Source organism: Emydura macquarii, unplaced genomic scaffold, assembly GCF_026122565.2.
Source record: "Emydura macquarii macquarii isolate MOO-44397 ecotype Brisbane River unplaced genomic scaffold, CSIRO-AGI_Emac_v2 contig_2636, whole genome shotgun sequence".
Taxonomy (NCBI): domain Eukaryota; kingdom Metazoa; phylum Chordata; order Testudines; family Chelidae; genus Emydura; species Emydura macquarii.
In genome coordinates this window covers 10,825,667-10,952,163 of record NW_027132773.1, presented here as the reverse complement: position 1 = coordinate 10,952,163, position 126,497 = coordinate 10,825,667, and the positions used below count along the sequence as shown (strand labels likewise).

Genomic DNA, 126,497 nt, shown 5'->3' with positions numbered 1-126,497 from the left:
GAGTCTACACGCTACAAGCACCTACATGGAGACAAATTTAGACTAGAAATAAGGTACAAAATTATAACAGTGGGGGTAATTAATCATTGGAACAACTTCCCAAGGGTTTTGATAGAGTCTCCATTATGGGAAATTTTAAATCAAGATTGAATGTGTCTCTGAAATATATGCTCTAATTCAAATAGGAATTAATTCAGAAAATCCAATGGCCTGTATTACGCAAGTGGTCAGATTAAATGATCACAAATAGTCCCTTTTAGCCTTATCACCTAGCCCTATAATCCATCATCTGTAACTTCACGTTTATATTTTAAGTTGACCATTGAGTGGAACAGAATCTTTTGCATTTACAGAATTTAATATCATTGACCTGGAAGAAAGCACTTCCATTATTTGGCTTGCACCAGGGGAATGACAGCTAGTCAGGAGGTTTCGTACTATGGCAGTTCTTATCTGTCATTACTTTAGGGATGGCATAAGAAAATAGAAAGTGTGGATGAGCTTCTGCTGTTTCCATGGCTCTTAGATTGGCAGCTGTTGGAGATGAAAGACATTGGGAAAGGTGGTTTGTGGGGTTGTTTGTAACAGACTACAAGTGATAACAGTTGTAGGTTTGGAACTTGAGCATCCAGTATGCTACACTGTGTGGGCTACTTGCTGGCTCTTAGAAATTAAACATAAGTTACACAGGGGTTCCAGTAGACCTGAGCTGTTTACAGTGATGGATGGACATGTATGAGTAAAAAAGAAGGGTGCATCCCTAGAAAATGACAAGGTCTTCTTATTCAATTTGAGAGTCTGAAACAGCAGGATGCACCATGCCACATGGTGGTGTTCACCACTTTGTGTCAGTGTTTCTCCTAAGGCAACAGGGGGTCCGAATAGGATTTGGCCTAAATTGTCATATGGCAAGCCCTCAAGGAACAGAAAAATAGAACTAAGATGGTTCAGGATAAAGACATGTCTACGTAGAGAGCTGGTGATCTGCCAGCTTGCTGTGCACCTAGCTGGCCCTGGGGAGCTTGCTGCCGTGCACTAAAAGAGCCACAGTGCACTTTGACCCACTGCTGTAAGAGAACAAGTTGCTCTACAGAACTTTTCACATCTGGTAGCAGGGCCACATAGCCAGTTAGTGCACAGAAAGCTAATCTGCTATAGATTTACACGTCAGTTTGCCACCCACTAAATGCCCATATACACGAGCCCTAAGAAACCCAATGTTCTGCCCAGATTAATCAAGCAGGGAATATTAAATCGTCCTGTACTGCCACTTATCATTAAAAATAGAAGAGATGGTGGAGAAGAAAAATGAGTATAAGATGTGAAAAAAGTAAGAGCTTTCTGCAGCCAGGATTCTAAAAGGAACATTTCTTCATAAAAAGACTATAAAAAGTGACATTTGCATATTTAATCATTGCTTTTTCAAAATCTTTCCAGTTCTTTGAAATTTCAGAGCATAAGGAATTTGTCAGTAAAAAGACTTGCAAGAAGTTATTTTGTATTGAATTTGAATACATTAGAGCTTTGATTCTAACCTTTATACAACCAGAGATAATTTTTGGGGTGTATTCTCATTTAAAATTAACAGATATACATTCTATGCTGCCTAATATTTAATTTACTACAAAGACTGCCACTGTTTTTTTTTCTCTAAAATGTCTTTAAAATTGTGCAGATACAGCATGATCATTTTAATTGTTCCTCTTCACAGGTACACAATTTTGTTCCAAGTATGTTTTAAAAGTAAATTTGATTTCACATTATATTTTTTGGGGAGAACTGGAAGTCATAGAAAGACTATTCAAATCACTGAAATGTGCCAATATCTTTATTCAAATATGTTTGGAAGTTAGTAAACTAGACCTAGGGTGACTAGATAGCAAGTGTGAAAAATTGGGACAGGGTAGGGGGGTCATAGGTGCCTATATAAGACAAAGCCCCAAATATCAGGACTGTCCCTATAAAATCAGAGCATCTGGTCACCCTAAATAGACCTGAAATTTTGTTGTGACTTGTGCACTACATTACAAGTATATTGTTTAGGGATGTAATGCACAAAGGGCAAAGAGCATTTGTTTAAGATACCATAAGATACTTTCACATAAAGTAACTCTGCCACCTTGTAATCTGATAGGTTTGTTTTAAGTGTACATGGTGTAATTTATACTTTCTCCTTTGCTATCTATTCCCTATAGTCATAGTAGGAACAGCTTGCACCAAAACTGTCAGTTTTTTAACAAAAGGTCTGTCAACATGCAACATATATTCTGTGCAAAAACGTCAAGTTTCATTTTCTGATATGCATGTCATGCATCTTTTTCATCAAACATTTATTTTTAGGAAAGAAGAAAAGAAGCAAGTTTCTTTCTTTGCAGAAGGGAAAAAAGAAAACAAAATGAAATTAGTTAACATTCTACATGACTTACTTTCTTGAATAACACTGATGATTGCTTAATATTGTAGGGTACATTTTATGCATTGTATACTAGTTTCTAAAAACATAGTAATAATATCACACTATCTGCGTACAGTCAAAATCTTCATATCATACATTTCTTGTCTATCAACCGAGTCTATATTGTTATCCATTGTTTGTGTCATTTTCGTATCTGTTTAGGGCATTTCTGAATGATGGAAATGTTGCATGACTAAAAAAATAAACATTTTTATGCTTTGTAAAAAGGTATGGATTCTACTATATAACTTGTACACTGTGACTTTCATATTGGAATATAACGTACATTACACATCAACGGCCATGGCTGTGTGAAATCTCACTGATAGGAGTAAGGCTACTAATTTTCTTCTGCTTTTACCTAGTTGCATAAGAATTAACTATTTAAATAGAAAGGTTTCTTAAAACTACCTGCCACCATTGACAATGCAGAGAACATTTTTCTATTATAAGTAAACAAACAAACTTCTTTATACTCCCTAGAGGTTGTAGGGGATGGTCACGCTGTGATCAGTTCAAACAACTTGAGATTTGAACATCCCAGAGTATGAGATCTCATTGTTTTGCTATTCATCCAGGAATTCTTGGGAGCAAGAGTAAAGGAAACAAGATCCATGGAAACTGGAGACAGATTAGGGATTAGCCATGTTTTGAGAGCCCTTTACATCCTGGACAGCTAAATAGAAGACTGATATGACCCCTAGTTATTTGTAGTGCAGAATGAGATGAAAAACTGATCTTACACTAACCACCTGTCTTTCCTATTCCAGATCCATGCTATGGATCATTCTTCATTTGTCAGTGATATTTTATTCTCTGTAGTCAATCCTTTTTAAAAGGGCTTAATTGCAATCTTTACCACAAATACTATTGAAACAGGTTCCAAGATCCAGAATTTCTTTAAACTGCAGTCAACAGGCAAGAAGCAGTTTCAACAAGCTTCAATTCAGAGAATCTTCCCTTTTCTAATTGTAATTCCAGTGCCAGGCCAGGTTTCCAAAAGTTCTCCCTGGAGACCACATCTCTTAGAAGAGAGGAAGGTCCCTCCCACTTATGTTCTATTCAGTCTTGCCCCAAGTCATGAATATGTACAATCACTTTCGCAGTGCCGTAGTCTTTCTGAAACAAATCAATCTGGCTTGCTGGAGGGACTAAGTACGACCATCTCAAAAATCTTCAATGTTTCCAAGTTGAGTTGAAGAGAAAACAAATAAAAAACCTTTGAAGTCCCAAAGAAGCTAATGTTGAGCCAGTTTGCTCTTCCAGGTCACCTTAGCGCTCTCCTTTTCCAACATAACCCTTCTGGCAGTTCTTTTTTGAGAACGCTGTGTGCAGTTTTCAAAAGTATCTAAGGATATCTCTACACAGCAAAAAAGACCCACAGCAGCGAGGCTCAGAGTCTGAGTCAACTGACTCAAGCTTGTAGGTCTCAGGCTGCAGGGCTAAAAATAGCCCTGTAGACATTTGGGCTCAGGCTGGATCCCAGGCTCTGAAACCTTGGGGGGCAGTGTCTAGGAGCCTGGGCTCTAGCCTGAACCTGAATATCTACATTGCTCTTTTTAGTCCCACAGTGTGAGCCCAAGTCAATTGACCTGGACTCTGAGACTTGCTTTTTTTATTTGTTTGTTTTTTTGCTGTGTAGCTCTCCTCTTGGGAGTGACTTGGGAGCTTAAATCTTATTGACTTTCTAAGTCACCTAGGCACTTTTGAAAATTTTACGCACCGATGTATCCATTTTCTTTAACTGTGGAGCCTGGTCCTTCCCTGAGTGATTAAAGTAAAAAACAAAGTGGAGGAACTGGATGCAAACCAGCCGAGTTTTTTCTAGAAGCTGAGGTAACCATTGGCCATGTTGTACCACTGAGGCTCGTGAGTCGCAAGTGGCTCTTTAATGTGTCTCCTGTGGCTCTTTGCAGCACAAGATATTAAAACACCATGTGACTTAATTATTAACCAGTCTAAGTTATTAACCAATCGGGATGCTTTTACTATGTTATTAACCAACGGTAGTTGATAAAATAATAATGTCAGTCATTTTTCTGTGAGAATAATTATATATATATAAACTAAATATTTCCCCTGTCATATTGTTTAAATATGACCATATAGCACTATAGTAAATGAAACAATAAATTCACACTACTGTGGTGCTTTTGAGTAATGTTGATCACTAATTTGGCTCCTGAACCGCTGAGATCTGAATATCACTGGTGTAGTACCATGTGCCTATACAAAAAAGAGCACATGAAAATCATTTTGATGAACAAAAAAGTGAGAGAACTAAATCAGTAGAGCTAATTGAAAATTTCCTAATTTTGACATTTTTCAATACAAAAGAACATATGGGGCTGTGAGGGAAGGGGGGGAATCTATGGAACTATGCTCATTTACACCAGCTGAGAATCTAGTCCATTGTTCACAAGGACTGGTATCTAGCATGTTTATCTATTTTAAAAGAACTGAAAAATAAAAAGCGTGGCCCTTCAATAGTTCAAATACTAAGGGACCCTCAGCTACAAGAGTCAAAGAACCTTGCAAGATCCATGAATGATAACCACCTTGTCAACTGAATTAATGAAGTATTTTCTGATTATGCCCATTGAAGTCTGTATCCTTCTAGTATGTTTAGATTAAACTACTCGTTTGCTTGCACTTACTTTTTGTTACTGCACCTGTGATCATTTTTGTCATTTAAGAGTTTTCCTGTGGACTGGGGGAGGAAGAGGGTTTAAAAGCCAGTCAAATAGGAAAAAGTGAAAAGAAAAAGGTGGTCACAGGTGTTTTTTGTCCCCCATTTTCTAGACTTTAATTTGTTGTTCACATTGGGACGGATTTAGTTCCCACTGAACTCAATGGGAGATTTTTTTAATCAACTTCAGTCAGAGCAGGGCAGGAACCAATATGTGCTTTTCCCTTTACTTCAACCTGGCCAATACCCTCCCTGCACATATCATCTGCCTTTTCACAAGACTGTGTGTAAGGGATGTTGATTCCTCAAGTATCAGGTGGCCAGCCTGATCTCTACATACTCTGCCTGCATCTTTCAGTCCTTTATTATCAAAGAAGCCCACAGCTGGTGGTACAGCAAAATAATCACTGTGGTTCTGGGAGGAAAGATGCAATTCCTCAGAAGCTAATTGGATAAGATGAATTAATGGTCTTCCTGGAGCTAATCCAAAACAATGCAAAGAACATTAAAGCAAGAATTATGCATTTTCTGCAAAATCCTCCCCAGTGAAATTGACAAAGCCACTAATGCTGACTCTAATGTTATGATTGGACATCTGAGTCTATGGCTGACCTTAAAGAAACAGTAGGTCAATAAAATGTAATTTTAAAAACATTTACTCACTGCCTGTGTGTTTATATTATAATATAAGAAGTTCCAAGAGAAGTGACTGAGTTCTCATGCTGGCAACAAGCTAGTGCCTGGAAAAGGAGGCAGTAATAGCCTGATGGGGTATAAGTTTTCAGCATCCAGTCATAACGTTGCTTAATTTAGGTTTGGGGTTATAGAAACCACATTTTTTTAAAGCAGAGACCGGTGGGAGGCAAACAGAGCAAGCACTTTCTACAAAAGACTCATCATAATTTGTCAGACCCTGGTGAGATGGAGCCAAACTGACAGGGGACAGTGCTAGGTACTTGCCATGCCAGTCAGTGGCCATACCCCCAGGTAGTCTAGGAATCAAGAAACTACACTAGTTAAACAGGGATCGGTATGATGGGAGCAGAACAGAGGCTTCCTTGAAACAGGATGCAAGAGATAGCTCATCAGACCTTTTGATTTGAAAATGTTTAATTTTAGCAGATCCTGCCTCACATCCTCTTTTGCTACAGATGGTAAACTTTCTATTCCACCTACAACATCATATGGGATGTTCATATCCTCCTGCTTCATTCTAAATACAGAACAGAAATATCTATTCAATATTTCTGCCTATTTTACATCATTATTTACAAAGTTACCTTCTGCATCTAACAATGGACCTACACCTGAAATAAAAGGGTTGGGTTTGGGGTTGTTTTTGGTTTTTTTTGTTTGTTTGGTTTTTTTGGGGGGGGGGGGGAGATGGGTTTTTTTGTTCCTAATATGTTTTCAGAATGCCTTCTTATTATCTTTAGCCCTACTGGCTATTGATATTCCATTGATTCCTTAGCATCCCTTATCAGTCGCCTATGTTAGCTTGTAACATATGCATTGCTATCTACTGTTTGCCAACATCAGGTATTTCTAAAAGGTTTTGCACTTATGCTAAAGTTGTATAAACATGAACTACATTCCTAGCACCCTTTGCACTGATGCTAAAAGACATTACATTAGTAGGTGAATTGTATATGAACTCTGTTCCTGGGTACGTGTAGGAACTGTGAAGGATAAGACATATATGTTGTTCTGGCCTGCCAAATTGCACCTTATGCTGGTACAGTGTGATAAGGATGGTTGGTACAATGTCTTTATGACTTGAAAAATATATTCAAAACAAGGAGATAAGAACCTGCTAAGAACAGGTACATAAGTCTTGAATAATGCATGAAAACTTCTGTATGTTGGAAATAACTTGGAAATATAGATCTATCTATCATCTATCTATATATATAGCCAGAAGTCCATATTTTTGAAAGCAGGTTGAATGCGGTGAGTCTATGCTTCCCAAATCGGATGGGTAAAATATTAACCCTTCCCTTTCTGCGTTGTGATGTTTTGTCTATGACTAATGAAGCTAATGGACTGAGCTAATTGAGCCTTGGTTTTCTGATGACTCATCAATAATTTAAATTGCACCATAACACTACTTCCCCTTTTTTCCAATCTTCATATATTGATTTTTTATTTTTTATTACTGCTTCTTGCCCAGAATAAGCTTTTTGGCATCTGTGGAATTGTGGCTTTTGGGAAATCCAGTAGGATGCCCAGGAACAATTCCCATTTTTTGTTAACACTTCCCATTTTATATGTACGTTCCTAGTCCGTTATGCTGACAATTGCTTTAAAATTTGGCAAACTGCCTCTTTAAAGTTCCAAATATATATGTATTTTTGGTTGGTGCCATAATCTGTGTGCACAAAATAAATGTAACCAGCTCATGATCACTAGTATCTAGATAACAGTTCATTCTTAGGTCAGCAATTAACTTTTCCTTTTCCATCAGAATGAGATCAATTGTTGAGTTATCCCACGCTGGGTGCAACTTTCTGTTAAGAAATTATCATCTATTATTTTTTGAAACTCTAAGGAACTTTTGTTATTTGCCACGAGATTTCCCATAAATGTCCCCCACGTTGAATACTCCCATGACAACATGATTTTTCTTCTTATACATCACAGGAGGTGCTTAAGGAGCAGTTCTTTAATGGTGTTCTGTAACAGATGCCCAGCAAGACCCCATCTTTAGTTTTACTAGTTAGAAAATTTAGTACATACACACGAGATACAGTGATGCTGAATTGTCTAAGTCTACAACTTCGTAACAGTTAACTAGGTCTTTGACGTAGAGTGCCACCCATTCCCATTTTTTCCCATTCTATCCTTAGGAAACAAATTGTCACCAGCAATTTTAACAGTCTAGTTATATGACCTGTCCCACCAAGTTTCAGCAATACCAACTTTTGTAAGTTGGACTGACCACTCAATGCAACAAATATAGTCTAGTTATAGGACTGCAGGCTGGGAACTTGCTGCTTCATTTAACTGCATCACAACATTGGTTATGGTTATTTTGCACTTCTTTTGCATCTGTTTTGTGGGGGCACTGGCAAAGAGGCCCAGATTTTGACCTTGTCTGGACTAAGGCCTTCATTCAGCAAAGCACATAATCCAACTCTATTCAGCAGAGCACTTAAGTGTGTGATTATAGTTAAACACATGTTTAAGTGTTTTGCTGAATCAGGGCCTAAATTACTGAATTACTAATATGATATTTGAGAATATATTCCACTCCCAAATGCCTCACATTTACCATGAAAATTGCAAGGGGTAAATCTGTTCAACAAAATTGAATTTCCATTTAAAAGATTAAGTAGCAAATTTGTATTTTTTACTTCTACCGTGATTTCCAACAACAATAGTTAAAACATCTATCCAAGTTTTTTCCACTAGGGTTTTAAACTTCTCACTGTAATATCTGCTAGAAACAGTCTCTTCATGGTGTTGTTTCCTATATATGTTTTGAAAGTTATATAAAAAAAGGATGCTTTTAAAAAAAGTTGTCATCTTGCCCTTACAGTTATCTAAAGGATTATAGTGCCATCTTGTGGGAGAAAATCCTTTGTAAAATTGCAAATAAGATGCTATACATGCTTCATGAGATGATGAAATAAAACAAGATTTAAAAAACCAAATAAATTGGCTGATGCAAATCTCCAAGATGTTCCTGCTCCAAAATAAATTTTTAATATGAAAAATTTCACAAAATGCAAAAATATTCATAAGCTATTAGTGCAGCTTCAGAAGCTGGGCAAATAATTAAAAGTTGTTGAATAGTTTATTTTAAAGAATCACAAAATTCACTTGTGTGTTCAATGAGTATTATCTGACTAGATCTAATCTTCACCCTTCGCCCACCTTTCACTGCATTAGCCTTCCAAATGTTAGGAATCTCCCAGTACAGTATCTTCCAAAACAGAGTTATGATGTATAAGAGCAGAGACAAAGCATGTACAGCAACTATTTCAAACTGATATTTGTGATAATCTGAAAATTTAATAGCTTCACTTAATACTTCACTTGTGTGATGCAATCTAACTGAAAAATACCAGTAACAGCAGTCTCAAAATCAGTGAATATTTTAATTTTTTGGAATGGTCATACTTCTTTCGTAATTACTGGGTATTTCAAATGAGGAAAGGTTTGCTACCAATGTTGCTGGTGCATTAACCATAAATGGAGAGAAAATAATTGCAACATTACACTTGTCCACGTAAAGTTCAAGGGAAAGGTGTTTGCCCACAGGAGATAGGATGTTTTTGTATTTTGAGTACATTTTGCATTTTTGAGTACAAGTTCACTCAAGAGCGTATTGTGGATGAAACCAAACAATCACTATGTTTTCAAATGAAGTCACATAGAAAATTGATGGAAGACAAAAACACCCTATTATCCATGGATGAACTCTTCACAAAGCGTTCACTCCATATCTGACCTATTAGTCCTCATCCTCAAAGAAAACCCACACAACACCTTCAAAAGATGAATTTTGGAACTTACATTCATAACTCTGCTGGACACTGAAAATCATGGACTCAGCAGAGAATGGTTTTATGGTTCATTACAACAATTTGTAACCTTCTAACCATCCTTTGTCCTGAAGAGCTGTTAATTGTCCACTTCATTTTAAGTGGTCTCATGCAACATGTGTTAACCCTTTATGCTTAACAATCTGTCCCACCTTGTATTTAGCTGTGACACTCTGGTTACTTTTTCCAGACATAAAGAAGAGCTCTGTGAAGGTTAAAAGCTTGTTTCTTCCACCAAAAGAAGTTGGTCCAATAAAAGATATTACCTCGCCCACCTTGTCTCTCTCACATCCTTGTACCAATACAGCTACTACAATATTGCAAACAATGAATACAATAATGCTGATATTGTACTAGCTGTTTTGCAAATATTAGTGTTGTCTGTGACCATAAATCAGATCGTTAAATATGGAAATACTGTTACTTTTGCCATTTGGTTCTGGTAAAATATGAGCACCAGGTTATTTAATTTGGAAGTAATTCTTGATCTCCCTACCATTCTCTGAACTGCCAAAGGGAGGTGGGGAGGAATATATAGGCATGACAGAATTCTTTGCTAGAGCCAAACATAAACAAGGTTACTTACCAGTAACTGTTGTTCTTCGAAACGTGTTGCTCATATCCATTCCAATATAGGTGTGTGCAGGCCACGTGCAAAGATTCCCGGAACTTTTTTCCCTTAGCAAGCCCCGTAGGGTTGGCTCAGGTGCCCCCTGGAGTGTCGCGCTCATGCCGTGGTACATAGGACGCTGCCGACCCCGCGGGCCCTCAGTCCCTTCTTTCTGCCGACTCCGACAGTGGGGACGGAGGGTGGGTGTGGAATGGATATGAGCAATACATCTCGAAGAACAACAGTTACTGGTAAGTAACCTTGTTTTCTCTCTTCGAGTGATTGCTCATATCCATTCCAATATAGGTGATTAAATAGCCATACCTTGGAGGTGAGTAGGAGTCAACGGTGAGCTGCTCTCATCAGCATGGCCCTGCTGAAGCCCGTGTCCTCTCTCGCCTGCTGCACGATGGCGTAGTGGGACGTGAAGGTGTGGACTGACGACCAGGTCGCTGCTCTGCAGATGTCCTGCAGGGGCACTCATTCCAGGAAGGCCACGGGTGAGACCTGAGCTCTGGTTGAGTGCGCTGTCACAGGTCCTGGAAGCGGCACCTTCGCCCACTCATAGCATGTTTTAATACAGGCGGTGATCCAAGTGGAGATGCGCTGGGTGGAGACAGGTGAGCCTTTCATCCGGTCCGCCACTGCCACAAACAGCTGCATTGACTTCAGGAACGGCTTGGTTTGCTCGATGTAGAAGACCAAGGCTCATCTGACGTCCAGCGAATGCCATCTCCGCTCTTCCTCCAAACTGTGTGGTTTAGGAAAGAACACGGGGAGGAAGATATCCTGGTTATAGTGAAACTGAGACACCACCTTAGGCAGGAACGCCGGGTGGGGCCTCAGTCGGACCTTATCTTTATAGAAGACCGTGTAGGGGGGCTCCGAGGTCAATGCTCTTATCTCAGAGACCCTCCTAGCTGATGTAATGGCTACCAGGAAGGCTACCTTCCAAGAGAGGACAAGCAGCGGGTATGTAGCCAGGGGCTCGAAGGGGGGTCCTGTCAACATGGCAAGGACCAGGTTCAAATCCCAGGGAGGCACCGAGTCACGGACCTGCGGATACAGCCTCTCCACCCCTTTGAGGAACCTGACTGACATGAGGTGGGAGAACAGGGATCGCCCTTCCATTGGCTGGTGGAAGGCCGAAATAGCTGCCAGGTGCACCTTCAGGGAGGCCAGTACTAGACCCTGGAGCTTCAGATGGAGCAGGTACTCCAAAATTGCCTGTATGGGCGAACAACTCGGTGGGATACCCCGGGACCCCGCCCAACAGGTAAAATGCTTCCACTTGGCCCGGTACACCACCTGAGTGGAAGGTTTTCTGCTGCTCAGCAGAACCTGCTGGACCTATATGGAGCAGGCTCTCTCTCCCTCCGTCAGCCACGGAGTCTCCATGCCGTCAGGTGGAGGGAGTCCAGGTCCAGGTGCAGCAGGCGACCCTGGTCCTGGGAGAGCATGTCGTAGCGCCTCGGGAGCGAGATCGGCGGATCGATGGACAGGTTGAGCAGCATGCTGTACCAGTGCTGCTGCGGCCAAGCTGACGCAATCAGTATTATGTCCACTCTGTCCCTCTTGATCTTCAAGAGGACTTTGGGTAGGAGACTGGATGGCGGGAAACGCATACGTGAGGGTCCCTGTCCAGTCTAGAAGGAACACAACGGAGAGGGAGCCCGGCTCGTGACCTTGGAGCGAGCAGAACCTCGGGCACTTCCTGTTCCAGGACGACGCGAACAGGTCCAGTTGGGGAACCCCCCACTTCCGGAAAATTGAAGTCACCACCTCTGGGTACAGTGACCAGTCATAGCGGGGTAAGAACGACCTGCTGAGGCGGTCCGCCTCGTCATTCCTGACCCCCGGGAGGTGAGAGGCAGAGATGTGGAAGTCGTGCCTCACAGCAAAGCCCCAAAGTCGAGTAGCCTCCTGGCACAGAGCCGAGGAGCATGCTCTCCCCCCTGCCTGTTCATATAGAACATGGCCGCCATATTGTCCGTGAGGACCTGAACCATCCTGCCCTTCAGGAACCTGAGGAAGGCCTTGCACGCCAAGTGGACTGCTCTGAGCTCCCTGACATTGATATGGAGAGCTCTTTCATCTGGTGACCAGAGCCCCTGGATGCTCAGGTCTTTGCTGATGTGGGCCCCCCATCCCATGTCTGGGGCGTCCGTTATCAGAGTCACAGAAGGAGCCAAGTCTCTGAAGGGAACACCCCTCAGAACCTCCCCCGGGTTCCTCCACCAGTCCAGGGAGGACAATACCTGGGTGGGAACCATGACCACCCTGTTTAATGAATGTCTGGCTGGTACATACGTGCATGCTGCCATATGTCCCAACAGCTGAAGGCAATGCCTGGCTGTCATCGTGGGGGACCTGTGCAGATCGGCAATTATGGCGGCCATGGTCTCGACTCGAGGACGTGGGAGGAAGGCTCTGGCCTGGGTGGCATCCAAGGTGGCCCCTATGAACTCTATGCGCTGCACCGGGGTGAGCGTGGACTTCTGCTCGTTGATGAGCAGCCCCAATCTGGTGCATGTCATGCAGGTGAGTGCTAGGCTGTTCCTCACATGGGTCCTGGACCTGCCCCGGATCAGCCAGTCATCTAGGTATGGGAAGATCTGGACCCCCTTGCGGCGGAGATGGGCCGCCACCACCGCCATACACTTTGTAAAGACCCTGGGGGCTGACGAGAGGCCAAAGGGCAGGGCCGAGAACTGGTAGTGGCAGCCAGCTACCATGAACCTGAGGAACCTTCTGTGACCGGGAAGGATAGTAACATGGAAATACATATCTTTGAGGTTGAGGGCAGCATACCAGTCCCCTGGATCTAGAGTGGGAATGATGGAGGCTAAGGAAACCATGTGGAACCTGATGCGTCTGATGAACCTGTTCAGACGGCGGAGGTCTAATTTGGGCCTCAGGCCACCCTTGGCCTTGGGGATGAGGAAGTATTATGAGTAAAATCCCCTTCCCCTTTCCTGTGGAGGAACCTCTTCCACAGCTCCGAGCAGGAGGAGGGAGTTGACCTCCTGTATGAGGAGTTGTTCGTGAGAGGGGTCCCTGAAGAGAGATGGGGTAGGGGGGGAATCTGGGGGGAAGGCCGTGAGCTGGAGGGCATAGCTCCTGAGGACTATGCCGAGGACCCAGCGGTCCGTGGTGATGGTTTCCCACTCGGCATAGTACGGCCAGAGCCTGTGGGCAAAGGGCCAGGAGAGATCCAGGGACAAGGAAGGAGTGCCACCCTCGTGCACACCATCAAAACTTTTTATTTCTGTTGTTGCCCTTGCTTGGGTCTCGTCAGGGCCCCGCCGAGGACCCCGGGCGGTCACGGCGATTGGGCACCTGGTAGCAATCCCGACCCCTCCTGGGTTAAGCGGGTCTGGGGGCTGGCCTGGGTAGAGGCGGTGGCTGCCTCTGGGCCTGAGGCTGAGATTGGTGTCTCGTGGCCTGTGGGGTGTAGAGCCCTAGGGACCTTAGGGTGGCTCGCAAGTCCTTAAGGGCATGTAGCTTCTCATCTGTTTTATCTGAGAAGAGTCCAGTCCCATCGAAGGGGAGGTCTTGTATGGCTTGCTGGACCTCCTGGGACAATCCTGAGGACTGCAGCCAGGAGCAGCGGCACATGACGATGGCCAAAGCTATCACCCTGTTGGCGGCATCCGCCGCATCACTGTCTGACTGTAATGCCGCGTTTCCCACTGCCGCTCCTTCCTGGGTCACAGTGGCAAAGTCCGCGGCCTGGTCTGGTGGCAACACTGACTGGAACCTCTGCAGTGAGGACCAAGGAGCGCCTGGTGGTTAGCGACGTGCAGCTGCAGTGCCACAGTGGAGTACACCTTACGGTCAAAGAGGTCCAACTTTTTACTGTCTTTGTCTTTAGGGGTGTTGCCCTGGCCGCCCTGCCGGTCGCGCTGGTTGACAGCATCCACAACCAGTGTCCTTGGGGCAGGGTGGGTGTATAGGAAGTCAAACCCTTCCTTAGGGACATAGTACTTCCTCTCCGCGGCCTTGGAGGTGGGGGCCACAGAGGAGGGGGTCTGCCAGAGGGCCTTTGCAAGCTTCATGACCCTCTCGTGCACCAGCAGGGTGACACGTGATGGCCCTGCCAACCCAGATATCCCAAAGAGGGGGTCCTCCTCCTCTGACATTTTTTTAAGGTCCATGTTCAGATTGCCCACCACCCACTTTAGCAGGTCTTGGTAGGCCCGGAAGTCAAAGAGGGGGGACTTACGGTCCCTGGCCGCCACCTCATCTGGGAAGGAGGAGGAGGACTGTGGGAGGGGCCCCGTGGAGGGACTCTCCTTGGGGTCCGAACCCTCATCAGAGGGGTGACCCTGGTCCGGTTGACCCGGAGGCGGGGGTGCTGGCTGGGCCACCAAAGAGTGGATGGACGTGGTGCCCTGGCCCATCTGGGTACCCCACAGCCCTCAGTGCGGCCACTGCCAGGGGCCTTGGGGCCACGCCGGTGCCTGCATCGGTGCCTGCTGCGTGTCTGGCTGGCGTGTCTGGGATCCGGAGCTGCTAGACTGACGTTTGCGGCCCCAGGGTGGTGAGCGGCCACGAGACGATGATGATGAGGAGCACCGGTGCCGATGGCTCTAGTGCCGTCGAGTGGAAGAGCTGGATTGTAGATCTCCTCCTGCTCCTCGACCTCTTGCGGCGACGCTTCCCACCTCGGGATTGGGAGCGATGACACCTATGTCTCCGCGAAGCCGAGCGAGAGCGTGATCGACTCCACGGTGCCAGGACGATCGGTGCCGAGGCAGGCGGTGCTGGAGCAGGTGGTGCCGAAACAGTTGGTCCCGAAGCAGTCAGTGCCGAAGCACTTGATGCACTGATGGGCACCGTGACTCGCGTCAGAGACGGGGACCACTCCGGGCTGCGCACCGGGGTTAGGGATCAGTGCCGAGCGAGGCTCTGTACCGAGGTACCGGAGCCAGAGCCACAACCCCGGCGTGAGGCGGAACTGGAACGGCATCACCTCGCACATTTGCCTCTTGACCACCCTCGATGTCGTGGTGTCGAGGAGCTCAACGACTCAGAGTCGGAGCTAGGAGGGGAGCCCACACTCTCGATCCTCCTTGACCGTCTGGGGGGAGACCTCGACTCCTGTCTCCTCCACCCACTGGGACAACCCAGCACGGGTTTAGCCTGAGACGCCGGTCCCAGAACTCTCGGCCGAGGGGGAGGCGGAGGCGTGGGCAGGCCCATGAGGGTGCGTGCCGCCATGAAAGCCTCCAGCATCGAAGGCCTTTGCAGGGGCGCTCCCCAACCCCCAGGAGTCGGGGGAGGCTCCCTGAGAGGAGATGCTGGTGCTAGAGTAACCTCCACGGCACATGGCTGGGGCATCTCCTGTGTCACTCCCTGCTGTCCCGGTCGCAGGGAGGAATCCATGTATGCAGCCTCGGGCCTTCTTTTTCTTCGGCACCACAGACTTCGGTGCCGGTGCCATCGGAGCGCTCCGCACCGAGGAGACGCTCGGTGCCACCGGCGATCGCAATGGCTCAGAGTCTGGGCGGAGCGCGGACTCCATCAGGATAGCCTTCAGCCAGGCATCCCGCCTTTTTGGGTCCGCGGCTTGAAGGCCTTGCAGATTTTACACTTCTCTCATCTGTGCTCCTTTTCGAGGCATCGGAGGCAGCGATCGTGAGGATCTCTCACAGGGAAGACCTTTGCACACACGATGCAGGCTTTGAAGCCGGTGGAGCCAGGCAGGGCTCTATTGTAGCCCCTAAGGGCACTATCTACTCTCTAACTTATCTACTATCACTGTAAACTATCAACAATCAACTAACAAAAATGCACTAAAATGCTAAGGGAGGCAGACGTTCCAGCAACCGTCACAGGCGGAAAGAAGGAACTGAGGACCCGCGGGGTCAACAGCGCCCTATGTACCGCAGCATGAGCGTGGCACTCCAGGGGGCACCTGAGCCAACCCTACAGGGCTTGCCAAGGGAAAAAAGTTCTGGGAATCTGTGCACGGGGCACGCACACACCTATATTGGAATGGATATGAGCAATCACTCGAAGAGAGAACTAAAACTTTAAAAGTTTTAGCTCTCTTCTAGATCTACAACCCATTGTTTGAATAGGTTTTTATAATTGGCCAGGTGAATTCTTCCATCCTTAAAAATCATACTGAACCGCTCTCCCCCTGGTAGGATGAACCTGTAAGCTTCATTTACATTTGAGTTAGTAATTTGTGGCCACAGAAAGAAGGGAAACTGTTTTGGTTACAACTGTCAAAGTTCCATGCTGAGTTCAGTTATTCTTCCACCTGCCTTAATATCTGATCCAGCTCCCATTAAAGTCAATAGAAAATCTCCCACTGATTTCAAGGATCCGAACAAACAAACTGTGATAACATCTGGGAGCTTCTCCACTCTCACACACAGCTTTGCTTTTCAGTGGGACTGGATGCTTCCTCTTAATTTTTGCTATCTTCTGGAGGCCCTCCTTTATGCAACCTCTTCCACAAATATCTTTGCAGGGCCCAGGAGGGGCCCATCTGCTCACTCTGAGGCCCTGTGAGGTCCTCTGCTTCCCAATCCACAAAGATCACCCTGGGAAGAGATGGTTGCTTGCCCATCACTCAACTCCAATGCATCGGGATACTGACTAAAGTAGGACAAATGGCACCATGGAGCAGAAGTTCATCCTTTTCCTCATGGCTTATAATATTTTGTAGACCCCCCATCCCTGTTTCTTATTCTCTAATATAATTTCCTGTGTCTCCTCATTATCACTCTCCCAGATACTCTCCTTAATCAACTTCAATGTCATCGTGTTCATTAAGTGATTCAGTACTATTGCCAGATTCATCAGTAACATACTAGCATCTTCTTCAATCAGTCCCACAGCATCTGGTCTCTGCCTTTCTGATGACTCAATCCCCCTTAAGCACTTGAAATTCAACATTAAATATAACATTGCACTTCTCTTATGTTTGAAGGAATAATTGACTGACAGGTGTGTGTACAATAAGGGGATGATATTCAGCTCTGGTCACTACCACTCCCTATGTCTGACCACAGCCCCTTGAAAATGCTGCCTCAATCTGGAATATTTTGAGTGAAGAGTCACATCAGATACTACTAATGACCTCCCTTCATTTCTTTTCTTTTCTTTTTTTGCAGGTGTTCTGAAACATTTACCTGTACCACTGACCTGCAAGATAAAAAGTATTTTACTTTCCAGTTAGAGATGGAGAATCAGATTCTTGGCTGGTATGTAAATCAGTGTAGCTCCACTGAGCAAATTTACATCAGCTGAGGATATGACCTGGAGTTTCTAGTTAGATAACTAACTGAACCATAACTGAAGGAAGAAAATATTTTGCCTTCTGCTGGTACTGCAGTTTTCTGAGGCTGCAGAAGAAATTCTAGCCTGCACAATCAAACCACAGAACACTTTCTACTTAGAGATGGAAATGCTGCTAGTGGAAATTTCTTCAGAGAACTATTTGTCACCTGAACAAGGATAGTCTTTTTTTGATCCCATTTAAAGAAGTTTGATTCCACATGTTCTCCGTATTTATACTAACAGAGACTATTTTATGGAGTATCAATGTTTTATACAGAATACTAAAATATCTCAAAAAAGTAGGCTAAAAGTTGATAGATTAATTAAAAAAATGTAAACCTTAAAATAAGTTTGTAACATTGTCAGCAAAGACATACAGAATCTGTAACATACCCAAAGTGCATTTACTTCTGGAAAGAATATTTTAGTTATAACAAGATCAACTATATCTAATGTATTAGACACAGGTATATTGGTCCTTGACTTTGACATTGGTTTGGTGGCCTTAAACTCATATGAGCATAGAGCTGAAATGCCTTCATATCCAAGTGGAGGGCAGTGCTTCAGGTCAGAATTAAGATCAATTTACAGAACAGAATAGTCAACTCTGCGTTTTGACCTCTCTCTCACTCTCTCTGTAAAATGGAGTAAAGGTCATCCTTATTTAACCTTGCATTACGAAATGGCTTAGTCTCTGCCTCCTAGCTGTTAAAAATCTATCACATGATAGGGACACTAGTCAAAAATTAGTTCCACACATGTCCAGTTCATGCTTGAAGCACACTTAATTATTTGAGCCACATGAGTCACACAGTTGCTAGTGGGAAAAAAATATATTAAAAACTAGACTGAGATTTCCAGATAATATTTATTGCACAAACCAAACTAAGGATGATATTTTCAAAGATACAAATGGCAGTTAGGTTTCCAACTCCCACTGAAAGTCGGGTACTGTATGTGCCTGTTAGTTGATTATACTACCACAAAATAAAGAAAGCTCTCACTGAGGAGTATATAATGCATATTCTAAAGAAAGTAGCAAATGAACACATTAGCTGGGATGAGGGACTCTACTAATATAACTTTTAGTCACTATTCTGTCACATCCCTACTATTATAAATTATTATTTACACAGTCAAGTGATGCCAATTTTCATAAGAGCTCAGCATCCAGAGTTCTTTGGAGTCACAACTGTAGCATGGGAGGTCTGACCTAGTGGTCAGAGCAGGAGTCAAGAGCCAGGCCAAGTCAGACACCAGGAGATTAGAGTCTGAGATATGCCAGAGAGCAAACTGATGCCTGGTCTACACTGCCAGCAGCAGTCGACGGGAAACATGCAAGCTACGCGATGTAGCATGCGTATCTCCCGTTGACTTACTTACATTGCCGTACCGCGGCATCTTCATTGCACTGCATCAAAGGGAGACACCCTCCAGTCAATGAAGCCTTACTCCTTTCGGGGAGGAGGATTAATGGCATCGACTGGTGAACATTTCTGGAATCAATTGAGCAGGTCTCCACGACCCGCTCAATCGATCCTGCTGCATCGAGCAGTGTAGACATACTCCAAGTGTCAGGTACGTCAGAGGCCAAGAGAGACCAGAGATCAAACAGAGTTAGGTGTCAGGAGGCAGACCTGGTCAGGTTACCAGGAGATTAGAGTCAGGCAGTAGGAGCAGGTAGTGCAAAGGAAGCAGTCCTGAACAGGGGAAACCCAGGTGCATGGACAACTTCCTGTTCCTGTGTGTGGTTTCAATAAAAGCAGGGAACTAAAAACAGAGTTCCACCAATTAGAGCCCAGCACTGGAGTCCTCGGTCAGAGTTGAACTTCTAGTTCTGTCAGCTGTTAGCAGATCACTGAGTGACAGGCTGGAACGTACTAGCTCCTCAGAGCCCTGGAAACCTGCAGTCCCTGACATTTAGTCTGGCTCTTGGGATGAACATGAACCCAAAGTCCAGAGATGAACTTTGAAAAGCTTTCATATACCTTTAACTGAATTTTGTTGCAAGGGCTCAGTAATGATGACCCTTTCTAGAGTACTGATGATGGTTCTCTCTAGAAACCACAGTTCCTGCCTCTCCAGAATAATGAGACCACACAAAATTTGGCAAATTTGCCACCGTCAGATCGATCTTTCTGGATTGATTGAGCAGTCAATAAAGACCCGCTCAATTGATCTGGAAGTCGATGCACTAAAACCACCCCTTCAAATGGCACAGCGCAGTGAAGACACCGCACACAACGGAAGTTAAGAAGTTGACGGGAGTTACGCAAATGACACAGAGTAGCTTGCGTAACTCCCGCCAACTGCTGCTGAATTCTCAGGTAAATGTAGACCTGGCCCAAGATCTCAGGCCCTGATTCAGGAAGCTGCTTAAGCAAGTGTAAATTTAAGCATACAACATCAAAGTACTCAGGGAGACTATGCATATGTTTACAGTAAGGTATGCTTAAGTACTGCCAGATCCTGAATCTTTATATTCACTGCTTTATTTGGTAATTGCTTTTTTCCTTTGGTGAATAAATTTTCATTAAGGCTTAAGCTTCCCTTGGCAATGGAACCTGGCAATTGATTCATTTAGTTATATTATTTCAGCCATATCGGTACTACTGTTTAAAGAGCCATACCAGGACACAATAAGCATTTGGCTAATGTCTTACTCTGTCACTGAAATACGAATTTACATTGTAAACCTATCAGTGACAGGCTCAGAGACAAATATTAAATCCATCTCAGAACAAGAGGAATTCACTTTAACTTCAGATGAAGCATGAAATACTTACCACTTACCAATTTATATAAATACAAACACAAATTTTAAAATAACAGGACTGTTGTTTTTAAAGATCCTTTATTTTAAACTCAGAAGTTGTAGTATGATGATTAAAGAAACAATGGTTTTATTTAAATAAGAAAGATGGTCTGATAATATATTTGTCTCTAAAAGTCCCCCAGTGTTTGGTTCAGTAATTCTAAACTAAATACATTCTTGGCAATTAAGTTTCACTGTCAACATGTTCAGTCTGTAGTTTAAAGAAATGAACATTTGCTAATGAGTCTGTCTTTAATGGTTCCTTGAGGGTTCACATGTTCCACTACCAACTCTATGCCAATTTTGCTAATAGGCATTGTCTTTCTTAAAGATCATTGATAGCTGGTGACACACTATTATCGCTTATTTCTTAATGTCGTATATCATTTTCCACATGATCCCATGATGAATAATTCAAATACGCACACATGACTAAAAATACTTGCATTTCCAAGAATAATCAAGAAGTTTAACCATGCAAGCCCTGATGACGCACTGATCACACAACTTTAAGAAATGCAGAGCCTAATAAATTACTCTATTTTTCCAGAAAATTCCTGTCAGTTGATTATACAACACATTTAAAAAAAACCCAATTAATATTGTAAATTGTGGTGTATTGAAAACTGTGTTAAAATTACAAGTTATCACTTTTAATGTAAAGAGTTTACCGGTCCTGCTTGCAGGGTTCTTTACGGAAGCCTGCTATCTGAGTCTTGTGCAGTCAGTCTGCAAAGAGCCAGTCTAAAGCAGTCTAAAGTTGGGTTGAATTGTGCCTTTCTATCTTATGGAGTAGCCTGCTTAATCTCTCTCTGGTTTTGGTTCTTGTGTGTTAGGATTCTGGATTCCCAGAAATTAAGTTGTGTTATATTGCAGCTTTTCAGCAACAGTACTGATTATTTTTTCGTCTCATTTTTCTGTGTGCATACCATGAACATAATATAAATAGTCTACTTGCTGCCTGTGGAAAAAATGGGTGTGCCAGGGCTAGCAAAATAATACAGTGCCATCTACTATTAAAATGAGACTCATTTTAAAATAAAGGGGACAGCTTTCAGTTGCCGCCAGCCTCCTATGCTGTCAGAGAAGCAGAGCCCAGTGGCTTCCGCTACGGTCCACGCATACAGTATTTCCCATCATTTGAGCATGTGTGTGAAGGATGATTCTTCATAGAAGCTGGGCGATGGTGACACCATTAGTTCATCATCTGCTAAAGAGTTAGATACATATCTGGTGAATTTTAGGTTACTTTCCCTGTTTCTTCCTCCAGTTAATTAATAGGTAGCAACATTAATGTGGATTAAAAATAAACCTTCCATCCTTCTCTTTCCAGAGAACCACAAGAGGATGAATGAGAAATGAGCTTAAGTTACAAAATTCAGATCCATGAGTAGATTTCAAACACCCACATTTCTGGGCTTTGGTTTAGGATCATTATCAAAGGCAAGGGATATTTGTGAAATTCAGATCCAGATTTCTACACTCCCACCACAAAGGTCAAGTGTGTTTGGATTCAAAGTTTTGAGTTAGGCCAATTTCTAGTCAATAAATAAAATTAATTGACCTAAAAACCTAATTGTGTGAGAGCCATGGTGTACAACAGCTGGGTGGCCACAGCAAGAGGCTAAAAGGAAGATGCACTGCAGAGCAGCATTGTGGGGAACAAAGACCCTCTGACCTCCCTAAGTTAGGCACAGACTGATGGTAATTCCAGAGGGATCAGGCAAACACACACCACACCCCTCATCTGATTCCTAAGCCTCTCCTTTCTCTCAAGGAAGCCTAGAGGAGTTCAACAAACGGTTTGAAATACAGAACAATGGGTAACTCAAATCAAAGGAGGCAGCGATCTACACACAGCAGATTTTCATGCTTTCCCCTCACCTCAGAGAAACCTGACCCCATCTTTCCACTTGCTGAAATGCAGAACAGTGTGTAGACTGAGCTTCCCCTTAGGGAAGTCCCACTGCCCTGTCACAGCCTTCTAGGAGGGCTGTAATTCTCAGGCCCTTAGAGCCCTGTTCCTTTTGGGCTTTAAGAAAGGAAAAGATCATCCCTTCACCAGGAGAGTCAGTCCACCAACACCTCTCCCCTCCCTGTTACTCTGATTAGTCCTTCCAGGCTTGATATTTCTGACTAGCGTTGTGGGATGAAGCCAATTGCAGCCTTAGCTGCAGGTGAGACCATTTACCTCTTCCTTTTCAGCTTAATGTAGGATTTGTACATTCCCTTATACCAGGCTTTCCTTATTTCTCTCTCCCCTGTCTATTTTGGTTTAAATCATGTTCTTCTTCCCACCCCCTTCCCTTTTATTCTACCCACCCCTTACTTCTGTTTCCTGCTTTCTCCCTTCTCCACTCTCTCCTCCTCTTATCTCTTTGGAAAACAGCATCTCCTTTTCTTCTCTCATCTTCCTCTCCTTCACTTCACCCAGTATCGTGTTGTCCATTCCCCTTGTTCCTTCCCATATCACATGGTGTCTTCTCTTTGCTCCCTTTATTCTCTTATCTCTGTTCCCTTTGGTCCTTACATTCGCCTTTCTGTCCCCAACCCCCTTTGCTCTCCTCTCTATCCCATTTTCTCTCTCCTGTTCTCCTCTTCCCCATGGAATCTTTCCTCTCTAAGGAACTAGAACCTCTCTTCCTACACCCCACACCCACCTTTTCTTCTACTTGTCTCCTCTCTACTCTTTCCCTGACAAGGTTTCCTTTGTCCCCATGTTCTCTCTTAATCTCCCTCTCCCCTTCAAATTATATGTAGTTGGAGAGGTCAGTCTGAATAAAAAGAGAGGTTAGCAGCGGGGAACATGTGTGGGGCTGGCTCTTCTTTTCCACTGTGCTGATGTTGCTTTTGGGCACTTTTGGTGAGGGCTTATGTGAGACCAGGATCCTCCTCCTGTCACTCCTTGTTCTGGCTGCCTGCAGCTGAGACAGTTCCTCCACTGTCATAAAGAGTAGATTTAAAGGTGGGTGCATGGGTGCACAAACAAAGGCTGCTTTTGAAAATCAGGCCCAGCAGCACTCATTTCCAGGAATGTTTCCCAGGGAGGATACTCCCTACGCAGGTTCCATCACCCTCTGTGTAAACATTTTGTGAACCATTCAAACAACATTGCTTATGATTACAAAGCCACCCAAGGGCCCTAGTCAGGATCAGACACATAGATCCACATGGTCTCTGCACAAACAGCTTACAAATGGAATTTAAGACTCTGTCCTCAATTTGCATCACTTAACCAAGTTTGGAAACAGTTGCTGACATGAATGGCTCTAAGCCTGGTTTGCACCTACATGCAATAAGGTGCAAACTCGGTTAGCAACGATAGCAGCTACAATGTTGCACCCTGCTGCCATCTTGGCTGGTATATGGTTGTCCTCCTGTAGCTAGGCTGGCATACTGGTTCTCACAGTGCAGTCAGAACACCCTAAGCAACTTTGTGAAATCAGTTTGGTCTCTCTTCCCTCCTTCTATCTCAAATTACAACCATTCCCATCCACATCTCTCTTCTCCACCTGCCCCCCAACTCACCCAGGAATTCACCCCCTGTGCCGAGACTTGTATATGAAATTTACCCCAGTGAAGAAGCCCTCTGGCACCACTTAAACCTGCATTAGAGCGTACATGTATGTTCTCTATGTCAGGCCTGTATAGGCTGGTTCATAAATCAGTGACTGGGATGAGCCAGCCAGAAGAGAAACATTGGATCCACATTTACACAGATCCCATGGCCACAATACTCAATGCAAATGGTACAGAGCAGCTATGACTACTACTCCTGCCCTAGTAATGAGGAGGAGGTGGAAGGGTATTGAACAGGCCTTGTATTCAAGCACTGTGACTCATAGTTGGGGATGGGTGAATTTTTCACCTCTACAGCTCCTCTGCACTTCTCCCAAATACAGACCAATTACTCAAGCCTGATCTATGCTTAAAAATTAGGTTGACGTAGCTATGGCACACAGGGGTGTGAAAAATCTATACCGCTGAGCGCTGTATGCCAACCTAACCCCAAGGTAGACCCAGGTAGGCCGACATAAGAATGCCTCTGTCAACCAAACTGCCATCACTTGGGGAGCATGATGTTCCTATAGTGATAGAAAAACCCCTTCCATCACTATATGATGGGTCTGCATGATGGGGTTAGGCTGCCATAACTATGGCTCTCTAGCTATGCTGCTGTTAGAAATAAGACCCTGAAGCTGCGCCTGCTGAGTCTCTTGACTGTCCAATGAGCACAGCTGAGCTGCATCAACTAGACCACCTGGAATGGGCAGAACACCCCACTTGCCAGGTTGAGGAAGATGAGCAGCTAGTAAAAGCCAGAGAAAGCATGCTAAAGCATTTCTCCATGGCTGCAATAGCTCCTGCACCTGCCTTGACCCTGCCTTGTTTCAGCTTTTGATCCAGTCCTACTCCTACCTTGGCCCATCCTTGCCTCACTCCAGGTAATCCAGCTGTGACCATTGGCTCCTATTCCCAGTTACCAATTCCTGCTCCAACCAGTAGGCTTGACTGCTCATGCCTCAAATGCCAACCCCCGTTCCCCATGAGCCAAAGATTCCCCTGCATGACAAGTTTAACAGCAGTCATGATAAATTTCAAGGGTTTCTTAATCAGTGCCAGCTCCTATTTCTGCTGCACCCACAGTAATTCTCCATGGACCAATCCAGAGTGGGACTGAGTATCAGTCTGCTGACTGGGGAGGCTCGGACGTGAGCATCCCCACTCCTAAAGAAAGCAAGCTCGCTCCTGGGCCAGCTTAAGAACTTTATTCAAGCCCCGGTTGCGATCTTTGATGACAAGTCATGAGTGGACAGCTGAGGCTGCCCTTCAGGTGTTGAGGTAAGGGTGCTCACCTATTGCTAAATATACTGCAGGGTTCTGCTGCTTGATGACAAGCACCAAGTGGAATGAGACCATGTAGCAATATCATTTTCACCTCACCATTTTCATCTCTGATGTCATCACTTAGAAAAGTGATGACATCAGAGATGAGCTGGCAATGATGGTCTTCCTGCCTGGTCTGGCCTGACCTTAGCATATAGATCAACCACCACTTGACAAAATGCCATCAAGAAAAAGGACCAGTCTCCTGGCTCCCACCAGCCCCATTGGCTCTGTCCCCCACATTCAATCACCACTACCTTCTCTGCGGCCTGAACCCACATCAATCCATCAGGCTAATCCCCGCTTCTCTGACATGGAGAAATTTTGATGCTAGGCTTCAGATCTATGTCCATACTGCAGGGAACCAGGACACTTTGGGCAGCAGGGCAGCTTGACACAATCTGCGCCTTGGTTGGGAAATGCCCCAACATAGGGTCTGGGCTAAGGTTGTGTGCTCCCTCTCTCTTCAGCACCCAATATCTGTATCTGTCTGCCGGTACCTTGACAACAACTAAGCAGGACCCCACGTACCTACTCCCCTTTCAAATGTCCGAAGTCAACCCAGAGGCACCGGTAGACTGGGTGCCACCAGCAACTTCATGGACTTGGATTTTGAGCCGGTACGTAAGATCTCAAGCCAACATAGGAAATCTCCAGACTTGGTGGAGTCTATTGACAGCTTACTCCTTTCATCGAGCCTGGTTACCCACCAATCTGCCTTCTTGGAGGTTGTTGCCCTTCAGGATCACCGAGAAACCCTCCAGTTTGGCCTTATTCAAGCATCACACTCTCCAGTTGCCCTCAGCATGCCCTGACTCACCACCCACAACCCACATATTCATTGGCAGGCAAGCACAGTATAGTTCAGCTCCCAGTATTGCCAACAATTTTGTCTCTTGAAACTCAACCATGGGAGCTCTCTACAGTTTACTTTGCATTCCCTGAAATCTCAAGTCTGAGTGAGTTAATCCACAGGGAGTCTCAACACCCTGCTCCCTCTGTTCTGCCTCTTAAATACAAGGACTTTACTGACATGTTTGACAAAAAAAACCATGTACATTTTGCCACCCCATCGCATCTATCACTCTTCCATTGACCTCCAGCCTGGAACAAAAATTCCTTTTGATTGCATATACTCCATTTCAGAGCCCAAATTGCAGGCTCTTCACAACTACCTTTAGGAAAACCTATGAAGTGGGTTGATCCATCCTTCCACATCTCCAGCAAGGGATATGATTTTCATTGTTAAAAAAAAAAAGGAGGGATCTCTAAGGTCTCGTGTTGACTATCAGGCATTAAATCAGGATTATTTGAAATCAATACCCTCTCCCTTTCATTAACAAGTTCTTTGAAAGACTCTGCTTCACCAAGGTTTTTACTAACTTGGACCTTTGCCTACTTACTCTTCTGACTGCACTTCTATGAAAGAGAATCTAGTTCACCTAGTCCTTGTAAGCATCAGTCATCTTCAGTCAACTAAATGAGAAGTTCCTCACAGCTCCCATCCTGATCCACCCAAATCCCAAGCATTTACAGTGTAGGCTGAACAGCCCAATTTTGCCCTAGTTGCAGTAGCGTCCCATCCAGCAGATCCCATAGTCAACTTCAGCCCTCTGCCTTTTATTCTTGCAAGCTATCCCTGACAGAAAGGAATTATGATATATGGGACAAGGCACTGATAGCCATCAAGGTGACATTTGAGCAATAGTGTGATTTGCTGTAGGGGGATAGGTTGCCATCCAGGTTCTCACAGATCATGAAAACCTGGAGTATTTCCAAAAGGCCAGACACTTTAACCAAGGCCATATCCACTGGTCCCTCTTCTTTGCCCAGTTTGACTTCATAATCACCTATAGCTAGGAGCAAGAAACAGGAAAGCCAACACCCTGTCCCTTAAGGACAAGTACCTGGAACTCCCTGGAACTAATCCTTCTATGATTCTCAAGGCACCCAATTTCATTAATGACACATTAGACAACAGCCTAATGGTATTAATTTGTTCCTTGCTGCCCAATGACCCCTTTGCTATTCAGATCCACCAGACCTTACGTAAAGCTGGCAATTCGGTAGCTGCTAAGTTCAGGTTCCAAGATGGGGTTTTCTACTACAAGGGACTGTATCTACACCCTGTAGGGACAACTGAGGCTTCAGGTTCTGAAGTTATTTCATTACATGCCCCTTACAGGGCACTTCAGTCACATCAAGACCTGGAACCTTCTCGCAAGGAGCTTCTGGTGACCAGGCTTGCACACCTCAGTCAAGAATTACACAAGATCCTGCAACCTTTGCACCAGGCCCACACTTGAAACCACTCGGCCTTCTCCCCATGCGTGTTCCATCTGAGCTGTGGGCTACCATATCCATCAACTTTATTGTGGTGTTGCAGCTTTCCCAGGGGCATACATAAATCCTAGTTATGGTCAGTTTCCTAACCAAGATGGCACATGCCCTGTCATACTCTCATTACTGCCCAGGAAATGACTTGTTTCTTCCTGGAAAACATAGAATCATAGAATATTAGAGTTGGAAGGGACCTCAGGAGGTCTTCTAATCCAACCCCCCCTGGTCAAAGCAGGATTAACCTCAGCTAAATCATCCCAGCCAGGACTTTGTCAAGCCGCAGCTTAAAAACCTCTAAAGATGGAGATTCCACCACCTCCCTAAGTAACCCATTCCAGTGCTTCACCACCCTCCTAGTGAAATACTTTTTCCTAATAGCCAACCTAGACCTCCCCCACTGCAACTTGAAACCATTACTCCTTGTTCGGTCATCTACTACAATTGAGAACAGCCTAGTTTCATCCTCCCTGGAACCCCCTTTCAGGTAGTTAAGGCTGCTATCAAATCCCCCCTCATTCTTTTCTTTTGCAGACTAAACAAACCTAGTTCCCTCAGCTTCTCCTCGTAAGTCTTGTGCTCCAGCCCCCTAATAATTTTTGTTGCCCTCTGCTACACTCTCTCCAACTTGTCCACATCCTTTTTGTAATGCAGGGCCCAAAACTGGACACAATACTCAAAATGCGGCCTCACCAGTGCCAAATAGAGGGGAATAATCACTTCCCTCGATCTGCTAGCAATGCTCCTACTAATGCAGCCCAATATGCTATTAGACTTCTTGGCAACCAGGGCACACTGCTGACTCACATCCAGCTTCTTATCCACTGTAACCCCCAGGTCCTTTTCTGCAGAACTGTTGCCTAGCTCGTCGGTCCCCAGTCATTTCTATGGATTACCAAAAGGCATTGTGTCAGACGGTGGTTCTCAGTTCATTTCTTGGTACTGGTGGACATTTCTAAGGCTTCTGGAGATTTAGGCCCTCTCCTCAACTGCCTACCCTCCACACACCAATGGACAGATGGAGCAGATCAACCAAATTCTCAAGCAATACCTTTGCTACTTCCTGAATGATCATCATGACAACTGGTTGTCTCTGCTTCCTTATGTTGAGCTTGCTTATAATAATGCCACCCAAACCTCCGCCCAGCAAAGCCCCTCTTTTTGCAAACTATGGGTTCCATCCTCACTTTTGTCTGGACATTCCCACGAAGTGTAAGGTGAGAACTGTACAGCCTTAAAATCCCCCACACAAAAGGAAATGGTGGAGAAGGGTTCCTGCCCAGAGACAGGTGACTGCTGGAGACCTGACCCTGACTGGGGACTCCTGGAGTGAACCATAGAGGGCAAGGGCTGGGGCAGCTGCAGATGCAGTTGCCCTGAAACTCTGATTATTACAATGAAGCCTTAATTTATGTTTTAGTAGACTCATTCTATATTTTTTCTTTACATTAAATTAAATATAAATAGACATGCATGTCGGTAATACATTTACACTAATTATATACACACACACACACACACACACACACACACACACACACACTTATATGCTCCAATTTCCTCTCTTATTTTTCATCCTTGTTAAATAAAGCATACAGACATGGAAGTGAATGCTTTGCTTTTGTGTGGTTGTGTTTTTCCAGTGAGTTTTCACACTGACACGTGGCGCTCTTATGGAGACTTACCATCTATGTGACAGTAAACAAGTTAAGAGAAAGCTGCCTCTCTGAATGATCTATTTGCATCATATTATATAAGAAAGTTAGCCACTAATTCTAATCTATGAAATGGTTTACAGCAGTTTAGTAAGAAAACCTTCAGGCTCTCTCACTGTCGTTTGTCGTCATATGGCTGCAGTCAGGGAATAATGGAAGTGTAAAGCCCACCAGCATATGAATATAAATGGAAGCCGACGTCAGTGATTTGAAAAACTAAAACAAATAAAATAAGGAAGCAGAATTCAGAGATAAAGACAATCTGACATTTTATGGCTTCTAAATAGGAACAACAACATTGCTGTTTTAAGCAACATTTTGAAAGTTATGGAACATAATTCAGATGCTGACTACAAATCACAGAACATACATACTAGAAAGAGTACTGTATGCAACAGTCCTGCATTGGCAAGGAGATCAACTGTATCTTCCAGGTATTCCCAGTAAAGCATCCCCGAGATTCTCCTGGGGGGTGGGCACCATAAATTAGAGCAGCTCCTGGCTACCCTAATTTATGTTGAGGACCACACCAGCCCCCTGAGGAGCTCAGAAAGAGGAAGTTACTTATCTGTAACTGGAGATTCTTTTAGATGTGTGGCCCTTATACATATTCTATTGAGGGCTTACACGTGCACCATGCATCAGGACCCAGAGAATTTGAAAGTTGTAGTGCCCGTTGGTCCGCACACGCACCCTGATTTTCCTCATAGTTTTGTCTGACTTGATAAAGGGCGAGGCAGACCGATTGCCTCTCCAGTTCCTTCTCCATCACAAACCAAGCAGATCTGCAGCAGAGGGAAAGGAGGGCAGAAAGTGTAATACAGATAGGGACCACACATCTTGAAGAACCTCCAGTTACAGTTAAGTAACCTCCTCCTCTTCTTCAACTGATGGTCCTTATTGCATTCCACTGAGGGTGACTAGCAATCAGTAACCAAGTTGGAGGAGGGTGCGAGGATGCAGACAGGAGGGATGAGTGGAGGTCTCTGGATGGAGTTCTCCATTTGTTGAAGATGTCCAGTTGTACAGTGTTGTGGACTTCCCCACTCGTTGTCAATCATGACATCTCTGCTCAGCAGGTCTGCAATCACATTCTGTGTCCTGGGAAATAGGATGATCTGGTGCGCAATGCACCAGTTGCAAAGAATGACTGCTTCTGAGCACAGAGCCGACAACCTCATGCCCCCTGTTTGTCAATGTAGCACACAGCAGTGGTATTGTCTGACATGAAGAGAATATGATGGGAACGGATGAGTGGAGAAAGGCCTGGAAGAACGAGCTCCAGAATATTGATGTGTATTCTGAACTCCCAAGGAGTCCATGTTCCTTGTGCCTCGTGTTCAGCCATGTGCGCTCCCCAGCCTAGGAGGGAGATGTCGTTGATAACCGTCTTGTCCGAGGAGGAGGGATAGGAAGGGAACCCTTAAGCAGACCTGATGTAGTTCCCTCCATCAGTGGAGGCATGAGATGACTTTGAGGAGAACTGTCAGCCTGATGTCCATGGTGTGATGATTGCTTCTCCTTCGCTGCCTCCAGATACCCAGAGTGAAGGCAGTGACGTATGTGCACAAGACCACGTGGCCCAGGAGGGATAGGCAGGTACTGGCCATGACCAACAGACTGTTGACTACATGATTTATGAGTTCTTGCAGAGTCTGGAACCCGTTCCGTGGTAAGTAGGCTCATACTGTGACAGAGTTGATGATGACCCTTATAAAGTCTAGGCATTGTGTGGTTTAAGGTTGATTTTTTTTCAGCATTCAGCATTTTGCAGCATTCCCTGAATGAAGAAAGGAGGCCAAGCAACATGGAGGTCGAAACTTGGGCCCTGCATCTGGACAGTGCCTCTAGGAGTCAGTCGTTGAGATATGGGAATACGAAGACCTCATAACTCCTGATGTGGGCCGCTACAATGGAGAAAACCTTGGTGAAAACTCTGGGAGCAATGGCAAGTCGAAGGGAAGGACTCTGTACCGGAAATATTGTAAGCTAACCATAAACCTCAGGAAGCATCTGTGGGCTGGATGACGGTCTATGTTAAAGTAGGCGTCCTGCATAACAAGAGCATATCTTTTTCTAATGAAAGGATGATCACTGCTAGCATGACCATAAAAAACTTAGGCTTGCAGATAAGCCAACTGAAGACGAAGGCCGAGAATCAGCCAACAGTCTCCTTTTTTCTTGGGTATCAGGAAGTAGGTTGAATAGAACTCCGTTCCTTGATGTACTGGGAGGGACACACTCTATCGCTCTTTTTTATAGTAAAGAGTTCATCTCTTGGGTGAGGATGCTGTCATGAAAGTGGTCACTGAGGAGAGATTATGGGGGAAGGATGAGGATGAGGTAGCATGGTGAACTCAATTGCATAGCCATGGTGTATGACATTTAGCTCCCATCTGTCCATTGTTATTGCACTACAAACAAGAGTGCTAGACGACCCCTGAAAGGATTGAAGGGTTTGCATGGTAGTAGGTAGTGAATGACAACTCTCTAGGATTCTTCAGAAATATCTTTTCTGTAAGGGTTGCATCTGGGAGGAAGAGGGCTGTGAAGGCAGACCCAGAGGATGTGATCTGTGAATTTTTTGATGCTTCAACAGTGGTTTGTAGGGCCTCTGATTAAAGAACTGGGTGGTCCTGTAATGTTGTGTAGATGGCAGAAGACAGTGTAATTGACTCTTCAGAGCAGGCGTGTAAATACCCAAAGGATGCAGAATAGCTCTGGAGTCCTTGAGAGTGTGGAGAGAATCATTTGGGTTTTTTTTATTTAAAAGATGGGATTCATTGAAAGGGAGGTCTTCCATGGTATTTTGTACCTCCCTAGGGAAATCAGGGGAGTGGAGCCACAATTCCCTCTGCGTGACTATACTTATAGCTATGGACCATGAGGAAGTATCTGCTGCATCCACAGCTGATTGAAGCATCGTCCTCACCACCAGTTCCTTAGTTTATCATTGCCTGGTCTTGCTGGGGTAGCTTTTCAGCAAATTCATCCAATTTACATTATTTCAGGAAATCATACTTGGCAAGCAATGCCTTGTAGATCAAGACCCTGAACAGAAGGCCTACTGATGAGAAGACCTTGCAACTCAGAAGATTCAATCTCTTTCCCTCCTCATCAGATGGAGTGGAGCATGGATGTTGCTGCCTAGAGTTCTCCGTCACTGCCTGGACCACAAGATAGTTGGGGGAGGGGGGGAGGAGAAAACTGAAACTCAGACCCCTAGCAGGTACATAATAACTCTTCTCCATTTTGGAGGTAGGCGTACATGTGGTTGGTGTATGCCAGACTGTCCTGGCTGGTTTGAGGATAGCATCATTGATGGGAAACACAACTCTACCCAGTGCTGATAAGTGAAAGATGGCTAGGACCAGATGCTGAGTATCCTGGACCTCTTCCAGGAGGATGTGAAGCTCCACTGCCACTCTGCGCAAGAGATCCTAGAACTGAGGGAAGCCATCTGGGAGTGAAGGGGATGCTGAAACCACTGCTGCATTTGGAAGGGAAGACGGGAATCTCTCCCACTCCATTGATACAGTTGGAACAGACAGAGCAGCTCTGTCTCCATTGCTGGTTGTGAGAGTTTGCTGGAAGGCGCATGAGACAGGGAAAATCGATGGTGTCCCTCAGGGACAGGGCAGGTTTGGAGCATATTCCCTCTCCAAGACTGGAGCTTGTGGAAGACAATGCCATGTTTCCTTACCTCCCCAGTAGGCCCCAGTACAGGATCCATAGTACAGTACCGCCAGTGCCAGACATGAACTCTGTGGCTGAAGGGGCACTCCTGCTTATCTCAGGCCTATGTACCAGGGGAAGATGACTTGCTTAGCTTGGATCCAAATGAGGCCTTGTGGCGACTTCCAGTAGGTGCTTCCAGAGGCAAAAAGCCCTGCCCTCTTGGGTACTGCTCGAGAAGGATTGGCAGATACTGCACCTGGATGCAATGTGGCTCCTCTCAAGCAGTAGAGGCAGCATTGATGTTCATCATGGCCCTAGAAGGAACGCAGGCAGGAGGTGCAAATTTTAAAGCCTAGAATCTTTGGTACAGTCCAATATCTGCATGTGGGTATAGGGTGGAGGGGTGGGAGTTTACTAGAAAACAAACCCCCAAACTACTTATTCTACTCTTAGAACTACCCAAACTATCTAAAAACAGTAAAGCATGAGTTAGCAATGTGATGCTGTTGCAAAAAAAGGGAAATGCAATTTTAGGTTGCATTAACAGCAGCATAGCATGCAAGTCATGTGTGGTGATAGTACCGCTCTACTCGGCACTGGTTAAGCCTCAGCTGGACTTTGTCCAATTTTGGTCAATGTATAGATAAGATGTAGAAAAACTGGAAAGAATCCAGAAGTGACTGACAAAGATGATCAGAGGGATGGAATACAAGCCATATATGGGCAAAGGCTGAAGGAATTAATATGTTTTGTTTGAAAAAGAGGAGATTAAGCAGGAGGACATAATAGCGGCCTTCAGATACTTGAAAGGCTGCCATAAAAAAGATGGAGAAAAGTTGTTCTCTTTTACCGCAGAAGGCAGGACAAGAGGCAATGGGTTCAAATTGCGGCATAGCAGATTTAGATTAAATTTCAGGAAAGAAGAGTAGGACAGTAGAACAGGCTGCCTAGGGAGGTTGTGGAAGCTTCTTCATGGGAGGTTTTCAAAAGGAGGCTGGATAGCCGTCTGTCTTGAGTGATTTAGATACAACAAATCCTGCCTCGTGGCAGGGGGTTACTAAACTAGATGATCCTTGTGGTCCCTTCTAACCCTATGTCTATGATTGAAAACCTGGCTCTCTCAGTCCAAAATGGATGTTTAAACAATTCCATTTGCAACTGCCTTTGAGTTTTTGAATATTTGGATTTGTTCCAATGCATAACAAAAACAAATTCTGAAAACTCAAACGCAGTTATAAAATGGAATTGTCATCCTCCAGCTAGCTCTAATATTGACACCTCTATATTTTACTCCATACACATAGATATACACATGCATTCTCATCGGACTTTCATTCAAAGATGATTCCTCAGTCTTCATAGTTTGACCATAGTATGTAGTGGGTGTGTGTAACCTGGACTCTTCAGAGCTTGAGGGGAATGGCAGCAACTCCATTTTTTCCACATACTTCAGAACCCTGTCTGCAAACAAACAATCTGAGGATCTTCACAGCTAGCAGCATTCCAGCCCTTGGGTTAATAGCTGACCGGTCCTCAGTTGCTAATGAAACAGAAATCAGTAGCTTGTACCCACAGTGGCGTAGGTATTGGGACCCAGCCGTCACACAAGACATACTTTGATCCTGCCTTAATCAGCTGCTGAGTACACACAGCAGCGTAACTCCTGTATTTATAATATTCCCCTGCCTCGTGCTCTGATTGACTCAAAGGGTCAGTGGGCAGAAAGTCTTTCATTACATGATCACATGTTGTTCTATCACAATGCATACACACACAGGTCCTAAATTAAGGTTGCACAGGCAACTCTAATTCTGGAATTTTATTATTTTTTGGTCCTTCATTTTGCAACCTTAATAATGTTCTTTTAATGTACTTGTATGTAATAAGGGCTATTACCTCTCAGGAACTGAGGATCCTGACCTCCCATTCACTTCTTAGGGCCTACACTTAATACTTCAGCTTTCAGCAAGGGATATTTTAAATGAGGAATTATTTTTGTAACATGAGGGAACAGTGAAGTTGTAGCAGAAAAATCACAATATGTTTGACTGACAAAATAGAGGACAAATGTATCTGTATCATTTTCCCCAGGAGCCTTGCTACAAACGTAAAAACTGAGATTTTGCCAAGTACTTTATGCTGTAAAATATTATGCCACTGAGGAACACCTAACCTGACAACATCTGGCACTATCAGTTAAATGAACTGTAATTAGTGTAGTCCATGCTTCAGCCATAAAAAAGCTACAGCTTAGAGATATGGCACCTGACAGTATGATGCCCTTCCACGGTGATGATTTCACTACGGTGGCAAATGGGAAGCCACAAGTTGAGACATTATTTCAATTCAATGGATTGTCCCAAAGGAGAAAAGATGGAAACTTTGTGAAAAAACGAGGGCCAATTCAGAACACTTTTTCCTATTTTATTAAAGTTCTCTACGCCAACCAAATTCAGAATACTACATCATTTTAATCTGCTTTAATTTCTTAAAATGGAAGATATAAAAAGGTATTTCTTCCAGCTTAACATTATAGAATACATACTATAGATAGTTTCCATACTTAAATGAGTGTTAATTAACACAGAATTGTGACTTTATTCCGATCTCCCTGACATTGGAATAAATCCAGACTAAAATCACTGAAGTCAAATCAGCTATACCAATGTAAGGATCTAAACCAATGTCCACTGAAGTTTGGAAAGACTCCCATATACTTTAATGGGCATTAATTCAGCTATGCATTGCTGCAGTTTAGAGTTCTGATTTATCTTCTTAAATACTTCAAATTTTGAGAGTTCTAGGTTGACCCCTTTGTCTGAATTTATATCCGCAGAATTTGTGTTAGCAAGCCAAAAAGCAGCTGTCCTTGATTAATAAATATGCATTTTTCCAACCTATACCAGTCCCTATAATGTATTTTCATATCGAAGGCATGTTGTTTCAAATATAAGCATGTCCTCATTGAAGTTTAAACAGATTCTTTGCACGACTAATTATGGACACTATTCTGCAGATTTCCTGGATCACTGCAGTCAAAAATAGTTTCTATGATAACCTTTTGTACTTCATAAGCAAATATGAGTGGACAAGATTGGCATGTATCTATATAGTCAAAGGTGCAAGTTCCAGTGGGTAAGGCTGATTCCTGTTAAAGTTGTTTTTGAGTGGCAGGCAGTTCTACTATAGTATATTGTACAAAATCCATAGTCGGTAGAATATGACAAATGAGCATTGCATCTTTGGAGTTAAAAATCAATTGCAGATATTTATGGAATAGGACCCAGTCATGTCTTGCTCTCATTCTTTTAATTCTTTCTAAACTCATTTGATTTGATATTCTTAGGCTACATGTGTGACTGTCTCATCTAATTATAGAAATCCATGGAGTTGCACTCACACAAACCGTAGTTCAGTTTCTCCTACTGATCTTCAGAAAGCCTTTTATTTTACCCTGATCATGAAACAGGTCATCATGTTCTGCTTGTTAACAGGGTGCATAGTCAACCCTGCTCCTTCCACTCATCGTGTTCTGACATCCTCTGTCCCTCTTTACAATCTTGTGAGGCACTCTATACATACCCATGTCTAGTATGAAGTCAAAATATGTTTTTCCAAAAAAATAGGAATTTGAGATTTCTATTTAAGATGGCAGGTTTTTTGTTTTGTTTAAGTGGATTGATGCTCTTATTAGGGAACAAGTTAGTCTTGTTTTATTCCTGGCCAAATCCCACAGTTGGAGGTTATTATGAAATCTAGTGACCAAAATTCATCCTTGAGTAAGTGGATGCAATTCTGGAAGGGGGGAGGGGGGGGGGGAAGACGACACACGGACAAAAGCATAAATGGAGTTTTACACTAGAAATCAGTTTATCCAAACAATCTGTGGAAAGTATTTGTTCCAGATCACATTTCATAACTTTATTATAGACTCTCCTATATTCAAATGCAGGCTTTTGTTTCTCTGAGCAAAAATTTAAAAAAAATTATAGACTTTAATGGTTATAATCAAAGTCCTATGACAAATACAGGTGAAGGATATGATGCAGAATTTAGTTATATGTCCTAAAAGGGTTCTATTGTAGAATACCACAATGTGTGCAGTGTGATAGCATACTATCCTTCACCTCTGATGACCAGAGTTCAAATTTTAATCTGGTTCTCAAGTGACAAGTGTGGCATTCTTATCCTAGTTTCTGGACACACACATGAAATAAGCTCATCACATTGTGCAGTGACTGCTCTAATAAGTTGAATGCCAGTGATGTTGCAATACAAGATTGACAGAATTTCTCCAGCACCTGCTTGTCCCTGTGCCCAGCTCACTCTCTCCAATTCATTAGCACTAAATCCACTGCCAAAATAGTCTGAATTCTTCTTATACCTCATGCACCACTGAAGTCAATAGAACTGATGGTAAAAATTGCTCCCCCTTCAAAGGAGAGAGAAAAGAAAAATATAAAAGAAGTGTTCCCCTTCAGCTGGAAAATATTAAGACATTAATCATCTCACTTTATTTCTGTAATGAAGGGCCTTTGATCCTTTTTCTGATGGAAAATTATTGATCTAGGGCTAGGAACTCTTTTCAGAAAGGCAACTCTCCCACACACATTCCTCCTTCCACCCCCATCTTGCTCTACACAATTGATTCTATTCCCTTAGCAGGAAATACATTGAAGGAGTTCCTGCACACACAATACTTGAATTTCACATCTGGCTTTTTAAGTAAAATGTTACTTACCCCTCATGTGAATGCTGTTCAGCCATAAGATGTCATGCTACCTCTTTCTGCAAAATAAGCAAGTCAGCATTTCAGCTAATGAACTGAAGTTTGTTTGTCCCATTGTTCAGAGTTGTCTAGAGAATCGGGGGGGGGGGGGGAGCGTTGATTCCAGTACGCAGTCTTTGTCCGCAACTCTCATGTCTTGCACCGAAATAGTCACCAAAAGACAAAAAAAATTAATTTTCATAGGCTGCTGAAGCAATTTGTTTGAGGATAATCTTTCTAGCCCAAAGTGAGATAGTTGTGGCATGTTTGTAACCACAGACTAAGTGATTGGATGAGCCCCACATTCAAACACAAATCTCCTTCTTTGGTCACCACTGATAAGCATGGTGCTTTGCACAGGTAGGAAGACAAGATCCCTGACTCAAGGTGCTTACCATATAAAGGTTTGAGCCCATGTCCTTACTTAAAACACAATCCCTATTGATTTCAGTGCCAATTTGCCAGATATGGAAAGCAGGATCAGGCCCTATATTGAACAGAGCCCAATTCTGTTCCCACTGAAGTAATGGCAAAACTGTTACTGATTTCCCATGGAGCAGAATCCAACCCAATGGGGGTAACAGGATAGGATTGGGGAATGAAGACAACTGCACTATTTATGAACGGTATTCCCCAACTCTACATAAGAAAATGTACTCCACATGCTTCGGCCATGTTTAATCCATCCTCACACAGGCTTTTTAGAGAATGCCATAAGTCTGATGTTATTCATTTTCAACTCAGAGTATGCACAATGCACATCAGCCTAATCCCAAAAGTCTCAACTTGCTGAGATGATCAGACACAAAATAAGATAGCTCGAGTTTCTGATGGCAGGCTCTGCTAGCTGTGGAAAAGAGTCTAAAGCAGTTCTTTCATCTCTGCCCCTTCAATTTATGCTCTGTTTGGCAGTGTAGAAAAATCTGTTGTGCTGTCAAAGGGCAATGAGAATCAGCATCATGTTGACATTCTCCTCCATCCTCGCTTGCCCCCCCAGTAGGGTTCTCGTTAATGAGCACTATGCAAAAAACATTATTGTACAGCTCAAGCACCATAGCTTTTTTAGTCTTTTCAGTGGGAGAGGGTGCCACCGGGGTCATCTGCATACCAACTTCTTCCCAGGCTCTGGTGTCACTGTCCAGCAACATCTAGTATTCTGTTTTCTGACTATCCAGTACCACTACACCCCGTCCAGTGACTATCATAAAAAGTCAATGGTAGTTCCTGGGCCACAGCCATTCCTCTGCTGCAAGTTTTGTTGATTAACTAGCAGTCCCATCTGCCTATAGAAATTTAATAAAACAGACAGGATATTGGCCATTTTCAGACAGTCACATATTGCAGTCTTGCAAGTTGGGAGCTAGCTAGCGCTCTGTGTGTGTGTGTGTGTGTGTGTGTGTGTGTGTGTGTGTGTGTGTGTGTGTGTGTGTGTGTGTGTGTGTGTGTGTGTGTGTGTGTGTGTGTGTGTGTGTGTGTGTGTGTGAGAGATATATAGACTAACCAACGAACATCATCTACTTCCATGACGAGTTCTGCACATTTCTCAGCGACAACAAGCAGAAGATATGTATAGTTCATACTCCAAATACCCTAATTCATTGGTGGTGCAAACCAAAAGCCAACTCCAAGTCTGAAAGCCACAGTGTGCTCTCACAAAGATCACAGGACATTGATTATTCAGATTTGGTATTCACTGAATAGAGAATGCTTTTATACATGGAACTTGAAGAAACTCCCACCCATGCAGCATGGATTTGTCGCATCCCTATTAGACCTAAGTTTAGGAAGCATTTTGGGTTTTGTATTTCATAATTCTACACTTAACCATTATGGCCAGTTCTGCTTTCAGTGCCACACGGGGTGGCTTTTTTTGTAAACGATTTCCTCCTTTGCAACCATATTATTAATTTGTATTTGTAGGACCATGCCACCTAGGAGCCCCAGTCATGGAGCAGGATCCCATTGCACTAAGTGCAGTACAAACTGAACAAAAAAGACAGACCCTGCCCCAAACGGCTTACAATCTAAATATAATACAAGAGACAACAGATGGATACAGAGAAATGGGGGATCACAAGGAAACAGACAACATTGGTCAGCATGATAGGCACACCAGCGTTTTATAGGCACTACAGCAGAGGAGAGTTTTAAGGAGGGTTTGGAAAAAGGATAGTGAGATAGCTTTGCAGATGTTTATAGTGCATTCCTCCCAAGAGTGAGAGCAGCACGGTAGAAAGCATGAAGATGCTGGTTTGAAAATGTAACAAGTGGGCAATGGTGACTGATATCATTGGTTGATTGGAGATGGGAGTCAACATCCTGATAGCCACAGAGAGAGAATAGGTAGGGTTAGGATAGGTCATGAAGGGCCTGGAAAATGGAGATTAGCAGCCTCTTTTTGATGCAATAGAGAGCCAGTGGTGAGATTCAAAGAGAGCAGTGACATGGTCAAAGTGACAGGATTGGAGCATGATCTTTGCAGCAACATTCTGAATGGATATGAGGGGCAAGATTCCATTGGTCAAGGCCAGAGGAAAGGATGTAGCAGTAATTAAGAAATGAGATGGTGAGAGCCTGGAAGAGAATTCTAGCGGTGTGGGTGGATAGGAAATATATCTTATCTTAGAGATTGTTATGCAGCAAAAGACTCAAGGATGTGAGAATCAAGAAAAAGGTCCAATTCAAAGACAATGCCTGGTTATGGGCCTGAGTGACAGGCAGGATGATGTTGTCCAAAATGATCAAGAAAGGAGGTGGGGAGGAGAAAAAAGGAGGGAAGATGAGGAGTTCTATTTTAACTATGTCTAACTTGAGCTGACAGCCAGAACTCCATGAGGAGATGTCTGAGAAATAGGGAAAGGGTTTAGTTTGGGCAGGAGGAAACAGGTCTGGGGTAGAGAGGTAGATCTACTATCTCTATGAGGTCTCAGTTGTGTCTGTATGTGAGATTACCTGCAGATAAAGTGTAGAGGAAGAAGAGAAGGAAACCAAAGACAAAGCCCTATTGAACCATCACAGGAAACTGGAGAGGAGATAAGGAGAATCTTTTGAAGGAGCAATTGGAGAGGTAGGAGGAGAACGAGGAGAAGAGCCACAGAAGCCAAGGATGGACAAGATTTCAAGAACAGCATGGAAGACTGTCAAAGGAAGCTTACAGGTCAAAGAGGATGGGAATGGTGTAGTGGTTCCGAGCTTTAACTAAGAAGTCTCTATTAGAAACATAGTCAGGAGCCATTTCAGTGGAGTGCAAAGGTTGAAAGCCAGATTGGAGATGGTCAAGAATGGAATTAGTGGAGAGAAATTCTAGGCAGCAATTTTAAACAGCACAATCAATGAGTTTAGAGATGAAAGGGAGAAGGGTGATGGGGCGGTAGTTGGAGAGGCAAAGGCAGTCACGTTTTTTTTTTTTTTTTTTTTTTTTTTACATGAGACTAAAGCATGTATGTACATGAGGGGAAGAGCCAGAAGAGAAGAGTAAGGAAAAGAGTAAGGGGGGTGGGGAGGGGATGAAAGTGGGCATGAGTTCAATCAGGAGATGGGATGGGGGCTAGTGGAGAGATTACAGGATGAGAGCAGATGAGAAACTTCTATGTCTGCGATGAGAAGGAGGAGAGAGCTGTCGGGGGGGGGGGGGGGAGGAGAAGGGAAGGTGAGCTGAGGGAAAGGGGATGGCCACATCATATTTTGTCAATTGTTTCTTAGAAAAAATTGGTCAGATCCTCTTCAGAGAGGAGAATTGGAGGCAGGAGAAGGAGAGGGTTTGAGGAGTGAGTCAAAAGTGGTGAAAATGTGGCTGGGATTGTGGGTGTCAGATTCAATTAAGTTCGAGACATATAGTTGACATAGGAAGATGACAAATATTAAAGAGAAGAGAACAATTATGTAGTGGTTGAAGTCATCCTGATCAGGTAATTTCCACCAGAGATGCTCCACAGCATGAAGGCAGGAGTGGGGGAGGTGGATGTTGGAGGTGAGCCAAGGCTGGGTATTGGCCAGGTGAACTTGGTGATGGGAGAGAAGTGTAAGAATCAAAGGCCGAGGAGAGTGACGCATGGAGAGAACCAACAACCATATCAATGGAGGAAAGGGAAGAGAGGGCAGGGAGGAGAAGACTGAGAGCAGATAAGTCGTCATCAATGCTGATGGACTGGAAGTCAAGGAAAGGCCAAGTGATGGGGCATGAGGATAGGGGCTGATTGGTCTCTTTCAGCATTATCAGGTGCTGGTCAGAGAGGGAGATCTCTGCAACCATGAGAGAGCATTGCCTGGTGAAGACTAAGTCAAGTGAATAGCTCTTTTGGCAAGTGGGAGACTTGAACCAGGACTGAAGATCAAAAGAAGAGGAGAGGAACTATGCACCTAAGGGGCAGAGTGGGTCATCAACATGGAAGTTGAATTCACAAACTCCCACACTCATCCTCAGTGATGAGAGGAAGAGAGAAGCATCAATCAAAATCAGAGAGGAAGGCTGATGGGAAGGAGTTGAGTGGATGGTAGATGACAGCAACATGGATGGAAGAGGAGAGGAGAGTCAGATGCGGTGCTGCTCCGAGATGGAGAAGGAGTGGGATGGGAGAGGAGGAAGAAGTGGGATGAGGCAGGAATAGGAGATGTGAAGACAACACCCCCTCCAATGTCCAATCCAGGAAGGGGGGGGGTGGGGGAAAGAAGTATTGTCCTCCAAAAGACATTCAGATACATTTGTGCACATTTTTGCTAATTAATGTCCAAAAAGCAAGTAGGATTTTTAAAATATTGGAACTTATTCTATGCTTTTGTTTTTTCCTCCCCAGGAGACTGAGAAAAGGTAGGATTGAAGTGAACAGAGTTACTCCTAAATGGATTTAACCCAGTATTTTCTCATGTATGTTTGTACAGCATCTAGCACACACTTTTATTAACTACACAAGCAAACAGCTCAGGCTTCTGGAAACATCAGGCTAACACTGGGCATGCTCAGAACTTGAATGTATAATCACTCTCATGCTAATTTTACATCATCTCATTTGCATAGTTATGCCTCTACTTATAACATGATATTTATCTTTACAGAACTAGAGACTCCCAGATTGTCACTCCAACCATTAGAAAATGTGGTCTCCTTTGAGTGGACAATCAATTTCTCTTTTATTTAATTGCTAAGACCCATGTTCATTATTCTATGTTTCTTATTCAAGAATTGACATCACCTAAACTTAGAGCAGAGTGCATCAAATATATCTTCCTGTATTGTTAAAAGGTACAGATTAATGGTTTCAGGAAAAATAAACTCTGAAACCAGGTATAGAATGGAGCAAACCCACCTCAGATCACTTTTAAAACTACCAGCCTTTACTCCTACAAGGTGTATGTTGTGAATGGGATTTGATCATATGCTTTAAAAAAAAAAAAAAATCTAGTTGTGTATTAATCTTGGGTTGTGAAAGTCATCAACAGAATCCCAAGAGTACAAAAGCTGTTAAACAGACTTGCAAGATATCCAGATTTCACACTGAAGAACCAGGAAAGAATTACATAAAAAGGTCTCTTTGAAAGTAGACCGTGCATAAGCAAACGTCATCCATTTTATAAGAACCTTTAAAACATTAAGTCAATACACTGTGTTACTTGCACACTCTAGAGCACCCCCCTTTTACACTTCCATGGGCTCAAGGCATAACCCAGTTTATTTAGGCACTCCCACCTTTTCCCAGTTCCTAGAGCTCCAGGCGAAAGGCACCTACGCGTACCAGTTCCTCAGGCTCAAAGCATAATCTTCTGTGGGTATGTAGGGTCTTTTACCTTAAACAGTAACATCCTTAACCTCTGTTTATTAACAGTTACCAAACAGAATACACAAACTAAGCATAAAATGCTTACCACTCCCAATAAGGCAGACAAACTTTTCCTGCTGGCAAGTCAGGATCAGGTCATCGGGGGATCCAGCTTCTGTGCAATATAATTGGCAAAGTATTAAGGTCTGACAGCTCTGATCTTGGGCTGCGTCCTGGAGTTAGATATCAAAGAACTTCCTTTTGGACCCCAGTTTATATAGTTAAACTTGAGTCCTGCTTAGCTATACCTTAACCAATCATTTTAAACTAAAGTACTACAAAACAATATTTTTCACCAATCCTAGCCCATTATGAAACAATTCTTTAACCAATCATACCACACCTCCTCAATTGATTTAAATCTTGCAAAATTAGTTATGCAACAGACAAACAATCAAAGAATCAGACAGACCATATAGATGAACAGTAGAGAAGTAGGGAGCACAAAGGCAAAACTATAAGAATAGATTTTACAATCACAACTGTTGATAAGTGGTTCCTTGTCAGACAGAATGTTATGAAAAAGTTTTATTTAAACATCTTAAGATCTGTTTCTTTATCTGGTGATGGTGGATAATATTAGGACAGGAGTACCTTCTCAAGAACCTGATATTACACTGTTTTAATGCAATTTAGATGGAATGCAGGGATGTAACTCTCTGCTTCTTAGCTCATGGCTGTTGCTGCTGCTTATTGCAAAAGAGGTCTCAGATCTTACAACTGCAGACCATCTTTCTCCCAGTTGCATATCATTAGGTAAATTGATTTTTCCTTCAAATAATCAAACAACTCCTCAAAATGTACATGGAATCTGCTGCAGAGTAAGACTTGCAAGTTTCAAGATTACTGCCAGACATACTAAAAACAAAAGAAAAAGGCTGCTGACCAGTAAAGACAAACTACACATGCCCATTTATTGACAGACTCCCCCAACACATACTGGCCATGACCATCAGTTCCTATTGTATGCATGACTATTCCTTTCCCTGCAGTGACTGGCTGGTAATATTCAAGCCAACAGTTAGGTCACAAATAACAAAAGCTAGCTACTGATGAGGCTCAATGCAGTTACCAAAAGTTATTGCACCATGATTTCTATGAACAAATAGCAGTCTACTGCTTTAACCACTAAAATTAACTTCCACTCATCAGCAGAGATCCAAGAAATCCATTTGCCATGAGAAGATGAGGAATTTGCATTTTTACAGAGAATCGTTAGTCTTTACATTTTGTGAAAAAATAAAAACATACATTAACTAAATTTTACTGGAAGTGCTAGTATATCTTATTCAAACCCTCTTGTGGTTGATTTTCAAATGTGCCTTAAATTTACAGTGAAACCCAACTTATCCAATCTAATTCGGACCAGGGCCAGATTGGATAATTAAAAATTCGGATAATCAGGAGAACTGGCAAAGAGCTTTCTATCCCTTATTTTAAGATTTGAGAGAGGCTTGGGTGGTCAGCCATAGGGAGGAGGCTCAGGCAGTCAGCCCTGGGCAGCTGGTGGTTTGATTAACATGGAAAGCCAGATAATAGAGGCTCTGATAAATGGGGTTCTACTGTAGGTCAATAAAACATTGTGTTCAACTGCCACCTATATATATTGTGGCCAGGGAAACTAAAGTTCAGTGTTTCATTTTGTTCGTGGAAGAACACAAATTTTTATGTATTTTCAATAAGAGAAGTTTGGCGTTTTATCACAGAAAACTAGGATCCTTTTCCATTAGTGAAAGATACAGCAGAGTTAAGAAAGTAATGACTAAAGTGTTGACTTTAATGATCCACTTTAAAAATTAATGTAAGGCCTCCCAATGAGGCACAGGTATTCAAGTTCTTGCAACAAAGTATCATGTGAACCTATACCACAACCAATCCTTCCAAGCTAATTCAGGGAGCAGTAGGTAAACTGGTGGACTCAGATGTGTGGATTTGCATTACTAAATGTGGATTTGTTGGAGGATGTGGAGAGGCAGCACAGATTAAGCACAGGTGAGGGATTTCATATATTTACACACATTAAGCCAATTTACCCCTTGCTTAAATCAGTTTAAAGCCATCTACAATAGGGGCTTGCCCTCGTTTAGCTAAATGAATTTTAAAGCAGTTTAGTTAAACCAGTACAACTTTTATACTAGAGACAAATCCTGGGCAGTATTCCACATTCATATACAGTTCTTTCTCCACAGAGAGCAGTTGTCTTCTTGTGAGGGGAATGTGTGAGTGAAGGCAATATAGATAGTGCATGAGAGACATTTTACTATCCCTTTGCTCAAATCACTGCAGCTTGCTATCTTTTCAACCTTCCTTCAGAGCAGAAAGGAATCTAATTTTCTTTTTTTTTTTTTTTTTCCTGTTTAAGGATTTATCTAGTTAACAAAGAGATTAGAGTTTACCTAAAGCTGGAAGGCAAACATCTTCTAGTGAAAGCAAGGACTTGTACCAGTATGGGGAATTAATGGTTGTTTTTTCCTCTTTATTTGCCTCCTGAAAGAAGCTGAACTTGATTTCAGTTGTTTTCTGATAATTGGTTTCCATTAGCCCCCAGCCAACCTAGCCATGGGTAATTTACAAAGAAGTGACAGGTGCAGTGATTATAGATCTGCAGAAACAGAGATAACTTGGGTGTCCTGCTGTATAAAAATCCTCCAGCAGAAGCCTCCCTGATTCTGTCATGTTCACCAGTATTCTACCCTTTGGAAGTTCTACATCTTAAGAGCAATACAACAGGTCGGATTCTCTACTATGTTATTCTAGTAGAGCTCTACAGGCATAAAACTGGTGTTATACCGTGAGGACCCAGGGTTTTGGAATCCAAATATACAACAAAATGAGATGCTCTAACCTAAACTCACTTTTAATGTTTCTCTGTTTGGTTAATGTGTTTATTCTGTGCATTCTATATGCTTGCCCTGGATTGTTATTTTTCAAGACTATCCATGGTTCTTGCCTGGGGATGTATTCAGCCTGAAGCTGAAAAAATAAAGAATTTTGAACATGCATCAGCAGGGGATAGCCCAAGCACTGCTGAGGTTGGTGATGAACAGACTGAAAGACATTTTCACTTTGTGGATGAGAGTGGTATCAATGGTATCCAGAAAAGTTTGACTTTGCACAATAAGGCCCAGATCCACAAAAGGTTGTGGAGGCCTAACTCTCCACTTTGGATACCTACATCCAAAAGTTAGGCATCGAGATCTTCAAAACCCTCACCCCGGTGATGCCAAGGGATTTTAGGTCCCTATTGGGTTAACCATCTAACTTTTTGCTGTAAAAATTCCCTAGGCACTTACGTTTCTGCCTCTGGGCATGCAACTGACACTTCACTCTAGGTGCCTGCGTGCCTCACTTGTGCCTGAGCCCCCCTGGGATCCTCAAGCCAGCTCAAGGTGGTAGGCATTGTCCTGCTCATGTTGCCTAAGCAAGTAGTCAGCACACCTACCAGACTACACCCCTTAAAAATCTGTCTGGTGGAGGAGAAGGTGATGCTGCCTCCCTTATAATGTTTAGCACAGGGGGTAGAGCACTCAAGGGAGACATGGAAGATCTAGGTTCAATCCTCCCCCCAATCTATTACCTGAGAGGAGAAAAGAGAACCACTGTTCAAATCCTGTCTCTCAGAAGAGGCCTAACCACTGAGCTATGGGTTATTCTGATTTAGGGCTCCCACAGGAGAGACTAACAAAGCTATAAGTACATATACAAAGTGGAAAATAGCTATTGCAGAACAAGACTGGGCCCTTGGTTTTCTTCCTTGTAGATGAGTGTTCTAACCATCGGGCTAGAGTCATTTTCATTGTCTCATTCTGCCACAATGGCTAATTAAGTAGCTGTACAAAGTGGAACAGCTTCAACAGGAGTCATTGCGTGAGCCCCCTAGTAGACTATCCCAGTGGTTAGAACATCCTCCTGAGAGTTAAGAGACTCCCAGTTCAAATCTTTTCTCCGCCCCCTCCCCCCATGCAAAAGGAATATTGAACCTAGCTTTCCTATAACCCTGGTAAGCAGGCTAGCCACTGTGCTTGTAGTCATAAGGGAGGCTGCTCCCCCTAACCTTTCTGAGCCAAAAAAAAAAAAAAAAAAAAAAAAAAAAAAAAAAAAAAAGCACGCAGCGTAAGCACCTGTCTCCAGGAGAGCTTCACGGCTGTGGCTCCTAAGCCAAGAGAGGCCCTTGATCTTTGAAAGGGAGCTGCCTAGCATGCTGGCTTTTATAGATCGCATTCTCAGGCACCTCTCTCCCCATTCATTGTATAGGGGTGTGTAGGGCTGGGATCTACAAAGGGACTTAGGTACGGTCATGCTCAGCTTGGCAACACCTAACTTCTAGGCACCTAGAAAAAAAAACCCAGGAAAGACACTGAGATTTACAAAGCTGAGTTAGTTGCCTTGGCTCCTATACAATAACTGGGGAGAAAAAGTCACCTAAGAATGCAGTCCACAAGTCAGCAGGCACACAGCCACCGCAGCTAGCCAATGGGAGCTGCTGACAACAGAGGTGTGTGCTAAGCCCCACCCACTCTCAGAAACAGGCCTCTAAATCCAAGCTACAGGGGAGTACCGCGCTCTGCTCAGTGAACCCCTCTCCTGGAGTCAGGCATCTTAGGCACCTAAGGCATTTCTTGAGAGAGTGAATTGAGTGCCTGCCTCGCTCCACACAAAAGGATCTCTACACGCTCATGCTCCACACTGTCCGTTTCCTCACCCTCGTGTCCCACCCTGACACCAAGTGGCAGAACCTCTTACCACCTGTCGAGGATGAGGGACTCCGGTGGGCTGGTCTGTATTCCACCTTGGTTCCACGGCCAGCCGGGGATATTAGCTGGCAGCTCCTTCATGGAGCCGTGAGCATGGGCGTGTATCTGGTGTGGTTCACCCCTCATGCCAATACCTGCCCCTTTTCCAGTGTGAGGGAGACCCTGGCACATGTATATCTGGAGTGTGCCAGGTTGCAGTCCTTGTTCTGGTTCCTCCGGCTGCACTTCTCCCCACACTGGTTCATCTACACACACCCCATCCATAGTCCCACAAAGTCATGGGACCTTCTCATCAACCTTCCTCGCCTTGGCCAAGGTGGCCATCTACAACACCAGGGAGAGGAGGTTGGCTGAGGAAGTGCTCTGCAACTGTGGGGCCTACTTCTGTTCCTCCGTCCAATCACGTCTCTGAGCAGAGTTCCTCTGGGCTGCATCCACTGACTCAACCACTTTTGAGGAGCAGTGGGTGCTGTCTGGGGTTCTCTGCTTGGTGTCCCCTTTCAGGTCTCCGCTAGGGAGTGGCACTGCGGACTCTCAGAGTCAATCTCAGAGGGAGGCCACACCTCCCAGCACCTACGGCTCTGGAGAGCCCGGATTAGAGGGGGAATAGTCTCTCGCCCCTCAGGGCGCGCTATCAGTCTAGGGTCTGGCCCACTGTCAGGGACAGGCCAACCGTGGGAAACAATCTGGCCCCTCAGCCTGGGCGAGGGAGCAGTGTCTTGCCTAGCCCTCAGGAGGGCAGGTAAGCAAACCCACATAGGCTTGAGCCCTCGGCAAGGCAAGCAGCAGTCTATGGCCCAGCCCTTTGGCAGGGCAGGGCAGAGGGACAGTAGTCTCTAGTCCTTAGCCAGGGGAGTTGATAGTCTATGGCCTGCCAGTCTGGAAGGGCAGGCAGAAACATACGCACACACTCAAGCCCTTAGCAGGATAAGCAGCAGTCTGTGGCCCGGCCCTTAGGCAGAGCAGGACAGACAGTAAGGGACAGGCTCTGGTGCTAGCCGGCATCCATCCCAGGTCAGGGTGAGAGCAGTGGGGGGGAACACAGGCCCACCCGTCTCCACTGCATCCCAGCCCAGAGCCCTGTCAGTGACGGGGTGTCCCATCACTGGGTCGGCGGGACTGCAGCCAAAATGCGCTGACTCACCACGAGCCTCAGCTCAGCCGTACCACAGTCGACTTCCCTGGGCTCCTTCCTCCCGCCCTATGTCTAAAGTACCTGGGCTTCATCACCTTCCTCTGGGTTGCTGGGTTCAGGGGCATGCGGGAGTCCCATGAATCCCTCCCCATCAATCGGCAGCAGGTCCAGAAACTGCACTGGGTCCTCTGCGGAGGGCAGTTCCTCCAAGTCCTCAGGCAGTAGACAGCAGCAGCAGGTCCTCTGGATCCCCAGCAGCAGGCAGCACCAGCAGGCCCTCTGGGTCCCCAGCAGCAGGCCCTCTGGGTCCCCAGCAGCAGGCAGCACCAGCAGGCCTTCCTCTGGGTCCCCAGCAGCAGGCAGCTCCCCCAGATCCGCAGGGCCCCATGCTGTGGGTAGATCTGGCAGCTTTCCCTCTATGGGGGCATCTGGTACATCCCTCAGTTTGAGCCCCAAGGAAGAGGTGTCCTTCTCCCTTGGCCTTCAGGGCCTGATTGAATGAGCAGGCCTGGGTTTTAAAGGCCTAGCCCCGCCCACCTGCTTCTGGTCAGGTGTGGTCCTTCTGGGTTCAAACCCCCAGGGTGGGTTTGGCTCTCCCTCTGAGTCAATCTCAGAGGGAGGCCACACCTCCCAGCTACAAGGTTCCTTTCGTTTAGCCCTTTGGCATTCACACCCATTCCTGTTTTTTCATTCATTGTTCCCCGTAATCAATTGAGTCCTAGGCTCAGTAGCTCCTCCCCTTAGGGTAGGCAGGGCCTTTTAACTGTGGACAGGCTTGCACCCGCCCATGTCCAGGAACCCAAATAGTCCACATAAAAAGGCCAATGGGGGAGCCCACTTTGTAGCTTTTAAGACAGTAGTTAGAGCACTCACCTGGAATGCAGGAGACCCAGAGGGGGAGAAATGAGGTGGGAGACCCCTGTTCAAATCCTAGGCGAGCGTTCTAACCACTGAGCCATGGGATATGCCGATGTGAGGGTCCCTCAAGCTCTCCTGTTGAAGCTGTTTCACTGTGGCTAAATAATGAAAGTGATTGGAGTAGTGGGAGTGGACCCAAGGTGGCTCACACCCCAGATGGGTGCCCTAACCACCAGTCTACTGATTGACACCCTCTCTCCTCCATTCCATCCCCACCCCTGATTATTTAAGTATTTATACACAGTGGAACCGTCATTGGGTCAGAGAAAGAAAGAGAGAGAGAATGACTCTGTAGACACTGAGCATGCCATCCCCTAAAATCCAGATTCTCAAAGGTATTTAAGCTCCTAACAATATTTAGGCTTCCATTTTGATGGTAGGAGCCTAAATACCTATGTGGATCTGGGCCTAAAGTCCTACTTGGCAAATTTACATACATGAATAATGGGATTACTTATATGCCTGAAGTACTCACATGTGTATATGTTTGCAGGATTGGGTCTAAAAATTGCCATGTTCTAGATTATATTATTTGGAGGAAAAACCTGCATAATGATCTGTGTTTAGGTGCTTTGCTGAATAAGAACGGACCTCAGCATGGGCTGAACAGCTTTGCTGAATCAGAATCATAATTCCTAGAGCCGAGTAACAGGATCCCCAATATTCTAATGCAGACCACAGAACTGAAACAAATGAATAGTGAAAGAAGTACATTATATGTGAATGTACTTCAGCAGCCAAGTGCTCCCACAGCATAGATACCAGGCATTGTCCCCTTCATTGATCCTGCTATTTCCATCTGCCTTCAGTAAATCTAGAGAATTTTTTCTTTTCTTTTCTCTTTTATTCTGAACTGAAAAGCCTTTGTGACCTCCTCAGACTTTTCCTCTTTTTTACACACCTAATTTACTTCTTTTACCATCCTTCACTCTCTCTGCTGCAAAAACACTGATTCATGTCTCACTTAACTCTTACATTGACTCTCGCAAACTTCCTTTCTGACCTCCCCCTGTTCCTATCACTTCAAAACGCTGCTGCTAAAATGATCTTCCTCTGCCACTGCTTTAAGCATGACATACCTTCACACACCATGATTAGGACCCTACCAAATTCATGTCCATTTTAGTTAATTTCAGAGTCCTAAGATTTGAAAGTTAGTTAATTTCACAGTTTCAGACATTTACATCTGAAATTTCAAGGTGTTGTAAGCATGGGGGTCCTGACCCAAAAGGAGGTCACGAGGGGTCACAAAGCTGTTGTAAGGAGGTTGCAGGCTTGCCACCCTCACAGCAGCCAGAGAGCTTCCTGCAGCTGGCAGAGGTACCCAGAGGTGGGTCTGATCTCCCCAGAAGAATGGACATGCAGGAGAAGAGAAAGTCCTGTCCCTCCCCAGCCAGGGTGGAATTAGCAGCTGGAGCCTGGTGCATGGTAGGAGCCCCTGGCTGGGGGGCCCCAACCCTCGCCTTCCCCCCAAATATCTAGATTTCACAAGGGTGGTCTAATTTCATTGTCCCCAGAGCGTTTTTCACATCCATGAATTTGGTAGGGCCCTAACCATGAGGGGTGTGTGTTCACGGGAGAAGGCAATGGTATAGGGTTAACATAGCCATTTCTGTGCCAGCCATGGGTAGCCAACTTGCCAACAACTGTGGTTCTCTGTGGTGCACAGAGTAGCATTACTGGAGGCCACGGTCTGGCCCGTAGTGAGTGAGTGTGTGTGTGCGTGCGCGTGCGCACCTATATGCCAAGGACCTATTCTCTAGCTGGTGCCAGTCTAGATCAGGCCTAAGTCCACTGAAGTCAATGGAGTGACTGGTTTAAACACACTGGTGAGGCAGGGGACAAATCAGCCCCCTGCATGTGTCTCAGGTGCACACGGCATGTGCGTGCTGCAGTGAAACATCCAATGCACCCTATCCAGTGTGCACGTCCAATGCACACTGTGAAACACCCAGGCACAGCAGCAAGCCTCTTCTTTTACTCGCTTGTCCCGCCGGTGTCTCCTCCTGGTCCCTCGCCCTCCACCTGCCCTCAACACGGCTCGTTCCCGAATTAACCCGCGCCACCTCGCGTCCAAGGACCGCCGCGTGCCCCAGGGGCGGCCTGCCGCCACCGCTCCGCACCACTTGCTAATCTCCGCTGCGAGCGGGGCGCGCGAATCTGGAGCACCCGCGTGGCCTTAGCTCACCCCTCGTGCCCATTTCCGCGCGCGCATATATAGGCGAGCCCGGTGAGCGGGGGACATGGACATCCCAGAGCCGCCCAGCAGCGTCCGCTCCCTCCTGCACCATGGGCGCCGCGCGCGAAGGGAAGCCGCTGAAAGCGACCCTCATCCCCCGGCTCCCCGCAGGTTACGCCTGGCTCTGCGGCGCCCCGCTCTGGCTGCTGCTGCTGGGGAAGCCGCCTGGCGCGACCTCCGCGGCCACGTGCGCCCAGCAGGGAGACTCCAGCAGCTGCCACTTCTTGTCCGTCTCGGATCTGTTCGAGCGGGTGATCCAGCACTCGGACCGGCTCCACAGCCTCTCCGCGGCGCTCTACTCCGACCTGGTGAGCGGCCTGCCACGCCCTGCTCCCCTGGGGGGCCCGGGCTCGCCTTTGCTGCCCCGCGCCGCACCTGAGCCCCGCGATCCGGGCAGGCAGCGGTGAGATCTCGGCCCTGCCTCCCTCGCGGCGTGTTTGGCCAAAGCCTCGGGGTCCCTCTCTTCTCCCCGGGCTGGGGCTGGGGCGGGTCCGGGCGGCGCGTGCTGGCTCGCGCCTGTAGCGCCGAGCAGGTCCGGGCGCGGCAGGAAAGTCCGAGCCCTTCCCGCCGCCAATCGGCGCTGACACGCGCCGCCGCGAGCCTGACACCGAGTCGCTGTGGAGCCGAGCTCGGCTGAGCAGCTTGCCGCGGTATTTCCGCGCGTTGGTGACAACGGGGGGCGGTTGGTAAAAGGCAAGACGCCGGGTTACAACGTGGCTAGTGGAAGCCACCAACTCCCCGAAGCCCGTTGTAAAGCGCTGCTGGGCGGGCGGGGGGCGGGCGGATGTTTTCCTTAGGAAAAAAACTTTCTACCCAGTGGGAACGACTTGGGGAGAACGACGGGTCGCTGCCACACCGCCCGGCTGCTGACGCCGAACGGCAAGGAGCATGCCCAGAAAATACCGGTAAGAACCTCATTCGCTTGCCCTTGGTTTGATAGAGCCGTGACGTCTGATACGGCCGCTCTTTGCATGGCGAAAATCAAGGAGCTCGCTTGCCCGCGGAGGTATCAGGGACCGTCGCCCAGCGGCGGTGCCTGATTCACGTTGTTATCTAAAGGAGCGACGTAAGGAATGCTCTCACTGAAGAGGCAGGCCCGATCCTGCCAAGTGCAGAGCATCCTCGACTCTCATGGGCTTCCAGGGAAGTGGAAAACGCTCAGCGCCGGCTGGGAGCTCATACGCGAACTCTCAGCACAGTCCCAGCCAGGGGGAATGTTGCAGCTGACGCTTCCTTTTTTAAAGTTCTTACATCAGACATATGTGCAGCGTGTAAGCGGAGGAGCTGATGAATTTGAGAGCTCAGAATGAATCACAATTTCCTTCTATTGTAAGAAATAAAGTTAGAGGGGCTCGATAGGATTAATTCACATTCATTAGCTTTAGAAAAAGAAAAAGGCACTGAAATACTTAAACAAAGGTAAAATATCCCAAACGACAGAGGAGCTACTTTTCCCTTTCATTTACTCTGGCACAATGAAAGACAAATTTAGGGAGTAGCTGTGCACTCTGCAAATTCATCGAATTTATCAATGCCATTGTAAAACTTAAAAAGCCCTCATGAGAAAACCAAAACAGTTTATCAGAACTGTAAAGCTGTAATTATGTCGGGGTGGGGAAAAGCAGCAAACATTTTTAAACAGAAATGTGTCAAAGAGAGAAAAGATAGCGAGGAATGGATATCAGGCAAAAGAAGCTGTAGGAGCTCAAAACTAAGGAAAGTAATCAGTATTATTTCAAAATAGTGGCAAAAAGTAGACATTGAAAAGCCAAGGACACAGACAGGTGTGAAAAATATTGTAAAAAGGGAATGGATAAAAAGAAAAAAATGAAGGGAAAGAAAAATAATCAACTAAAGTGTTATTTAGCAATGTTTCTCTTTGGTTTTGAGTGTTAAAATAATGTTGAAATGCTCTTCCTGTGACATTTTTTCTCTCTTTGCAAGTGAAAACAGATTGGCTTAGAATACATACAGCTCAAAAGAAAAGAGAATTTTCAAAAGCAGCAAAGAGCCTTGGGAACCTAAATTTCATGGAAAGTCACAGTCTTAGTCTCCTAAATCACATAGTCCCAGACCCAAAAGTATTTAGATGCCTAAATCCCAGTTTTGACTCTACTGCAATCCACAATACTCCCACTGAACCCTATAGGTGCCTAAACTCACTCAGTGCCTAAGTTTTTTCAGTGTAAAAATTCCCTTGGGTACATAAGTTCCTGCCTCTGAGCATGCTCACTGCTGCTTCCCTCTAGGCATCCAGATACTTATCTCCTGCATAAGCCCTGCAGCAATCCATGAACCAGACAACACATAGGCACTCAGCTGCCTAAGTCATGTGTGCTCAGAAGCCGCCTACTGCATTAGCTCCACTTAAAAACATCTCACCAGAGGAAGCACTGCACACCTTCTAACTTTTAGCCCAGTGGCTAAAGCATTCACCTGGGATGTGGGATACCCAGCTTCAATCCTCCTCCCTCCCCCCACTCCCCAACACACGCACACACATTCTGCCTGAGGGGTAGAAAAAGAATTAACCAGGAGGATCTCCCACCTCTCGGAAGAGAGCTCTAACCACTGAGAAGGCCCGCCCATGGGAGTAGGGGGGAAATGGGGGCAATTGCCCAGGGGCCTAGCAATTTAAAAAGGCCCAGACGGATGGGAGGATAGATATATATCCTCCTCTCTTCCACACAGCCCTCTTCCCCCACCACTCACACTCTCTGCCCCTCCCGAGTTGAGCTTATTTATTATGCGCCATGCAGGTTGCTGGGCAGGCTGAGGTGGTGGTATCTGCTACTCAGCTTCCCAGGTTAATCAGTCATCTCCCTGGGGAGTCCAAGGGACCCGGGAAGCTGAGTAGCAGATACCTCCTCCTCTGCCCACTCGAATCTCAGCCATCCCTTTCTAGGGGGGCCATTGACTGTTCTGCCCTGGGGCCTGGAACTGCTGTTAGTGGGCCTGCCACTGAGCCACTGGATATTCTGATGTTGGGTCCTTCAATCTCTCCTGTTAAAGCTGTTCCACTTGACTAAATAATGAAAATTGGAACAGGGCAACTGGACCTGGGACTCCCACCTACCAGATAGTGCCCGGAACACCATCATCCTCGCTCTCTGGCCCAATGACTATTTAAGTATTTATCCACAGAGGAAAAAGTAACTGGGCCAGAGAAAAAGAGAGAGAGACTGACTCTGTAGTCTAGAGATTAGGGGTCCCACCTGAGAGGTGGGAGACCCAGAACCCAGTCCCCCTGCTCCAATCACTTTCATTGGTTAGCCACAGTGGAAGAGCTTCAAAAGGAGAAATTGAGAGAGCCGCCACATCAAACTATCCCATAGCTCAGAGGTTAGAGTGCTCTCCTGAGAGGTGGGCGTATCCTTTTCACATCTTTTCTCCCCCACAGGCAGAGGGGGGAACTAAAGCTGCATCTCCTTCATCTCAAATGAATGCTCCAACCACTGGGCTAAAAGTTAGATCGTAGGAACCAGCAACTTGTCCTCTGGTTGTTTTGTGTGTCATGAGGCAGGTGCCTAACTCATTCCCACAAGAAACTACTTAGATGTCTAAGGTGCCTGATTTCTGGAGAGGGTTCCCCTTTGTAAACTGCTAAGAACAGATAGGCACCACCCCACAGGCTGGGCTTAGACACCTATCTTCCTGTGAAAGGCTGGGCTCACCATACACCTCTCCATGGGCTAGTGTAGGTGGCTCTCCACCTAGCATGCTGGTTTTTGTGGATCACAGTCTGCACTTAAATCTCAACAGCGACACAGCTGCAGCTATGCTACTGTAGCACTTCATTGTAGACCCTACCTTTGCCAACGGGGGAGTTCTCCCATTGGTGTAGGCAATCCAGCTCCCCAGTAGACAGTAGCTAGGTCAATGGAAGAATTCAGTGGACGAGTGCTGTCAACACTGAGGGTTAGGAAGGCATAACTACATCTCCCAAGTGTGTGGATTTTTCACATGCCTGAGAGATGTAGCTATGCTGATGTAAGTTCCCAGTGTAGAGCCACCCTAAGGCAGCTATCTCTCCCCATTCATTGTGTAGGGAGCTATGCACCTACCTCAGGTTTTGTGGATCTGTACTGTTCCTGTGATTTTTCTAGGCACCTAAAAATTACACGCAGCAATGCTCAACATTGTAACCTCTAAGTCCCTTTGGGGATCTGGGCCTTAGGCATGTTTGAAAGACTTTTCCCCTGCAACAACTCGGCCGTTTAGCATTTAATTTCAATTTGGCGCTATGTGAAGAAGTGCCACCACTCTGATGCATTTTAAGATACTACAGAATGAGATCCTAAGCAATTTGGAAGGAAGTTGCATGTGCATAGTCATTTTGATTTTTTGTTCATACAAATATACAACTAGAGAAACAAAGCCCATGAAACTCATATTTTCTAAACATTTGAAAGCTAGTTATGAATTGTATGCATAGAGATTTTAAGTGTGCCCAGATTTTAAGTGTTTAAGTATACTGTGCCCATGAGAACATCACTGTTTATACGCTTTGATGCAAGCTAATAGGAAAGTTCTTTCACATTTTGTTTTCAAGAGAGAAGAACTAACTCACTTGATACTGAGACTCTTGCAAGCCTGGAAGGAACCACTTTCCCACTTCAACCGGAATATTAGTCACCATCAAGAATTATCTAGCGACAGCCTGAGCAAAGCAAAGCAAATCAGCAACATGGTGCATGAGCTGAAGACTGGAGTGGAGAAAGTAACAGAGAAGGCAAGATTTTCAACCTCATTTTTTTTTCTAATATCAATGATACTGAAACATCAAAAGCTCCTGGGGCCAAATTCTGCTCTCAGTTACAAAGATATAACTCTAGTGTAGGTGTCCACTGTGGAACAGTTTCAACAAGAGAGGATGAGGGAGCCCCACAGCAGACTATCCAATAGCTCAGTGTTTAGAGCATGTTCCTGAGAGGTTGAAGACCCCACTTCCAATCTTTCCCCTGCCAGAGTGAGGGGAATTGAACCTGAGTCTCCCACATCCCAGCTGAGTACTCTAACCTAAAAACTAATAACTAAAAGTGATTAGATGGGCCCCAGCATCTTTTCCTCCTCTGGATGATTTGTGTGGCGCAAGGCCAGCACCAAATTCATTCCTGCAAGAAGCTACATAGCTTCCTAAGCCAGGGGAAGGGTTTCTGTTCATGGATAGCCAGCAGAGTAGGCCTCTCCTTGCAGCTTAGATTTAGGCTCTGATCTCTGAGAAAGGGACAGGGCTTAGCACATCAGCATCTCCTCTTGGCTAACTCAGGTGGCTACCATGCTGGCTTTTGTGGATCTCATTCTTAGGCGGCTTTCTGTCCCCATTCATTGCATAGGGAGCCTGGGTGCCTAGCTTTGTGGAGTATTCTTCCTGTGATTTGCTAGGTGCCAAAAAGTTATGTGTAGTGCCCAAGCTGCTTCCTGGATTCCACCCCTATCTACTTACATAACCATTTTAAAGCCCCATGACAAATGCCTTCTAGAAGAAAAAAAAAAGTACATTGTGTAATCTGATTATATTTGCAGCTCTCTCACTTTTAATTACCAGATAGTAGGCCTGATCTTGTACTTGGTATGCACTTGCAACTCTCACTAAACTCAGCTGTGACTGAACAAGGAATGTAGAATCAGGCCTATTTTCTTTGTCTCTGACAATTAACATGTTTATTCCAATGCAGAGATTCCACTAAATAACAAATAATAAGAAAAAAAACCCTTAATATCTTACATTGATAAGCACCTTTCACTTGATGGACACCGCAAATTGAAACTGGCATTCAACTCTGCATATACAGCAGAGGGGACAATTCATCAACTGCTGAAATGCAGCTACCGCTGAGGTGAAATTTAATAGCACTTCACAGCACAGAGCTATACACAGAGGAGTCCAGTCTTCATTAAGCTATGAATATGGATTAAAACTTCCACAGACTTCAGGGGCATTTAATATCTGGATTTTAGTTTGGTTCATTATAGAGTTGAGGCCAAACATAACATTCAAAAGCAGATTCAAACTTTGCTAAAGTTCTGGATATTTGTATCCAGATTTGGAGCTCTCAGGCTTATTTCTACAATGTTTTGGGGAAATTCTTGGATGGGAGGCTCTGTGAGGGCACGGCAGATATGGACATATTATTCTGTACGTGCTACTGAGGTTTCACAAATAGTAAAGTATAAGAAGGAAACAATATCAAATTTAAACTACTTGTTGCATAAACAGTGTTGTGACAGTATTTTTCAATGTTACCCTGAGTCTGGGCTTGATCTTGTCAAGTGGCCAGTACTTCTAAGAGGTGGCGAGGGCCCTCATCTTGCAATGACTTTAACGGCACTTGAGGATGCTTGGCCCCTGCTGGAAGTACTGGCACCTTACTAGATGAAGCTTGTTAAATAAGACTACATGACTGAAGACTGAAGAAAACTGATCCACTGTACTCTTGAGATGGGGCAACCAAACTGAAAAGTGGCCTTTATATACTTCTTGATCAAAGGCATGCCATGTTTTTGATAGCATTGCCAAAGTTCTTTTTCCAGAGACATTATTTCTTGAAATAATATGAGACCACTTCAGGCTAGTAAGAATCTTGTGTAGGCTCTGGTAGCAGGAAATGCAATACCAGCCTTTCTCTAGAGAACTTTGCACATATAGGTTCAGTACTTGCATAAAAAACCGAGAAGTGAGCAGTCTACGTGAGCTGATGATTTCTATAAAACCTGATTTTGTTAAATTCAACACTAGCATTTTGAGGATTTTGGTTCTATGCACATTATGTCAATTGACAGGTTTCTTTTATACATATTTTGTTTTCAATACAGATGCAGTCAATGGGAATCTTTAGCAATTCATTGAATGGAATGAGATCGTCAGAAGCAGCTGGTTTATCCATTAATAATGAAGCAAATTTGATGAGTGACTATGAGTTTATTCACTGCTTCAGGAGAGACTCCAATAAAGTACAAAGCTACTTAAAAATTCTTAAATGTAGGATTTTGCCAGGAAATAGTTGTTGAGTTTTAATGTGACAGGCAATTTTCAGAACTAAAGCTACATGTTGTCCATAAAGATGAAATAAAATAATTTAAAGGTTTTGACATTTACAGTAATAGTAAATTATTAACAGAGAAAACTGGTTTTGAATGGCTTTGGCAGTTATTTATTTTTACACTGTTAACCTACACAGCTGAAATATTAAATAAGGCATGTGCGGATGTGGGTTCAACACACAAAGATAGAGTGAATTTCAGTAGTAGTGCATAAAATCAGTTTCTGTATTTACTATAGTACATCAAACTGCAGTTCAAATAGTTCATACGTTTTTCAGGTGTACATATTGTCATTGAAGCTAAACATCAATAAATTAGCTAAGTCTTGGCACAAGACGTACATGGACTTTAAATAAAGTATATTTTTATATTAAAAGTTGATTCATTTATCACCTTATGAAAAAAGTGTTTAAGCTTAACAGTAAGCAACATATGTTATTATTGATTCATTTATAAGGATACAGGACCCTCCGAATTCCCTTCTTCCCCATCAAACATCTTACTTTCTTTCCTAAATTGCGGCAAGCTTTTACAAGTATTGATGTCGTTGCAGGAGTCCTTAAGAGCAGGAATCTGCTACCCTGACATTGAGTAACACCTTACTCCAGGAGTGATTCCACTGGGAACTCTTGTGGGGAAAAAGTACTATGGTACATGAATAAGGGCCTAATTATTGGCTCAGTCCCAGTGCCAAGTTTGGTTGGTGGATACAGGTGTGTTTCCTGCACACATACCCAGAGTCAGTGCTGTAAATTCCATGGTATAGAAAAACCTCAGATGGATTCATCAGAGTGATCAGGGAGAGCTATTTTATATTTTCCTTGCTGTAATGAATGGATGGCACATAATTTGAATTTACACTACTAGGAAATGAAACATCTCTGCCTTCTCAGTCCAGGTGATGCATGTGAATAGGCATTTATAACTGATCTGGATTCAGTGTTGGCATTCATGAATACCTTGGCCCTGATCTTGCAAATACTCATGCATCTGCTTAACTTTACTAGTGAAAGTAGTGGCACTGGGACTACTCGTATACAGTTTTGCAGGAATTAGGACATAGTTTGCAAGCACATTTACTGTGATGAACCTTGGAAAGTCAAAGCGGTGACTCAGAACTGAACAGTGAGCAACAACTGATCAAGTTATGTCTAAGTTTCCATTAGCTCATCCGATGCAGAACTGGCCTGATTGTTTCAGACGTCATCTGCGAAAACTCAGCACCTCTGCAACTCAGCCCAAGTGACTGTCCTCAGATTGCTTCATATAAGCCTGCAGCAGAGTGCAAAAGATTACATTCACTAAGGCACCAAGTCCAACATTTAGGCACCACTGGCAGTCACAAATCCCCTACTCAGCTGCCGCCTAACATCCCTAGGCACCTAAGTTTCTGCCAAAGGGCCTACGTTTCAGCAGCCGAGCATGAACACAGACTTAGTCCTGATGCCACCCAGCAGCTTGGTGCCTAAGCCTCAGTGAGATTCACAAATAAGGTATTCCCCTGCCTGTTTTGCCTGATCTGGTAGATGTGCATTGAGCATGCCTTAATCCACACAAGGATGAGCAAAAGCAACCGCTCCCCCCCTTGCTCTCAGCCAAGGGGTAGAGTATTCATCTGGGATGTTAGAAGCCCAGGTTTAATTCCCTCCTTTGCATGATGAGGAAAAGAGATTTGAACAACAGGTTTCCCACCACTCAGGTGAGTGCCCTAACTACTGGTCTAAAGGTTATAAGTGCCTGCGGCTACATTTCTTGCAAAAAGTGGCTTAGGCACCTAACTCCAGGAGAGTGTTCACTGCTATGAATCCTAAGTGGAGTTAGAAACCTAGCTCTGTGAGAGGGACAGAGCTTAGATCACAGCCAGCTGCTTGACTTTTCCTAAGGGCTACATTAGGTGGCTCCCGATTCAGCATGAAGGCTTCTGGGAATCTCATAACTTTCCCCAGGCATTGTACAGGGAGCCTGGGTGCCCAACGCAGGGTTGTGAATTCCACTGGTCAGCAGGGCATCTAAAAGTGAGACGTTGCAGCAGGCCCTATGTCCCTTTGTAAATCTAGCCCAAAGTGTCTCCGCTATTTGGTAAATTGTTGCAAAACTGATGAAGGAGCCAAAAGCCAAAGCTCTTCCTAAGCCTCTGAATACCCAAACCTTACAGCTAACCATAACAAATGTGCACTGTCTTATACTGCCATAGCAAATACAGTAAAAGGGAAGAGACCCAACCAAAGAAGTTCCCTGAACCTGCGACTTATCTTCTTGTGACAGTACAAGCAAGGAGGGCGCCTGAATGCTCTTTTCATCTACTGCTGGATGTGGGCTGCTCACATGGAGATGGTCTTCATGAATCAGGCTTTGTATGGCGGCGTCCTTGCTTATTTCCTACCTTTTCATGCTCTGCATTGTGTATTTCCACTGATCAGAGAGAAGAACCAGGCACGGGCTATTAATAGTCCTTTCCCAGCCCACCCTGCACTGCACAAGGGCCATCTATGTATTTGCTGGTTAGACAGAATGGGGTAGGAGGCAAGTCATGCAATCTATTCCTGCTCCCACATTTCACAAAGAGTAATCAGTAATCAAATGGAGCTGACATTGCCAGTTGTAGGGAGTATAGCAATTATTAATGACTTTTTATATTGCATAAGCACTCAGAAGCACCAAGCAGAATTTGGGCCCTTTTGTCCCAGACGTAGTACAAACACACAGGAACACATAGCTTCTGCTCTGAAGATCTTATTAGCTATAGTTCATCTATTATATGAATTACATATATATTATAAAATACAACTTAGTTTCTGATTTCCAGTGTTTTCTAAAGAAAATGAGGATTCTTATAATAAGGAAACTAGAGATTTGCAAGATCAACAAGTGTAGGCATATATAAAAATTACAGCTTGTGGTTATGCTCCTCTCTGATGCCTCAAAGCCTTTTAATATTCCCCCACTGCCTTCATCAACAATCATGATTAGCTATTTACTCATCAGAAAAAAAAAGTTAAAGGATAGCCCCTCAATCTCCATTTAAATCATCTCTCACTGACAATACCATATTTATTGATCACAATTAGATTTTGTTGTCTGGACAATTAAATAAACCCAGATATCAACACTGAATTGTGAAAACCAGAAAAAAGAGGAAAACCCATTGAAATCTTCAATGTAATAGGTATCCAAATAACTCCTTCAATATTAAAGCAATGTATCCTCAGAGCAAGTGTTAAGAGAGGGATTTGGAGATGGACGCCTATTAAATGTAGCCCTTACAGTGCAGGACTCTATTTTTATGTGTTCATGACAGTCTAAGAGTCAGTAAGGATTGATAAGTGCACAATTATTATGATTGTTTACAGTACTGATCTAGTTATTTAATTTCTTTCACCTGAGTAACAGACCTAGAAAGCAATTCACAACAGCTAAATCTGTGCCCTGCTTCTACACGGGGTTGACAGCAAGACCTCAAAAGCAAGTATGAAAGTTGGTCACCAAAAATATGGTTACAGCTATAAACCAATACAGCAAATTTACACTGTATTATGGGCAAAAATCATTCTAAGCTGCAGTCCAATATTGCCATTTACTTAAGTGTACTAGCACCCAAATTAATGTGCTGCATATATACTGTGCCAATTAGGAATGATCCCGTTCACTGGGATGCCAATAAAGAGAGAGTATAACAGGAACGTACATTCATTAAGACAAAAAGATGGTCTCTGATGTAATCTGTCCACTTACCAACATTCTCTCTGCAAAATTCATGTCAATCAGAGGTTTGTAATTTGATTCGGGTGTCACACATCAAGAATCCAAAGGCAAAAAACATTGTAAGGGTTAAATCGTCAAAAATGGAACCAGCAAAGGCATGGTGTGAAGGAATGTCTTACTTATGAAGCATATAATATGAATGTGTCAGCTACACACAGACATATTTCTACTTCTTTGATCTTATTGAATCTTTGATCTTATTGAATCTTGCCTCACCTTTGAGAAGACTTCAAGAGTGCCATTCTTTTATTATGTGGCCAAGAGCTAGATAAAGGGATCAAGTTGGAATAAGGACAAAGGAATCTCTCAAACCAAAATGCGCTAATTAAAAAAAAAATGGCAAGACAAACTGGGTGTTGGGTACAGTGAGGAACAAATCTGATTTTCTTCCTTTTCAGTCACTTTGATGTGATGCCCAACCTGCCTGTATTTAAACCAGCATGATTTTGACTAAATAATTAATTTACATTTACAGTTTACATCGCAGCTTCCAGGTGGGATTAATTTCCTGTTTCTTAGTTAATTCTTTTTTTTTTTGTGTGCGCCAGGTAATCCTTGGCTCCCTCCACTCATGCTGCCATTGCCGAAAGGTCAGAAATGTCTGAGAGCCAGGCCAAAATGTTTTCCCGTTCTTCACTTGCCATTTAAATGCTCTGACCAGGATTTTCCAAGTGAAATACAAAATTAGCTATCACGGTGGACTTCATTCATTCTGATCTCTCTCATGTTGGCTTTATACTCCTGTGATTCCATTGGCTGTGGTGGAGTTACTCTTTCCTGGAGGTAAATGAGATCAGACTCTACACCAGGTTGCTATTACAGGACACAGAGGAAGGCAGCATCTGTGACTGCTGGTCATCAGTGGCTAATCAGGCCAGTTGCCAGTTCCACTGCAGGATGCACTATCACTTGCTGCCACTAAGGGACGCTGGCAGGACTTGAAGCCATTTCAGGCCCTGGAGGCTGCAGTGCACCAGCACAAATAGCACAGGCAGCAGGAGGAGGCACAGAAGAGAAATACAGGCTTCTGTGAGGCTGATTTCCTTCAGTTCCACAGAGGCAGATGACAGGGCTCCTTGCACATGAATGCTGCAGCATACAATCCCTTCAGCACAGGGCTGCAAGGAGCAGAGCCGTAGGGTGCCACCTCTGAGGTACAAAAAACCAGGACATGGATGAGCCTGAGCCCATAAAACTGGACACCTGGCTGTGTACTAAGCACCCTTGCAGATATCCCAGGACAGCTACCTCAAAAAGGGATAATCCTTGGAAAATCTGGCCAGGTGGCAACCCTAAAGAGAGAGAAAGTGCAAAGCAAACACTCTACATCCTCACAGAGACAACCTATAGGGGTTCCCTGCATATGCTATCAGCAGCCACAGTTTTCCTTCCTACTTCTGCTCTTGCATCTCCAGGCCCAGCATCAGGTAGAGCAGTGGTTCTCAGATTTTTTTTATCGCTTACCCCTTTCACCCATCAAGCCTCCGAGTGCGACCCCCTGGCCCTCGTGGGCTCCCCACTCTCCCTTTGCCCTTGGAGCCTGCAACTGTGCCCTCTTCACTCCTAACCCCTGCACCCTCCCTCCTGCGTCCACCTGGGGAAACTGACCCGCATGCACTGAGCGGCTGGTATTGCTGCTCGCTCCCCCCTCCAGTGCTGCTCCTTTGCACACCCCTACGGGGCTGTGAGAGGTGGGGAGTGAGGCACAACATCAGGGCTCCCTGCATCCAGGTCACTTTCCCCAAATGGGCTGCGTAAGGAGAGGGCAGAGCAGCTGCTCCTGATGCTCGCTTGACAGCACAGCACAGGTGAGGAACGTGACCTGGATGCAGGGAGCCCTGACATTGCGCCTCACTTCCCCTCACCCCTCCAAAAAAACCCTTGGGGCACTGGAACGATCTTGAGGGTTCATTAAAAATAAACTGTTGAATGAGTAAGGAATAGAACTTTAATAACACAGAGGGGAGTGACTCCCAGGTGTCTAGCTGGGAGCAGCCATCTTAGATCTGATGTAGGGCACATCTCCCAATTCACACAACACTGTCCCATGCAAGGGACTGTCTCTAAATCATAATATGCTACAAGCATATCTCTACATCGTCCCACCTACGGAAAACAAGTTAACCCTTAGATACAAATAAAAAACTATCTAATAACACATGCATTATACAATTCCATAAACTCAACATGCCAACTACCTAGAGAGGAGAGGTTACTAGCACATCACTCTCAAGTGAGTCTTTACCACCCACTTTCCTCACCTATCCTAGCAAGTCTCCATGAGTCTTTCCAGGTGTTTGATCACCCAGTCAGATCTTCTCAGTACCAGCCCTTCATTCGAGTCTCAGTTGTTCTTTCTTTCCCTGACAGTTTCTTCACCACATGTTGATGATATTAGATCAGTCAGAGGAGATATGCTGGAATCAACCTCAACTTTCACGAGGTTGGAACTCTCTGGGATAACTCGTAGGTCCCCTTGATTCCGTCAAAATGTGTCCCCTTGGTCTGTTGGGGCCACATAAGATTGTGGATGCAGCTGTTCTTTAATAGTACCCTTTTGGCCCCAAATATTAGAGGTGTAATTCCTCAGACACAGTCTATCACCTGGTTAAGAGGTGGGAGATCACAGGCCCTTCTGTCAAAATATTTCTGCTTCCACTTCTGATTTTCTTTCATCTTCTGAACAGTGGCATTGTTCTGAGATTGTAGCAAATTATCAGTAATAAGTAAATTAGATCTGATCCTTCTTCCCATTAACAGCTGAGTTGGAGAAAAGCCATTTTCCAGAGGTGTACTTTGGTAGACCAGCAATGCTTTATATATATCGCCCCCACTCTCAAAAGTCTTTTTCATCAAGTTCTTTACTGTCTGTATAGACCTTTTCATCAGTCCATGTGATTGGGGGTAATCTGGACAAGAGATTTCGTGATCAAAATCCCAATCTGAGGCAAATTACCTAAACTCCGTGCTGGAAAATTATGACCCGTTATTGCGAAGACTTCATCTGGAATTCCATGTCTGGAAAAAATTCCTTTTGTGCCAGTGATTACTGACTTACTATTATTACCGTGCAGTGTGCAAATTTCTGGACTCAGAGAGTAATAATCAGTGACGATTAAATAATCCTTTGATTGCCAGGTAAATAAATCAGTGCCTACCTTCTCATAAGGTTTTTGTGGAACTGGATGGGGTCTCAGTGACTCTGCCTGTTGGTATGTCTTGTATTTCAAGCACGAAAAGCAGTTTCTTACCACATTAGTGATATCATGATTGATCCGCAGGCAAGATAGCACCTCTCGTGCTCATTCTTTACACTTCTCAATTTCTAAATGACCCTTGTGGATCTTCTATAGCATTTCTTTTCAGAGGCTCAGCAGAATTATGACCTTACCACCTTTGAAAATCACCCCATTTATCATGGTCAGTTCATGTCTGCAGTTCCAATAGTCTCTTATAGTTAGACAGCAATTGCTTATTACTTCAGGCCACCCTTTAATTATCACTTCTTTAAGAATTCCCAATGATTCATCTTTCTCCGTCTCCTCTCTTATTTGTTGCTGTCTCCTCTTATCTATGGGACTCAATCTCACAATCATATTGACGTAGGCTTGCACCTTGGTCTCCAGTGTCTTCTCGGGGTGCTGGGGATGCCACTGCTCTGGAAAGTGCATCTGCTGTGAACATAAATTTACCAGGCGTGTAGGTCACCAGCAAATTATACTTCTGCAACTTTATCATCATTCTTTGCATCCTTAAGGTACAGTCATTTAGCAGTTTGCTCAATAATGCAATCAGGGGCTTGTGGTCTATTTCAACTTCCACTGTCTGTCCATGAATATACTGATTGAATCTCTCACAGGCTGCGGCAAACAAGATTCCTAAAAGCTCCTTCTCAAGCTGTGCATTTCGAGTTTCTGTGTCAATCAGTGATTTGGATGCATATGCCACTGGTTGTCAGCAATCCTCATGCTTCTGTAAAATCACTGCAGCCAGCCCAGACTGTGATGCATCCACTTACATTTTAATAGGCTTTCCTGGTGCATAGAACTTCAATACTGGTTCTTGTATCAGTGTTGTTTTAAACCTTCCCAGGATTTCTCCTGTTCAGCACCCCGACACCATTTCTTTTTGTCTTTTAGGAGTTGTCTCAATGCTGCTGCTTTGGCAGAAAGATTGGGTATGAATTTTCCAAGATAATTAACCATTCCCAGGAACCGTTGGATATCTTTCTTGGACTGGGGACATGGCATCATTTCAATGGCTGAAATCTTCCTCTTATCAAGTTTTACACCTTCATGGGAAATAATGTCCCTACAAAAGTCAGTTCTCTAACTCCTAAGACACATTTCTCCCTATTTAGTTTGAGGTTTGCAACTCTAGTTGCATCCAGGACTTGCCGTAGTCGATGATCATGTTCCTCTTTTGTTGAGCCCCAGATGATGATGTCATCCATGGAGGTGTTCGCACCACTAATATATTCATAGATTATGTGTATGGTTTTATGGATCACCTCTAGTGCTGAAGCTATACTGAAGGGTAGGCATAAAAACTGTATCTTCCAAATGGAGTATTAAATGTGCATAATTTTGGACTCTCCTCCATGAATTTTAGCTGCCAAAACCCTGAGGATACATCCAATTTACTGAAATATTGAGCATTAGCAAACTGAGCCATAATCTCTTCTCTGGTTGGTAGCTTGAAATGTTCTCTTTGTATAGCCTTGTTGAGGTCTCTGGGATCTAAGCATACGCGTAGCTGGCCAGTGTTTTTTTCCACAATGACTAGGGAGCTCACCCATTCCGTTGGCTCCTCTACTTTCTGTATTACATGCATTGCTTCCATCCTTGCAAGCTCAGCCTTGAGTTTACCACAAGTGCAAATGGCACCTTTCTACATGGATGAATAACTGGAGGGACCTGCTTGTTTATCTAGATTTTATGGTCACCCTGCAAGCAACCCAATCCCTGGAACAGGTCTTGATTTTCTTGAAAGAGTGCCTCTGAGCCAGGTGCAGTATAATCTTACAGTGAAAGCCCCCTTTCCACCAGATTGAGTTTCTCACATGCAGCCAGGCCCAAAATTGGTGTCACTTCCCATAGCACTACAATGAAAAGGAGCCTGCATGTTATGCATTTTATGGTTAACGCTAGCGAAGCATCATCCCTGCACTGGTATATGTGTTCCAGAATACCCAATTACTTTTATGTTTGTTGGTCCCAGTTTAGGTCTTATTTTCACTCGCTCATAATCTTGTGCAGATAGAATATTAACCTGTGCTCTGGTATCCAGTTTCAGTGGAATGATTGTTCCTTCACTGTCAGAGGCAGTATCCAGTCCCTCTCATCAGGCTTGCTTGATCCCTGTATATCGACAAAAAACACCTCAGTCACATTGTTAGTAACTAAATGGACTTGACTTTTCTGTCTTTGGGATCTGCAGCAGTTTGCAAAATGATCACGTTTCCCACAGTTATGACAGAGTTTCCCATAGGCAAGACACTGTTTGGGGCCATGCCGTGATCCACACTTACCACGTGACCGTCGAGACTCAGTCTTCCCTTTAGCAGGGGTTGGTTCCACATTGTGATTTGAGCCACTCTGGCTATATGTTGCTTTCCTTAGTGCCTGGATGACTCCTGCAGGTGAATTCAGCTGTTTTACTTGTGTTTTTACTGTTTTGGCGGCACTGCATACTTGGAGAGCTTTGTTTAAATTTAATTCCCCCTTCCGGAGCAGTCTCTCTCTTAACACATTGTCTATAATGCCACAAATGAGTCTGTCTGTGATTAGAGTCTCTATCAAGCAACCAAAGTTACAGGTTTTACTGAGTTTCCTTAATTCTGAGACATATTGCTCTATGGTGTCATCTGGTCTTTGCGTGCATGTAAAAAATCTATGCCTCTCAAAAGTCAGATTCCTTTTTGGCATGTAATATTCCTCAAATTTAGTCAGTATTATATTTAAATCCATGCTTTCACCTTCCTCAAAGTTATTATAAACTTCCAGTGCCTCCTCCCCAGCAACATGTAAAACTATAGATGATTTTAGATTTTCATCTTTGTTCTGTGCCCCAGTGGCAGACAACTACAACAGAAATCACGGCTTAAACCAGTGGTTCCCAATCTGTGGCCTGGGGGCCAAAAGTGGCCTGCGGAGGCTTTCAAAGTGGCCCGGAGCTCCCCTCCTGCTGGCTGCAGAAGGGAGCCTCTGCCTAAGGACCCAGGCAGAGCACATATCCGCAGTGCTAAAAGGCTGGTACAGGCTCCTTGCTGCAGCCAAGCGGATGGGAGATCAGCAAAGTGTTTCACCTGGGTCCCTAGGTGCTGGGGTCCCTGCTGGAGCCAGAGGGAGGGGAGCACTGATCTTCCATCCCCCTTGCTGCAGAAGGGAGCCACTGCCTAGGGACCCAGGTGGAGTGCACAGGGCTACATGATGCGTGAGGGTTCCGTGCTGCAGCCTGGGAGATGGGAGATCAGCGAGGAGACAGTCTCCTTGCTGAACTCCTTCTGTCTGGCTGCAGTGGGGGGGAGGGGGCTGCTGGTGGAGACTGGTGGCCCTTCAGGGTTGTAAAAATGATATCTGTGGCCCTCGAGCCAAAAAGGTTGGGAACCACTGGCTTAAACTTTATCCAGTTCTCTGAAACATTGCCTGACATTTGCAGACTGAAAGGAGGTTATGAAACATCCCTTCTTAGAGTTGTGCATTCACGTACTTGCTGAAGGCTGCAAGGCTCTGTCCTTTGTTTGCAAGGCACTGTTCTTAGTTTATCTGTGCTTTCAGGTATCCCTTGTGTTTGTCTGTGCTTTCAGTTGCAAACGGAGGAGTTTTCCTCCAAATCCTTGTAGTTGCCAAACTCATTCACCACTGCTGACACCATGTAATGATCTTGAGGGTTCATTAAAGAATAAACCATTGAATAAGGAATAGAACTTTAGTAACACAGGCGTGAGTGACTCCCAGGTGTGCAGCTGGGAGCAGCCATGTTAGATCGGATGTAAAGCGCATCTCCCAATTTACCTGGCCCATTCTAGGGAGCATCTCTAAATCACAATCTTCTACAAGCATATCTCTACAAGCAGGGAGGAACGTTGAGGGAAGGGAGTGAGCAGTAGATGTGCATCACTGCTCACCTACCCCATGTTCCTCCACTGGAGAAAGCAGGGAGGCTCACAGCCCCGTCCCTGGCCAGGATCAGAGCTCCCAGCTCCGCAGGTGGCAGCGCTCTGAGCTCACAGCCCAACACTTGGCTGGAGTCACAGATTGCAGCCCCCACATAACCATGTTGTGACCCCCTGAGGAGTCATGACTCCCAGTTTGAGAACCAGTGAATTAGAAGAAGGCAAGGTGGTGATTCTGGGCTGGTCAAGGGGTTTTGAGGTGGGTGATGGTGGTGAGTATCAGTTAGGGAAGGGCAGGGTTCTGGGCTGGGGGTGGATTTTGTGACCTGGTGGGTTGTTGGTGTGGCAGAGGTATTCTGAGTCTGGGAGTGATGATAGGGGAGGTTACAGAGCTGAGCAAATGGTTTTGAGTTGTGAATCGGTTTGGTAGGAAGCAGAGGGGTTCTGAGCATGGAGGCTTAGGTGTGCACAGAATGTCTACGAGCAGGGGGTGATGGAGAGACCCTGGGGAGCTCCTGAACTAGGATTGGCAAGGCTGAACACAAGGCGGAGAACGAATTGGGTGGGGACAGGTAGAGATGCAGCAGGAAATCTGTATCACTTAGTTCTGTTCTCCTCTGTTCTCTCATAACTGATGTTCAGAAATTATTTGAAGAAAATGCATGTATACTATTTGATCCATCGTTGACGTGTGTCATTTCAGGAGAGAATGGCAAAGTGTCTTGTGATATTTACTACATTCATGGTGAGTCATGCTTCTTATTTGCTGAATTGCAGGTTGAAGTGAAATTTTCCCTTTAAACAACATAAAATAAGAGGGATCAAGCGTGTTTGTATGGGTTACAAGTTTAACTCCCCTTTGGTGTTATGGGCCACACGGTATTTCTGGGGGATTGAAGACAGCCAGACCGACACTGTAAAGAACATTCAAAACCACGCTGAAACTTTTCCCTTTGCTTTTTAGAAGTCTTGTTTCACACGTAGAGTATGTTATGCTCAGATCCACAAAGGTATTTAGGTGCCTCACTGTCTCTTTAGGCTGCTGCCTAACCCCGTAGGTGCCTATGCTTCCTCTGCTGGGTATGCCCCGAGTCACCTAAGTCCTGACACCAACCCCACAGCTAAAAAGCTGCTCAGAGCCCTGGCACAAGACAGAGGCCCAGCAGCCCCATTAGGCCCCTGCCTATCTCATCAGTGGGACCTCGATCCTTTAAGTGTGCTCTGAGGGGATGACTATACTGCAAAAAAAAAAAAAAATACCCTGCAGCAATGAGTCTCAGAGCCTAGGTCAATTGATTTGGGTCTGTACAACAGTCCCAAAAATAGCAGTGTAGACGTTTCCACTTGGGCTGCTGCCTGGGCGCTGAAACCCAGCAAGGAGGTTGGGTTTCTGGGCCCAGGTTCCAGCCCGAGTGGGAACAGCTACACTGTTATTTTTAGCCCCAATGTTCAAGCCCCACAAGCCCACACCAGTTGACCGGGCTCTGAGACTCTCTGCCACAGGGTTGGGATTTTTTGATGTGTGGACGTACTCTTACGGGCTCAGGCCCTGCGCAAGAGAGACAGGCACAAATATCAGAATAACCCAGTGGCTAGGGTACTTGCGGGGCAGATGGAGAAGGTTCATGGCTGAGAATCCTTGGCAGAGATAGGGGTCTCCCATAGGACCATGAATAAGGCACCTAAAACTCAAGTCAATGGGAGTTAGGTCCCTGAATTCCCTTGAGGATTTGGCCATAAATCCCATCCCTTTCCTCTGCATTTCACTGCTAGCTGGCTTAGGTGGCTCCCCACTCAGCTTGTTGGCTTCTGAGACTCCTTTCTTAGACATCTAACTTTCCCTATGCATTAAATGGGGAACCTGGACACCTAACTCAAGGCTGTGAATTCCACTAGGCAGCTGGGTACTAAGAGTTAGGTGTTGCCTCTCAACATGGGGTACAAGGTATCTAGGCATTGCAACTCAGTCTCTTCCTCCCTTCTCACCAAGCCCAGGGGCAGATTGGAGTCTCTGGCTCCCAGCACAGTACATATGAGAGGAGGAGTTTTAGCCAGCTTGTGGGCTGAGCACTTCTGGTTCTTTAAGGGAAGGGAGTGGGTGGGAACTCTGCCTACTCCATGTGGTCAGTTCCTCAATACATAGCCTAGGTCTTCCCAAAGAGGCAGGCAGCCAATCAGATTCTATGGATATATCCCTGATAGAAGGCTCTGAAGACCTGCAAGTTATGGAACAAACCCCATGAAGTTGACAGCCCTGGATGTACGTGTATAGAGATGAATAATTAGCCGGAAACACAAACTCTGAGTTGACCTTTAGCCAACTAGTGCCTGTTAAATCTACGTGGACCCAATCCTTTCAAATAGTTCTTTGTGAGTAGTCCCTGTGACTTCAATGGGAAAACTGGAGGGCAAAATTCACCCCCTATGCATAAGCCATCCATCCAAATAGGGTTAATGCAGGATTTACATGATGCATAGGCTGTGGGCTAGCCACCTCAGCACAGGAGAGAATTTCACCTGAAATGACTCAACTACCCATAATGAGAGATGGTTTGCTGAATCAGATTCCCCATGTGTAGCTAACTAATATCAATGACAGGCACCTGTTGTTTTTTGCCAACTAGTGCTTGTTTATTTAGAAAACAAAGAATTTCTTATTTTTCTTTGCTTTCATATTTCCTTTAAAAAACATGATTAAAAACTACATTAGTGCAATGTTAAGACTGCACAGTTAAGCATTCAAAAGCCAGGAAATGCAGAAGTTAAGGATCAATATATAACGTTAACTCTGCTTCTTTATGCATATGTATTATATGATACAATCTCTGTTTATACAAGCTCAAGATCTTACATATACATACATGTACCTAAAATTGTAGAAAATATTTCATGGTAATGTATTGTTAATTATAGTATAGTATATTTATTATATTATTTGTGATGTAAAGAATGATTGTCTAGGGAAAAATCTTTAAATCAAGTTTGAATGTCTTCCTAAAAGATGTGCTCTGATTCAGCCACAAGTTATGGGGGTGTCAATACAGGAATTACCAGGTGAAATTCTATAGCTTGTTGTGCAGGAGGTCAGACTATATGATCATCATGACCCGCCTCTGGCCTTAAAAATCTATGAAGCTATTACAGGGAATCAAACGGCTCTGCCCTTTCATGTCATAAATTTCTCCAAACAGGTATTATGTCTGACGTAAAATATCTCTAACCATTCTCGTCGATAAATACGTTCACAAAAATATACAAGAAAACATGTTCCTCTTTTGAGAAGCTTTCTAGCTCCGAAAATGAACAATTGATTCTTAAATCCAATAGAGTGATTTACTTAGTGAATGAAGCAAGCAAATCATTTAAAGTAAAGCAATTTTAATACTAACTGTTTCAGGCTAGTTATATACATAAAGTACTGTATTGTATTTAAGAACATACCCACTGGAACCAGCTTAAATGAATAGTCAGGAATAAGTCTGGTACAGCATGTTAGCTGTCAAGTACCTTTTTACAGGACAAGAGTGGCAGTTTGCACAATTATAGTACTGCTGCCAATTCCATGTCAGCTCTAATTTTCCCTAGCGCTATCACCAATTTTAAATGCAAAACAAGATACAAGAGACTTTACTGACAATCTGACAAAGGCTACTAAAGCTAAGGACATTGTATTTTTCATCCCCAGGAGAAAAGAATTGATTCAGTAAATTGCATTTCCCAGTTTGTGTCAAATTTAAAGTGATGTAAACACAGATTTTTTTTTAATATTCAATTCTTTCATTAGGATAACTCATCTGAGTTGTTGCATTGTACACACAACTGGATACCGATATAAATGAGGAAAGATGGAGAAATACCACTAAAAATACTTAGATGTTTTCAACATGAATCTATTGTGTGTGTCACACGCTGTAAGCAATTTCCAAAAACAACAAAAACAAACCCCCTGCCACCTCCCCCCCCCCCCAAAAAAAAACAAAACAAAACCCTTTTTAGCTTTAGAGAAAGGATTATTCATTATTGCCCTGCAGGCAAAAAGAAATGAATGAGTCTGACTGCAAGAAGAGAGAAAAAATATGGTATCAATGTGTTTTAATGAACATGTACATACAGCACAGTATGTAAATCAAAACAAAATGTTGGTTTCATACTCTTCACTTCATTTTACTTACCATCCCTTCCTATTTCATTTATAAGTTCAGTATAATTCCAGAAAAGACATGAGAGAAGATGGAATGTTAAAGAATATTTCTTACAGCTTTAACTGTTTTTGTCATTTTAATGGTGTTAGATTTTAGTAACTGATGAAGTATAAACTAGTTAGCTTTACAGTTCAAACACTGTTAGTTTTAAAAGACCACTAATTCGAAGTCTGTGTTCTTTGATCAATTTGCAGAACTCCATCATTCTTTTATACTGCTGATGTAACTGCCTTGTCTCCAATGTCTTGTTCAGGGTACAAATACAACGTGCCCTGAAGTGAATCTGCTCTTTGAGGTGGCTGTGCACTATTTCTATTATTCAGTCTTTCTGAAGGTTCTGGAGAATTCTCCCTCCATCTCGGACTTGTCTGTTGTTGAGACACTTCCCATACAGAAGGACATGGGGAAGTAAAATTCAGAGTGGATCTTGAGAGGTAGTTCTCTTGAAGATCCTCTTCTTGAAGGCACCTGTTTGAAAGCACTTCTTTTTCTTTGGAGTTTCGCCATTTCATCCTTCGGTTCTGAAACCAAATTTTCACCTGTTCCCAAGTTAATAGGAGATTGTTATTGTTTTCTTAAAATAATTTTACCTTAATCCTTTTTTTCTTGAAATCCCCTCAGTTTTATACTCCTCTCTGGGCTTGATCCAAAGCCCACTGAAGTCAAGTTCAACATAGTTCCAATGAAATCAACAAAGCTATGCCGATTAACATCAGCTGAGGATTCAGCCCATTATTATTTACAACAGTCAGACCAAACATTCCCCTCTACTGCCACCAGTGTAGATGAGATGAGGATTTGGCTCAGCAGATTGGAAAGAAGGCAGGTAGTGACCAAGGAGATGACAGCTTTCCACAGCATCACCTCCTTAAACCCCCAAGAATTCCCAATGTAAATGAATGCTCTTACTGTCCCCAGGAAGCTGTGGTTCTTACACTTCCAAGAGCAGCTGAGGCTGGCCTAGCTGCAGGAATAGCATGTGACTATTGACAGTGGGCTGCGGGCCAGAAGGCAGAATGGTGGCACTGCCTGGATGACTGCAGGCTCCTGGCATCTCCTAGGATTCAGGTGGCTCTCATGTGGATTGTGGGACAAAATCCTCTTCCCAGTTCTTAGATGGCAAATCCCACCTCCCAAAGGGTACAGCCCGTCAAATTACAAATTGACACTCACCGACTCTTCTGTCTTTTATATAGGGAAAACCTAGAGAGGGGATGATGTGGCTCATTTTTATTAAATTGTTTTTATTTTAAATTTTACTGTTAGTAGTTACCTCCCTCTCAGTCCATTTCCTATTCCCCTGCTCTAAACTGAATATCCAGAAGGCAAAAGAACGAAAGAGGGATGCAATGAACAGCACTTGAATACGCATTGTGAGGATTTTAGAAAACTCACTGCACAGTGTGATTGTACATTTTCAGTATGAAAAGAAACAGCATGTCCAAGGGTGATTATTACTCTGCTTCGGCTAGTAGACTGGAAAGGGTCTCAGTCTGTGCGTTCTTTATTGTTTATGACTGAAGTCTTCAAGTTAAAAATTACAGTAATGTACAGTGCTCCACCACCATTCTCAGTCTTTTATGCCCACCAATTAGCCCAGGGATGCTTGAGGGAGAAACTCTCTCTTGTGCCCCTTATGCATCGAAAAAGCTACTTCAAAAAGTGTACAGCCACTACCTTAGCACCTTCAAATTCATCCTTAAGACTCATCTCTTCAAAACCCTGCTTGCTGACTTTGGCTAGGCAGGTGATGTGTTGGGACTGTTCCTCTTCCTACTTCCTTTCTCTCACTCACTCCTGCCACTCCCCCTCTCCCTGCCCATTACCTCCAGGAAACAAACAAAACTGTGCCAATCACAAAGCTTATTTTCTTGTGTGTTCTACTCCTGTCCCCACCCCCTTTTTGCTTACCAGAGCAAGTATTGTCACTTTAGTTGTATTTGTACAGAGAACAATGCACTGGGGTCCCAAACCTGACAGGCACCCCTGGACAGCATCATACTATATGCGTATGATAAGAGTAACACTGCAGTGATATTAAACACTGGGCCAAATCCTGAAGTCCTGCTCTGGACCAGATCATACTTTCATATGGAAAACCCATGGAAGGTGGCCAAGTAGGAGAGCTAGGAACCTCCAGTAAAAATTCCACAAGATGCTGTTGTTTTAATGCTTCTCTCAACCCCATGGGTCTCCCTCTGCGTGGAGCCAGGATCAGCTCGATAGGGAAGGTTTCTTCCTCCACTGCACCTTCCCAGCTTGACAGCATGAGCCCAGATGAGCAGATGAATTACCATTAGCATAGTTCCATAGTGGCTGCTCAGTAACGGATGCAAAAACAGAGAAGGTAAAACAACTCTGAGCCTCGATTTCTGTGCAGACACCTAGAAGCAGAGCAGAAGACAGTGTCCTGCCCCCAAATCCCTACAGAGCTTCATGCATGCAGAGTCCAAAAGCAGCCAGGAGCTAGGGCAATGGGGGTAAGGGGTGCTGGTGTTCAGAGATGACTTTCCTCCACCTTGGTCTGGAAATGGAGATACCAACTTTTGAACAGAGATCACTACAGGATAAACTGTGGACTCTCTTTTATTCATTCTTTACCAGGTAAAATTACCACTGACTTCACAGAGACTTTTGTAAGTAAGGACTATAGGACTGGCCCTGGACTGTTTATATTCCCCACCTCTCATCAGCAAAGCTATTTTGAAGATATTTGTTTCAAAGACAGAAAGCTGTAAATTATTATTATTTACTACTTGTATTACAGTAGCACCTAGGAGTCCTAAGTCCTGGACCAGAACCCCACTGTGCTAAGGGCTGTGCAGTGTCCTCCCAGCCCTCCATACCTGTGATTCTTTCAGACCCAGGTTAATGGCGAGTTTCTTTCTGTCTATTTTGCTGATATACTTCTGTTTCTGAAACATCTTCTCCAAAGCTCTTCTCTGGTCTTCAGAAAAGACAGCCCTTCTTAAAATACCTCTCCGGGCTTTGGAGTTGGAGTCCTGGGTCAGTAGAGGCAGAACACTTTCCTCTCCTAGGGGAAATGGAAGATAGTATAATGCTATGTATAACATATATCAGAGGAACAATAAGCATTACATTTTACACCACTATCAGACTGGAGTCCCACTTTCGAGTTGTTGGTGTTACAAATGTGTCACGATTTGGTCATGTTCAATAAAAGTCAGATTCTACACCAGATGCAGAGATATGGCTCTCATCAACTTCAGTCATGCAGAGATCTAGATGTGTTACAGATGGCCAAGATCTTGCTCTTTGGAGTGGTAAAAAGCTCAACCAGATGAATCTATATAGGGGGTTGACTATAGAGCTATTTCTACTGTGAAACCCAAATATGGTCAGGGAGAAACATCTACACTTTTTCTTACGCAATATGATCAGTGAGCAAACTACAGTGAGTTTTTCATGGGTGCTCATTCTGCCACAGTATAAAATGCATAATATGATAAGAATGGTTTACAAAATTATTTCAAAGGGGCTAAGTAGCTATACTATATATATAATTTAATGACAAGGTTTTCATGGTAGACTTTTCCTTAGAAAATCATTGGCCATCCACATCTTGATTATTCTGGAAACCATAGATTGTTTATTAAAAGATTTTCGAAGTACTTGAATTTATTCCATTCAGTCTCATTTCTAATCCTTTAACACCTTTCAGCAAGCCCTGGTATGGCAGTTTATTCTAGGCCCAGTCACATCCCTTTGATCTGTGCTCTGAGGGGACCTTCTGCTCATGAAATTCACGGAAAAGGGCACTCACACAGTTCCTCCACCAGCTCCAGAAAGATAATAATAAAGCCTAGAGATATATCACTTTCCATGCACTCTTCCCCCACCTCCCATGGGAATTCACAGAGCAGCTGCTGGTTAGGCATGCCCTGACACTGCACCTCCAACTGCACCAGATTCCAGGCAGCAGGGTTTGGGTGAGGTACCAGAGGCCCACTAAATATGCGTTGAACCCAAAAGTTGTATGTGGTTTTGGGGTAAGGACAAACATTCTCCATAACCACCACCTACAGAAAAATGCCCTCTTTGGGTAAGAAGCAGTTTCCACATCCAGATAGCCTTAGACACGTGTGGACTTTCTGTGGGTCAGAAGCCATAGAAGTGGCTTTGTTTTGAAATCACATTCATTTTAGACCCTAAAGGTACAATCCATCCCCTTTAATGATTTTAAATATAACCTCCTCTCTCACAGAAGCTTCAGAATGATTGCCTTCTTAGTACAGTGGCCTGATCATTCTCCCATTGAATTAAGGGACAAAATTCCAATCTAGAGCTCCAGAGGGGTAGCCATGTTAGTCTGTATACAGCAAAAACAACAAGAATTCTGTAGCACTTTAAAGACTAACAAATTTAATTTCAGCAGGCATAAGCTTTCGTGAGCTTCAGCTCACTTCCTCAGATGCAATTGGCAGAAATGATATAGCAAATAGGAAACATATATAGGAGGTAACGTATGCATATCCATGGGCATAGATAACTATGGGGTAGGTGGATAAAAGCCGGGTACTTGAGGCTTAATGACAACCATTGAGTAGGAGGTGAGAATGGGTGATCAGAGCAAATTACTTCTAGAGCTGTTTTGCTTCCATTGGACAGCCTGATCATTCTCCCATTGATTTCAGTGAAAAAAACCCTATGTGGAGATGATCAAAATAATTTCAAGTTTTGAAATTTTTCAACAACAAAAAACTAAAATTATCTGACAAAACAATTCATGAAAATGTAACCCTTCTGACAAATTTTTTTTAAATTTCAGTGAAAAAATTGTTTTCCAACACATTTTTTCACAAAAAGCATGTCCCCATTAAAGTGCTAGTCAAATTCAGCTGCAGTTTTCACTAACCACTACTTTAACTTTTAACCACTAAACTTTAACTTTTATGTATAATACATACAGAGGTATGTGCGTTTGATTAGATGGATGGATGGATGGATGCGTGTTAGTTTGAACAGAGTCCTAATATATCCCCACTGTATATATCACAGTTTATTAGATATTTTTGTGATGTGTGTCTGAGTGGTTTGAAAATTAAAGTGTTAGTGTATATAAAGTTACAACTTGGTAGAGCTACATTTCAGCTTTAAAACTGATATTTTAAACCACTCAGACACAAACATCAGAGTTTACTGGATACTTTTGTTATGTTTAGGTATGTAATGAGACATAATAGGACTCTGTTGAGACTCTCATATGCTGATTATGGCACACATGCCCCAGAAAGCCATGTCTGAGACTTCTGAGGAAAGCCAAGTTATTCATGGAAAATGGCAACACAACCTATAAAACTCTCTAAAACCTCATTCTGATGCAGAGAGCTTCTTGGGGAGCAAGAAACTCATGTAAATCCACTTGTTGCCTTCCATATATTAAACCTTTCTGTTCAAGGATGGTCTCCACCCCCCACACTAAGGTAAGCATAAGAAGCAGGTAGATACAGCCTTAATGCTGTAGTCATCTCATATATGGCTGCAGTAGAGGGAAAGGATTGAGGCTGGGCTGCAGTTTACTTTTTAAAGAATAGCTGGGATGATAGTTCCTGACCAGTCCTTCCTGCCTCCAATGAAACAGATGGAAGGGATATTGCCTCTCATCCTCACACTTGCCACAGGAGAGGAAGAAAATACTTTTTTTAGCCAACAGGGCTGGTCCTCATCTCACCTCTCTTGCTGAGCTCCAAAATGAAATTATCAGCCAAGGACAGGGTGACAGATTATGTGACCCCTTTACAACTTTCTTTCCTTGCTGATTGACTGACAGTCACTCTGCTAAGAAACCATCTTCCACTAGAACACTGAGTTCATGAACTTACTTGCCATAACCAGGAAGCAGGTAGGCGGCTGCTTAATACCTACATTAGAATTATACAGTAGGGAAGAATCCCCCCAGTTTGGGAAGAAACCTCTGGGACTGTGTCTACCATAGTGATGGATGCAGTATAAATGCCTGGCTAACAAAAACTAACAGTGAGCAGAACCACAGATAAGCATTAGTGAAAGATGGGACCAGCCATTTGGTCAAATTTTAGAGCTAATAGTTTGGGAAGATGAACATTCGGAGCAGGAGGTCATCTAGAAATTTTGTTTTAACTGCTCTATATTAAAATATATATATATATAAAATCACCAAAACTGTACACATAAAAGTCAATCTATGATCTTGTGGATGGAGTGAATACACTAATACAAGAGAAATCCACCAAGTGTACATTGTCTATTTTTCTGATACGTGGGGGCATGAGCTCACACACACAGCACAACAGTTATGTCAAAATGAATTAAGTGAAGCAAGTCTGCAGTCTGTCCTGCTGAACACCCACTGAAAGGTTTAATACTGTGTTGACACAAATGCTAATATGGTACCAAATGTTTGGCATGGGGTTTTTTGTTTGTTTTTTTAAGTCTTTCCTTCGTATCCTAATATATGGTGATAAATGTCTTCTTAATCTGTGGAACAATCTTAATTTGCCTTCATGGAAGAGACCACCTTGAAGGAGCGAATAAAAGCTTTAGTCATGGTTTCCATTTTTTCATTTGAATTCAATACATTCTAGTTAAATGGACAATTAATAGGTCACTTCCAAAATAGTAGTGTATCAGTCCTGGTTAATAAACAATCCCCACAGTTGATAATGGGCCCTATGTATTCAGCAAATCCCTGTATACACTCAGCTCATCCACTAAATCCCTTTTCAGGTAGACAGGGTTATATGGGAAGATGAGCTAGAATGAGTCTATAAAAGTCAGTTTCATTCACTGCTTTATTTTTCAGTCAAGTGCTTTAAATGCTGTCCAGAAATTCTCTTGGAATGTGAGACAGAAGAAAAGACTGGCAGATAGAGCATTGCTTTATGACCATACAAAAGGGCAACTGACCTTTGCCCAGGCCTTTTCAATGTGAAATGGTTCCTAAAGTTCATCTGCACAGTGAAAAATTGTGGTGAGGTCGCGTGTGGATGAGTAAAGTGAAAGTGGTGATTGGTCATGGTGCTGTCAACCATTGTGATGTAGCCCGGGCCATGTAAAACGCTCTGTGGGAAAGTGTCAGCTCCCTAAAGAGGTGCTCAGAAACTTGCAGCTCATTAAACTGCCAGCATTTGCTGCCTCACTTGTCAGGAATCATTCGACTTAGCAACTGCCCTTCGGAAACATTCATAAAACACATGCACATAGTCAGCAGTGGTTTGAATTCAGCTGTGATAAAAATATATGCTCCTGAATGCTTAAACACCAATTTCCATTTGGACTGACACACAAGTCTGTTTTTTTACTCAATTCTGAGGAACTAAGAAATGTATCCTCTGCTTGTCTTCCTTAGTTATGAACATCCAAAGTCTTTAATAAAGAATCTTATAACACGATGCACAAACCTCAAAATCAAGGTTATATTTAGACTCAGATTAAGTGGAAACACATAGCAAAGCTTTCAATCCAAATGTATAATACTGGGACCAAATCATCTTCTACATAAGTCTTCCAGTTTTAACGTTATAATCTAAAACACAATTAAACATACACAAGTGTTTGTCTGCTATGAATGGAATGGCTGGGTTTAGGATTTTTTTTAAAGCAAGTTAACGTTTCTTGAATCATAATTTATGCCAAGCAGACATTAATATGCAGTGTCCATTTTATGATCATTCAGTTCTTTTCTTTTCCTGTTTCCAAATGTGTATTGATACAGATTTTAAAAAGAGTTATTGACTCTTAAAGGATCTTTTCTAGCAAACTGAAAACAAGGACTGTTCCTCGGTTAGCTGTCTGGATGTCTCAATGCCATTAGAAGTCTCTCACAATTGCTCAGTGTACTTAAGTTTGATAAATCTTTGGAAACCTTCTGAATAGGATTGCTGTGATTTTACTGAGGAATTAGCTGCTGCCATTGCATCACCAATTAGTTTTCCAGAACACATTAAATCCTGCTGCTTTGGTTTACAGAATAACTCAAGCATTACTGATGAAGCATAAAAACTTACTTGGAAAAGCAGTGGGGGATACAGGGTGCTGACAGGACCCACCGCAGCATGCCGAGTAGAATGGTGGGGCTCGGAGAAAAAAATGTTTGGAAAGAACTGCAAATAAAGCATAGATCTAATTGATTATCTAATAAGCTATAAGTGATATTCATAACAACAATTTTCAGAAAGTCAGCATTTGAAGTCCTGTCTCACAAACTCTGCTTCCCTTTTCTTAAACAGAGATTTTTATAGCAAAGAATGATCAGCAAAGTAATCTTTACGTAACTTTATCAAGGCTAATTTTAACTCGTTTATTGCTTCAGTTATGACATACTGAACCATCAGAGTACATTTATCATGAGACTCCAATCCTGAAGATTCAATATTTATTTGCTTTAGTGCTATGGTTATTATACATCCTAACACAACGGCCCAAATTCATAACTAAGTATACATCCATCTAAAAGTTATGTCATACAACTTTGCTAGGTATAATACCCTGGGAAGGAATACCTTTAAAAAAAACCCATAGAACTGACAGGCAGTACCTTATTTAATAAGAGCATCTTATTTACACCTCAGTTTTTTTTTACTTTTACTCACATGGAGTAAGAAATTCAATAAAGAAACCTTTTTGAAAAATACCTGTAAAATGTAATAAGGATGAACCATTAGGGTCTATATAAATTATTCCAAAACTACAAGGCCTGATTCTGCCTCTTTTCCATTGAATAGTACCTCATTACACAAATAGTCCCATTTATTTGTAAGAACTTGTGCCGGAAGGATCTATTAAACACAGCTAAGAGCTGCAGAAGTGGGCTCTGACAATTTGACATTTCTATAGGGGTTTTTAAACCTGCCTATAGAATTCTGTGTTAATTTTAATAGAATAAAAAAGGCACTCTAGAAAAGATCACATTTTGTAGAAAATTCTATAGGACATTTTCACAAGGATCATTTTTTTTCTAAGCATACTCTTGATTACATTAATATTTTGCCAGCACCAATGAACTATTAAAATGTGGTTTTCTCTTTTTTCCTCCATGTTGAAGGCAGACATGCTATAGTAGAAAAAAATAATATACTTGTAAAGTTTGAGCTGCAAAGTAAAAACCATTTCGGTTGCTTGACTTATTTTTTTAAAAAAATCCTCTATTCTTTATATTGTAATCTGTCTAAATCTCCAGTGCCACCTCTGAATAAAATATTTTGTAATAAACTGCTTGTTTTAAAAAGACTTCTAACATTTTTTTCTATAAAGAAGCAGACAATAATCAGAACTAAAGACAGACAAATGTATTAATTTTGATCCATTGATCTGCCTCATTTATATGATTTTTTAATTTTTTTACACGATTTTAAAACATGAGCACTCATAATTAGGCTTGAGTCCATATTCAGTCACCTTAATAAGTCACTTGATTTTCAAATGTGCTGATCACCTCCCATTGTAATTAAATATGGTCTTAGAAGCCTAATCTTAAGAAATCGTTTTTTAAATTTTGGCTTTTATATTCAATTTACCTTAACACACAATAAGCCTTATTGTAAATTTATTCTCTTTTGCTTCTACAGCAACAAGGACGTTAATGCTTTTGTAGCTGCAACTGTTCATCAGTACTTTGGAATTCCAGGTGCTATATAAATAAATACACTCTAACAGAACTGATTGCAAGCTAGTTGTCTAAACTGTTGGTATATGCTTTGGAGGCATTTACAAAAAGGAGGAAGGGGAAATTTAAGTTAGACATTGGAAGAGCTTCTTTTCAAACAGAAAAGGTTTGCTATCAGAAACTGTTATGGCAGAAACTGTTATACAAAAATATAGTATCAAAACTTGCCCACTTTACTCATCCAAATAGTCCTATTGGCATCACAATGACCTTAGGGTCTACGGCAACAACAAAACTACTGGGGTGAGTAAGATGGGCAGGATTTGGCACTACATTCAGAATCACAGAAGACAGAAATGGAAAAGACCTATTGGATCATCTTGGCCATCTCCCTGAAAGTGCAGGCTTGTTCCCGTCAGTACACTTGCTAATGTTCTGTCCACTGTACTTTTCAGTGTCAAGTGAGGCGGTGTCACTACTTTCCTTGGGAGACTATTCTACAGCCAAACATATCCTGCTGTTAGAGAGTTTTCCCTTTCAGTCAGCCTCAATTATCTATTTTTTAATCACAGCTTATTAGTCCTCACTATACTTCAGGTACCGCACTTCCTTGGTGTTTAAATCATTCAAATATCTGTGAGCTGTTATCATGCCCTCCTCTCCCTTGGCCACCCTATATCTAGTCAGGTTTTTTATCTTTATAAGTCATTCCCGCCTGTCCCCTGATCTTTTATATGTTGCTCATTTCTAAATTTCTTCCAGTTTCTTAGTATCTTCTTGATAACATGGTGCCCAGAATGGAGTATAATATTGCAAGGGCAGTCATCCGGATATATCACAATTGAATATACCATCAGTTCAGAGGGGTGGGTAGCATACTCCCACATATAGAGTTCTCTCCATTCACTAAACCTTTATGCTTCTATACATGACTTGTAAACATAAAAGGCCTGCTCCTTTTAAAATTCCCATTGACTTCAATGGGAGCCGCATCAGAACCCAAGGACACAATCCTGCCTTATAAAACGTGAAATAATCTATTCATTTGCATGAAAGCTGCAGACAGTAACTCAATCTGCTGGGATTCTGCCATCATGCAAATAACACAGATCTCTATGGGCCCTCTCTCAAGTCCAATAAAATCAGTGGGGATCTTTCCTTTGACTTCAGTGGTCTTTTGATCGGGCCTCAAAACTGCATCTCTGTTGTTTGTGATGACACACCCAGAAATAAGATGCAGATGACATTCTTCCACAGAAACTGGTGGCTTTTGAGGCAGTTTTTTTAGATTAATTTGTTCCAGACCTTGTGGAATAAACAATGGCCCTGAGTTTCCTTAGATGTATAGCCAATAGTCATTAAACAGCATCTTTAACATCTTTTAGCTATATAAAAGATATACATGCAAATTTTTAGAGACATTGGGCCAGATTTTCAGGAGGTGTACATCACTGTAGTTCTATTAAAATCAATGTGTGGGAGCTACTCAGATTTACATCAGTTGAGGCTCTGGTCCATCATATGGATGTTTAGCACATCCTGGGGGACCGCGGGTCCATAAAAACATGGATGGTTTATCCCAATTCAGACAAGTACATTTTTTATGTATGACAGATACAGTAAATAGCTTTCATTTTATTAAACTTTTTTCAAGTAGTGTGTGTGAAACAGCATAACAGAATGGAAATTATCTGCGCAAAAAATGATGCAATACATATTAGTCAGGCTCATCTATTTCTGAATTTTATGCAGCTTGATTGTAACTGTAAGTATCACATAAACATAAATGTCGGCTATAAGGACTGGGGCAAATGTTGTATACATTTTATTTCCTTGTCATAAATGAAATGGTAAATCAATTTATGTTTGTTGATCAAGCCATTTCAACCAAACATTTTTAGTCCTTACATAAGGCTGAAAATAGCTGCAATGCCAAGTTGATTCCTAGGAATCCTGTTTTATTTGATAGTCAGAATTAAGCACAATAGCTATAAAATTGCTTATGTATAGACCCATTTGTGAGTTAAACATTAACCTTGGGACCAATCTTGCAAATCCTTACTCCTGTGCCTACTCCTCACTCTTCCTAGCATTCCCATGGAATTAAATGGGACAATATGTAGGATTCAGCATTAAATACCCCTAGATGTAAGGGTTTGCAGGTTTGGTCACAGATCCATGAAAATCAAAAGTCAGAATAAGGAATAAATTTCACTGCCTTGATTACATATGGAAGAGCTCAAAAAATTATTTTATGTGTTTTTTTCCCTGAAAGTGACAGTATCTGGTCCTAAAGCTCAGAGGATTTAGTATTTGAAATGATGATAGATTCTTGTTATACTATAACAAGACAGTAAATACAAAATGTAATTAATAATGCTTATTTATATTCAGTTTTATAAGCCCCAAGCATTTTACAAATACTAAACAATTAAGTTGAAGTATACTGTACATGTAAACTGAATTCTAGCATTCAGCAAAGGGTAATACTTATACATTATCTCAGACAATGACATTCGAAAATGCTCTCCAACTCTGAAAACAAAATAGTTCTAAAACTGAAAATTTTGCCACACTAGAATGCAGATAGAGGACCCAAATCACAGTTCTTTCCATAGTCAAGTACCTAAGTACAATTCAGGTGAAATGGATTTAAATTAAATCATTATGAAATTCTAAAGTGATTTATTTTCAAGGGGCTTCGGGGGGGGAGGGGGGGATCATTTTGCTAAAATTCTAGCATTTTGAAACAAGTTAGGAAGTATTCTAGGCCCTAGTTCTACAATTGGGAGTGTTGCAACTATGCAGAATCCTATTTCTTTCAACTGCAGCATTGAGGTTCTCCTTTCTGCATGATTAAAGACCGTGACAACGTATCTGAAAACATACTTTTGCGACGTATTAGACCTAAGTGAATAATTTAGTTGACAAATGTAGCCTCTTTTTCTGCCCATGGAGTAGCTACTAAAAATTATGATTTCCTCATATTTATTCATTCTTCAGAATAATTCAAACACATTTTCAATAAACAAAACAAAATTTAACTCTATAGAATCATCATGAATAGTTCTCTGCAAATATCCAATAATGCATAATCCAGCTGTGTTGATTAGTTGTGATTGGCCAAATAAGTCACATGGTATTGTTTCTGTGCACACAGATTGGATGAGTGTCCAATATAAGTGATCATGGCTGCATACACCATGGTCATCAGTGGAGATCAATCCCAGGACTTTCAGCACCAAAAGCACAAGATCTCACCACTTGATCTAAAGGTGAGCTTCCTATCTGTGAGACAGTAGCAGACTGCAGAGTTGTTGAGCTCTGCCACCAGAGGGAGTCTCAATCACATGCACTTGGCTAGCTCTTCCGATGCATCTACTATTGCAAATTTAAATACGTTTTTCTGTAAATATTCACACATGCCTTTGCTTTCCATGAACATTCATGCCAATAAAACTTGATGTTCAGACAGCAAACACAAAAGCAGTGCATACACGGAAGAAGCAGATCTATTTAAAAATGTGAGCAAATGCTCATTGAAAGTATTTTGCAGTTCATTTAAAAAAATAATAAAAAAGTATTTTAAAATCTTTAAAATCCTGCATAGAGCATCTGACGAAGTGAGCTGAGTCTCACAAAAGTTTATGCCTACAAAAATTAAATTTGTTAGTCTTTAAAGTGCCACAGAACTCTCGTTGTTTTTGCTGTATACAGACTAACACGGCTACCCCTCTGGAAAATAAGGGAGTTTTCATTTTTATGTTATTAGTTTTCAGTGGGGCTTTAAAAAAGTAGCCAGTTAGACTTTCTAAAAAAAGATAAGTCACCCAAAAGGGGCTGAAATGTGCAAGTAGCATGATGATCTTTCCTCTACAGCCACTGAAATCAGGAAGGTGACAAAGACACACCTAAGGTTAGGTGACAACATCTGAGGCTCTTTCATTTTTGTAAGCTCCTTATCACTTAGGAGTTTATACACATTTTGGTACATGTATCCTTTATCTTGGGGACCTTCTACATGGCAAGATGAGTGCACTGGAAGCAGGCCATGTGGGCAGGCTTTGGTCAATGGCATAGTTGGCATGGATTTCACATATGGGAACTAAAACCACTTCTGTGACAATATTAGGCACTCTACAAATCTTACCACCACATGTAGACTGCAAAATAATAGTAGAGCATATAGACTCATTAGTTTTGTGGCATGGTTTAGGTGAACAGTCTAAGCACTATCTGACGAAGCTACTTCTTCTAGCGCACTAACGATCAATCATGTCCACTGAAGTAGCTGTGCCGGAGTGTGGGGAGATGCCTGAAGGAACAATAAACCTCCAGCTAAAGCCACAGAACACTGTGAAGATGATCTGTGGAGGCTATTTCTACCAACTGGCTGAACTCCATTCCTTTTACACAGCCCAAGCAGAAGATTGGGGGATCTATGCAGTGGTGGTGGATCCACTAGCTTTGTACCCAAACCCATTTGCCCTTGTTCTTCTCCCACATGCTACCTATGTGCAGCTGTGCCAGGACTCCCTACTGCTTATCTATTGTATTATTGTGACACTAGAGTTCTCAGTGGAAAATTTCCTGCCCCCCCACACACACACCACACACACACACACACACTCAACATGAAAAATATCCTTTGTTGTGTACTACTAAGGATACCATAAGTGGCAAAACAACAGAATTCAGCCATAAATGTACTAACGGATTTTCCTTGTATTCTTCATAAAACGCCTTTGTTTAGAAAGAATTCCCTGAATCCAGGTGGAATTGGGGTTACATGATACAGAGTGGATTAGAAAACTTGCATTTTGCTGTTGCAGGACTCATTTAAAATCCTGCCCTGGGCTACAATTGAAAGTAAAGGATTCTCATCGTGTGCAACTGAAATGCACCTGTTATTCTAGTTCTGGGCCTCTCCCGGTCAAAACTTGCCGATTAGGCCACATTGGTTGTTGCAGTACTGCCAACCCCAAGCATTCAAAAACCATAAAATAGGCTTTAAAATGATGAGATTTTAAAAATAATAAATGTCGGTTTCTTTTTATTTGGCTTCTCTTTTATTACGCCTTTTAATTTCACCTTTTCAAGCTTTTCACTGCAACCACAAGAGCTAAAACCTTACACCTGTTAAAATGAATACGGAGGTTCTCATCATAATCTCATGACTCCAGGAACTGGGGCTTTAAGAAAGACACCAAATATCGTGAGACTCATGATAAAATGGTGAGATTCGGTAACACCGTATGTAGTGGATCAACCTAGATAGACCAGCAGAGCTTGGTAATATACAGAAATAGGCATCCTGTTGATGGGAGAACTGTGGGAGTAAGGACTGCAGGATCAAGTCCTATGCTATTTAAAACCCGCTCTCCTACCCCAAGAAATAAGTGTCTGATGTTTAAAAAGCCTCCTAGTATCTAATATACTGGATTCTGTTTTCATTCTGTAAAGAACATTACATCCTTAATGCTGTCAAGGTTATAATCAGCCACATAAGTGCCACTCCACAAAAGTTAAAGCAATCATTAGCTTGTATAGCTGAGTTCTCCCAGGAAAATTTCCTGAGGGCCATGTTCGGCAATCAATGTACGCACAGATCCCCCACTCAAATCAATGAGTGTTTTACACACAAAAAATCATGGCATGATATAGCCATAATTTTGTATACAGGTATTTCAGTAACTTGCATTGTCAGATTAATCTTTTCCCTTTTCTATCCTTCTGTTTCTTAATAAACAAAAGTATATGCCCTGAGGTTCCTGTTTCAGAAGCAGCTCATTGTAACATAGATTTTATATTGCACAATAACTGAGTTCACTAAATTTAATTATGACTAATTCCATCATTTCCCCTCTAAAAACCTGTTTCTTCTCCTACAGATCCAGATCCTTGGCCCTGCTAATGCTGCTTTGTGCTTCTCTAGCAGTGCTTAAATGCCGCTTAAAGACCCAGCTCCAATGCCAGTCCTTTTCTCAGACTGCAAGATGGAAGGCATGGCTGGGGGAAAAGGGGCGAGACCAGATCATCCCTATGCTCTAATGATCTCTGCTGCAATGGGCCCTGGGGGCTGTGGCTAACCAGCATAATTAGGCTATCTTGGCAGCCCCAGCATAAGGGGAAAAGTAGCTTAAAGCCACCTTTGCATCCACTCTCTTGCATTATGCTGGGTACCTAAAGACCTGCCTAGGAACTGGTCCACAAACCGAAAAGGAAACAAGAAGAGGTCCTAAACCGTATGAAAATTAATTGTATATGGTACCTAATCACCAGAGAACCCTTTGTATCTCCAGAAAGAATCATGGGTGCAATACTGTGAGAGTCCCTAACTCTTAAAACAGGAATTCAACATTACTCAGTGAAAATCTAGAAAGTTCTGATAGTTAGAAGTGCTTATTCTTTTCTTCTTTTAATTTCAGTGAAAGTTACATGTCACATGAGGATGATTGCCAGCCAGTTTGGGAGAAATCATTAATAATGCCTTCAATAGAATAAATCATAAAAAGGAGTATGAGCTGAAAAATCATTTAATTTCAGTAAAACATATTTACCAATTACCAAGGAATGAAATGATAATTTGCCACAAGATTCCTATGTGACCTTGGGCAAGTTACTTAGTCTCTGTGCCTCAGTTCTCAATCTGTGAAATGATGATGCTGGCACTTCCCTATTTTACAAGGGTGTGGTGAAAATAACTGCATTAAAGACTGAGGCGATTCGGCGGCAGTCGACTGGAGTTATGCAAAGAACCTGCATAATTCCCGCCGACTTCTGTGCTTCTCTTCTGCGCGCCGTCTTCACTGCACTGCGCCACTTGAGGAGGTGGTTTTAGTATGTCAACTTCTGGATCAACTAAGCAGGTCTTCACTGACCACTCAGTTGAACCAGATAAATCGAACTGACAGCGGCGACTTTGCTGCCGTCAGTGTAGAACAGCCTGAGAGGTGCTCAGATACTATGGTAATGGAATCCTGTAAATTCTGTACCTAGATTTGTGTTACTATGTGTTTGATTTACTATATACTTTGTACTTGTTCTATTCTCTTGTGTATATATTTTACTGTAGGCAAAAATCCGGTGTTCAGCATCCCAGCAAAGTTTGTAATGCAAGCATGGCCACTGTTACGTTTTATTTATTTCCTTTCACTACACATTTCAGCTGTGCCTATCAGTTACTCTTGGCATATTACAAAATGTAAAAGCACAGGGCCTGATTTTGGTCATATTTGCCCTAGTGAAAATTAATTGGCTCCAATGGACTTACTGTCATTTTGTACTGTGTAGATTACTTGAGAAGTACACAGTTTTCTGGTGACTGATTTTCAGAACTGCAGAGCAACTGCAATGTTAATTGAAATCAATATGAGCTATGGTCATCAGTCTTTGTGGAAATCAGGCCATAAAAAAAAACCTGTCTAACAGGCCTCCTAAAAGCCTTCCCAGCCCTAAAACAAACTACATCCCAACAGCCCCTAACACAATTCTCTCACACCAAAAAATGCTTGGGAAAACAAACAAGTGCTGTAGCATAATCTAAAAGTAACCACACACAGGCTCTGGTGGTCAAGGGGCAGAAGCATATTCCAGAGCCAAGGAACACCTGCTCTTATCATCCCCCTCCCATTTAAAGCAGCGCTGTTCGTTCAGTCAGAAGAACCAGAATCTTAAACTCCTCCTTCCGCCAGTAACGGATAGTGCATAGCTATAAAGTGCTGCACTGGGTAAAACACTGCCTAATAAGCACGCCACGATGTTCTACACCAACTGTAATTTCCAACCGTTAGAAGGTACAGCAACCCCATGTAACGCACACTGCAGTAATCCTGTGTTGAGAAGAGATGGTATGATTCTTCACTGCCTTGCACTTTGTGCAGTCATTTAGACTTGTGAGTGCAAAGCGGATGTCAATTTCAACCAGATCAGAAAAGCAGCATTTTACACAGGTGTTAATGGAGGCACAAAGCAATGGAGCATCATCACCATGATCAGTATACAGATTAGGACAAGTTCTACCCTGAGTAACACAGGAACATAAAAACTACAGTATTAGATCAGATTAACAGTCTACCTAGCCCAGCATCCTGTTACCACTGCGGCCAGTAACTGATGTTTCAGAGTAAGGTGCAAGAAACCCAGCAATAGGTGGGTATGGGATAACCTACCTCCAGGCAACCTTCCCTCCTAATGCCCAGCAGTTAGTGGCTGTCTTATGCCCTGACAAATGAGGGTTTATATGCCTCCAAAACTCCTCTTTTATTTTTAATATTTACTATGATAACTCAAGATACTGTTTTTATTAATATAAAATGTCTAATCCTATTTTAAATCCTAAATACAAAGTCATGACATGACATGTGGCAATGAGTTCCACAGACTAATTAAGCCTGTAATTCCAGAATTAGTGGCCATTGGTGTTTAAGCAGTCAGATTAAACAATTAAAACATTTTCTCTTTACTGGTTGTGGTGCAAGAGATCTTCACCTGGTGTAAATTGACATAACTCCATTGAGTTCAATGGAGTTACAACCAATTTACACTAGTTGAGGATCCCATTGTGTTTGCCTTTATGGTTTAACTTTTATATCTTATGCTATTTGCACATGGTGGTAATAATTAATTCAAAATCATTTAAAATAAGCTTAAAATTCCATACCTCAGTGTACAACTTTATAATAAATGTAGTGAAGGCAAGCCTTGATTTTAACCCCTTCAGTGGCCTTACAGCCAGCAAAGGGATGTCTCCTTGACATTGTTCATTGTGCCACATATCTCAAAGTGTGATGCTTTGTGAATATGTGTGTGAATGTTCATCATTCAGCTTTTCACTGGGGACATTTTGGAGCTATTATTACAAGTATGCATGGGGCTAAAAATATGGAACTATAAATGTAGGCCCTCTGTAACACCTGACAGGAATGAAAAGGCACATGATAAAACACTGCTGATGGTGAATCACAATGGCTGATGCAGGCAATGGCTGAGCTCTAATGTAATCAGATGTTGCCATGGCCAAATGTCACAGAAAAAGGGTCTTATCCTGCATCCTTTGCAGGCATTGATGGGAGTTTTAAGGTTCGCACAGAAACCAGGATTTGGGTTCTTACAGGGTGTTTAAAGGTTTTATAAATCAAGCCCATTTATTCAAATTTTTTACAGAATTTATGGATACTTGTTATTTTCAGAACTGTAGCAGGTTCAGTTCAGGTTTAGTTTATTCAGATTTCAATATCCAGATTGATTGTGCATTCCTTGCTCCCCTAAAACACCCATTGACCTCATTGGAAGTTATGGGAACGTAAGCAATACAGGACTGAATACAATATTTAGCATACATTTCAATTCCCCATCATTGAAAAGTGTATTTTTGTTCTTTTAAATACAACTGATAAGTCTAAGAAATTCTGCTACAGTAACTAGCTCAGAGTGTACATAAAGCATTTATGCTTATAAAATCATAAGAGCTCAATTTGCTTTGTCATGATCATTCATTTTAGTTAAGACTTGGGCCAAGATTTTCATCAGCACCAAAATGGTTTTGAGTGTTCAACTTGAGACAACTTAAAGAGGTCTGATTTTCAGAGGCTGAGTGCCCAGCACTTCCTGAAAATCAGGCTCTTTAAAGTTGCCTTACGTTGCATATCCAAAAATTAAGGCACCTAAAATCAGTGGTCATTTTGAAAATTTTGACCTCTGAGAATTTATCCTACTGGAATATATAGTAACGCTTCCATGCACGTTTACTACGTGAAGAAAATCTGTATAATAAACATTGTGACATTACCCAAGCATGTAGCTTTTTAATGGAAAAAAATAAGTATCCCTGAGATACCACGGAAGACTCAGTGAATAAGAATAACATATGGTATAAATCTTCTAGTTAAAACACCTGTATTTTGCTCCAGTCCTACAGTTCTTACTCCACCTATGACAAAACTCTTGTCCTTCTAACAGTTGCATCAAAAAGAAAAATAACATAAGGCCCTGATCCTACCATCCTTACTCACAAATATAGCCCTTAATCGTGTGAGTAATTCCATTGGGAATTACTTGCCTGAATATAAGCTGTAGAATCCAGCAGTAAGGGCCAGTTTCTGAACTAATTTATAATTATTAAAGTTCAGGGCACCTCCTAGAAGATAACAGCTCCTGCATTTACACTGGTGTAATTGAGATCAAAATCTGTCCCTAGAAAGTTTACGGCTTTTTTTTTAAACTTTACTGGGAATTTTGCCTGAGCAAATAAGGCAGGATTGGATCCAGCATTCCTTGTTTGAAGTATAAGGGACTGATCGTTCAACCCAAGATTTCTACTAAAGTCAATGGAAGCTTTGGGCTCAAGAGAAACTAGAACTAAGTCCATTGCCACTTGGAAAGCCTGACTCTTTACCCATATGAGTAGCCAGAACCATTGGCCTGCCACACAGAGTAAGGACAAATCATGCAAATATTTGCAAGACTGAGCACTCAGTCTTCCACTTACTTTGCAATAACTAGAAATAGTGATGAGATTGGCTTTAGGGAATCTGTCTTCTTTACTGGCATTTTTTAAATAAATAATTTCATTTTCCTTTTTAATATAAACAATATTTACAAGAGAAAATGATTTTCAGAAGAAATGTGCATCCTTTCCCATTTCCTCAATGGCTCTAAATTGAGTTAGTATAAAGTTAGAGAAAAATAAGTTAAAATAATTTTTAAAAGTTTTTGATGATTTGAAAATGTAAACGTGCACTTACTTGGCCCAATCCCGCTCATTTCTTTGAGTAGACTCATTGAAGTCAATGGGACTACAAGTAGGAGCTACTCGTGGGATTTCATTTACAATAAAATAAAGTATTTTGGATTTTTTTTTTTTAAATGCTCCATGTTTACAATTTTAGGTTTTAAAACATACCTTTTGCAGTGGTAATTTAAGGTTGTACTCCAAATAATATTTTTGTTTTGTTTTTTTAACTTTGATTTTAAATACATATGGGGTTGGGTTTTTTAAATATACTCCAAGCCTCTGAAAATATTACATTGCTCTACAACAACTAGATATGTTGTAGTAAGCATTTTAATTAATAGATATATATTTAATTCATTATCCAGTTTTAATGAATTAATTTCTAACCCAGATTTGGACATTTTCCATAACTAGACGAGATATGGTTATCCTCAAGACTAATGTTTTTAAATTCTTACCATAAAATGTACATGAAAAGTAACACTCCAAAGAAGCATAATTTGCCTGGAAAAGCTTTGTATGGTTCAAACTTGCAGTGCAATTAAACCTGGGCATAATAAATAAAAAGCTGTCGTTGCCACATTCTACAGCAAAACTTCGTACAGTTCGGATTATTGCCAAGTAGCGTTACCAGTTTAAGTGATAAATCTTTCATGTATCTCTATAATCTAATAAAGCAGTGGCTTTTATTTTAATGTAGACGTGAGTATAGCATTAGATATAGTCTGCAAAGTTGTAATAAAGTTTTTGTGGTGAATTTTGCCGCTAGTGTTTTGTCAGAATTTCAAGAAAATTGTAACTATGTCTCAATTCAATTTCTTTTTGCTACAAAAGGCCCAATCTTGTATCTATGGTTGTACCTATTAAGATCAACAGGATATCAGGGGTGGCCAAGAACATTAGTACCCAAATTTATTACCTAGGAATCTGTGACCTTTCTTGTATTTCCTAAGCTCAGAAAGATTCCAGTATGTATGTTTGTTCATGTTAACCCTCTGCTATCATTTCAGATTGCAATCACTTAGCAACATTGAAAGATCAAGGACTAAGGAAGATTTAAAGTCATTATTATAGTGTCAAGCATTATTAGTTAAACATTTTGCTATGGTTATTAATTCACAGGCATGGAGGAGAGTAACCTTGTTTTAATCAGATGTTATATGAGGACATTAATCTGTCATATTTGACCAATGTTTACTGGTCATTCTGTACTACCATCCCGAACAAAGAGAAAGGCTACAACAGACTTTCTTTCACATAATCCTGCCATTCAGAATCGATTTAAATAACACTGTGCTCTTGCACAGAAGGAAATTTTCCTTAAAAAGACTTAAAACCCTTTATAGTTGTATATTATATCATATAACAGCAGATTCAACCTTTTAATTGGGACACACGGCTCTGTTTTTAATCCATTTTGGTGGACAGTGCTGCAATGAAATCAATATCCAAACTCCCATTGGTTGCAGTGGGAGCAGAAGCAGCCCAAGGCTCAGTTCTCGATTTTTATAGCATCAATCCTGACTTCCACACAGGTGTTTGAATATACTAAAAGTATGAATAGAAGAAAAACATTAAAATAACCTTACTGTGGTTCTAAGACAGTAATTTTTTTTTTTTGCTAGGGAAAGCATAATTCTTATAAACTGTACTTGAATATATATCACCCCGTTATGTAATCTAGATAGAAAGAATTTGGGGGCAGAACCTACATTTACTTTTCCTCAGTCAATAGGGATTCTGAGTAAGGAACACTATTTATTCAGCTATTTCGAAGGGAATGAGGGGGAAATATTTCCTGCAATCAATTATTGATTTTCCAAATGTTGGGGCAAAGAAAACAGCTTTTTAAATGCACCTGCACTTTGTTTGAGCGGTACAACTTTGTTTGCCAACACTTTGGAACCGACCAACCACACTCGGCAAACGCTCCTCTCAAGGTGTTTGCCGCACAAGGAAATAACGAGCGAGCACCAACATTAGCAATGAGACGGGCACTTGCACAGCTGGGCAGACGGGTCAGGGGCCTGGACTGAGCAATGCACGAAGAATTACACCAAAGCGTGTTCGGTGCAAGGCGATGAGATGGCGAAACACCCCGGGGGGCAGCCCGGCCACCCTGGGGCGGTCCAGGGGGGCGCTGCCATGGGCTGCAGCAGAGCCAGGCTTTCCGCCCCTGGACCCGGCTGGGCTATGCCCGTAGCGGTGCGGGGACTTGATGAATGAGGGACAGGGGATCCAGCCCGCTCGCGGCCGGGGACCCGCAGGGCCGGGGAGGGACCCGCCTGCCCAGCGAGCTCCCAGGGGGCAGCTCCGCCGGAGCCGGGCGGGGGGAGCGCGCTCACCTGTGGCTGCAGGAGGGAAGATGCCGCCTCTGTCCGGAGCCCGCGCTGGCAGCCCGCTGCTGGGCGCGGCGGCGGCGGCGGCGGGGTTGTAGCGGGGACAAGCCCAGCGGGCCGGGCCGGACCCCCCCGCGGGGCTGGCTGGTTCCGCGGCCGGGCACAGCGTGAGCGGGCCGGGCAGGGGCCGGGCGAGGCTCGGCGGGGCCCCCGCCCGCAGCAAGTTCTCGATCAGGAAACTTTTGCCCAGGTTGCCGGGGCCCGGCGGCGCGGGCAGGTCCAGCAGCGCCGAGGAGCCGGCGACGCCCCAGCCCAGGGCGCTGGGCAGCATCGCGAGGCGGCACCCGGGGCCCGATCCGGCCGCCGCGCGGCGCTGGGCTGGGCTGGGCTGAGGAGGAGCCGGGCTCGGGGGCGGCTCTGCAGAGGCAGGGGCGGGCGGGCAGAGCTGGGGCGGGAAGGTGGGTCCCCGCGCAGCCTGCGTCTCCGCGGCGCGGCCCGGGGGGCGATCCCGGGGGAGCGAGGGGGGCCCCGTCCAGCCCCTCCGTGCGCCTTCGCGCTGGGCGGGAGCGGGGCCCGCCGGCACGAGCGCCGAGGGTCAGCCCGGCCGCGCCCAGCCCAGGCAGAGCCGGCCGCGCCCACCTGCGGCGGGGGCTTCCCGGAGAGCAGAGGGAGGGAAACTCGTGCTGCCCTCCAGGCTTTCTTTCCCCTGGGGGCGGAACTAGCGAGCCCGGCCTGAGGGAAATGGGCCGGGCGGGGCCGGCTCAAAGTCCCAGGCAACAACAAGCGGGGTCTGAAACTGGCTCAAACCCCTGATCGAGCAAAGACTGGGGCATCTACAGGCAACTGTGGTACCGCCCTAGCGCACGGGCAAGTTGTTTCTACCAGAACATAGGTGGAGACAGGGAGATTTCACTGTTTTATAGCAAGACCCAGTCCGTTTAATTACCTCTCACACTCAGGCTATGTCTACACTGCCATGTAAACCAGGACTCAGGCTTGAGCCGGAGCCGGAGCCCAAACCCCCCTTCCATCTACACACAAATCTCTGAGCCTTGGGCTCAGACCTCAGCTCTTAGGACCCTGCAGGGTTGAAGGGTTCAAACCCAAGTCAAGCCAGGACACCTCAGGGTTTGATCTCTATTGCTCTGCAGTGTAGGCACAGCCTCAGTGTCTTGACATTTTAAAACCTGGGCCAAATCTTCACCTCACTTAATCCACAGTATCTCCAAGGGAACTACTCCTGACTTCCACCTCTCCAGCTGAGAGGGCCTTTTGCCCACTGCTGCTTGTAGGGTTATGGAAAGATGCCTTTATAACAAGCGTAGAAATAGGTGATCACTAAGGACAATGAGGCAAAATCACTTCTATCTCATGATCTCACAAACTAAGCAATCACTATTAGGTCTCTCCTGGGCATTTATATTTGCTTACCACATCTAGTTTATTTTTTAAACATTTGTATCTATAAACCTAATAATATCAACACTACCTTATTAATAATCCTCAGAGATCTGAAGATGCTCTCTAGGATCATGAAAGTATTTTAGTACAAGGACTAGATTTGTCTGATTCCCATTGTTTGACAGTATATAAAAGAAAAAACATGGCAACAATCCTGTAATTATTTCTTAGCTAAAATACACAAAGAGAGCCAACAAGAAGTCTGTTCCCTAGATTAATAAAGTGGAATGAAGAGGATCACCAAGTTTATATGAACTCTTCTGCTTCAAGCAGCAGCAAAATCTCTCTCCTGTTATAGTCCTTCTCTGTAAACTTCTCAGGCTAAGGAGTGTCTCTTAATAGGTGTTTGAGGCCCCTGAGTCCTAACTGGGGTCTCTAGGCACTACCACATCAAATAACAATAACCACCCCGCTAGTGGAATCATATATATCCTTGGGAACTCAAAAGAAGTTAATTCAATTCCTAGCTCTGCCAAAGCCTCCTATATTTCCTGGATCACTTTGGGTGAGAGCCTAGCCCTACTGAAGTCTGTGGGAGTTTAGCCACTGATTTCAACAGAACCAGGATTTCACAGGTCACATGCTGAAAATTAAACATTTGTGCTTGCAGGTTTGGAGGCCTTCATCTCCTTATCTGTAAAATGGAAATAATTGTTCTCTCTAGGTTGTAAGATCTTTGAGCTGGGACGGTCTCTGTGTATATGAACAGAACCCAGCATAATGGGGTCCTGATCTTATCTGGAGGCTCCAGGTGCTATTGTAATATAAATAATAATACTAGACAGATTTTTATCATTTTAAAAAGCCTGGGGATACAAGTCTTCCCAGGAGAGTAGTTGGTGTTGAGCAAGACAGGTAGCTAGCTGCCTTTCCAACTAAATCTCATGAATCTGTTCACAATCAAACATTTATCCTGCCCTTCCTTCCACAGTTCAGACTCCCATTGAAGTTATTGGATAGCTGATACACTGGGAGTCTTTAAGACACACAATATAGCACTTGGGAAGGTTCTGTTAGAAAACACCTAATATGTCTCTGAATACATTAATAAAAATACTCATCAATAAAACATGACATCCCCAGCAAATGAGGGACTGGATCTATCTCATTCAGTCAAAATGCAAGCCTCAGCATCTTACCTAAGCAGTTTTCTCCAGTGTAAATCTCCAGCGGTTGTGGATAACATGTCACCACCAAAGAAATCTTAATTTCAAAATTTTAAATAATTTAAATGCTCTTTACACTGCCACATCCAGCCCACAGAGACACTGGCCTAACTCACATTGACTCCTGCAGAAGTCCCATGTGATGGGAGCTTTCTGCCACCACAGAACACTCCCCTTTGACAGACTAAGGTTCTCAAACTAATGTGTCATTTGGTAGCACCAAAAGTGGGGGGATAGATCCATGAAAGAGATAGACAATGGAAAGACAGAGATGAGATAATGGGGACTGTCTAATGCTTCTTGTGCCTAGAAACACTAATGATTGCCATACACAATCTCACAGTTTGAATGGATTATTTGCATTACATTTTATTACCCTGATATTTTCTGTTAACCATCAAGAATTCCTAATAGAGCATAGCACTGTTTTTCACGCAGAAATGTGTCATCTTTCCTGCAAGTAAGCCTCACATATACCATAGAATCTCAAAGATACGAATACCTCAGGAATGGAGGTTGTTCATAACTCTAAAATGTCCATAACTCTGAACAAAACATTATGGTACAAGTACCCTGCAGTCAGTGTCTTCCAGCTGAGGCTGGGCGAGATCTCTGCAAAGGGGGCACCTGGCAACAATGCCTGGTTTGCAAGCAGCTCCCTGCCCTATTCCTGTTTCTTGCCTTGGGCTGAACTGGGGGGGCCTGACCTGCACCCTTGGCACTACAAGCCCCAACCCTCAGCCACTTCTCCGCAGGGCTCACCCTGCTCTGTGCACTGCTTGCCATGCTCCAGAGGCAGCACATGGCAAGGGGTTGGTGCCAGCCATCTGCCAGAGCCCCTTACACTCCCAGAGATGCTGGCAGGATGCAGGAGTGCAGCCACAGGCAAAGCTTGGGCCACATCAGTGCACAGGCTATGGCCCTTTAAAACTCCTCCAGGACGCAGCTGACTTCCAGCTCCAGACCAGGCTTTGGCTGCAACCTTCGGTTTCTTGCAGCATGAGCCGCTCAGCTGCAGCAGCTTTCTTTCCCTGGGCTGGGGTGTGTGTGAGAAAACAGCTTCCCCCTCTGGGTGGGAGGGAGTGAAACAGTGCCCTTGGCTTACAGGAACAGCACAGACCCCCAACTATTTCTCATCTGCACAGTATTTGCTTTTTTCTTTCCCTCACCTCCACTGCTCCCCGATTGCTTACAGTACTTCCAGTTTCACAGGGTGTTCGGTTGACTGGTCAGTTCGTAACTCTGGTGTTCGTATCTTTGAGGTTCTACTGTACCAGCCAATGCAGCAATACATATTTCCCACCAAACTGTATCAGAACCTTTTGGAACTTACCATGAGGATTCTTTCACAAAAATGCCTTGTGCATATGCATTATGGTACAATTATTTATAACATGATCACGTACTATTTCTCAAGTAAGATATAATAACATTTAACTGTAGTGTCAGAGATATGTGTAACGTCTTGTAGTACATTGCTCTGAGAGTGCTAGACAAAGACTGCAAGAGTAATTTATTTTTAAAAAAGCATAAAGCATGCCATACTTAATGTATGTCTACACTGCAGAATTAGCCTGGGCTCTTATCCAGGCATTGCCCCTAACCCCACTCCCATCCACACACAAAAACCTCTCATCTGAGTTTGATGGTGCTTTCAACACAGAATAGCAGGCATGGCTGTGCATGTGGGTTAGAGCCTCATTTTCACTTGGACTGGTAACCCACTTGCTTTGTGATGAGGATGGGGCCATGTCATTTAGGTGCTGATAGTCATCCAATGCTTTCCCATAATTCCCCCCACATGCAGGGCCAGATTTCCAATTAGGTAAAATAGGCACATGTCTAGGGGTGCTGGTGTTATAGGGATGCTTAAACAGTGGCAGATTACTGCAGAAGCCAATATGGCCCCGGAGCCAGGGATCCTGGGCAATTTGGGAGCCCCACACAAGCACCAGAACTCTGGCCCCACCCCCTGTTCCTCCTCTTCTCTCCCGGGCCCCAACCACCCTGCTCCTCCTCTTCCCCCTGAGACCCCACGTCCTGGCCAGGCCAGAAGCCGGAACCCAGGGGTGAACATATTCCCCCCACCCAGCGCTGACTGAGCTAATTGCCCCAGTCCCTCTGCCCGCTTGGCAGAGCTGGCTCAACCAGCCCCTCTCTCCCCCTTCACTGTCCCCTCCTCGCTCATGGAAAACACAAAGGTCAGCTGTAGGCGGGGGGGGGGGGGAGGGGTGTGCTGAAGATGCTGTGCCTAGGGGTGCATAATGTGTAAATTGGGTCCACATGCCCAGAAGGACAGATAAGTTCTCCCCGCAATTCACTGGGAAGGAATCATAAGCCATGTCTACACTTATAGTGGCACATAGAGTACACACACTGCATGTCAAACTAGCATGGATATAAAGGACATTGCAGATGGTGAGGCACTGCTTAGTAAAGATATGCCAGAACGTTAAGGTAGATACCCACAACAGCTCTCTACACAGCTAAGCAATGCCTCCTATGTCTACACAGCTAGTTTTAGTAGTGTAGTGTCCCACTGCCTCCCAGCTGCCAGAGCCTTTCTCCGCTGCAGTGAAAGCCTCTGGCAGGAAGGAAGCAGAGGGGAAACGCTCAGGCAGCTGTCCCCTGTTGGAGCTTTGCCCTCTGCCTCTCTCTTGCCAGTGTCTTTCACTGCCACATGACACACCGCAGTGTGGACACAGACTACTTTTCACTGCAGCATGTAGCTATACGTACCCTATATCATAGTTTCTCAACCTGTGGCAGGGTACACGAGACACAGGCAGGGGATACCCAGGGAAAAACAGAGTGACAGGGAGGCAGGCGACAGCTGCCAACTTCTCGGGAAGCCGGGCAGCAGCAGCCCACTTCCCACCCAGTCACAGCTCCCAGCTGGGAGGTGGGTGGCAGCTGCTAGCTTGTGGGGGAGGCAGGCAGCAGCCCCCTGCTTCCAGCCGGGTCCCAGCTCCCAAGTGGGAGCCCAGTGGTAGCCTCCTGCGTCTCGCGAGCTGGCCTGGCAGCTGGGTGACAGCCACCCGTACCCTGGCTCCAAGCCGAGGGACAGCCTCCAGCGTCCTGGCTTGAAGTCAGGCAGCAGCCACCTGCCCACGTCCCTGGGTCCCAGCCAGCGCGGAAGCCTTCTCAGCCCCAGCTCGGATTGGGTGGCAGTCACCCACCTCCCGGGCTGGCAGCCAGGTGGCAGCCACCTGTAACTTGCCCAGGTAGCAGCCCCTTTCCCTGGCTCAAATCCCAGTGCCCAGAAAACTTGTCAATTTCACTTCTCTAGCTGAGACATGAAATTGACAACTATGACAGCCCCAGATTTCACCAGTTACCCTCCTTCCCTGTCTCTCTCCCTCTCGCCCTCCTTCCCTGTCTTTCTCTCACCCCTTCCTCCTGTCAAATCTATGGCATAAAATTTGACACGATGCTTTATATTCCCCAGCATTGGCACGCTGCTCAAAGCCTCCTAGCTTTGGCCAACATCACCTCTAGCCCAGGTACATACTTGAGTTGCGCATCCATGGTGTAAAGGTGGTAACCCTACCCACACTAGATCTGACATCTGTCATATCACAGCCTTATATACTCAGCCCTTCTTCCAACATATGGCTTACATTAGTCTGTAAATATAAAATCCCATGGAAAATTGAGTGTTGCGGTACTTATTAACATTTTCAGAAGTTAGGGGGTACTTGCTACTTAAAAGGTTGAGAAACACTGCCCTATTTGCCTCTGCAAGTGTAGATGAGACCATAGAGTGGTTCAGCATGCTGCAGCACAAAGAATCATGGGATCCCCAGAAGTTCAAGTGACATATATGGCAAAGCAATATACTACAGCTAAAGTATAATAGAGTAACCATAGCAGCAGGAGCTTAGGTATTTGACAGACCAGCATCAAAGCTAAACTGCAGCTGAGGAACTTAGCATTTGGTCAGGAGTTTACCTTCATGCTTCACTGTTGCAGTCTCTATCTAAAAGAGCTCTGTTCCTGTGGAGCTTAGGAACTGTTCAGTTTACCTGGATGCTTCAATAACTCATAAACACCTCAGGATTGAAACTAGACTCCTGCTGTTGAACACTTTAGCATCTGGGCAGTATCTTATCTGCATGCTTCAATTCAACACTCCTAACTCTGAACAGCTGAGGCTTAGCTCCTGCAGCTCAGTAGGAGCAGAAGAGTAGAGTAGATTAGCTCTAGATGAGCTTAGGAACTCCTCAGGAGCTTATCCGTACGCAGGGGTGGATCTCATTTGCCAAATCTTTGGTTTCCCATGTACAGTTTGGAGCCATTCTGACAATGCTGTTATTCACTGCAAAGCTAAGTTAATTGTGTCTTTTATGTCTGTAATTAGTAGGAAATTATTAAATTTTCATGATTTGGTCAAATCAAAATAATTTCCTCTGAAATCAGGTTGTGCATGGATCCTTACAGAGGGCTATGTCCCTATGAAATGCCAACTTTAAAATATCAGCCATTTCAACTGTACAGTGATTCAAAAATAGGTTGCAATTATTTATTTTATGGAATAATATATTATTCTATTATAGACAAATATCTGGAATGTTTTTGCTCAAATTTCCCCAAAAATGTACCATTGGTATAATACCAACCTTGAAAAATATCGGCCTGAAAGATGAGAATTTCAGAAAGTTATGTAAGAGTTAGAAAACAGGAATTAGAATGTAAATCAATGTGGAGCCTTCACTGTAACGGAAGCTGCCACTATTATATATTTATAACCTGTTAGTAGGATTTTGTAAACAACTTTGAAAGTGACTTTTGAATCTATTTGCAGGGTTATGTCAGAGATTTGATTTTGTGAGCCTCAAACTGGGCCTGAAATACTGAAATCTGGCTTGAGACCTTGCTGAAAATCCAGACCATAAGGTCAGTGAGCTGACAACTGTATGTGTGCTCAGAGGTGAAAAGTGAGCACAGCATGGGCTTCAAAGCCAGTAGAAAACATATGCCAGGTCAGTGTCAGGCTTGTGCTACCTGCACCAAAGCCTGCTGCTATTGTTACGTGCACTAGCTGGATTCAAGTTAACTCAGGCTTTTGCTATGTAGACATTCCCTAAGTCAGTAAATGAGAACAAAGTGAGTTTCAGCTTTCCATTAAGCAAAGGAATCATGGAGTGGCTACCCCTACGGAATAGGTAACAGAGTGGTATTATTCCCATTTTACAGGTGTGGAAAACTGAGACACAGGAAAATTAAGCAGCTTGTCAGTGAGGCATTGTGATGTAGTGGATTAGTCATCTGGTTAGTAGTGAAGAGACCTGAATTCTAACACTGACTTGCTATATTATCTCGGGCAGGTCTCTAAACCTCAGTTTCCCGAACTGTAAAATGAGGGTGGTATTATTTATTTGTTTTGTAGAGGTGTTGTCAGGCCTACCCAATTAATGTTTGTAAAGGGATGTCTATGAGCCCAAACTGTTATTCAGCTCAGTCAGTGGCAAATGTGAATATAATTCAAGAAATCTGGGCTCTCAATGCCCTGTACTCAGTCTTGTAGGCAATATAACCTCTAACCAGGCAGCCCTTCTTGACTTATGCCCCTCTTCTTCCTTCTCTTCCTATTCCCTACCTGGGTTTTACAGCTCTGATATGATATCTGTATAAAGTTTGCCAGGTTTGTCAAGTCCATGAAAGATTAGATTTAGCTGAAGTATTCACATCACCCCAGGGTGCAAACCCACTTCTGGCTGAATAGAACAACTGGCCAGGACATTCTACTGGGTGTGGGAGCCTCCAACAGTATCAGATTCCACTGAACAAAAATACGTACCAGGAACTCCTACTGCTATTCCATGAAAAGCTTTCAGTGCTCTTAATTTCAAATGATGGAACCAATTTTCTTCAAACTTGGGTTGTTCCTTAGATCTCAGCATGTTGTAAACAGCAAGAAAGACACCAAGTTTGAAAAAAATTGGTTCCCTGGTGATATATTATGTATGCATAATATTTCTTACTGAAACATATGAAACAAGTTTCTTGTGTGATTTTAACACACCCTGAACTGCAGCTACATGAAACTTTAAAAAAAAGATGCACCTCTGGGCAGAAACCACATATGGAAAATTTCAGTCCAAAAGGATTTTACATGAGAATAATATGAGCAACTGAAAAGGAGGTTGTATATGGAAGTTACATTCCAATGTTAACTCTATTGTAGCAAGATCTGCTGCTTCCACTATTACATAAAGAGTTCAGAAGACAGTATTTGAAACACATAGTGTGTCTATGACGATGAGTTACATTCCCAATAGTAACTGCATTTCATGTCAGCAGAGTCAAAAATAGGAAAGTTTATGTGACAGCCTCCAGTATAGCCTAATTTATACTAGTATAAATTACTGCCAACATAGAGGTGTGTTGTTTTTTCCATTAGTCTGCTGATGTTGTTATAAAAAAACATTTCCTGAAGGTTTTCAGTGTCTCATGTATTTTGAGAAGCTAGTACTGTTTATCTTTTCACTCTTAGGAAAGTGATGCAGTTGAAAGGGTGTTGTTTTAGTGAAGGTATTTTAGGTATTAGACTAATTGGATGAAGTACATGTAGCACATGTTCTTATAGTGAGCAGAGGGCAATTCTCTAGAGGAATGCATCTTTTACTGTATTTTAGCCATATATGAACTATTAAATATACTTTTAACAACCTGTCCCAGATTTAAATAGTTTAGAGAAAGTGTTAGAATCACCAGTGTCTCTGGTCTCCGTCTCCCACCAGAAGGCTCATTTTACTCCCTTTCTCTGGTGCTCTTACTCATTCCATCTTCTTCCTGTTTCTAAGATGACCTATTTTATTGATGCAGCTAACATTTCCTGAGCTTTAGCCACCCTGAAAGCTCAGTAGGCAAGAGGGCTCTGTGTGCTATTGCACTGTTCACAGATACCTCGGACCCTCTCTATTTGGAACAAAGTATCCAGATCAATAGAGCAAGGTAGATAAGTCCTATTTACATTTTCTCAGCATATTTTCATGTTTTAAATAATGTACTAGTTTTCTTATACTAAAGAGGGGGAACTCGAGGCTGGGGGCGACTACTGTGATACACTTAAATAATATGAATTAAAGATAAAATAATTGCTCTGGGGCACAAGACTTGCATGTCATCAGGCAAAATTCCCATTAAAGGAACTTGAAAATTTGCCAGAGTAAGGATAGTAAGATTGTGGTCAATAAAGGTAGTGGTATAGAGGGAGATGTGTAGAAATCCATAAGTAACCAATTGATTTTTACTATAAAGCAAATTCTCCACATGTGCTCAACTTTTCTGAAGAAACTTATTAGAAAAATTATATCTTATGTTAAGCATATGCATGTTGCATACTTTATCTTCCAGCTGTAAGTCTTTTATGACTTGTATGCACATGGCCGCTTCTCAGAGTAGATAAACTCTTCACACTTTCTTTGAAACAATTATGATTAATTTATTTTTTAAAACGCCTTTAAATATTGGAAATAATTGTTTCCCAGAATAGCACAGAATCAAAGTCATCTGTAGGAAAAGGAGGAGAACATGAGCTTGTTTTATTTGACCTACTTAATTAATTTCTGTTAAATTTAGTAATGTAATACTACTGTAGATGGGTTACTGCATTAGCATTTCACCTTTAGAGATCCAGGTTCAAATTTTGAGTAGGTCCCAAATGACTCTGGGTTTGGAGGTGGCAGGTGTTATTACTCAGGAAGAAAATGTAGAAGAGTGGCGAAGGAAGATAACTCTTTATTATGTGACTTCCAAATTGCCAAAGGAAACAAAACTTTGAGAGTTAGATCTCATTCCAGTCTTTAAAGCCCAGTGATGCAACCCTTCCTCAGACAAAATTCCCACTGAAATCAGTGGGAGTTTAGCCTGAGTAAAGCACTGCAGGATTGGGCGCCTAGTGGGAATTTCTCTGTATCACAAAACTATCATACAATTTAGCATGTTCTACGATTACCTTTTCCGGCCCTGAAGAGAGTTCTGTGGAGCTCAAAAGTTTGCTTTCACCAACGGAAGTCGGTCCGATAAAATACAGTACCTCACCCTCCTTGTCTCTAACTTAGCATGTTGGCATTTTTTCCAGAGAAGCCTATTACCAGAATAACAGATGATTGCTGGCAAAGGTCAGAGCAAACTGGGCAGTGGGAGCTGAGGTGGACAGAATGACCTATTTTCTCTTTGTGAATTTTGTATGTGAAAGCTGAAGTTTCCACAATTTTTTCGTAATAAGCCACTCATTTGGCCCAGTGCAAAGTTTTCCTGTTACTGCCAGCAGACAAACTGGGATACATTTTCAAAATTAGTATGGTGCAATAGTTAGGATAACATTAGTAACTGATCACTGTGCCTGCACAATTCAGGGCCATCTTTTTGGTTCAGTAGAAATAGTAATATTTTGCTCTGGCACACCTGAAAGACCCAAACATATCTTATTTAGCTAACTAGAAGTTTATACCATGCTTATCATGGTATTTGAACACCATTAGAGTCAGTGGGACTGCTCGTGAGTTAGGCTTTGCAAGACTGGGTCTTATAATTTCCAAAAGGAAATCTCTCAGTTTTGCTGTCAGTTGTTTTGCTACATACTGGTAGATTTCCCCCCCTCACAAAGCAGCTTCTCATTTTCATGGCAAACAAACAAAGGACATGAGACAGACACTGAGAAACAAGTACAAATGTTTCATGAGCAGTTAAAAAAAAGTATTGCAAAATTCCAATCAGGATTGAGGCCTAACAGTAGAGCAGGTTGCATAACACCTGCCATCTGTACAAGGCTATTATTTCCACAAACACAAAACTGACCAGGTAATGCCATTAAGAAGACGAGAGCTTTTCTGAAAACAAAGATCATAGGGATCAAATGCTGCTTATCTAAATTCATCCCATTGATTTCAGTGGGACTAACCATTAGAGTAAAGGGAGAAGGATTAGATGCTAGTGAACAATCCTGAAAGGATGTTTTGCAATTCAACTCCCATTTTCTGCAGATTTTTTCCAAACTTCATTTGTTTTCCTTTGCACAAACGATTATTTTAGTAACATAATGCCCCATGTGGTTAGCTTCAGCTATTTTCTGCACATGTTCAAAATAAATTTAAAATCCCATATTTTTCACAATAAAAACTTGGGCATTAAACACGGAGGGGAAACCTTCAAAGCTAATTGCTCTTTTATAGCTTATTTCATTTTAAATAGCAATATTTTTGGAAGTGCTTTACATTTAATTAAATGTAACTATCAAAGAAACCCTGGTGCATTGATTAAACTGTTTCTCTTGCACTGCTTATTTGCCAGACAGTAGAAGGCAGCTATTGTTCTGCTTGCTACTGATATGAATGACAGAAAAAAACGTATTTACTTCTGTGTACCAATGTCTTACCAATAATATTCTTCTCAGTTGTCTCCAGACACCAAGATACCTGAATGTTTAAGTACTTATCTATACGAATACAGTCTTGTCTCAAGTGAACGTCTGCCAGGCAGGAACTGGCCTGTCAGCTTCATCCCATCAAAAATACTTTCAATGCCATCAGCTGAAGGCAGGTTCCAATTTTTAAGTCATTCTTGCCTGGACTGAATGTAAAGTCAGGCTCCTGTAGTTAACAGAAGTTGCTGGAAATGATTCTTCAGCAAGAGGCATTAAAATCATATGTCTAATAATTATTCTTTTGACTCCTTTAACTTTCTGCTTTTAATTTTCATATCCTCTGGAGACTGAGGGCAGCAAATAGTGCATAAGGGCAACAAACACTGCATAATAGTTCTTTTTTTTTTTTTTTTTTGGTACATTCACTTAGTAGTGATTTATTAAGGGCTGCTGAATAAGCCTGATTAAAATGCATAAACAGTTCTGAACAGTAAACAACCATGTCTAAGGATGAAAAAATGGGACCCACATGCTGTGCATGGAAATTGCCCTTAACAACATGGCCTATTGTTGAACAGATAGGAAGCCAAAGGTTGCTTGTAATCAAATTTGAAGTTTCCCATCACTTATAAAAGCAACACTTCCTTGTGTAAACGTTTCAATTTGTTGTTGTTAAAAACTGCTTCCTGACTTAATCCTTACAGGAACTCAGGATTTCTTTGGCTGCCAGGTAGAAAGACAATTTCAGACAGAGGAGCATTTGGATTTTAAAAAGGTAAAACAAATGTACTAAGCACAAGCATTCCCACAGAAATAAAATCTACAGATTTTAGATTTAGACTGAGGTTAACTGGGACGATACTGGACCAACTCAAAATTATTCTCTTTTGAAACTCAGATAAAAGAATGCAAAATAATAGAGAGAAGTATGATACAGTACATCATAACCTCAGTTACATTCTGTAATGAATGGGATACATTGCAAATTACAGACATAAGATTAGTTAATTACAGGAATTTGCAAAGCAAGGGTTAAATCCGATGTCCACTGGAACCAATGGGAGTTTTTCCACTGACTTCAATGGGCTTTGGATCAGTGAGAATAAAAAATTACTTCTAAAAATCAAAGATACTTTAATTTGTTTTGACAAAAGTAGTTGAGTTTTACTGATAACACTTCAGAATAATGAAGTCCTAAATCCCAACTACGCTGTAAATCTTGTTAGATGAAATCCTGTCCCCTTTGAAATCAATGGGAGTTCTGCCATGGACTTCAGTGGAAGCAGGATTTCACCCATTGTGTTTGAAATGTGGTGTCCCCTAATGTAGTTAACACATGGTTTGGTCTTGCAAACCTTGTTTTAACTTTGGCCCCAAACCCTGCTAAGAGATGAAGGATGTAACATGATTCAGGAGCAAGGTTAAATATAGTTCTGTCTAATCTACACTACAGGAGAGAACCAAGTTTTAATAATGTTGAACTGGGATCCTCCATATGGTTGAATATTTCAATCTTTGCTGGGGGGGGAGACTGTATAAAGTGCTGAACCCAAACTTTGGTTAAAAATTAAATTGTGCAGCATAGGTGAAATATGGCAAGATGTTGTTTTAGTCTTTATTATGTACAATTGTTATTGAAAGAAAACATGGAATGAACTCCAATAAACAGTGCGCACTGAGTTTGTCTGGATGAAAAGAGCTGTTAATCTGGGATTTTCAAGATTTCTGGCAAGACTGCAAAATTGTTCTAACAACAAAGCAGAATTCTGTCAAGATGAGAGGAAATCTCCTCATATAGCCTATCAGAATGTGCTTTAATTGGACAATGTTAATGCAACTAGTTTGCCACCCTTTAGGGCATCTATTTTGTATGGACCATTTGGTGACTTGCTGAAAATGGCAGAGAGCTTTGAATAGCAACATCCTCAACACATTGACCAGCACTGGCACCATCATCTTGTCTACCATTACACCATACTGGGACTTGTGACTGTTTTCCCACATCTTGAAATGTGTTTTGACTGGGCCAGATGACCACCTCCAAGGTTGTTCTCCGCAGTCTCCAAGATGTGAACCCTATTGTGTCAATTTTCACCCTCATGCTATTTTCCCATCTCTCTCTCTCCTCTCTTTTTGCTTTCTGTCTAATAATCATCCTACTTAGACAAGCAGGACAAATCTAACTTCAACACTTTGCCTTGGTCAATTTGGCAAGTTTCAAATAATAAAAGAGTAGGGCTGGAAAGGACCTTAGGAGGTCATCTAGTCCAGTCCCCTATGCTGAGGCATGACAAAGTAAACCTAAACCATCCCAGACAGGTGTTTGTCTAACCTGTTCTTTAATACCTCCAATGACAGGGATTCCACACTCTCTCTTAGTAGCTTATTCCAGAGCTTAACTACACTTATAGTTGGAAAGTTTTTCCTAATATCTAATCTACATCTCTCTTGCTACAGTCTATTACTTCTTCTCCTATCTTTAGTGGACATAGAGAACAATTGATCACGGTCCTCTTTATAGTAGCCTTTCACATATTTGAAGACTATTATCAGGTCCCCATTCAGTCTTCTTTTCTCAAGACTAAACATGCTGGTTTTTTTTAACAGGTCAGGTTTTCTAACTTTTTTACCATTTTTATTGCCCTCCTCTGCACTTTTTCTTAGTGTGGTGCCCAAATCTGGACACAATATTCCAGCTGAGGTCTCACCAGTGTTGAGTATAATAGACCTACCTTCTGTGCCTTGTGTGTGTCACTCCTGTTAAGACACCCCAGAACAACTGCAGAACTGCACCACATTGTTGGCTCGTATTCAATTTGGAATCCACAATAACCCCCCGAGCCTTTTCTGCTGTGCTACAAGCCAGTTACTTCCCATTTTGCATTTGTGTTTTGATTTTTCCTTCCTAAGTATAGAACTTTGCACTTTTCATTATTGAATTTCATCTGGTTGATTTCAGACTAATTCTCCAATTTATCAAGATAATCTAATCCTGTCCGCCATAGTGCTTGCAACTCCTCCCAATTTGGTGTCATCCACAAATTTTATAAGCATGCTCCCCTTCATTATCAAAGTCATTAATGAAAAAATTGATTAGTACTGGTCCCAAGACTGACTCCACTAGATATGTTCTCCCTGTCTAACAGTGAACCATTGATAACTACTCTTTGAGTACAAGTTTTTCAACCAGTTATGCATCTACCTTGTACTAATTTCATTTAGACCACAGTTCCTTAGTTTGCTTATGACAATGTCATGTGGTGCTGGGTCAAAAGCCTTACTAAAATCAAGATCTATCATGTCTTTTACTTGAATAATTCCCAAGCAACCAAATCTTGGTGGTAATTTTTTTTTTAAAACCATACCCCAGCCAAAGGAAAACAAGGGCAGTCTACCAAATACCTTCCTGAGCCAGAGAAGCAAACCCAGGGTTCCAGAGTGGCTAAATGGGTCATGTACTGTGCTTATGGTCTTCTAATAATTGAAAGCCTCTGAGATGGAAGTTGCATGTTCCTGTCTTTTGCCATTCATTTCTCTCTTCCCCCTTTGTGTGCATTTATCTTGTTTAGTTTTAGGAAGAAACAACACTGGACTTAAAACAACAGAACTTGAGAGCTACACCTATACCCGACTTCTTTTTCCCCCAATAAGGATATTTCATACCATGTGAGAGACTTTCAACCAAGAATCTTTCCCTTAAAAGCCTCACGGGCTAGATTGTGACTTTAGGCACAAATCTAAGCAAAGGATTGTGTGTAAATTGTAGCACTCCAGGCTTAGCCTTGGGAGGCATTGTGATTATATTGCAAACACGAGGTGCAACTGCGGTTTGAGTAGACATATCCAATTAATCCATTTAATCTAGTTTGGGTACAGGAGCAGCAAAGCCATAGTAGCCCACGCTTCAGCATGAACTAGCCCGAGAGTAATTACCCAGGGTTCCAGGTGGGTTTGTAAAGCCTGTGCTGAAGCACTTGCTGCTGCAGCTTCACTGTTCTGGGACCCAAGATAGGTAGATTAAAGGGTAGCTCAGGTATGTCTATTCAAGCTGCAATCTCATCCTGTGATTGCAGTATACAGATACTTTCAGAGACACATTGCAGATGTGTGCTCCCAGCACAATCCCTGTTTTATCATTGCTCCCAGAGGGTAGTAATTCCCTGCTGGCCTATACCACCTGTAAATTAGTTGCTTCCTGCACGCTGGTTCATGTACTTTGGCAAGCAGTTGGGGTGAGGGGGAAGAGGGAGCAGCCAAAACTCCACCCCATTTCTACCACTTCCCACCTATTCCAGGGAAGGAGTAAGTGGGCAAATGGCCCCACTTGCTCCTGAGTGCCCAGAGCTAAATTCTTAGTAGCCTAAAGGTTCTTAATCCCTTTACTTGTGGGCAAGTAATCTCAGGGTTTGTCTACATGGTGCCTTAGTCCACACCAGATGGGGAGAAATTCTTAGGCACATTAGTGTGTTGTGCACTATCTGGGTTGCATAGACCATACTGGTGCACACTAAAAGTTCCCTCATGGGCATTAGCATAGTCCCTGTCCATCTTTATTGTGTCATAATCATCAGATGTTTAAGTTATATATAAGTAATGTTTGTATATTAAGTATACAGTAAGTATATATGTATATATGTATGTTTGTTATATATAAGTAATATGAATGTACATCCAGCCTGAATGAGCACTAGTGCTTTTCGATCTGACCAATGTAAACGATGAACACAGTTCCACAGCTAAAAGTCCTCCCTAAAGTCCTTTCTCTCCCTTTTAACTTTGGATTTTAGCCATTTTGACATTTAAGTACTAATAAACTGTTTGTTAAAAACCTATGACGTTAGTTGGTTAATCAATGCATCGCCTCAATGCTGGGCCCCTCTTTTCTGTGGCTTTTTTTTTTTTTTTTTTTTAAACAGACTCATATTTGTTTTTCTTAAAACCATGAAGACACTTTTGAGACAGAACTTTCTTTCAGTCAGATTGTTAAGGTTGAGCACCTTAAATATTTTAAGGCTGAGATTTGTTATCCTGTGGGGAAGTAAAGGCTATATGATATAGTATTGTGGTGTGGTGAAAATATAGGAGTGAGTGTCAGGAGTCCTTCATTTTATTGACCACTCTGTCCCAATTTTCTGTGTGATCATGGTTAATATACTTAACCTCCCTCTGTCTCAGTTTCCTCATCTGGGAAAGTGGTGATGATACCTACTTGCCTTGCAGGCTTGTTGTGATTTTAAAATTAATTACTGTTTATAAGGCTATGTGATCCTCATGCAAGACACTGTAGACGTGCACAATGTTAGCTATTCTCTGTACCTTTCCATTCTTCAGTATGCTTCCTGTAGCATGATGCCAAAAGTGTATATAATGCTCAAGATGTTGTCTCACAAAATCTTTGTGCCATCAGGATCTCTTTTCATTTACATTCCATTCCTCTAAAGAGCCAAACAAACTAGTGTTCTGTTTGCTTCCGCAATTATTGGCAAACACTAAACAAGCTATTTTACCTCTGATAGTACTCTATGAATCATTTTCTGATTTTATTTTGGGGGGGGTGGGGCGCAAGATCTGACAAGCGCACAATCCATTTTGTCCTTATTTTCATCCAATATTTAGTACATTCATGATCCACTTTTCAACCAATAAATTCACTCTCCTTCCCTTAAGTAAACAGCCTTCCAAATTTTGTGTGACTAGCAAAAATGTCTGTTATTGCGTGTGTGTGTGTGTGTGTGTGTGTGTGTGTGTATAAAATGTGCAAATAAAATTAGTGAGAATAAGAATATGCCCAAGGTTGATCCTTATCACCCCCCTACTCAAGTTATATCTACTTAATTACTGCCACCTGATTTCATTTAAGAAACTATTTTTTCCACTGTAAAATGTCAACATCAATACCTTCTTTGATAAACTTACATACCAGTCTTTTTTGTGATATCAAAAGCCTCTTTATAGTTAATTTAGATCTCCTACCTTATATCTGTCAGTTTTTGTCATCTTTTCTACGAAACAGTTAATTACATTAAACATGATTTTCCTTTTATATATCCATATTGATTGTCCCTAACCACTCTGTATTTGTTTAAATGTTCTTCAGTTATGGTCCCAATTAATGACTGAAATCCTTTTCTTCATGCAGCAAATTGTACACAAATAGGACAAAAAAAGGGGTGTGTTGGGTCAGTGCAGGTGTAGCAAGAAATCCAGGCACTGGGATTGACTGGAGGAAAGTTGGGGAGGGGCAATCTTAATTTTAAAAAATAAACAATATCAATGAAAACATTCATTGTCATATCTATTACTGTTTGTCATCTGTGTTGTTTATTTAAGCCTTGATCCTGCAATTGACTGTTTTGCAGGAACATATCTATTTAGTCAAAATTTTAAATAAAAAGTTATCAGAATGTTTCATTTCAATAAGGTCAAAGTTCTTTGTTTTATCTTTATTTCAACTCTTATATTCAACCTTATAAAAATGAGTGCTTTGATAATATCATTTCAATATTTTCAAAAGTTTCCAGAAATTTCATTCAAACAGGAAATTTTGACTTTTTTGTTCCAATGTGGGGATAAAAGGAAATGTCAAAATATCAGAATTTCCCACAGAACAGAAATTCTGGTTTTAGCCTGCCCAGATTTATATGTATCTAGTCCAGATTTATATGTATCTAGTCTGGCTGCTACATTCATGCTTGCCTCAGAGGTATGGCTTTAGCTTCTCTCCAGCTGCTATGTGGTATGGAGTTAAAGATCACGATGTACAGTAACTTCACTTTGACAGTTAAAAGGTGCAGATTATCCAGTGCTGCAGCCTCATCTGTTTCCAGTTGCTGTGTTTTATTATTGTTTACTTTTAATCTTATCTTAGTCTGGTTTGACTCATTTCCAGACTTTTTTTGTTTTCTTCCCCAGTTGCCAACACCATATCTATACAGTAGCATATTTTTACATCTCTGCTTGGCAAACACTGATGTGAAGAAGTTATTTATCATCCCTACAACATCCACCCTTCTTTCAAAGGTGAACCTTAAATTTCTCTTACCAGCCTCTTGCTCTTCAGACAATGTCATTGTCTTTCTATTTACATCTTATGAAGTAATCTCTCTTTCTGACCTTATTAAAATCTTTTCCTTACATTTTCTCTCTTTAGGTATTACATTCTAGCATGGATCCTATTAGTTTTATATCGTTATGCCTTTTAGACCAGTCTTATTTTTTCTTTCATCACTTGCTATATTTTTCTGGTTATGTACATTGGTTCTATTCAATGTCCACTGCTATGCCCAATAGTTGTTCTCTCTACATTTAACCTTTGCAGCCCTTGCAGGCTCATATTTCTTTTAAACATGTCTTCGTTTCCCTATTATTTTTACTATTTAACATTTACATCCTGGTACCACCTACAGTTAGCCAGGTCAGAGCCCCATTGTGCTAGGCACTGTACATACAGAAAATGACAATCCGTGTGTTTTACTCAATAATAGATGCATTGTTTGAGATGATATTTTAGCATGAAATTAAGCATGAAACAACATGTGAAGTTCTACAGTACAGCATGGACCTTCAAAACCTGGTAGTCAGGGCCCCATATTATTCGTTCAATATTGTTCTTGCATATTATATCTATTGGCAATTTGCATTAACTTTCTGACGTGTTTTTTGCATCTCCATTTTTACCATTTACTGCCCTTATATTTCTGAGGTGGAATTCTGACCCCATTGAAGCTAATGGGCGTTTTTGCCATTGACTTTAATAGGGTCAGAATTTCATTCATCCTGCCTTGTTTCAGGTTGGTGAGCTCCTCTCCCTTTTGTGATTCATCTTGCTGACTCAGGTTAGCTTGCAGCTTGCCCAAATGTGCACAGGGATAAGGGCAAAAGGGCTCTTCCCCAAATAGAGGGGCTAAGCAAAATGACAGTCCTTGTGTTCAGGAAGTGCAAAACTAGCACTGATAGCTACTCCAAAAGAGCTACAGAGTTAGTCAGTCTATGACCCCATTACACACTGACTGGCTGGTGTGGCTGGTCATGCAGGGAAGAGTGTGCTGCATTCCCTGCAGGGATGTAGCAGTGGCTGCACTCCCTTTTTATGCTAAGGAATTCAGAGAGATTGCTGTCCAGTGTTCCTTCTAATGGGCAGCGAGTAAAAGCCACAATAGAACATAAAGGAAAAAGGGCCCTCACAACAAACATGGACTAGTCATTTTATCTCATCAAAGTACATTACACTGAAAGCGTCCAAAACCAGTGCACCACACCTTCATGTTTAAGAAAGCAAATCAATTCAAACACAAAACATTAAAACAATCAACAACCTGCTATTGTTTTTTAGGCTAGGCTTTATCTAACCATCTAAGCCATCAAGCCGCATAATTCTACTATTAAAGGAACAATGACTTTTACTGGACTCGGTTAGATTAACTACTTGGCCTTCGCTCTGTATTCAGTCTTTAGGAGGAACAGCACCTGGAAGTACAATTTATAAAAATGTTTGTTGAAGATATACCTGAATGAACAAAGAGAAAATCCCAGGTTATTAAAAGTGATAAATCGAGGTTGCTTCCTGTTTACAGTGGAATGGCCACATCTCAGACTAAATACATTTGGAAGTCAAAGGCCAAGGATTTAGTTAGCCCAAGATACTATTCTTGCCAAAACACAGAAGGCACCCTCAAGTTATTATTATGCTGACCTGTGTACACTGTCCTTTCAGTCCTGTGTTCCTCTTAGCTACTATAAAACTCTACTTAGCTGTTGCCATCAGAATTACCCATCCATGAAGCTAAAGTAAACATGGCCAAGTCAACCTTTGGCCTCATCTCTACTCTGCCACTCCATCTAACAGCAACCTTCTCAGTATCTTCTCTCTTATTTCCTATTTGTCTTTTGAAGAAGGCTTAGAATCCCACTTTCCCTCAGCTAAGTGTGATTCCTTTAAAAATTACATTTAACATCTGGAGTTAGGTGGAATGACAGGGTGAAATTTAGAAACTGAGGTGGCCATGTTTGTATGGGCAGGTGGATAAGAAATCTGAGCGCTGCAGTTTATCAGAAGAGAGGGAATTGTATAATCATGGTATAGTTACTAAATATTAACCTCACAGCTGTTTATACAAATCTGAGTACTCTGGTTTATAATGGCTCCCAGCTGGACAGTGCACAGGAGTTTGTGAATCATACAGTTAGAGGATAAATTATACAGTTATTATACAAATTGGTTCCACTCAGCCAGTCAGAGCATGGACCTAGAAATAAATGTCAAGTTATAAGTCAGTTAGCGTACAACATCCCTGCTCTCTGGTTGAAACAACTCCATCTCAGTAAAACTGCAGGGATTTGACATTCCTCTAGCATATTCTGATTCTAGTTTTTTTGCTTGTTTGTGTTTTTACTTTGTATGATTACTGCACTCACTGGGCCAAATGAATTCACAGTGCAATGCTAATGAAGTAAAAAGAATCTTTTCAGTTGACTAACAAAGCTATTTTTCTCAGGCCATGTAGGTTTAATTCAGTTTTTGATATGTTGCAGATATATTAAAACAGAGTAACAAATGATTGCCATATATTATACACGTCAAGATGAAGAGGTGACACAAGTACCCCATTTAGATTAGATTTGTACACAAAACAAAATTTCCCTAATTTTGCTTCTCACTGGGTGTAGGAAGTTAAAATGCAGATCCATAAATGTCTGTGGCCATTTTTATTTTCTTAAATCTAAACCTTGCTGCATGAGTTTGACAAAAACCCATACCCCAAACAGGTAGGATTTTATTAGGAAAGGAGGCTCTGTGTTGAAATATTAAAGGCAAAATTATCTTTACATTTTCTTGTTTTCCAACAGACACACACACAAAACACATAATGCTTGACTGGTAAAAGTGAGATCACTTTGGTTTGCAAATTTGTTGTAACTGTGCTTCCTAGAGAGTGGCAATTCTGAAAACAATGTTAGAGCAAGCGGCTGCTTCTATAAGGCAATGAAAATTTAAAAAAAAAAAACCATTGTAATTGATTAAAAACAGAGTTTTGAATTTTCTCTTCAGAGCCTTAAAAGCAAAAGCACAATTCACAATATACTTAGGGCACTGGCTACACTGTTATGAGCTGAGGGCCAATGCTGCATGGGGCTGAGTATCCTCAGCAGAGAGCACTCAGTACCTTGGACATGGAGGCGTGTTATACTGAATGAAAACCTATAGGGACTTTTGTTGTCTCCTAAAAAATTGTATACATTCAATGTATTGAAGATGTTGATATTTTAAAGAGACAGAAGATGGAACATGGACCAAGAAGAAAAACAACCTGTTTTATTAATGGTAAAAGACCAGTTCTATATTCTCAACATATTAAGGGTCAGATTCTGGGATCCTTACTCCCCTTTAGTAGTGGCTGGCTCCTCAAGTAGTCCCATTGAAGTCAAGGAGCAGTATGGTACCATTTGAGGTGAGTAAGTGCCAGAATCTGTCCCTTGCTTTATAATTGCTCTGCAGAAAAGTCTGTTTTAAAAAATAGGCTGTGAATTATTGTTTCCTTGCCTTGGGAACAAACAAATACAGTCACCAAATCTTGAGTTAAGAACTGGCAATGTATGTAGTCCTGTCCTCAGCATGTCAGTTAATTTAAAGTGTTGCCCTAACTGAAACTGGAATTTCAGGAAGCAAAGTTAAGAGATGCTGGTAAATGAATCTCTACTACAAAGGATGAAATGCTGGATTACAAATGAGCACTCCCTTTAGTTAGCTTGCTAAATTGGTGTGCAGGACTGGAAAAAGAGAACAATGAACACCTCCTGACACCAGGCTGTTTGTCTGGTGAGTATCTCTCAGTGCAAATGTTGGTACTGTGGAGGTATTTTTTGTGTTTCTATAAAGTCCTAATGAGCTCCTTGGGTGAGAGTGAAACCCTTTGCTTTTTCACACTGTGCTCAAGACCCATAAACTTCTTGGGGTCAGGCCTAAAGAAAGGGTAATGGACCATGAGGTCCAGCTTAATAGACCCGATATTAACACAGCAGCAAGAATGTCACCAAATGCAAAGTTTGGGGCAGGCAATGAATGAAGTATTTGTTACACTTAAATAATATACAAAGATTATAACAGAGTAGTAGCACTATATCAATGTCATTACTGCAGGACTTTGAAAATACCCCATGTATGAAATAACTTTGCAATTTATCCTTCCATTATAACCACCAGAATCTATCTACACACACAAAATGATAAATTACATCAGTACATGCTAAATGTCATATCTGACAAGTAGCAACTCTCATTGTTTATTATTTGAAGACCTTGGAAAAATCTCACGTAGAAAATTTCTGCAGTGTAGCAGATCCAAGTAATACAAAAATTTGCATATGAGAAGCAAACCATTCTTTCGGAGAGAGGTTCTAGCATTAGTAAGTCTGTTCATGAGAGCATGTTTGTTGGCTTATAGAAAATAGAGGAATCAGATTTGCTCACTTGGGCTCAATCCTGCAGTTCTTTCCTCTGAAACATTCCCATTGATCTGCGAGCTTGTGCAACAGCACGTGCTAAACTATGAACAAATATGGGATATGAGCCACCTTTGATTCAGATTTAACATACGTTATAAATGAGCTGATAAAATAATGCTCTCTGATGAGATAACACTGGCAGTCTTCAGAACAAGGAGTGATGCAGATAAAAAGAGAGCAACATCACAGGTCAGCAACAGAACTACCTTTGTGGATGAATAATCTTTCCTCAGCCCTTTTCCCGAATGTCAGGGTAGATGAAGCTGCTTTCCATGTCATTTGAAATCATACTACATTTAATTTCATTTTAATTTTTAGAAAATGAAGGAGCTTTTACAATTTTCCCAGTTGGGCTTGTTATAAACATTTTAAAAGAAGTAGTAAAAAGCAATTTAGTCTCTAGTGAGCTTCTAGTGAAACTTGCAAACGTGGCAATGATTTTTCTTTTAATAAAAAGCCTTTTCCTTTTGTGGTATGGCTATTTCTCAGTCACTGTTTTCATATTTCCATATGGACTGGGATTGTTAAAACACTTTCCAATTTATATTTTAACTAAGAACGAAAGATAAAAGCTACTAAATGATGGGTGGATGAAGCTCTTTTGAAGGAAGTCCTTGCACAAATGTGAAGAAGGTATCTGGAACATAAAACTAAAGATCTGGTAAATATTATATTTTAAAAAGTTAATTCAATTTACAACATTGTGACATTATAAAAAGAAAACTGCCATAAGTGTGGCTATAGGACTGGATTTTGATTTCAGTTACACTTGTGTAAATTTGGAGCAATTCCACTGCGGTCATTGGGAGTGAAGCCTCTGATTTCCAGTACATTTGGGGTAAAAAATGTTTAAATGCCTGTGTGATTTAGACCTAAATTCCACTGACATTCAATGGAACTCAGAGCAAAATTTTCAAAGGTGCTTGAGTGATTTAGGAATCTAAGTCCCACTTTCAAAAGCAACAGGTATTTAGGAACTTAAGCTCCATTGACTTTCAATGAGATTAAATGCCTGTATAACTTTTGAAATGGGACCTAGGCACTTTGGAAAATGTTAAAAATGTTACTGTGCTGCTGGTAAACCAAGTGCCAGCTCTGGCCAAAGCTGTAGGCATTAGCTAAGAACTGACAAACTCATAACTGGAACCAACCAGCTCACCTACACGTTAGTTTTGTTCATAATAGGTATTGGTTTACTAAGAATATATTTCCTGTTTAGACTCTGAAATGCTTGTAAATAGCTAGCCGCATATATTAATCTCACTTGTAGTGTCTATATTCCATGCTACATGGAAATATGTAAATTTTTCTTTATAACTTTGAAAATGTTTGATCTGAGCTTCTGAACCCAGTGACGGTACTCATCCATCCCCACCCCACATCCAGGAGGGCTATCAAAAATTAAGTGGACCATTATAAGACAAACACTTTGTTAATTGTCCCATCCACTTATGGATAAATATGTGCAGAAGGCCTGAGTCCATTGGTTTAAATGCTGGAAGAAGGAAATAAAAATAGTTGGCATGAAGATTTATCTTTGCTGTTTGAACTCTGATTGGGCCAGAGACTCTAAACTGAAACGAGAGATCTCCAGGGTTATCCTTGGGGTTGCCATGAAAGACCGCTTGAAATGACAGACCATTAAAACTGTCACTCTTGGGGTCTAGCTTGGAACTCATTTTGTGTTATATGCTTGCTTGGACCTGTAAATAACTCTTATGTCTTTTTTTTACTTAATAAACCTTATTAGTTAATTACAGAATTGACTTCAGGCATTGTCTTTGGTGTGAGATCTAAGATACTCCAGATCAACGGGTAAGTGACTGGTCTCTAGGGTCTGGAGGCAACCTGAATATTTGATGATTTCGGTGTAAGTGACCATTCATCACTAAGTCCAGTTTGACTGGGTGTCAAGATAGACTGGAGAGACTAAGGGGACTGTCTGTGACTCCATGGTAAAACTGTTATAGTGATCCAGGAACTCACATTTGTTCCTGAGCTGATAGCATCTAATCATAGAACATACCCCAGTTTGGGATGTCTGCCCTGTTTTTGACAGTTTACCCTGACCATGAGGGAGGCATTAATGGTCGTGAGTCACTCCAGATAGCATGACAGTTACCTGTTCAGTTATGCAGGGCCTCTAAGGAATTGTCCCATTAAAAAGCAAACATTTTACCCACACTCATAATATACGAAGTGATAAACAGAATACTCCAGGAGTAGACAATTAATATGCTTTTTCAATTGTCCCTACACAGTTTAAGTGAAACTCATGAGTCATCATCAAGCTTCTTCTTTTTTTTAAATAATAAAGTGTACATTCAGGGGGCCAGATGCTGCTCTCACTTGCATTGCTGAAAAACCAAATTACCTCCATTTTACTCTAGCAGAATTACTCTGGATTTACACCAAAATAAGTGAGAGCAGAGTCTGGCCTATTATGTACAAGTCTTTCTGGAACATATATACTGCATTATCTGGTCATTTGTCCTTGAAGTCCTCTTCCATCCACATTGTGGTGATTTGTCCCAATAATCCATTCTGTCCATTATCTCACCTACCCACTCTTTCCCATAATCACAGTCAAATTGCTAGCTCTACAAAACAGCTCAGAGCCTAGACATAATATGACCGATGTGACTGATGCTGGGAGAGGAAGAGGAGGTGCAGAGGCCAGATGTCCCCAAAATCCTGGCTCTGCAGAAGAGCTATAGAATGTAGAATATGTTCTGGTGTTAATTACTTAGATGAATAATTAATCTATTCAAAATGTTGTCGTTAGTCAGATAATATATGACAAATCCTTACATGACACAGCGGACAATAGTAATCTATAGCAAAACCAATTGCCTCGTTAAATATCTTTGCAATGGCAGACCCCAGCAAATGCAATCCCAGTACCAGCCTTCAAACGAGGAAGTGCACTGTTAGTAGCAGAGTTAATGGACAAGTTCATGGCTCCAGGCAGTCTTCTCTCCCAGTGGCCATAGAACTCCTTTCATATCACTGTTTATTCGAAAGGAATTAATAAACGAATGGAGTTTTATACTCAGTTATGGCTGACACTTTATTCATTGACACCTACTCCTTTGAAAATCACAAGTAAAATCATGACCTAGACTTACACCCACTTAAAATGAAGTCTGGTTTTTTATTTGGACTTTTTTTTGAATGATACCAAAAGCATCTTTCTGAAAGCAAATATCCAAGCCTTTCCACCAAGAGAATAAGCAGCATGGATCTTATGTTCCTGGTATGCAACTGCATGCTATATAACATTCCACATTTTCCCAGCCAGTCTCTTATATGTAAAAGGGCCTTTGATTTTACAATCTGAACTTGAGTTATTGTCTCAGTTTTACAAATTCAGAGGAAAGCCCTACTGGAATTCTGAATCTTTAGCATTTGGAGTGTATCTGAGAGCCATTTTTTTTTTTGGTAGCCCTTGAGACACAATTATCCTCACAGGCAAATATCACAGTGGAGACTGAGATACACACTTCCTGGTGTGACTGGGGGCAGAGAAGAGAGGATGGTAAATAACCATTCTGCATCCAGATATTTTAGTGCAATACAACAAGCTTGTGTAGTTCTATTACAAAATGAGGTTTTCAAGTGCTTACCCCAACGGACCAGCAGTAGTACTGTATCTGCATCCAAGGGATCCTGCTTCACCCACTAATTAACATATCCCTCCTTGTGTTTGGTGGTGACTAAGGGGTGCATTTTATCAAATCACTAGGTACCTAAGACACTGCCAACTATCAATTATTTTCCTTATTTCTAGGAATAGTCATTTAGTAGATTTTCTTTCATGTGACCTAATTCAGCTAAGGCAAAGCTGGAAGGGAGGAGGCAGGGTGAATCTGACTCTGTTCCCTTTTGAATCTGACTCTGTGCCCTTTTCTGTGTTGTGTAGGGGTGAAAAGCAGGCAGTCAGAATATCTACTCAACTAACTACTAACAGACTAACTACTCAAAACCACATAACCACATTTTGTTTTGACATTCCCTGTAACCTTTGCCTTTGCTTGGCAATTGTCTCCATTTGATCAGCTATGTAATACTTTTGATTGACATGTTTCTGTAACTTTTGGGGTATAAAAGGGGAATTGTGAGTCTGGGTGAGGCAGATCACTTTGTGGACACATTGAGAGCTCTCCAGGCGCAGACAGAAGGACCGGCCTGGAAATCTGTGACTGAATCACCGAAGAATGCCTCATACTTGTGGGGGTAATATCAGTGTGGGGGTATTCTAGTAACCTAGTGTATTTGTACGTGCTTAAGACTAATAAGTAGAGACTTCCAGTAAAAGCATTCCAATGGAAATTGCTGGAGACCAATAAAGTAAAGCTTTAAGTTAAGAGCACTTGGTTTTGACTTGTCTATGCCAGTCATATATCAGGCAGAGGTACTGCGTTTTCTTGGGTTTATTTCCTGATACCGACTCGCAGAGACTAAAAACTACTGGGTTGAGGAACCTTAGGTAACCAGAACCTGGAGCATGGATGTTTTGTGCCTGTTACATCTTGGCATTGGAATGAAGAGGACACAAAGGTGAAGGAAAGAGCCAGAAGACAAAGCGTCTCTTATTCCAAGGACTTCTACTGAAAAATCTCGGCGTGTTCTCCAGCAGCCACATTAGCATAGCAGCACAAACATTCTCTTATCTTGCGAATTAGCATGGTCGTGTAACTCACATCACCACAAGGATTGCCAGCTCCCACTTCGTATGATGCTCCTGCATAGTGTCCTGGGGATGTCATTCTCATCAGACACCAGTAGTAGAATCCATGCAGATTGCCCCAGAGGTGCAATTGTTCCCCAGCCCTCCCTTTTTTTAACATGACACATGAAACTAAGTTAAGATTTTATACCACTATGGGAGTGGTGCAGCATGTAGGGATTTGAGCCAAATCAAATGGGAGCCAGGAGGAGGAAGGAATGGAACCTCCATTAAAGTCAGGATGATAGTCGAGATGTGCTCATGCTGGAAGCCTCTCTCTGGAGTGCAGATATCAGGAAAGGTCTGGCTACTCCACCATATGGCTGATTCTCTCCTGAGACCTCCTTTTAGGGATAGGTTTCTGGGGCAGATGTTCTCATGAGCTAGTGTCAGAACTGCAACATAATATTGCCATATAGCATTCTGGCGGCAAAGCTCCCAATCCTAAATTCACAATATTTCAGGTTCATTTCTGCAGGCAGAGATTCCTGTTCCTCTGAAAGATCATGCAGTGGACACTGAAATCAAGGAGGTGGCACAAGAGTAATTGAAGGCAGAATCAGGCCTACCTTGTGTGTGCCATATGTATTAATCCTTTACAGGGGAAATAGATGGTAGCTCATCATCATTCATTCCAACTTTATGATAATGAGTTAAACTTCGTTTACTAAGGTATCTTAGGCACAGGAAAAAAAAAATTCTAAAATCCGAGGCAGAGGTATAATTCATACAGAACATTTTCACTCTTATACAATGCACGGTGAAAATTACTTCTTGATCATCATCATCATAATGGTAATACAGGTACAA

The 126,497-nt window shown here is 42.7% G+C and overlaps 2 protein-coding genes and 2 long non-coding RNA genes across 4 annotated transcripts; 2 read left to right on the top strand and 2 right to left on the bottom strand.

Annotated features, from left to right (window-relative positions):
• Positions 1-37,339: 37,339 nt before the first annotated feature.
• LOC137163734 (uncharacterized) lies at positions 37,340-43,717 on the bottom strand. The gene is made up of 3 exons (XR_010922822.1): positions 43,657-43,717; positions 37,771-37,817; positions 37,340-37,461 (listed from the first exon to the last, which is right to left on the bottom strand). It is a non-coding gene; the product is annotated as an uncharacterized lncRNA (long non-coding RNA).
• Positions 43,718-52,394: 8,677 nt separating this feature from the next.
• LOC137163655 (prolactin-like) lies at positions 52,395-60,041 on the top strand. The gene is made up of 4 exons (XM_067563955.1): positions 52,395-52,964; positions 53,454-53,561; positions 57,209-57,388; positions 59,473-60,041. The coding sequence occupies exons 1-4, from the start codon at positions 52,707-52,709 to the stop codon at positions 59,665-59,667; spliced, it is 741 nt and encodes a 246-aa protein (XP_067420056.1). The 5' UTR covers positions 52,395-52,706; the 3' UTR covers positions 59,668-60,041.
• Positions 60,042-70,785: 10,744 nt separating this feature from the next.
• On the top strand, positions 70,786-75,886 carry LOC137163654 (uncharacterized). The gene is made up of 3 exons (XR_010922763.1): positions 70,786-70,805; positions 71,283-71,324; positions 75,700-75,886. It is a non-coding gene; the product is annotated as an uncharacterized lncRNA (long non-coding RNA).
• On the bottom strand, positions 74,660-98,306 carry DBX2 (developing brain homeobox 2). The gene is made up of 4 exons (XM_067563954.1): positions 97,466-98,306; positions 82,788-82,883; positions 77,628-77,815; positions 74,660-75,320 (listed from the first exon to the last, which is right to left on the bottom strand). Exons 1-4 carry the CDS (start codon positions 97,788-97,790, stop codon positions 74,991-74,993), a joined length of 939 nt encoding a protein of 312 aa, XP_067420055.1. The 5' UTR covers positions 97,791-98,306; the 3' UTR covers positions 74,660-74,990.
• Between the last annotated feature and the right edge of the window lie 28,191 nt (positions 98,307-126,497).

What these genes read in the sequence shown, in the direction of transcription:
- DBX2 (XM_067563954.1), bottom strand. Translation starts at nt 97,790, where the DNA reads ATGCTGCCCAGCGCCCTGGGCTGGGGCGTCGCCGGCTCCTCGGCGCTG. An exon ending in ATCCCCCACTGCTTTTCCAA is followed by an intron (nt 77,816 to 82,787) that starts GTAAGTTTTTAT and finishes CATTTCCCCTAG; the next exon opens with GAGAGGAAAGTGTTCTGCCT. An exon ending in TGGGTCTGAAAGAATCACAG is followed by an intron (nt 75,321 to 77,627) that starts GTATGGAGGGCT and finishes ACTTGGGAACAG; the next exon opens with GTGAAAATTTGGTTTCAGAA.
- LOC137163655 (XM_067563955.1), top strand. Translation starts at nt 52,707, where the DNA reads ATGGGCGCCGCGCGCGAAGGGAAGCCGCTGAAAGCGACCCTCATCCCC. An exon ending in CGGCGCTCTACTCCGACCTG is followed by an intron (nt 52,965 to 53,453) that starts GTGAGCGGCCTG and finishes TGTTTTCCTTAG; the next exon opens with GAAAAAAACTTTCTACCCAG. An exon ending in TGGAGAAAGTAACAGAGAAG is followed by an intron (nt 57,389 to 59,472) that starts GCAAGATTTTCA and finishes TTTTCAATACAG; the next exon opens with ATGCAGTCAATGGGAATCTT.